Raw genomic sequence first — 144179 nt, 5'->3', positions numbered from 1 at the left:
CGTGATCCCCCAGCCTCTGATTCCCTAAGTGCTGGCACAACAGATGAGGACCTTTCCTCTTTCTGCTTTTGGAATGCGGGCCTCACACGAGGTAGCCATGTGTGGCTTACTGACGAGCACCAGTGTACTCTCCCCTGATATGTGTCCAGGGTGTCAGTGAAGCTCTCTCCTTAGTGTCCCAAGACTTCAGCACCTCGTTTCATTTGCTTCCAGTCCCCATCGTGCCACAGGGCAGGGCAAATCCCGTCAGTCTCACTGAGTGCATGGAAACACCCAGCAGGATGAGTGGGAAAGCTGCGGGAAGAAAGCGGGGGCAGAAAGCCAGGCTTGCTACCTCCTGCCTGTGAGTTTCTTGCAAAAGGGTCTCATTCTTTAGTGTAGGCTGGGCTTGAACCTGCCTCAGCTCTCCTAGTGTTGGGATTACAGGTGTGTGCCCAGAGACCTGGTTTGGGTATGAAATTTTAACTATGGTAGACTTACCAACTATGGTACTAGAGTATCTGTTTAGCCCTCTGTAGCATTCTGGTAGTTTCTGTGGGAAGGTGGCAGAAGCCTGAGACATCATTCCTTTTGTTCATTTGTATTGTTGTTGTTGTTTTCCCCAAGACAGGGTTTCTCTGTGTACCACTGGCTGTCCTGGAGCTAGCTCTGTAGCCCAGGCTAACTTCAAACTCACAGAGATTCGCCTGCCTCTGCCTCTTGAGTGCTGGAATTTAAGGCGTGCACCACCGCCTCCCGGCTCCAGACATGATTCTCATTCTCAAGATGTTTAAAGAAGGGCTTGTTTGGATTGAAGAGCATTGGACTAAGCCCCTTTCATCTTGTCAGCATTTTTATCTGTGTGGAAAATCCAATCTAAACGTATCCAAAGACCTCATTTACTCGCTTTTAGGGTTCTGACTTCTAAATCTTTTCATGTATAGTAAAGTAATCATTCATATGATTAAGGCATGCCTGGAAACCCCCTTCACACAAAATAGATGTGAAAATATCCGTAAAGCCTTACACAACTCTCACATTTAATTTTCGATTCAGTGATATGAGTTCACATATCTGGCTATGATTGTCAGAATTGCCTCCATGGTCTTTCAGTAACTCTTCCAGCACTTCCCAATTACAGTGTTCTTTATTTGAATCCAGGACAACAGGGCATCTTCTTTTTCTTTTTCTTTTTTTTTTTTTTTTTTTTCAGAGCTGAGGACCAAACCCAGGGCCTTGTGCTTGCTAGGCAAGCGCTCCACCACTGAGCTAAATCTCCAGCCCCCAGGGCAGCTTCTTGCCTAGGATGTGTAAGGCCTCAACTTCATCCACAGAATCTCAAAGAAAAAGGAAACTATTCTTCCATAGTTTGATGCGTGCTTGGTGTCTGTTCTCGAAGGCCTCTGGCTGGCTGTGTCAAAGCCTCTGCAGCCTGCAGGGAGGGCAGTCTGCGGCACACACATGTGCTTAGCATCTCTTTTAAGCCCTGCACCCTGAGTATGCAGCCTGGGGAGGGGAATGGGAGTCCCCATCACACAACTATAACAATGTGCAAGCCCAGCTGAGCTCACTGGTCACCAGCGTACTTCCGAGAGTCCAAACAACTGGTACTGGGATAGGAGACTGTAGATGTCATAATGTTGAGAACAAGTAAAAAGCACCTTGGCCTAAGTACTGCCATTTTGACTTCAGACTCCATTTTACCTGTAGGGTGAAACAAAGTTCAGATTCCCAGGTCCTAGGGGAGCTGGGAACATTCCAGTAGCTCACCCACCTCGTCCCTATACCACAGAAATAATCATTATGCATCTTTAGTTCTCTAGGAACATTATGACTACTCCCAACAACAAAAAGAACAAATGGATCTGATTGGTTAGACTGAAAAGCTTGTATTGTAGATCAATTGACAAGGATGGAACACTTAAGAAAAGTTCCTAATCTTTGAATTCTGGCAGGTGAAAAATTGTAACTGTAGCTTGTCACTGATGCTTGTGTTTAAATACTTGCTTCAACTGATATTCGGGGGGGGGGGTGCAGTTCAGCTCCCGAGTATGTTCTGTGGCCCTGACTGATCCGTCCCCCCACCCCTCTTTTTTTATGCTTCCCTGTATTAAATCTTGCTTGGTGGAAACCTCTTGTGTCTGCTTGGGTTGATTCAGAGCCTTGGGCTGCAACAATATTAATTTGGGAAATAAAAATTAAAGCATGAGAAATGTATCCCACCCCAAGCAAGTCTCTAAGACATTTGCAATAGCTAGATAACTTGCTGGGCACTGGTGGTACACGCCTTTAATTCCAGCACTCAGGAAGCAGAGGCAGGCAGATCTCTGAGTTGGAAGACAGGCCAGGGGTATACAGAGAAACCCTGTCTCCAAAAACAAAAACAACAAAGCCCAAAACAAAACAATAACCAGATAACCAGGAGAAAGACTGATAGACTTAAAAAAGATTTATCTGGGTGTGGTGGTGCATGCCTTTAATACCAGCAAATCTCTGTGAGTTTGAGGCCAGCCTGATCTACATAGGAAGTTCCAGGCCAGCCAGGGCTACATAGTGAGACCCCCATCTCCAACAAAGAAGCAAACAACAACAGAATGACAGATATGGGCTAGTCGTGTAGCTCAGTGGTAGAGCACTTGCCCAGCACATGCCAGGCCCTGAATTCCACCCCAGCACTGAAAAGACACAGTGCAAGAAGCAGCTCCTTGTGTTGTCCGGACACTGGACACGGAGGATGGCTTTGTTTTCCTCTCGCCAAGCCTGCCCATCCCTGGGGCCATTGTTTACACAGACATTTCTGAGTCACCAACAGCTCAAGGAAGGAGCCTGGGGGTGGGGATGGGATTGAGTAAGAGAATTTTGCTCTCAGGGAGGCTGGTCCCTGGAGTTGAGTCAGGAAAGCTTTTGCTTCTCCATTTAGTCTGGAGTAAAGTTTGGAGGCTAATTAATGTCACATGACAGCCAGTAGCCACACTTTAAAAAAAAAAAAAATCAATCAGACACATTGTTTGCCCCTTTGGGTTTGATGGACGTGTTGTAATAAGGTCCTGAACCATCCACTACCTCTTTATGTACCTTCTGTCTAAAGACTCCTTGGTGGTGTGACCTATATTCATGGAACCACAAACAAAGGAGTTAACCATTAACCTTCAAAGCACCTTCACGTGAAGTCTTTTATAAGGGGAGAATTATATAGGCTCCCACTGGTTGCTAAGAGGAACCGAGAAAAGGATTCAGGTTGAAGGAGGTTTTTAAGGAACTAGAGTTGATGAGGAGGATGCTGTGGGACCCAGCAGGGAGTGTGCCTCCAGGTGATCTGTCTGAGCAGGGGGTAGCTCACATTCCAGCATCCCACCACCGTCCTTCCTGGAAGGAAGGCTTTCAGGACTGGCTGAGGATAGAGTCAAATTGTGGCAACATTGCGTTCATTAGGTCACAGTCTCCAACCTAGCTCAAGGTCAGTGTCTCCTAAGGCACCATTTAATATTAGGTGTTTATTTTCTAGGCCTTGAGAAAGCTTCAAGCCACAAAGGACATATTATTTCTCTGACCAACTAAGAACACTTGAACTTTACCCCTCTCTCCACATACCTTATAATTCTTTCGAAGAGTTTCCTATTTTTAATTTTACAATTTTGATTTTTAAAAAAAATCTCCATTTCTTTTATTATTTTCAATTATATGTGTGTGGCAGGGGCAGAATATGCACCCTAGGAAGCCAGAGCTGGATGCCCCCCTGAGCTGGAGTTACAGGTGGTTGTGAGTCACCTGACATGAGGGCTAACAAGGGAACTCAGGCCTCTGCAAAAGCATCGAGTGGTCTTAACTCCTGGGCCCTCTCTCCAGCCTGTCTGTCTGTCTATCTATCTATCTATCTATCTATCTATCTATCTATCTATCTATCTATCTATCTATCTATCTATATCTATCTATATCTATATCTATATCTATCTATATATATATATATATTTTTTTTTTTTTTTGAGGTAGGGTCTCAAGTAGTCCAGATTGACCTCCAACTTACTATGTAGCTGAGGTTGCCCTTGAACTGCTGATCCTCCTGCTTCTACCTCTTCTGTGCTGTGATTACAGACATGGACCACAACACCTGGCTTCCTTTTCTATTTTTATTTTATTTTATTTATTTATTTATTTATTTATTTTGGTTTTTCGAGACAGGGTTTTTCTGTGTAGTTTTGCGCCTTTCCTGGAACTCATTCTGTAGACCAGGCTGGCCTCGAACTCACAGAGATCCGCCTGCCTCTGCCTCCCAAGTGCTGGGACTAAAGGCGTGCGCCACCACCGCCCGGCTCCTTTTCTATTTTTAATTGAGCGACAAATCTGACAGGCGTCTGGGGGTGGCTAGGTTTCGGCGAAGCTGCACACGTCAGGTTTGAGTGGTAGTTACTTTTACTGTTGTTTGGTGACTGTAACAACAAAGGGTTTGTTGTCATTTACAGATGAAATAAATGCACTGTTCGTCACCTGAAAGGCTTTAAATAACTCTTTTTTCAGACTGTATCATCGCACCAGCCTGCCTGTTTTATACACCCATTTGAGTGTTAATTAATATAAAAATATTTATGTGAACCAAATCCAGAACAAAGGAACATGATTAGTCCTGTTGGAATGGTGGAACACTGTCATTAAGTCTCCTGTGGACCTACCTGGGGCTGTTGTATAGTCTCTCTTGCCATTTTTAGTAGATTCTAATCTCCACACACTGCTTTAAGTCACTTGAACTCAAGGCATGGTGCAATTTTTTTTCTTTAATGTTAGGAAATGCTTTATTCCACCCTTCCTGTAGATTAATTATTTTTCAGAACCGATCTATTGCTTGTTTCACCTACTGGCCCCAATTTTCAGGTCAGGAAATAGAAGCATGGCTGAGTTTGGGCGAGAGGCTTACCACCATCCAAGAGCCGGGAGTCAGCAAAAGCACACGGTCCGAGGTCCCATCCTGACTTCCGCTCACTCATGAGGCGGCTCCTGGGTAATTGCTTTTAGAGTAAAAAATCACTGAGTCACAAAAATACAAACTGCTTTTGATTCAACTATTTAATTGGCTTTGCCTATGTTGGAAGAAACTTGTGTGCCCCTCACTGAGCAGTTTATCATAGAACGTGCCAATCTGTTGTCATGTCTCATTATTCTTTGTTATTCTCTACTGAAAACTGAAGTCCTTAGCAAGATTATGCTTTTTGTGACTCTCCCAAGGGAAGGGTCTGTGACCAGTGGTTCTTTGCATTTGCTGTACACATGGGCTTTGGCACATTCTATCACTGAAACTGAGCTATTCTCGCTCATAATTTGGAAACCTCAGCTTCGAAGTTTTGGAGTATTTCTCATGAGTATTAGTCTATAAATCGCTTAAGCAGTCTTTTATCTGGTTAGGAATAGAGCAACAAAAACTAACTGAGGTAAGGAAAAGTGTTGGTTCCTCCGTATTTCCTCACCCATCCCTAATGCCTGTTTTAGGAGTCAATAATTCCCACTGGTACCTAAAAGTCAAGGGCACAGAATACCAGCCCATTATGCTTTGAGTCTGTAGGTAATGCTACAATGGCAAATTTTTCTGGGCAGTCAGCTGGCAATGGTGTCCTGTACTGATGTACTTAATACCGTTAATTTTGAAAATAGTGAGTGTGGAGATTTCTTGATTATTGTTATATCCCACATATGTTTCATGACTGTTAACTTATTGATCTTTATGACTTCACAATATCCCTGCGAGGTGAGTACCACACACTGTGATAAAATTAAAGCTCAGAGATGCCTAATAACTTGGTTCAGACAACACAATTGGTGAATGATGAAGAGTCTAGTCTAGTCTAATAAGCCTTGTGATGCTAAGGCCAGTAAGCCAGTAGGCTGCGCTCCATGGCCTCTGCATCAGCTCCAGCTTCCTGGTTCCTGCCATGCTTGAGTCTCAACTTCTTTTGGTGATGAACTGTGATGTGGAAACTTAAGCCAAATAAACCCTTTCCTCCCCAAGTTGCTTTGGTCATGGTATTTCACCACAGTGACAGTAACCCTGACTAAGACAACATGCTAGAAAACACTGTGCTTGGGTCTGGCATTAAGAGCAGTGGATGTTCTTGTAGAGAACCTAGGTGTAGATGGAAGTTTTCCTGTGTCCTGCCCAGTCCTGCAGTCCCATGTTCCTCTGGTCCACCTGGCAAGTGGTCCCTCAGCTGTTTATAAAATAATCATTCAGAGGCTTAATATTATTTACAAACTGTATGACCTATGGCAGGCTTCTTGCTAGCTAACTCTTTTTTTTTTTTTTTCTTTTCTTTTCTGGAGCTGAGGACTGAACCCAGGGGCTTGTGCTTGCTAGACAAGCGCTCTACCACTGACCTAAATCCCCAACCCCGCTGGCTAACTCTTATAGCTTAACTCAACCCATAACTATTAATCTATGTATCGCCATGTGTTCCGTGGCTTTATCTGCATCCCATTACATGTTGCTCCTTGGATGGCAGTTTGGCGTCTCTCCAGACTCTGCCTTTCTCTTTCCTGTCTCTCTCCTTGGATTTCCCGCCTGCCTCTAAGCTGCCTTGCCATAGGCCAAAGCAGCTTATTTATTAACCAATGGGAACACCATATATTCATAACGTACAGAAAGACATCCCCCAGCACCTGAGTTCTACTCCAAGCACCCACATGGCAGCTAAAAACTGTCCATAACTTCAGTTCCAGGGGATCTGACATCATCTGGATTCCAAGGATGGTGCATGGTGTACATAAATTGGTAAACATACATACAAACATGTGCAAATCATAAATACATTTTAATACACTGTGAGATGAAAGAGGATGAAAGCCGAGATAAGAGATGCTCATAGTTCAGCTGAGTGGTGGTGGCGCACACCCTTATTCCCTGCACTTGGAGGCAGAAGCAGGTGAATCTCTGAGTTGGAGGTTAGCCTGGTCTACAGATCAAGTTCCAGGATAGCCAGGGCTACTCAGAGAAACCCTGTCTTAAAAAACCATGAGCCATGTAGTTAGTAAGAGAAAACCAGATTTTTCCAGAAACACACACACACACACATACTTCTTTCTGTTTCTTTTTGGCGTGGTCTCATGTATCCCAGGCTGGTCTTGAATTTGTTATGTAGCCAAGGATGATCCTTAACTCTATACTTCTGCCTCCACCACCCCAGTGCTTGGAATCAGACACTGGCCACTTGGAATTCCTTTGGCCAATAGAATAGGAGAATTATGTTATGTTTTGGGGCAAAGCAGTCATCAGTGCCAGGGTCCCCAGAGCACATTCTCCCTTCCACGTTAACCAAAGAGGCCAGTTAGGAAACACGGCAGCGACGCACAAAGTGTGGCCTTCCTAAGTCGGCCACAGTGCTTTAGGTCCCTGCTCACTCAGGGATGTGGGGTCTGGGTGTCTTCTCAGGGACAGATGCTGTTAGTGTAGCTGCCCAGCATCAACGCTGGGGTGAGCTCCTCTCCCTTGTGCCATCGGTGGTATGAGAGTAGAACATCCCCCAGAACCACATGTGCTGGGGACTTGACTGTTGCAGAATATTTGTGTACACTGTGAAGATGTGTCTTTGCCAAGGCACCTCTGATTGGTTTAATGAAGAGCGGAATGGTCAATCACTAGGCAGGAAGAGGTTAGGTGGGACTTCCAGGGTGTGAAGATGTGTCTTTGCCAAGGCACCTCTGATTGGTTTAATAAAGAGCTGAATGGTCAATCACTAGGCAGGAAGAGGTTAGGTGGGACTTCCGGGGACAGAGAGGACTCTGAGAAGAAGAAAGGAGAGATGCCATTGAGACTCGGAATAAGTTGGACACAAAATGGGAGAGAGATAAGAGCCACATGATAGAATATACATGAATAAAAATATGGGTTAAGTTATAAGAGCTAGTGGGACAAGCTTAAAAATAAGGCTGAGCTTTCATAATTAATAAGTTTCCGTGTCATTATTTGTGAGCTAGTGGCCCAAAGGAAAAAAAATCTGACAACAGTTGGCCCCTAGTGTGATGCTAGAAGGTCTTTTTTTCAGAGAATCATTGTAAAATATTATTTTTGTTTATGTTGCATTTGTCTAACTCTGTGAAGCTGTGTTACTGTGCCTGTCTAACACACCTACCTGATGGTCTAATAAAGAGCTGAACGGCTAATAGCAAGGCAGGAGAAAGGATAGGCAGGGTTGGCAGGCAGAGAGAATAAGTAGGAGAAATCTGGGAAAGAAAAAAGCAGTAGCCAGAGAAGAAGGAGGACTCCAAGAGTCAGCCACCCAGCTATACAGCAAGTTATAGAGTAAGAGTAAGATTTACAGAAGTAAGAAATCGGAAAAGCCCAGAGGCAAAAGGTAGATGGGATAATTTAAGTTAAGGAAAGCTGTTAAGAAACAAGCCAAGCTAAGGCTGGGCATTCATAATTAAGAATAAATGTCCATGTGTGATTTGTTTGGGAGCTGGGTGTCAGGCCCCCCAAAAGAGAAAACAAAACAAAACAAACAAACACACAAACAAAACAAAGAAGAATTAGGTCAAGTTGGCCACACCCTTAAGAAAGGATTGATCTTAGCTCTGTTGAGTGGGCTTGGTTTTCTGACTGATTTTTGGTTTGGGGTTTTTTAGTCAAAATATTAGACTATAGCCAAGGCTAGAAGGCTGGTCTGGAACTCACTATGTAGCCTTAGCCTGGAATCAAACTCATGGCAATACTCCCACCTCTGCCTCTGAGTGCTGGGATCACAGGCACAGGCAATCATACCTGGCATCACCTCTTTTTTAAGCTTTAGTTCATCAGAAGGTTATATATTGGTGACATCGAGTGGTGTCTTCTCACTCTTCTGGTTAGATGGGAGAGGAATCTTGGAGAACCCTGTTGTTGTGGAGGTTTTTACACTTCAGCTGTAACATTTGAGACATTGGTACCTGCAGATCAAAGCAAGCTAGCTCTTCTCAAACTTCTGTTATTTGGCCATAGAAGATCCTTCAGCATGGCTTTGTTTCTTGGGTCCAGTAGAAATTCCCTTTGGTAAATGGCCCCATGGCCTCTCCTTGATGTTCTTCCAGATTGGCATTTGTGTTCATTATAGAGGTTTTCATTCTAATTAGGGCCATACTGGAGAGAAGGAGGGTGAAGACTGGAGATAAAATGTTTGGGATACTTTCCATTCATCCATCCACTCATCCATCCATTCATTATTTAGTGAGTGCTTACTCTAAGTCAGTATTCAGAAGCTCTCGTAAGGAAGTTGTAAAATCAGATTTTCTAGGAATTTCTTCAGTTCAGCCTGAGACTCAGGCGAACGCAAACGGGCAGGCAGTTAGTCAGCAACAAGAGGTCACTCAAAGTGGCATGCTGATGCGTCACTGAGGTCCCCAGCTGGGAGACAGCTCTCTGCTTTCTCCTTTGTCCTTGTTACATATCCCCTACAGAAGTTCTCTGTGTGTGTGCCTTTATAGCCAAACAAAACCCTAGGTCTCTCCCAGGAGCCACGCTCACCTCGAATTCACAGTAATCCCCCCACCTTTCCCACCCCATCCCACTTTGGCCTCCCAGGTGTTGGGACTGCAGGTGTGAGTCACCAGGCCCAATGGTACACGTATTCCAATATTACGTCTTTGAAAGCAAGCTCTTTCTGTCTTCTCTTTCAATGTTCTCCGTTATACCCAGTTCCGATACTTGGAAGAGATTGCCAAATAAATGCTGTGAGGATGAAAGTGCGCGCTCTCTCTCTCTCTTTCTCTCTCTCTCTCTCAAATGGTTGCTTTACACATGATTCACATAGGACACAGATACAGCCCGCACCCCCCATCCTTGGGTTTTGCATCATAGTTTCAACCAACCTCAGACTCAAAGTATTTTAAATATTGCCCCTGTGTTAAACATACATATTTTTTTTCTTCTTAGTACTTGGTTTTATACAACATTTATAGTATTAGGTATTACAGTATCTAGAGATGATGTAAAGTATATAGGGGAATGTGCAGCAGAGCACACACAAACAGCCATCTTTTATAGAGGACTAGATGGTCTTGATGTCTGGAGAGGCTTCTGGAACTAACCCTTCATGAAAATTGGGGAGCAACTAAATATCATGAGTGAACCCCCTAGCTTCTGATGAAAACATCACAAGAGAATAAAGTTGTATCACACAGACCTGCCACTAGAAGCCACTCATGAATGAGTTGGTAGTCATGAGTGAATGAACACCATTTCAAAAAGTGTGTATATCTGTAGAATCCACCCACAGTCTCTCCATAGGCGAAACTTAGAACTTGGGGATAAGACAGCAAACAAATGTTTGGAAATTGCAGTTGTATCCAGCCTAGTTCCTCTTTTCTCCTACTCACCAAGGACCGGCCTTGACTGGCAAGAGCCATTGGTTCCTCTGATCATGAAGGAAGAAGGCAGTTAGCATGGCTAGGTGGGAGTGAAGGAGAGACTCTGGAGGAAACAGCCATTGAGAGACAGGCAGCGGATGATTGGAGGCCTTTCCCTCTCTGGGTTTTGTCGCAGAACTGAGTCCTCATGTTCTGCCTAGTCCCAGAATTTCCCCACCCATGGAGATGGAAAGCAAGTGAGGGCTTTTCCTGTCTTTAGGCTTGCTGCTGCAGCTCCCCATTCTGCACCTGCCAGAGGAGCTTCGAGGAGGAAAAGACACAGTCTGGCCAATTGTATTAATGCACATTTCATTTGAGCGCGGACATCTGGACCCTCATTTGAACATAGTTCTTCTGAAGATAATAATGCCATCTTGGATGAAGATTGTCCTAAAACACTCCTGAGAAGTGCTGCAATCATTCCTGAGCAAAACATAATGAGTATACTAGTTTGAACTGGGCTCAACTATGAATTGTGATCACTCAAAATAACAGTGGCTTCAACCCGTCAAGAGTTTCTTCCCTTACACAGTACGGCTAATCTTGGTTGGCTGCGACAGCTCCACAGACACACGAAACACCTAGGGTTCTTGCCTCTCTTGGCATGAGCTTTGACTTCAGGGGCCAAGACACCACTTTGGTTTTCATGAGTCATCATTGCCCCCCCCCCCTTTTTTTTTTTCAACAGAAGCTCAGAGTGTGTCTCATGGCTCCATCCTGGGAGGTGCACACGTGACTTCTGCTTGCATCCCGCTAGCCAAGTATTACTACAATGGTCACATTTCATAATTACTGTAATGAACCCTTACCTAGCTGAAGATGAGGATTTTATTCACAATGAAAGGATGAGGATGTCTGGAGATACTGCAGTCTTGACATACATCCTGGGCCAAGGCAGAGAGCCTTGCTAGCAAGGAAGATTAAATTGTAGCTCTGTGGAACACTGGATTTCTTCAAAGGACAATTAAATCTTTGCCAATCTCATGGAAACCAGTGTCCTGACTGAAGTATGTGGCCAGTGTGTGGTTGGGTGGCTTTTGTTAGCCACACAGAGATAAGCAAACTAGTAATACCTTATTCATTTTTATTTTTATTTTTTTTGAGACAGGGTTTCTCTGCGTAGTTTTGGTGCCTGTCCTGGATCTCACTCTGTAGACCAGGCTGACCTTGAACTCATCAAGATCGCCTGGCTCTCCCTCCCGAGTGCTGGGATTAAAGGCATGCGCCACTGCCGCCCCTTATTAATTTTTAATATGTTATTAACTTAATACTACAATTAGTTCCAGGGTTGGAGGCCTGGCTCAGAGGATAAGAGCACTGGCTGGTCTTCCAAAGGACACTGGTTTGATTCTCAGCACTCCCATTGTGAAACTCCAGTTCCAGAAGATACAATGCCCTTTTCTGACCCCTGAGGGCACTGCATTTAGGTGGTACACAGGCATGCATTCGGGCAAAACATCCATATACATAAAATAAAAATAAGGAAAAAACAAAATTAGTTTCATTTGTTATTATTAACTATTCCAAAGATTTTTGTTTGTTTATTTTTTTGGACAGGGTCTCATGGTGTAGCCCTGGCTAGCCATAGCTGCTAGCTGAGTTAATGAAGCACCTGAAGTGTCAGCAGAACTGATAACATAAATCTAAACTGAAATAACTTGTTTGCGTGTCTAGAAGTGAACTGTAGGGGTGGTTCAATCTTGTTACATAGACCAAATCCGGCTGCCTCTGACTCAAGCGTCCAGTTCTCTCCAAGAATTTGTTTATTTGTGCTTTTTAGACAAGTCTCATGTAACCCAGGTTTGCTCTGAACTCCCTACATGGCTGAGGTTGGCTTTGAACTCTTGCCTCTGCCTCCCACGTGATGGGAATATAGGTGTGTACCTCGACACCAGGCTCCAAAGAACTTTAAGATTTAAATTCCACACCCCCTCTCTATTTGTAGGTTTCTACAAGACTAGGGCAAACAGACTATCACAAACATGACCAGTCCTGATTTGATCCTGAGATCTTAGATGAAGTAGTTGCCCTGGTGTCTTTGAAATGAGAGCTGAGGTGGTTTGAGCATGTATCTGTTTAATGTTGGAGATGACTTTTCAGATTCTAGAGATGAGAATCTCAAGGCTGAAGAACAGTAAATCATTGATTGAGCAATGGATCAGTATTCTCTACTTAGTTATTCACACACACACACACACACACACACACACACACACACACACACCCTTTGCTTTGTAGCCCCTGTTGGCCTCAAACTTACAATCCCCCTGCCTAAACTTCTCTAGTGCTGGATTTATATCCTGCTTTTGTGTGTGTGTGTGTGCTGGGAGTTGAACCCAAGACCTTGCACATGCAAAGCAAAATCTCTCTATGAGGCTAGGTGGTGGTATTGGTGGTGGCGCACGCCTTTAATCCCAGCCCTCGGGAGGCAGAGGCAGGTGGATCTCTGTGAGTTCAAGGCCAGCCTGGTCTACAGAGCGAGATCCTGGACAGGCACCAAAACTACACAGAGAAACCCTGTCTCGAAAAACCAATATATTATATATATGTAAATATATAATTGGGGAGGGTCTCGATGAAAGTCAGAAAACCTTCTAGACAAATTCTAAAAGAGCTGTAATACTTTGAATATATTTATTTTTGGTGCTTTATCATTTTCATTTTCTCTTGGTATTTGCCTTTTGTTGTTTCTGAGTGATTCTATTATTATTGTTTATTGTTTTCGGTGCTGGGAATCAAACCCGGAACCTCATGCATGCCTGACAAGCATCTGTCAATTGATTACCCCAGTCCCATCTGTGTTTTTTTTGTTTGTTTTTTTTTTAGTTTCCTTTGGTCTTTTGAGATAGGTATGACTTCGAGCTCACAATGTAGATAAGGTTGGCCAATAACATTGGACTTGAACTTGTGATTCTCCTGCTTCTACTTTCTGAATGCTGGCATGTCAGTTCTGTGTTACCAGCCTGGCTTAGTCCTATTTATTTAGAGACAGGTGCTCACAGAGATCCACCTGCCTCTGCCTCCCAAGTGATAGGATCAAAGGCTTGCCCCATCACACTTGATGTTTTCTATTTATTGTAAAGGACTTTAAAGGCAATTAATCCTATTTAGATGTCTGATTTTATATATCAACAAATATGAATCACTGCTTTACTTTTTACTCCTGTCCACAGAATTATCTACTGGTCTAAGTGCATTTAAAAACAACCTTGTCTCTCCCTCAAACAAAACAAAACAAAACAAAAAAACCCTATACAAACAAACTATACAAACGAAACCAAAAAGAAAAAAATCCTAAACCAAACAAAAAAGCACACAAAAACATGGACACCTGTCCTGGAGCTGACTGACAGAGACTCAGTGACTCTCCATTGGAGTAAACCTATTATCAATTGCAAATAGCTTCTTGATAAGGGTGGGGCTGTGTGTATCCTCCTCAGTGCTGGGATCCTGTCTGGGTTCCCATGAGCTCCAGTTCTATTGTGTCTGGAAAATTCTGTTTCCTTGGAGTCAGCCATCGCTTTTGGCTCTTACAATATTTCTGCCTCCTTTTCCACATAGGTTTATTTCTCCCCTCAGGAAGTTTGGTGGAGAGGGAGGTGGGAGGTACCGGGAGGAATTGGGGGAAAGAATATAATCAAAATATATTATATGAAAAGAACCAATAATTACATAAAAAAAAAACAAACAAACCCAAAGATAATCAAACCCACCATCAAACAAAACTGTCCTAGTGCTCGCCACCAACTCAGTTAACCTGAGTTCAATTCCCAGGACCCAAAAAGTGGACTGAGACAACCAAGTCCTGCAAGGTGTCCTCTAGCTTTCTCCACATACACGTGCACACACACACACACACACACAAGTGAGTGCAGTAAGAATAATTAAAAAACAAAAACTACTGTCTCAGCCGAGTACGGTGACTCATGCCTGTAGCCTCATCTGTAGCTGCCAGCTAGAGATGAACCTGGAGCGGAGAGAGAGGAAGGTTCTCAAAGGCAACAGAAGGAACCCTCCCCTTTCAAACTGTCGAGTGATAATTTTCCACACACCACCTTTCCCACAGGCACTGTTCCTTCCACTCCTAGGCCTGATGTGGCCATTTCTTCAAGGTTGTTGGAACAAGGGTGTCCTGGAATTTTCATGGTTCCTGGAGAGCCCAGCGTTTATGAAGAGACTTGGAAAGCTTATTCAGTGTTACAAGGTAATTGTGGGTAGTGCGTGAGTTTAGTCTTACTTGAAGCTATAAATCTTATCTTAGTAAATAAAATAAAGCTGGCTAATAGTCACCAACCATGTTTTCTTTCTTCTAAGGCATGGGCTTGAAAAAAAAGGGTTTCTTTCGATGGCACTACAACAGCTTTTAAAAGAAGAAAATGGCCAAGCCAGGTCACCCTCAATGTACAAAAACGCCTTGCAGTGTTTCCTGTTACAGCTGTTTTCACATCAATAGAACACCACGAGAGAACACACCCAGATGTAGTTATTTCTATGGAGATACTTTCAAAGTACTTTCTCTTTTCGTGAGAACCAGGGCCTAGCTTCATGAAAGCATGCCAGTGCAGGCTGAAATGGGATGGAATTTCCATCGAAATAGGCCCTGGTGTTCAGATTTTGTCTGCCATACACAATTCCAACAATTTAAAATTTCTCTGCCATACACAATTCCAGCTTTTTATCTGTGCAACACAGTGAACCAGTTCTGTGTGGAGCCTGGGGAAGGCTGGCATTGTTAGCTCTGGGTGACTCAGTTACCTAGTGAAGCTAGAACCTTGGCTGAGAAGCTGCCTTGCAGGTAAGTCTGGATCAGCCGTAAGGAACCAAGAGACCCAGGTGTATGATTCTGTCCCAGCTGCACTGAAATATATTAAGAGATGGACTTTTTTTTTCTTTCTTCGAGACAAGGTTTCTCTGTAGCTTTGGAGCCTGTCCTGGAACTCGCTCTGTAGACCAGGCTGGCCTCGAACTCACGGAGATCCGCCTGTTGTGGACCACCGCCCAGCTAAGAGATGAACTTTTGAGTCTTCTGAGCTTTGATTTTGGTGGAAATGCCATAGATCCTGGTATGTGCAAAGAGTTCAGAGATCCCTGTCCATTGCAGTGAACCACACATTCCCTGGAGGGGACAACAGAGCCATTGTATTTTAGGTGTTTACAGCTCAGTGGAGGAGGCAAGACCTGTGCGTATGAAAATTTAACTAGCAGTAAAACCCAGTATCTAAACAGGGCCAAATGATGGAGCTGTCACCCAGGGCTCAAAGGGCACGCTGGCAGTGTGTTCATGGGGAAAGGCAATATTACGTGTTGGAGGATTCAGTAGCAGCTTGGGTGGAGGTGCCTGGATTTGAAGGATGGATGGGTGGAGAGGAGGAAAGAATGGGGAGTGCTCAGGTGAGAAGGAGCCTAAAGACAGATCAAGGGACTGGAAAGAACAGAATGTACAGGGGAGAGTGATTAGATAAGGCGGGCTGGGGTGGAGAAGATTGGAGGGAGAGCCGTGAGCGGGGCTCTGACCAGCCTCGCATGCTAAGTGAGCAGCTGCTAAAACAACATGAGGAAACCTGTGCATTCTCTCATCCGTCTTTTTTTTTTTTTTTTTGGTTTTTTTGAGACAGGGTTTCTCTGTGTAGCTTTGCGCCTTTCCTAGAACTCGCTTTGGAGACCAGGCTGGCCTCGAACTCACAGAGATCCGCCTGCCTCTGCCTCCCAAGTGCTGGGATTAAAGGCGTGCGCCACCACCGCCCGGCTCTCTCATCCATCTTACCCAGAGCTCTTGGCGTCTGAACACCCGGCCTCCCTGGAGAGGTGTTGGAATGTGGCACTACACCGTTCTCGAGTTGTTGACGCTCTGAGAACCAAGGCAGGGGCAGCACAGAGGGCTGTCGGGACACTGAGTCTGCTCCGCAAGTCATTATACGTTTGTTCAGACCTACAGAATGGACAAGAATGGACTCAAGTCCCCGAGCTCTGGGTGATGAGGTTGAGTCAGGGTGACCTCAGCAAAACACCCTGCTAGGGAATTTGGTAACCGAGGGGGAGAGTTCTGTATCCCCTGCCCAGCTTTACTGTGCAACTAAAAAAAATTCTTTTGGTAAAGAAATGATAAAGTGTAGGAAGATAAGAACTTTGAGATCTCATCTAGGCCAGGTGGTGGTGGTACACACCTTTAATCCCAGCACTTGGGAGGCAGAGGCAGGCAGATCTCTGGGCTACAGAGTGAGTTCTAAGAAAGGCGCAAAGCTGCACAGAGAAACCCTGTCTCGAAAAACCAAAAAGAGATTATCTATATGTGAAATTAAAAAAAAAAAAAAAAAGCAAAACAATACAAAACCTTGGTCTCAGAGGAAGTTCAGAGTAGAAAGAACAGTGGGTTCCAGAGGCTGGGGAGAACGGGCTGTAGGGAGTACTCTTAACCATTGAGTTCTTTCCCAGGCCTCTGCCCCACCACTTGGATGGCTGAGTGGTTAAGGGCACTCGTTGCTTTTCTAGAGGACCCATATTTGGCTCCCAGCTCCGACATGGTACCTTATAACTCTAACTCCAGTTCCAGGGAACCCAGTGGCCTCTTCTGACACAAGGTAATAAACATAGGCATGTAAGTGGTGCATACACATACATGTGGGTAAAACATCCATTCACAGAAAATAATCAAAAACAAAACAAACTAATGCACACTTAAGTATTAATTTGAAATGCCAAAATCATTGAATAAGGGGGAAGAAAAATCAATTGCCCACTCTCAGGAGTGCTAAAAATGAAAAGCTTGAAGTGTTTAAATTTACGAACAAATTTAAATTATTTGAGATGATTATGGTGGCACATGCCTTTAATCCCAGCACTCAGGAGGCGAAGGCAGAAGGATTGCTCTGAGTTTCTAGGCTAGCCTGGTCGACACAGTGCCTTCCAGGCTAGCCAGAACTACAGGGCTCTGTCTCAATAAACAAACAAACAAACAAATAAAATAATAGTTATTTGAGAAAAATGCAAAACAACAAACAAGACAACCAAATGATTAGCATATGGGTGTCCATCAGGGTTAGAACAGGTTTATGTATAGGGAATATAACTGAGGTAAAAACCTCTAATTGTAGCTGCCTAGGGCTGAGTGTCCTTTAGCCTCTAAGCAACAGGAACTCAGTGAACAGTTTCATTTAGTGTGAATGACACCATATTGCTTTGTGCTGTTGAGCCCAGTGCTGGAACACAATCCAACTCAATAGCTTCCTACAAATTCTACTTAACAGTGGGAAGAAGCCCTTATAGGCAGATTTATACATTTAAAAATCAAGTCACGAACTGAAGAACTTAAAAGATGAAAGTTCTTTTGCAATAGGTATTTAAAGTGACTTTTTTTTGCATCTGAATTCTCTGGGCAATTGCCATCATACTTGCTTTTGACTTTATTATGGGGAAATGCTCTTCAGGCATGAGGTACTGTAGACCACCTCTTTAGTGATTCAAATGTTTGCTCATTTCATTTGCTGATAAAGATTCATTGGTCACCCACTTTTTTTTTTTTTTCTTTTTTTTCTTTTGAGACAGCATCCTGATACATAGTACTGGCTGTCCTGGAACTCAATATATAAACCAGGCTGGCCTCCACCTCACATAGACCTACCTGCCTCTGAGTGCTGGGTGTTAATTTAAGTTATAAGAGCTAGTTAGAAACAAGCCTAAGCTAAGGCGGAATTTTCATAATTAGCAAGTCTCTGTGTCATTTTTTTGTGAGCTGGCCTAAAGAAAAATCAATCTATAGTTGGGATTAAAGACATGGGTCACCTAGCTGGGCGGTGGTGGCACACGCTTTTTATCCCAGAACTCGGGAGGCAGAGCCAGGGGGATCTCTGTGAGTTTGAGGCCAGCCTGATCTACAGAGTGAGATCCAGGACAGGCACCAAAACTACACAGAGAAACCCTGTCTCAAAAACAACAACAACAACAACAACCCAACAAAACAAAACAAAAAACAACAACAAAAATGGGTCACCAAGCCCTGTTTATTGGGTACCAACTTAAAATGTTATTGGACACCGACTTCAGGCTAGGCCCCTTATGGATGCTGGTCCTACAAAGGAGGTCCAGGCAGACTGGTTGCTTCCTTTCAAGACTCTGTGTTCACGTGGGAAAGAGTAAGGCTGAGTATCGGAGATGACTTCAGAGTCCTAGGTGCAGACACGCCACTTTAGACGTGGTCAAGGTGGGTGAGAGTGAATTATGAGCTCAGGCGCCGTTGTGGTGTAACCAACTGGGGAAAGTGAGTTTTGGCAGAGAGCACCAAATGCTGTCAGTCTAAGGTCAAGAAAGGCTCCCTTGTAATCTCTGGTTCATTGACATTTTCTGTTAGTGCGTGTGTGCATGTGTGTGTGTGTGTGGGGGGGGGTCAGGGAGGAGAGTTGATGGATAATTTCAGCCTTAGTCCTAAAGGATGAGAGCATTCTTCACCTTCCTCTCCGTTTCCCTGCCTACTTGTCCTCCTCTCCTCAGAGATGGTGGGAGGGAAGCTTTTAAGAGGCCTGTCAGCCTTAAAGAGCCCATTTTGATTTTCCTTCAGTGAGCTAATGTTAGCATAGATACTAGTTGTGCTGCCTGGGTGTTTCCACATGTGTGGCCTCAGGGATAAAGGATGGAGTGAGTGAAATTGAAACTGTGAGTGAAATCAGCAAGTCAGGAGTAGACGAAGAGGCACTGCCCTCTTGGGTGTCTAATTTCATTGGAATTCTCCATCTTAGTGTTATTTTATTTTAGTTTTTTAAAGATTTATTTATTTATTTATTTATTCATTCATTCATTCATTTATTTATTTATTTATTTATTTATTTAATTATTTATTATTTATTTATTTATTTTTCGAGACAGGGTTTCTCTGTGTAGCTTTGCGCCTTTCCTGGAACTCGCTTTGGAGACCAGGCTGGCCTCGAACTCACAGAGATCCGCCTGCCTCTGCCTCCCGAGTGCTGGGATTAAAGGCGTGCGCCACCACCGCCCGGCAAAGATTTATTTATTTTAATGTATGCAAATGCCTCACTTGCATGTATGTCTGTGCACCACATGCATGTGATGCCTCTGGAGACCAGAGACAGCATCGCCCCGGAACTGGAATTATGGATAGTTGCTAGCCACCATGTGGGTGCTAGGAACCTACCCTAGGTCCTCTGCAAGAGTAGCAAGTGCTCTTAACTGCCACTGGGCTCTCTCTCCAGCCCCTTAGCATGACTTTAATTTTTTATTTATTTATTTTTTTTACTGATTGCTTCTTTATTTTAAGATGCAACTTTTCTTGAGACTTTCATACAAGGCAATGGATGGGTAATGTTAACCTGCCAAAGAAAACATACTGACCACAGAAAAAGGCAGTTCTACTACCTATCATGGCTATTCACATCTGAAACAGCCTATGAAACTCTCGGGGCTTGGCTGGTTTAGTTTTCTTTTGGAAATAACTCAGATTAAGTCCTGCCTCTGTTGGACACTAGGATATCTGAGGACTGTTATCACTTTCGGGTAATGTTGCCTGGAGCCGGTGTTGCTTAAGGTGACTGGTGAGGAGGGGTGTTATGTGAAAGTGCACGTGCTTGCTTCTCTTTCCAAGGGGTGTGGGCAGCCAGAGGCTACCACTCTACAAAGGAGTCCCTTAGCGTGACTTTAAAAGACCACGAATAACCTTTATTAGTTGGGTGTGGGTGGCACATGCCTTTTATCCCAGCACTCGGGAGTCAGAAGCAAGTGGATCTTTGTGAGTTCCAGGACAGCTAGGGATACACAGTGAGACTGTCTCAAAACAAGCAGACAGACAGACAGACAGACAGATAAATAAATAAATAAATAAACAAATAAATAAATAAATAAAATAAAATAAAATAAAATAAAATAAAATAAAATAAAGGAGAAAGGAAGAAAGAGAGAAAGTAACAAATAAAGCTCATTAAATGACACTGGGAAGAGCACCAGAAGGCAGCCTGTAGTGTTGGTTTCTCCTCATTCCCTGCCCCCTTCACTTGCTGTCTCCCCTAAGTTACCTACACCATTCCTCCCCCACCCCCCTTGCCTCTGCCCCTTCCATGAGCCGACTCTTAGCCTTCGAGCTTCTCAGCACCTGGAGGGAGCCCTTTCAGACCCTCACCCTCTCTCTCAGTAAGCAGGGATCTTGCTAACTGCTTGTCAAGACGCTAAAGACTTACCAATGCCCTCCTTGGCAGTCTTTCTGTGCTGTATAGTCACATGATTTTCACTGTGTGTGTGTGTAAGTTCCATATGAAATGACATTCTCCTTCAAAATGCCTACTCAGCTTTTGTAGTTTTTTTTTTTCTTTCTTCTCTTTAATTGCTTTTCATGTGTTCCATTTTTCCACGAGAATGGGTGAAACTCTGCCGTCCTATAGAACAGACAGAATGCATAGCCACTTTCCAGTCAGAGGCTGGCATTCCAAAGCCTGTCTGACACATGGAAATAACACTCATAGCAAACAGGTCCCTAAAGGTGTGCCAAGAAAATTCGCAGAAAGGAAAAAAGCGAGAGCCTTTTTTCTTTTCTTTCTTTCTTTTTTTTTTTTGCATGAAAGGGCAAAAGTCAACACAGAAGGTCGAATCCGTCACAGAGGTCGTGGTGGTCAGGGAATCCCCATGAGAATACACAGACAATCCTCAATGGAAGCTCCCTAAATGTTCTCTCTCCTCTACAGACAACAGATCCTCTCCAGCTCCACCCATCTCACGTGATTTCTCGGTATGGCCCAGAGAAAATTAAGGAGAGCCAGCCTGGGGAGCTTGTCTGTTATCTCCTCCCTTGCCTTCCTCCTCTTCCTTAGCTCTAGGCCTGCTCCGGTTCCTCCCAAGGTGTGCCCTTGTGACTGACTCAGTGTCTTTGACCTGCTCCATCGGCCCCAGCCCTGATGCCCTGTGCACAGCACCGGGGAGCTGCCGATTCAACATGGACGGCTGCACACAGTGCTTCTTGAATGCCTAACAGAAGTCTCCAATATATGCCGGGCGGTGGTGGCACACGCCTTTAATCCCAGCACTCGGGAGGCAGAGGCAGACAGATCTCTGTGAGTTCGAGGTCAGCCTGGGCTACCATTTTTTGTAGCAAAGCTACACAGAGAAACCCTGCCTCGAAAACAACAACAACAACAACAACAACAACAACAACAACAACAAAGTCTCCAATATAACATGTTCAAATTTGAAGTTGGGAGCCCTTGCTTTTATTTCTGCTCATGCGCAGTACTCTCCACTTGGGTTAACGTCAACCTCACCCTTTCAGCGGGAGGAGCTGGAAGTCTTGGAGACACCCTTGGGTAGCTTTTATGACTCCCATTTATCTTGAGGGCAATACCCTCAAACGCGTGTACCTGCTGACAAAATAATCAGCTGTGCTCCAAGCTGCCACCGCTTTTAGCCTTTTCATTGTGATGGGTGCCAGGCTGGTCTTCTTTCTTCATCCAGTTTATTAAAACAAAACAGAATGAAACGGCAGCAAAGCAACCCCAAGTTGGCGGGTAAGTGAGAGTGGCCTTTGACTGGAACTTTTGTCTTTACCTGATGAATGCCCAGATTACAGACTCTATCCACCAGGCCTTGTTCTAACTAGATGGATTTTTTTTTTTCTTTTGGTTTTCCTAGACAAGGTTTTTCTGTATAGCCCTGGCTGCCCTGGAACTTGCTCTGTAGACCAGGCTGGCCTCGAACTCATAGAGATCTGTCTGCCTCTGCCTCTGCCTCCTGAGTGCTGGGATTAAAGGTGTGTGCCACCACGCCTGGCTTCTAGATGGATTCTTAAACACCCCCTCCCTACCATTACCCTCTCCCCCTCTCTCTCCATTTATCATCTATCTATCCATCTGTCTATTTCTGACAGATCTTATCTTTTTATTTTTTTCCTGTTCATCAAGAACATCACTTTCACTTAATTAAAAGCAAAACATTGGCTGGACAGTGGTGGCACACACCTTTACTCACAGCACTTGGGAGGCAGAGGCGGGCGGATCTCTGTGAATTCAAGGCCAGCCTGGTCTACAGAGTGAGTTTCAGAACAGCTACACAGAGAAACCCCATTTTGGGGAAGAGAGAGAGAGAGAGAGAGAGAGAGAGAGAGAGAGAGAGAGAGAAAATCTCTTAAATTTTTTTTTTCCATGCTAATATCTGAGCTCAGAACCTCACAGGCAAGCGTGTTGCTACCAAACTACATCCCCATCTGTCAAAAATCTCACAATGGTCTGTGTCTCCAAGGCCCTACTGAGTTTGTGCCCTTCCCACCCCACACTAACTCTGAGATCACACCCTGCTCTTCTTCCTCTTTCTCTGCTCCATTCCTCTGACCCCTTCCCTGTGTGCTGGCAGGACACATACCCACCACCAGCCTTCACACTGGCTCTGCCCACCTGGGTAATTGCATGGCTTCCTCCTTTGCCTCTTCTGAGTCTTCATTCAAACGACTTCACTGCCTTGTTCAAGTTTGGGACCCACTCTCCTGTACCCTTGTTATGCCCAGATTTGGACCCCAAAGATAACCACCACAGACCTTAGGTACGGAATGCAATAGCATGGTTTATTTCTGTTTGTTTACAAGCCGCGGGCAGGGAAGCTTGATCCAAAGTACTCACTCGTAGTCGTGAGGCCAGGAGGAACTTGCTTTTTCTTTGTGTGGCTAGCTTTTTAAAGGCAAAATCCATAAGCCCTTCAGGGGGGTTGGGGGAGTTTTGCATGGGCGTAACTCGGATTGGTTTATTTTTATCTCTGTTCTCTTTTAATTGGGTGAGGGTATGTAACCTTTGAATTTACTGGTTGGTGGTTACAATTTATTACTTTGGGGGCAGTCCAGCACAAGTCCCAGGCTTTGTCCTTGAGCCACCATGGGGGCTGGCTGGCCAAGCACGTACTGCACATAACTCTAAGTTGGTGAGGGGCCCCAGACAGTAAACATCTGGCTGAACTTTGAGCAGTCTTTTGTTCATGGCCCTCCCAGAAACTGCTTGCTCAAGTCTCAGGAAACTGAAATTGAGGCCTGATCTCTGAGAGAAGACTGAGCAGCCTGTTATGGCATCTGCTTGGTCCTTTCACCCTCTTACCCTGAGCTAACTAGTCCTTTGCCATTGCCACTTTCAAACACACTAAAACATTTCCATATGTGTGTGTGTGTGTGTGTGTGTGTGTGTGTGTGTGTGCATATGCGCGCGCGCGCGCGCGAGCGCGTGCTCGTGCATGAGAGAGAGAGAGAGACAGAGAGACAGAGAGACAGAGACAGAGAGAGAGAGATATATATATAGAGTGAGCATCTTTATTACCTCTAGTTTGCTCTGTAGCCAACTCTAGCCTTAAACTCTGGATACCTAGATCCCTATCTCTAACTCCCAAGTATTTTGATTACAGGTGTGTATCACTGTGCCCAGCAGAATTGTTTCTTTTTTTTGTTTGTTTGTTTTTTTTTGTTTTTTTCGAGACAGGGTTTCTCTGTGTAGCTTTGCGCCTTTCCTGGAACTCGCTTTGGAGACCAGGCTGGCCTCGAACTCACAGAGATCCGCCTGGCTCTGCCTCCCGAGTGCTGGGATTAAAGGCGTGCGCCACCACCGCCCGGCCTATTTCATTTTTTTAAGGTTAGAAGAAAATTTATATGTATGTACCTGCATGTATGTATGAGTACCACGTGTATGTCTGATGATAGAGTATCAGAGCCCCCTGGAGCTAGAGTTTCAGGCAATTCTGAGCTACCATGTGGGTGCTGGAAACCCAGTCCTCTGTAGGACCCATACTCTCTTAACTGCTGAGCCATACATATCTCCAGCTCAGGATTAGATTCTCTGATTTGTCTTTCCTTCATGATAATTTCTCTTTCTTTAATCCCAAGCACTAGATCCAGAGCATTGGGTCCACACAGCAGGCACTCAGAGTTTGGTTGAATGAATTAAAGAATTCAATGGTGTGGGACAGGAGAAATGTGTCAATGGTTAAGACTGTTCTTCCAGAGGGCCTTAGTTCATTTCCCAGCACCCACATGGCAGCTCACAACTATCTGTAACTCCAGTGCCAGGGGATCTGACACCCTCATCTGGCCTCTGTAGGTACTGCATGCATGTGGTATACAGACGTACAAGCAGGCAAAACACCAACATGTAAAATAAATATACATAAATCTCAAAACAGAGGAGAAGAAAAAAAAATCAGATGATCAGTATCTATTCTATATCCTAGTGTGTGACCAAAATAGACAAACTTGTTTCATTAAGCTCCTATGCAAGGAACACACTAGTAACCAAAGGTGGGATGTCTAAAATCAGCTGGTATTTATAGGACATCTCTATACAGCAATTGCTTCCCAGCAAACCTAAGAGATCGGTACTAACTATTACGACTCATCTGAAGCGCAGAGAGGCTGAGCAGCTAGTCTAAGATCAAACAGTAAGTTACAGAGCCAGGATTTGAACTCATGCAGTTTGACTTCTCAGGCCAGTAAGTCAGTCAGTCACCTGGGTCACTTGGCTCAAGGGAGTGCAGTGCAAGACTTCTAATCAATAATCATCACAGGAAGGCATTAATTGCACGTGAGCTTTGTGCTGTGGACCAAAGGTGAATGCCTTAAGAATGGAAATGATTTTTTCCCCCCTGAGAGCCTGATACTCAATGGGCTGTCAATAAATAGTGATTGAAAGAACATCATTCTCATGAGACGCAGACCTGGGCTGCGGAGGAAGCTAACAGTGAAGAATAGGAGTCTAGAAGGAGGCTTAGGACTTCCAAGCCCAAGGCTACTGCAAGTGTGAACATCTCAGGCCATCTGCCTCTTGATAACCAGGGCTGATAGCAGTCTAGTGACAGGGCATTGTTTTTGTTTGTGTGTTTGATGTTGAAAGAGAGGGGGTGGAGATGACATCCTTTCCCAAGTACACCTTTCAGGCAGCTTAGAGCTTAGTTTTTTTTTTTTTTTAACTTTTATTTTAAAAGACACACTTTAAAAACTAAGATCCGGTGGTGGCGGTGGTGGTGGCGGTGGCAGCGGCGGTGGCGGCGGTTTCCACCACAGGTGTTCTTCACTTCTGTTTCTTTATTATCATGTTTTATTTATTTATTTATTTATTTATTTATTTATTTATTTATTATGTTTTGTTTTCATTGCTTGAGCTTGAACCCAGGACTTTGTGCATGCCAGGCATGGGCTCTACCACAGAACTATAGTCTAGGCCCATCTATGTGTCTTTTTCTCTCCTTCAGGGACTTGGAAGCTACTAGAACCCAGAGTCTCAATGTTATATCTTGGTAGCTAACATTGCCAAGTTCTGCATCATGCACGGTTTAATAAAACATTCTTTTACTCAACCAATTTCTGACTGCTGAATACTGGTAACCCACAGGCTCTCTCCCTAGGAGGTAGAAAGTGGCACTTTTAGAGACATATCCTTTTATGTACAGCACATAAAGAAGCCATATATTTTAAGCTAAAAAAATGACTGAACTAATTTTGAAGATGGTTTAGGAAGAAGGGTATAAAATATCTAGCGACTGAGAACTCATACAATTTAGTGAAACTGCTTCTGTAATATGGATACACTGTTTCCACACGGAGCTTTTAAAAAGGGGTTTTCTAGTTAAGCCTCACGAAGTGATAAATATATTCTATAAGTTAATTAAATATTGAAAAGTCACCTCTGTGGTTATTTCTGTTACCAACAGTACTTTCAAATTTAGTCAAACTTATTTTTAGATTCTTTTCAATTTGTTTCTCCTTTTTAAGTTAGCAAGTCAAATATATAGACGAAAAGCTGGGAAGCAGAATTCAGGACCCCCACCCACCCACCCTGGAGCACACACCCCATAGCACCCCTTCTACTCACACAGTGTTGGGGGTGGTAGTGCAAAGAACCCAAGGTGCCGAGCACTCTAGGCAAGTAATGTACCCCTGAACTACATCCCCGGCATTGAACTATTTTGTTCTCTTTAGACCAAATGGGATTTGTTTATCATAATATTAAGAATTGGGATGAGGGCCAGGTGGTGGTGGTGGTGGTGGTGGCGGCGGCGGCGGCGGCGGCGGCGGCGGTGGCGCACGCCTTTAATTCCAGCCCTCGGGAGGCAGAGGCAGGAGGATCTCTGTGAGTTCAAGGCCAGCCTGGTCTACAGAGTTAGATCCAGGAAAGGCACCAAAAACTACACAGAAAAACCCTGTCTTTAAAAAACAAAAAAACAAAAAAACAAAAAAAACCAACACAAAAACAAACAAACAAAGAAAGGAGATGATTGAGATGAGGCTAAGTAAAAAGATTGGATGGATGCTGTGAAGATAAAATTAAACAGATTTGGAGAGAGAGGAGGGGAGGAGTGAAGTAATATGGCCTAGACAGGTTGTTCGTTAGTTCAGCCGAGAGAAGGCAGCGTCCAGGACAGGAAGCTGTGAGGAAACAGGAAGGAACGAGGCGGGCAGTCTAGCAGTAGGTGTCTTTATGAGGCATGAGTAGCCAACTCTTAACTGTCTGTGTGAGTCTACGGTACAGTAATAGGATTGGCCAAAACACTTAATGTAACCTAAAAAAATACATTTTTTTAAATGAGTTTGAGTTCATCACTGAAAAAGTCAGTTTGAGCCAGTCAAACTGAGAGGCATGCTTTCCCTGTCTCAGTTCCCACAGGGACGCTTCTCTTCAGGAAATGTCTTTTTCTTGTAGTGTGTGGAGGTGTGCCCTACCACAGAGGGAAGCCTGTCAGCCGCAGGGCATGGGCTGAGTGCGGAGTCATTCTGGCCATGTGAAGGCCCCAGGCCAAACCAGAGTTCTTTCTCCACCGCTTCACAGTAGGTGTTGGGGGTGGGGCACCCAAAGGCTGTCACCGATGGAATCTCATGATGATTTCATGGCTGACTAGGTCGTACATCTACCTGGTTTGGGCCTTCTGGTCCGTGAGGCCAATTTGCTTGTTATTAGTTCTCAGCCTGTGGGTCTCCATCCCTTTGGGGGTTGAATGACCCTTTCACAGGGGTCACCTAAGACCATGGAAAACACAGATATTTACACTGTGATTCCTAACAGTAGCAGAATGGCAGTCACGGAGCAGTAATGAGATAATTTTGTGGTTGGAGATCACCACATGAGGAACTGTATTAAAGGAGGCTTGGGAACCACTGGATTGAGTGATCCTGAGGAAAGGCCGTTTCCATTCCAGCTCTAGAGCCCACACTGTGGCATCGGCTTTGGTGTTATTTTCCTGGGAGGTGATTATGCCCTCAGAGGAAGAGCTAACTGAAACTCTGATAAGTGCTTGTGAGTCACTCCCTGGCCTCTGAAGCTTCTAGCCTGAGGTAGGTTTCTCCAAGTGAACTAAAGCATTGTGAAGTCTGCTCAGGGCTTTTCAGGTTATCTCAGTGGTAACTTCTGATGGCCACAGGGAGAAAACAGCAGCCATCGACAGAGGAGGAGGGATTCCATTCCCCAACTGTGAATGTGCACAGTGGTTTGGATAGGACCTTGGAAAATTCTACAGATCCCCATAGAAGCATTTCTTTTGGGATGACATGTTATTACGGCTCATTGACCAAATGTTAATTGGAAAAACACGAGTGGCTTTAAGTCAAGGGTGTAATTACGTCCCAGAGATACCGGGAGGAAATACAACTGCTGCTACATACAATTAAGCATTTTCTTCTTACCATCTTCATTTTTTACTGGATTAGTTCACCAAAATGTCCCTCCCGCCCCCGCAACGTCTCTTACTTTTTAGCCTAGGACTCACTGTGTAGCCCAGGCTGGCCTCAAACTCATGTCTAATCTCTTGCCACAGCCATTCAAGCGCTGGGATTCCAGGTATGAGTCACCTCATCAGGCTTGTAGATTATTCATTCTTAGGACAAGTCCTCCTTAGGTTGTTCATGTTGACCTCCAATACTTGGGCACGAAAGACCCTCCTCCCCTTCTCTGAACCCGAGACTAAGGCTCACACTGCCAGGCCTTATAAGACATTGCTGTATATTTCCTTATGTGGGGTGACTCTGGAGAACTTAAGCTGGTTCCTTAAAGACCTCTTCAGCAGATGTGGGAATGGCTGAGGTTAGAATGGGACATGTATGGTGATATTTTATTTGTGCCGAAATGTGATTTTATTTGTATGTTAATAAATAAAGTTGCCTGGGGGTCAGAGCTAATAGCAAGCTATAGCAGAAGCCTGGCAGTGGTGGCGCATGCCTTTAATCCGATCACATGGCAGGCAGAGTCTGTGTGTTCAAGGATACAGCCAGCTTGGAGACACATGCCTTTAATCTCAATACCAACCATAGAAGACCTGGAGGTCTGTATAGACAGGCAGTGACGAGGAGGTCATGTGGTTGGGTTTACAACCAATGAGAAGGCAGAACAGAAAGTCAATAAAATGACAGACACACAGGAAGTAGGTCTCTTTCTCAGGGGAAGGACGGCAGCGGGTGTTAAGAAGGCGGTTTTAGTGTCAGCTCTTAGCTACTGCTCTGACCTCTTGGGCTTTTAACTCTGCATTTGGCTCTGTGTTCCTTATTTAATAAGACCGTTACATCTACAGACATGAACAGGGATGGATTCCCGAGTAGAGGATATTACTGAGCAGAACTGAAACACAAATTGCCAAAAGGAAGGTGACACAGCGGAGAGAGATCCCTTGCCTCAAACCCAGGTGGTGTCCAGGAGGACCTTTGTTCTGCACGTGCGCGCGTGCGTGCGTGTGCGTGTGCATGTGCGTGTGCGTGTGCATGTGTGTGTGTGTGTGTGTGTGTGTGTGTGTGTGTGTGTGGCCCCTGCAAAGCCTCTGTGGTTTCTGTGGAGTGGCAAGGAAGGAGAAGATCTGTGTTGGTTTCTAAGCCACAGTCCTGCAGTGGCTCAGTGAAGTCTCTGCGGAGTCCTGTAGAAATGTGCCCAATCTTGCCTGTGAGCAGCTAAAGCCTCTGCTGTGCTCCCGGGACTTCCAAGCTCTATATTATCTTGCAGAATAACCACCAGTGTTGAAATATTTACAGCCTCCCAAATGCCTAGGACAGTGCCTTGAACATTACAGTTCTGTGAGAAATGCTTATTCATAGATAAGACTAAATTCAGGTGGACCTTCAAGACTGGGAATGCTCAAAATAGAAAGGTGCCACACAGCGAACCATCAAGATAAGAATTTATGTGAAGGGCTCTGAGCAGGCCCTGGCACATTTGGTCAAATGTTTGCTGAATTGAAATGATAAATGAGAATTTATTTTATTTAATTATTGCTTTTGAAAGTTTAAAAATTACCTTTATTTACTTGTATGTGCTTGCAAGCACATATGCGTGTACATGGTGTGGAGGTTAGAGGGTAGCTTTCCTTCCACCACATGGGTCCTGGGGCTTGAACTCACTTCATAAGGCTTGACCGCAAGTGTCTTTTCCCACTGAGCCATAGTGTCTGCTCTGGATTTTTTGTTTGTTTGTTTTTAAGAGAAAGCCTGATGTGTAACTGAGGATATACACTGAATTCTTGGTTTGTTTGTTTTAGTTTTTCAAGGCAGGGTTCCTCTGTGTAGTCCTGTCTGTCCTGGAACTCGATCTGTAGACTAGGCTGGCCTGGAACTCACGGAGATCCAACTACCTCTGCCTCTTGAGCGCTGGATTAAAGGAGTGTGCCACTACCGCCCGGCCACCTTGAGTTCTTGTCCTCCTGTGTCTACCTCCCGAGTGACGAGGTTATAGATGTGTCCTGCTGCTTTTATGAGGTGCAGGTGATCAAACCCCCACTGATGTGCATGGTAGGCAAGCACTCTGCCAACTGAGCTACAGACACATCCTCTAAAGACGAATTTAAGTATTTTCCCCCGATGATTGTTATTGTGGTTTCTCACAAGAACTTTGGTGGCTGGGTTTGTAGCTCAGTGGTAGTGTACTTGCTTAGAATATCTAAGGCCCTGGGTTCCATACCTGCCATGGAGGGCGGGGAAGCCAATTGAATCTGAGCTGGGTATAGTGCCTCTTACCTGTAATTGAAGCACTTGCTTGTAATTGAAGTAGGGCAGGATGGAGAGTTCCAGGCTTGCTTGGGTTACATAGTAAGACTCTGTCTTACAGTGAATCAAAACAGAAACAAAAATTATAAGACAAACACAAAACAACAGCAAAACAAAATAAAAAATAATTTTGGAATAAATTTTGGTCGGCTGTGTGTGTGTGTGTGTGTGTGTGTGTGTCTGTGTGGTGTACAGGGGACTGAGGAATATATTTCTTCCTTTTCTCCTTCCTTATTTCCCCTTTACTCTTCTCTACTTCTGTGTGAGGTACAGTCTTGCTCTGTCACCCAGACTGGTCATGAAATCCTAGCCTCAGGTGCTCTTCCACCTTAGCTTCTCAAACGGCTGGCATCATGGGTATGTGCTCCGCCACCTTAGCTTCTCAAACGGCTGGCATCATGGGCATGTGCTCCTCCACCTTAGCTTCTCAAACGGCTGGCATCAGAGGTAGGCGCTCCTCCACCTGCTGTTGGGTTTTATTTGCAACAGGATTTTGCTGTGTATTTCAGGAACTCACTATGTATCCTAGGCTAACCCCCAATTTGTAGCAATCCTCCTGCCTTGGTCTTTTGGATGCAGGGAATCATCCCAGCCAATAAAATATTTTTTTAATGTCCAGATTGAGTTGTGTTTCATGAAATTTCATTGTTCTCTGATGGTTGATATTGAACTAATGACCAAAGATGATTTGATTTGAAATAAAACCTTAAGGTTAAATATTTAGAATCCACAGAGGCCATATTTGGTTCATAAAACAATGAAGAATGAAAATAAACACAACCAACTTGCGTTTATCCTTAAGAATTTTTACAGGAAGAGCCTTGAGAAGAACCTGAAGAGGCTCTTACAAAGAAAACCGTATTTTTCTGTAGAAATGAGGTAATGAGGTTTTCACAGGATCCAGTTGCCCAATCTGCTCCTGTGAAGCCTTCACTGACGGTGTGGTAAAAGGGTGTGGGTGAGAGCAGGAGGGGTGTTTTCCTGGAGCCCCATCACCCTCCCTGCTCCCTTCTTGGACTCAGTTCCAGCAGCCCACACTGGTCCAGTGACTTTTCAATGCCTTACCCACCCTCGTACTGAGTGGGGAGAGGGTGAATTCAGGGGGTGGATGGGTCTAACTTAGGGCCTTATATAGCCTGGGCAAGGGCTTTGCCTCTGCTGAATCCTGCCCCCTCCCAATTTTTCAAGAATCCCCATCAATACAGCAGGAGATGAACTTTGCAACAACCTGCTGTCCTTGTTAGTGTGGCCTATATAATTAGTTCCACTGAATACCTCAGTGCTCCCTTAGAGCTTTAGATCTCTGTTAATGTGCTCTCCTCCACCACAGCTGGGTTAAGCCTGATAATGGCAGGCAGGGGCCATGCTTACCTTTCTCTGCATCTCTGAGTATATTATCGATGATCACCAGTTACAAGCCCAGGTTGTTCAAGATATTCAGTCTAGTTTGATTCAATAAAAATAAAAAGCCCAGGGAAATATTAGGCAATGGTTTTTTATGAAGATTAGCCACCAGTTTGTATGTGTGTGTGTGTGTGTGTGTGTGTGTGTGTGTGTGTGTGTGAGAGAGAGAGAGAGAGAGAGAGAGAGAGAGAGAGAGAGAGAGAGATTACTTCAATTATTTGTGTGTCAGCTTTTAAATATATAGGGATTTATTTATTTACTATTTATTTACTCTGTGTGTGTGTGTGTGTGTGTGTGTGTGTGTGTGTGTGTGTGTGTTTTAAACTCACTATGTAGGCCAGGCTGGCCTTGAACTCACAGGGACTGGCCTGCCTCTGCCTCCCAAGTGCTGGGATTAAAGGCATGCACGACTGACCAGAATTACTTTTGAAAACTTATACTATAGATTTATATCATAAAGTGAGTTAACAAGAAGGAATAAACTGGGAAAATACATTTGTAACACATAAATGACTCATGACTAGTCCATGTATATAGGTAATATTAACAAATGAATAGGAAAAAGACTCATAATGTACTGGCATATTCCTGTAATCCCATCTCTTAGGGAGAGGAGACTGGAAGATTCTAAGTTTGAGGCCAGCCTGGGCTAAATAGTGAGATCCTTCCTAAATCAAACAACCAAAACACAACTAAAATCAGAGAGAGAGAGAGAGAGAGAGAGAGAGAGAGAGAGAGAGAGAGAGAGAGAGACTAACAGCAACTGTCATAATTTTAGGAAATGCAAATTAAAAATTATAGGAGAACTCACCTCACCAACATCAGATTAAAACATTTAAAATAACCTAACATAAAGCCTATAACCTCAAAAGGTATAGTCCATAATTTAAAAAAATTGTTTAATTTTTTATTTTTTTAATCTATTTATTCTTATTTTGTGTTCCCTGGTGTTTTACTTGCATGTATGTCTGAGTGAGGGTGTCAGAAGCCCTAGAACTGGAGTTATAGACAGTTATGTGCTGCATGAATCCTAATTGGTCTTAATAAAAACCCAGAGCCAGATATTGGGGTGAAAGCTGAAAGATCAGAGAAGCAGAGCAAGCCACAGCCACCACCTCTTACCTCACCAACTCCTCAGCCTGCCAGAGAGCGAGTTCCTGTCTCCTCCTGCCTTAGATTTCTTTCTCTGCCCAGCCATATCACTTCCTGCCTCAACCTTCCTAGTGCTGGGATTAAAGACGTGTGCCACCACTGCCTGGCTGTTTCTCTTTTAGACTGGATTAATCTCGCATAACCCAGTGTGGCCTTGAACTTACAGAAATTTAGACAGATCTCTGCCTCGAAAGTGTTAGGATTAAAGGTGTGTGCCTGACCTCTGTGGCTAACTCTGTGGCTGGCTCTGTCCTCTGATCTTCAGGCAAGCTTTATTTCTTAGATTACAAATATATCATCACAGTTATGAACTGCCATGTGGGTGCTGGGAATAGAACCCAAGTCCTCTGGAAGAATAGTCAATGTTCTTAACCACCAAACCATCTCTCCAGCCCCGGTCCATAATTATTTCTACTTACCTAATTTTTTTTCATTTATTTATATTTCATTTGAACATTTTTCATTTCTTTATTTATTTAGTGTGTGTGTGTGCACATGTGTGTGTGCACATGTGTGTGTGCCATGGCTAGCACATGTGGAAGTCAGAAGAAAATTTGTTATGGGGTCAGTTCTCTTCTTTTACTCCCTGGTGTCCAGTACCTTTACTCTCTGAGCCATCTTGTGCCCTTTTATTATTTTATTTTTATTTTTACTTTTTTATCTTTTGAGACAGGGTCTCACTCTGTAGCCTTGATGGATGGGAACCTTGCAACGCACACAAAGCTTGCTTTGAACTCACAGCTATCCTGCCTCCTGCCTGCTACCAGGCACAGAGTGGGTTAGCAAAGCAGAGAAGTTGCAGAGGTAGGAATTTGCAGGCAGACTGGTTCTAGCATCGGAGCCCCGCCACTTCTGGCCTGTCTGCCTATATGATGGTGTAGAACTTGCTGTGGAATGCCATTTACAACAGCGTAGAATGCTATCTCGACTTTCCTGTTTCCATTTGTGGCTTGACGCCAGTGATGACAGAGGAGCCTGTCTAGGTGGGAACTCCACTCTGAAGGGAACGGTGTTGGCTGGCCGAGAGGCAGGGCAGGAGATGAGGCCGCCTGGCAGACTGTGCAGGCAAGTGGGACTTCGAAGTTAAATACACGTCTTCTTACCTGGAGCAGATTGCTCATCACGTGAGTCCACGTGCGTCTGTCTTGCTTGGAGGTCAGAGGAGCTCTTGGCGCTGCTGTTTTGAGCATCCTCCAAAGAAGAAAGTCTCCTCTGAGATGCTGCCAACAAGCGGTTGCTCATCAGTTGCTTGAACTGGCAATGTGGCTTACACCAGCTCCATCCTCCCCTCTCAGAACCAGGGCAGTGTGGAAAGAGCCTACGAAGCCTCTGTTTCACCCCCACTGCGACGATCCAGGGCTATCGCGCGCGCGTGTGGCAGTACTGTATTTTGAGCAGTGTTGGCGATTTGTTTTTTGGGAGTACAAAGCAAGCAATAAATCTGTCACCCTGAAAAATCAGGTTGTGACCTAAAGAAGGAGCAAATTGTGACTCTGGGTAAAAAAGAGTGACCTACCAGGGAGGGTAATTTATCATGATAACAAAAAATGCCGACGCTGTCCCGGCTGCCAGGGGAGAAAGGCTACAGTAAGCTCATTCAGGAGATGCAAGTGTCCGAATATTTTTAACTGATCAATATTTCCAGGGCTCAAAAGCAGCCAAAACCCTGTCATTGCTCAGAGTAAGTACATTGCTCACCTGGTTTTTAAAAGGGGAAAAACTGAGCCCTTTAATTATTCTCTTAAAAAAAAATGTCACCACTCAACCACAGGCATTCTCTATAGGATGAAAATAAATATGTCAGGGAGATTTAAGTGCAATTAATATTTTGGGGTGCTCGTGTGTTGGGGGAATAAAGAGATTATGCTTCCTGCTGGCATTAACGTACTTCCCGATTTTTACATCAGAACCGCTGGAGGGGAATTGAAGCAAGTGGCTTTATCTAGGGGATCGTTGGTGAAATGCTGAGAGGTGAGCCGGGTTCCGACTTCCACTACAGTTGGATTCTTTCCATTTGCCCCGCAGATTCACCCTTCATCCCGCTACTCATCCACCCCACTCCAGGGCCCAGGATGTTGTTTCCAGGGACTCTTTGCCACCTGGTTCTTGGTTGGGTTTGGTCAGTGGGTGGCACCTGCTGGAGAATGGAGGAAAAAGAGAGTTGATCCCCATGTTGGGTGGCCTCAGCCTGGCTGGCCTGACCTCCCAAAGTTGTAGCTCAGGTTGGCTGATCTTTTCCCACAGCATTTTGTGTCTCTACATTGCACTGCTCCGTCCCTTTCCTTGACCCAGCGGACAAACGCCCCCTGTCTTCTTGATGCTCTGTCAGGTACTGTACCGGTGAGCACTTTCCTTTTCGGTCCTTATCTGGCAGGAAATTTGAGTAGATCTCACTGTGACCAGGACATTCAGGAAATCTGGGTAACTAAGGCTCTTTGATGGACTTCCATCTCCCGAAATGGTCCTGACAATCGTCATTAGATAAAGAAATGTGGAGTTTGTGAGTTCCTCTGTATTGGGAATGCCTTGGTCCACCCGGGCTGTGGCTGTTATGGAACAGTGATTCTGTCGCTGGATTTTGCTGACCAGCTCTGAGAGGATGAGTGCCGCTTTATGTCATCCTGGCGTCCCAGTAAAGTTGAAGGCTAGAGAAAGCACCCATTATCTCTCTCCCCACCACAGCCGTATGGTCAGCGCTTACCCTCACTCCACCAGCCTACAGATTTAGTTGTCCACTCAACACACTTGGCAAAGCTCACCCCATTTCTCAGAAGAGATTTAATAGCCGCAAGCCGCGTATCCCAAAGACTTCATTACTTTTACCATCTCTCTCTACCGCACGCTCACTGGTGCGTGGTGAGAGAAGACCGGATACTCTACACCTGTTAGAAATGTAAGTGTGCCCTAATCCACCACAACTTTAATAATTCTACTCATTTTCATTAAAAAATTACACTTATTTGGTGTGTGTGTGTGTGTGTGTGTGTGTGTGTGTGTGTGTGTGCAGGTCAGAGGACAACTTGCAGGAATCCATTGTTCTGGGGCTGGAACTCAGGACATCAGTCTTAGCTGAGAGTGACTTCATCTGAGGAACCACCTGCCACCCCCCACCCCACCCCCACCCCGTCCCCCCAGCCCCCACCCCCGTGGGAGTACCCCTCCCTGCCTGGCTCCTTTTATCTTACAGTGGGCTAGTCCAGGCTGCAGCTACTGTGGTTCGCCGAGAGCAAGAGAACACTCAGGCGAGCACTTTGTAATGCGCTTCTCTAACATCTCACAGACAAAAACAGCTGTTTTTTTTTTTTTTTTTTTTTTTTTTTTTTTTTTTTTTTCAGAAACCAGGTGAGAGGAGCCAGGAACACCCCTACGCTGTGTGGAGCTCTTTCACATAGAGAAAGGGTGGGTGTGTGGAAGAATCTAGAACCGGAGCTGGTGTGCAACAGATGCACACCGTGTTGACTCTCATTACCGCTCTCCTTAAAGAAACTGTTCCTTGGCTTTTCTTGTGAGTATGACCTATTTTATGACCATATTGTCCAGATTGGAGAATCCGCTGGGATTCACACTGGAGACAGGTCAAAGTCAGATGAGGAGCCGGGTGTATCAAGGTTCTCACTTAATTTAATCTTCCTGCTAATGGAAGGAGCTGTCACCACCCATATTTCCCAGGTAGGGAAATGAAGGTTCAGGAGATTAAACAACCTTTTATCAGCCAGCAAGTAAGTTAGAGATTGCACCTCAAACTCCAAGTTCCACTTCAGGGTTCACTTGTTCTCGGTAGCTGCTTCCTCTGAAGATGCTGCGGATCCACAAAGCGGCCTGGAAAACTGCAACGTGAGATGTGACCCAGTGATTTATTTATTGCACACAAGTCACAGTCGACCACAACAGAGAGCAGTGTGGGTCCAGGTAAAGTGGGTCCTTCAGAGGTGGGCTTGGTGGTCCAGTGATGATGGGCGGGCTTGGTGGTCCAGTGGTGATGGATGGGCTTGGTGGTCCAGTGATGATGGGTGGGCTTGGTGGTCCAGTGATGATGGGCAGGCTTGGTGATCCAGGGATGATGGGACTTCCCACTCCATCAGAAGTCAGATTCTCGTCAGCAGCATCCTGTTCCTGAGCCCCTGCCTGTGTCTGCTTAGTTCTGCTCTTTGGTCTCGTCACAACCAGCTGACTTGCATTTCATCTGTCTGTCTCCTTTTGCTTTTCAGGCTGCAGTTACTTCTTCCTGTCCCAGCCCAGAGCTTTCTAAGATATTGTCTAGGCTGAGAGATGACCAATTGATTTTGAAGTCCCTTAAATATCCGTGTTTCTGTACGTGAAGTTCAGTTTTTGATCTGTGGTGACTCTTCTGTCCCCTTCCCATGTCTTCTGTGGCTTAGATCCGATGACATAATGTAATGTACGTGACTGAGAAGAAGTTAATCACAAGCGAACTGTAGCTGACATTTATTGTGGAGGCACTAACTTTTACAGCTCTATTGTGTTCTAATCCTCTCAATTTTCTGGCAATTTAGAAGAACAACTATTTATAAGGGGATTAGCTATGTCTTCAGGCTGCCAATGTTTCCTGGAGCGATACTGTGATAGGGTCAGGGGCTGTCTTATTTCCCTCATTCTCTGACAAACTGCCCAATCAGTAAATTTTCTCTGAGGAACAATCAGTTAGAAAGTGAAACATTCTGATTACAGTCCAAGTGGTGGTTGCTAGAAACTCTGGAAGCAAACAGTAGTAATGGAATTACTTGAAGCTATATTTACTTATTTTTTAAAATTTATTTATTTTTGAGACAGTCTCAGCTTGTAACTCTTCCCTGACTTCAGCTTCCCAAGGGCTGCGATTCTAGGCCTGCAACACCATGCCTGGTTTGTGGATTCAGAAACCGCTGAACCTTGTTGCTTGTGAAAACTTAGGCGCACAGTATGCTAGGTATCTTAACTCTTTAGCAGGGCCCATCAGCGTAAATCACAACTTGCAACCCCCATGGAATGGTTGGAGGTAGGAAGGGCCGTGTGTGTTTGTGTGTGTGTATCTGTCTGGAGGCCTGGGCCTTATAAAAGGATTTCAAGCCGGGTTGTGGTGGCGCACGCCTTTAATACCAGCACTGGGGAGGCAGAGGCAGGTGGATCTCTGTGACTTTGATGCTAGCCTGGTCTATAGAGTGAGTTCCAGGACAGTCAAGGCTACACAGAGAAACCTAGTCTCAAAAAACACAAAAGAAAGAAAGAAAGAAACAAAAAAGAAAGAAAAAAAGAAAAAAGAAAGAAAGAGAAAGAAAAGGATTTCAAGGTAATTAACACCAGCTGGTGAGACTTGATCATGGTAATTTCACAAGAATTGTCAAGTCATTATAGGAGACCTTTGTTTGACACAGTCTTGAACTTGGAGTCCTTTTGCCCTTTTCTCCCAAGGGCTGAGACTGCAGGCATTTGCCACCATGCACAAACCCAGGCCATATAAAAATGGACAGTTGTAATGAACCTAGCCGAAGGAATAGTTTCTCATAGACAGAAAATGGGCTTGACTGCTCTTGGGAACCTTTTCCTCCAGCTGGGTTGCTCATCCAGCCTTCATATGAGGGTCTGTTCCTGATCTTATTGTAACTGCTCTATAATGTCCCCCAAAAGACAAGACTCAAAATCAAAATGGAGCCGCTCCTGTTCATGTTCCCTTTTATCAAGTGATATGGTTAATCTGACTTTCTGAGAAATCAGGGTTAGAGAGAACAGCCAAGTTTTTTTAGGCGGACTAGCATCACTGGCAAGATAATAAAGACCCCTCCCCCTTCATCCTTACACAAACTAGCCTGAGAAGCCCCAATGTTAACTAATCCCTTGTATGTTCTTCCATGTCCTAGCTCCTGCCTTACAAAGTCACTGTGGACCCATCATTCAAGCCCATTTCTTTTCTTTTCTTTTTATTTATTCTTCTTTCATACAATACATCCCGACCACAGTTTCCCCTCCCTTCTTTCCTCCCACTGTCCCTACACCTTCCCTCTCCCCGAGATCCACTGCTCCTCCATTTCCCATCAGAAAAGAGCAGGCCTCCCCAGGGATATCAACCGAACATGGCATAACAAGTTACAATAAGACCAGGCACAGACCCTCACATCAAGGCTGGACGAGGCAACCCAGCAGGAGAAAAAGGTTCCCAAGAGCAATCAAACCCATTTTCTGTCTATGAGAAACTATTCCTTCGGCTAGGTTCATTACAACCATCCATTTCCTATAGTGAAAACCAAAGCCAACTAAGATCTCAATTGTCGGGGTTGGAGAGATGGCTCAGAGGTTGAGAGCACTGGCTGCTCTCCCAGAGGACCCAGGTTCAATTCGCAGCACCCACATAGTAGCTCACAACCATCTGTAACTAGAGTCAAGGGGATCTGATGCCCTCGTCTGGCCTTTGTGGGTGCCAGGCATGGATATGTGTGCAGACATTCGTACATGTATCTTCTGACAGACTGAAGTTCTCCTTGCTCAGCATGGAGTTTGCCATGTGGCCTGCTTTGTTGCCGGCCTGAGGAGGGTGTGGTTCGAGCTGCAAAGATCCTAGGGGACGTCCTGAGAACAGTAGGAAGGATTTTCTGCAGCAATACTTGGGCTCTTAATGATGTTCACCAGGCTGCACTGGATGATAATATAAAATAATAATATAATATAAAATATACAATATACTAGTATACTAATATAATGTGTTAGTATACTAATATAATATATTAGGATAATAAATATAATATAATAAATATAATATAATAAATAATATAATATAATAAATATAATATAATAAATATAATATAGTGCTAAACACCTAGAGACAGGAGCTTGTCATCATAAGTTCTCTACTGTGATGGTCTGAATGTGAGTGGCTTCAGTAGGCTCATCTCTTTGAATACTTGGCCTCCAGTTGGTGTAACAGTCTGGGAAGGATTAGGAGGTGTGGCCTTGTTGGAGAAATGTACCATTGGGGTTTTAAAGGACCCAGGCCTTTCCTAGTGTTCTCTTTTTGCTTCCTGTTTTGTGGATCGGGACGTAAGCTCTCAGCTACTACTCCAGAGCCATGCTTGCCTGGCTGCTGCCGTGCCCCCCCTCCCCCCATGATGGTCTTGGACCCTGACCCTCCGGAATTGTGAGCCCCAAATAAAACATTTTCTTTTGTAAGTTGCCTTGGTCATAGTCTTTCGTCACAGCAATGCAAAAGTAACTAAGACACCTACGTCCAGCGAGAGTTTAAGGGTAGCTCTATGGAACAGGGACTGTATGCATTGTGTCTGTCCACAGTAGAACATTTTTTAGAGTTATTTTATGTTATGTGTATGGGGGTTCTGCCTGCTGCGTATAGATGTGAGCTGCCATGCAGTTACTGGGGACTGAGTGCAGGTCCTCTGCAAGAGCAGTAATGGCTCTTAACTGCTGAGCCAGCTCTCCAGCCCCACAGTAGGAATTTATACATAACCTATGGTTACTGTGACAGAGGGTAAACAGAATGGTGGTTCCTAAGCCTAACTGATCGTCATAAGGTCTTGAGTATTTTGAAATTTGAATTTCCAGGTTCCAGCACTGGGGGTTTTTAGTTCTATCTACGTTTACCAAAAGTTTTCCATCTGCATCTGACAGTACGATGTGTTTAAAACTACTACATTTCTAAATTCCCTTTCAGTGGTAAATCTTATCCTGAATTTGGAGTTCTTTCTTTCTTTTCTCTTCCTTTTTTTTTTCTCCCCCAAGACAGGGTTTCTCTGTGTAGCCCAGGCTGTCCTGGAACTTGCTCTGTAGACCAGGCTGGCCTCGAACTCAGAGGTCCTCCTTTCTCTGCTTCCCAAGTACTGGGATTAAAGGCGTGTGCTACCACCACTATATACATGCAGCGCCATTCTGATTTGTGGTCCAAAGTAGTATTGACTTCCATGCTGCACGCCTGTCTTCAGACGCTGTGCTTAGCCTTCAGTTTTCTTCTTTAATTATATATATTATATATTGCAATTAGCTGGAAGCTGATGACTTTTAGACTTTGATAGTACCTTACTGGGCTAATTTTTCTCCTTCTTCTGCTTCTGCTCCTCCTGCTCCTGCTCCTCCTTCTCCTCCTCCCTCTTCTCCTCTTTTTCCCATTTCATTTTCTCCCCGGAGAGTAAGAGCCCCGTGTTTATCATGGGGTTAAAAAGAAGTCAAGCCTTGTCCGTCATTCCGCTCCGTTGGGTGCTGTGTGCCAAGGGAGCTTGAATGTCCCAGCCCCTAGCACACCATTTTGCTCTGAGCTGCTTCTGGTTCCCTGGGAACACTGAGGTAAGATGGAGGCAGCCGAAAGCCAATGAGTAAGTGAGGACAAACCACAAAACTGACCCAGCCTGAGCTTTGCCATCCTCCCCGAAATGAACCTCTTCGATCCCTTATTCCCATTAGTGGGATTGTTTTCAAATATATTTCCAAGGAGATGAATTTGACTCTTCATTTCTCCAGGCTCCTTTGGCCCTCTATTACTTTAACTGCAGACTTACATTTGCTGAAGTATGTCTGCAGTGAAGCCGGGCAGAGCACATTAACAGACCCGGCACAGCACGGCTAAGTGATCCAGTAAAAGTACCCTTGTTGTGTGGTGCGCGCATCCCCGGGACCATTTCAGTTACTGCTGTAATTAGTTCTGATTCAAGTATTTCACCGGGAATGAGCTTTCTAGAAAGAAAGTGGTCTGATGAAGCTTGGCAGTGGGGCTGGAGGATTCGGATGGCAGACAGAGCCTGAAGGAGAGACGAGAGCAGCTTCCTCCTATATACCTCAATTTGGAGCATTTCTGATTTTTATATGGACATTAAACTTGGTCAAGCTGAGTGCCATTTGCTCTAAGAGATGATAATGTACATTCATCCCTGTGCTTTCTAAAAAAAAAAAAATAGACTAAGACTGGAGGTGGCATTGGCGTGGGGCTGTGTGGAGTGACGTCCACATTACTGAGTGCCTGTTATGTGGGTTTGCAGACAGGAGAGGAATAAACACACTTTGCCTGATAGTTCTAGGTGAAATGATGTTGACCCTCGATGGAAGATGCATGATCGTAGATGTTAGTTCTAGAAGATGCACAAGAGATCATATTTTCTTTTTTTTTTTTTTTTTTTTTTTTTTTTGGTTTTTCGAGACAGGGTTTCTCTGTGTAGCTTTGCGCCTTTCCTGGGACTCACTTGGTAGTCCAGGCTGGCCTTGAACTCACAGAGATCCGCCTGGCTCTGCCTCCCGAGTGCTTGGATTAAAGGCGTGCGCCACCACCGCCCGGCGAGATCATATTTTCTTAAGTTGCAAAAATAACAGTTTTTATCAGTGAGTCAGCAGAATTATTTACTATGGGCCAGGGCCTTTGCAAGGCTTTAAGAGTGTTGTATAGGCTATTGTTCGCGTTCGATGATGAAATACCCAACAAGACAACTTAAAAGAAGGAAGGATTGATTCTGGTTCCTGGGAAGGGCTCCGTCTATCAGGGTAGGCGAAGCATGGCAGCATAGAGCAGACCAACTTAGGCCCGGGTGCAGGGGAAGTGGAAATCTTGTCCTGTATGGGCTCCCTCCCTTCTGCTCCTGAATTCCATCCGGGTTCTCAGTCTGTGGGGTGGTCTTCACCCCTTTTAGTCAGTCCTCTCTGGAAACCCATCACAGACACTGGAGGTATGCCCCCTCTTTCTTTCTTTCTTTCTTTCTTTCTTTCTTTCTTTCTTTCTTTCTTTCTTTCTTTCTTTCTTTCTTCCTTCCTTCTTTCTTTCTTCTTTCTTTCTTCTTTCTTTCTTTCTTTCTTTCTTTCTTTCTTTCTTTCTTTCTTTCTTTCCTTCCTTCCTTCTTTCTTTCTTTTTTCTTTTTTCTTTCTTTCTTTCTCTCTCTTTCTTTCTTTCTTTCTTTCTTTCTTTCTCTCTTTCTTTCTTTCTTTCTTTCTTTCTTTCTTTCTTTCTTTCTTTCTTTCTTCTTTCATATCTTCTTCGCAGGGAATCCAACATTCCCCTCCACTACTGTGTTCATACTGTTTTTTAGGATTGTGATTACTCCCGTCCCCGAACCTTCTCTTATTTCTCTCACACCTATGTCAACCCCCTACTACTCCCTTTCCCACATTCATGTCCTTCTGTTTTGTTTTATCACCCACCTGTGGGACCATAGGTTTGGAACTACCATTGGACCTCAGTCCCTCAAGGGGATACAAGGGAAAATAACGACTCCCTTTTCCCCAGAATCCATAGGTAGCCAATTATTGGGTAGGGGGTGAGGTAGGACCCCACGGAGTCCTCCCCAATCTGTGGTTGACTGCTGACAGACCCAGTGCAGGCCCAGTGTAGGCAGCTGTAGCTGCGGTGAGGTCATGTAGCTGCTGTGAGGTCATGTAGCTGCTGTGAGGTCATGTAGCTGCGGTGAGGTCATGTAGCTGCTGTGAGGTCATGTAGCTGCTGTGAGGTCATGTAGCTGCTGTGAGGTCATGTAGCTGCTGTGAGGTCATGTAGCTGCGGTGAGGTTATGTAGCTGCTGTGAGGTCATGACCATTAGGGCTGTGTGATGTCTAGGAGAACCTTGTGCCGCCCTCTCCTACTGTGCAGCTCTTAGATACTTTCTGTCCCCTTTCCCACGATGTTTCTCAAGCCTTAGAGGGCGGAGGTAAATGTCTTCTTTAGGGCTCAGCACTCATTTTTGTTCACACCAACATGAGATTTTTTATTTTCCTAGACAAGGTTTCTCAGCATAGTCTTGGCTGTCCTGGAACTTGCTCTGTAGACCAGGCTAGCCTTGAACTTAGAGATATCCATCTGCCGCTGCCTCCCAAGTGCTGGGATTAAAGGTATGTGCCACTACTGCCTGGCTTAACATGGGAATTTTTAAATAAAGCTTTGTAGCAATATAGGTTTGGGGTTCAAAATTTATTATTATTATTGTTGCAGTGGGGATCAAACCCAGGACCTCATGCATGTTAGGTAATTATATACCTTTGAGCCATATCTCCAGCTTCTAAAAAAAAAATCTGTTTTTGTTGTTGTTTATTGTTTCCCCTCCCCCTTTTTAAGACTTATTTTTATTTATGTATGTGTGTTCTCTTAGTTAGGGGTTCTACTGCTTTGACAAAACACCATGACCCAAGCAAGTTGGAGAGGAAAGGGTTTATTCAGATTACACTTCCACATCACAGTTCATCATCAAAATAAGTCAGAAACTCAAGCAGGGTAGGAATCTGGAGGCAGGAACTGATGCAGAGACCACACTGAGGTTCAGCTTACTGGTGTGCTCCTCATGGATTGCTCATCTTGCTTTCTTGTAGAACCTAGGACCACCAGCCCAACGATGGTACCACCCACAATGGGCTGTTCCCTATCACATCAAAAACTAATTAAGAAAATGCCCTACAGCCAGATCATTTCTTTTTTTTTTCGTTTGAGACAGGGTTTCTCTGTGTAGCCCTGCCTGTTCTAGAACTCACTCTGTAGACCAGATTGGCCTCAAACTCAGAGATCTGCCTGCCACTGCCTCCTGAGTGCTGGGACTAAAGGTGAGCACCACCATATCGGGCTATGGCCTGATCGTATGGAGGCATTTTCTCAGTTGAGGCTCCCTCCTCTCTGATGACTCTAGCCTATGTCAAGTTGACATAAAACCAGCCAGTACAGTGTGTACATCTGAATACGTGGGCATATGTTCCTGGTGCCCACAGAGGCTGGAAGAGGGCACTGGATCTCCTGGAGCTGGAGTTACAGGCAGTTGTGAACTGCCCAATATGGTGTTGGGAAGCACACTTAAATTCTCTGAAAGAGCAGTGAATGCTCTTAACTGATGAGATATCTCTTCAGATCCCTGTTTTGCTCTTTTGAGATGGAGTCTTGCTGTATAGCCAGGCTGGCCTCGAACCCATGGCAATCCCCCTGCCTCAGCTTCCTGAGTACTAAGTTTATAGGTATGAATCACTGTTCCTGGCTTTCTCAGTTTTATTTATTTATTTTTAGATGAAGAGATTATATATCACTGTGTATCCTGACTAGCTGGAACTCACTATGTAGACCAGGTTGGCCCTGAATTCACAAGACTTTGTACCTCTGCTTCCTAAGTGCTGGCATTAAAAACGTGTGCCAGTAAGTCCAACCCTTAAAATCTTTTTAAAATATTTTTCAAGACAGGGTTTCTCTGTGTAGCTCTGGCTATGTAGACCAGGTTGGCCTCGAACTCACAGAGATCCACCTGCCTCTGCCTTCCAAGTACTGGGATTAGCTATGTAGACCAGGCTGGCCTCGAACTCACAGAGATCCACCTGCCTCTGCCTTCCATGTACTGGGATTAAAGGTGTGTGTGACCCTGCCTAGTTAACTATCACTTTTTTTTTGAAGAAATGAAGTTCAGGAGTAAGATGAGCATGCACAGTTGTGTGATCAGCCTAAAACATTTGCACCACTTCATGTCAAAGTACAGTAAAGCCCTGTCTCCTACCCAGCTCCTGGCAACAATCTGACTTTCGCGTCTGTAGTTCTGTGCCTTCTAGAATGTCATGTCAGAGGGAGGTGCTGTTGATGCTCGGCTTTGGACATTCACCCATGGTGGGGTCTATGTCAGTATGTATTCTGCATTTTTTTTTTTTTTGAGACAGGGTTTCTCTGTGTAGCTTTGCACCTTCCCTGGAACTCACTTTGTAGACCAGTCTGGCCTTGAACTGAGTGCTGGGATTAAAGGCGTGCACCGCCACCACCCGGCCTTTTTTTTTTTTAATTTAATTTAATTTTATTTATTTATTTATTTTTCGAGACAGGGTTTCCCTGTGTAGCTTTGCGCCTTTCCTGGAACTCACTTGGTAGCCCAGGCTGGCCTCGAACTCACAGAGATCCGTCTGGCTCTGCCTCCAGAATGCTGGGATTAAAGGCGTGCACCACCACCGCCCCCTGCATTGTTTTTTTAAGCATTGTCCTATTGACACCTTTTTCTTCTCCCCTGGCTGATCTGTCCTTTAAACTGGCCACCGAATTTTTTTATTCCATTGACTATGTTTCTCTTTCCTGAAAATGACTCTTTCTTTTAATCTACCTGTTCTTTTCTCAGAATTTCTCTTTAAATGCATTTACTTGCTTACTTATTTGATTACCTTTATGTGTACGTGAGTGTACCTGAGTATGTGTATATGTGTGAAAGGCTCTGGGTTCAATGCCCGGCACACACACACACACACACACACACACACACACACACACACACCCCTTAAAAACAGGAAAATGGACATTAGAATAAGATGTCATTAATTCCTACAAGTTTGGCAGAAACACTTTTACACATTAACTCAGGGATCCGAGAGCTTTCGCATTCCTTGAGTACTTGCTCTTAGAATGTCATCCAGACTTCCAGTGGCCCACGAGGACTGGTTTGTGAGGTCACAACTCTCCACAGCAGTTCTGGGAATGCAGCTGATGTTCATCCTCTTCTTCTTCTCCCAGGCACAGTGGGTTTTCCAGGTTCAGGGTGGATGGTGACTCATCGCTGTGATGGTCAATGCCTTGCATTCTGGAGATTTTTATTTGTAAGTATTTCTGTTTATTATCTAGTGCGTGTTCTTTGCTATCCTGAGGTATTTTTGGTGTTGTTGGTTTGTTTACAGTGCTGGGCATACAACATAGGGCCTTGAAGATGAGGGGAGTGCTCTACCACTGACCTGCATCCCCAACCTCATCCTTAGTGATTTTTTGTTTTCCAGACAGTTTTTCTCTGTGTAGTCCTGGCTGTCCTGGAACTCAATCTGTAGACCAGGCTGGCCTCGAACTCACAGAGATACACCCACCTTTGCCTCCCAAGTGTTGGAATTAAAGGTGTGTGCAACCACTGCGGGGTGGTCCTTAGTGATTTTAAAAAGTATAAATCTGTCAAAAATACACAATGGTGAAAGATATCCCCTTCAATGGTGCACAGACGGTGGAGGAAAACCTAGATGTATTTACTTAGAGGAATGAAAATAGAGTCCCTTTCTCACACTCTGTATAAAAATGAACTGAAAATGGATCAAAGACCTTGAAATAACACCTAAAACCCGGAAACAGAAGACTCACGTAGGCAAAACCCTTCAAGCCACAGGCTCAGGGTCTGATGCCATGGCTCGGTGGGTAGAAGTGTTTGTCACTAGGTCTCATGACCTGAGTTCTACCTCTCTCCCAGGACCCACGTAGTGGTAGAAGAGAGCTAACTCCCACATGCTGTCCCCTAACCTCCACACGCATACCATGGCATTTGTGCACACACATTCAATTTTGAAGAAAAGGTATATGCGCTGGGCAGCAGTGGCACACACCTTTAATCCCAGCACTCGGGAGGCGGAGGCAGCGGATCTCTGTGAGTTCAAGACCAGCCTGGTCTACAAAGTGAGTTCCAGGACAGGCACCAAAACTACATGGAGAAACCCTGTCTTGAAAAACATATATATAGACCAGGACTTTCTGAAAACACCAATATCCTAGGAAATAGTAGCAAGAATTGGCAAATGATATTGAATAAATTAAAAAGCTTCTGCACAGCAAAGGAGACAAAAGAGTGAAGAGATGGCATTCACATTGGGAAAAAAAAATCCTTACTATCTCTACACCTGACAGAAAAGTAATATGTGCAATATATAAATAACTCAAGAATCCAAACCCCAAATACAAAAACAAACAAAAACATCTGCACAGCAAATGGGACAATGAATTGAATTAACAGTTCTTGAAAGACACATAAATGGCCAATAAATACATGAAAAAATATTCAGTATTCTTTGGGGAGATGCAAATAGATGTACATCAAGGTTCCATTCCTTCTAGTCAGATGGAAAACAAGAAAACAACCAAGCTGATAAGGATGGGTGGGTGGGTATACTCACACTTTCAGATGGGGAGGTAAATTAGCACAGCCACTGTGGAAACCTGTATGAAGGTTCCTGTAAAAAGTCATCATCATCTGAGCTAGCTATACCACTCTTGGGTATACTTGAAGGAATCTGAGTCAGCATATCACAGATAAATTATACATAAATGTGTACTGTGGCACTATTCAAAATAGCTAAATTAGCCAGGCGGCAGTGGCACACGCCTTTAATCCCAGCACTCGGGAGGTAGAGTCAGGAGGATCTCTGTGAGTTTGAGGCCAGCTTGGTCTACAGAGCGAGATCCAGGACAGGCACCAAAACTACACAGAGAAACCCTGTCTTGAAAAACCAAAAACAAACAAGCAAACAAACACACAAAAATAGCTAAAATAGCTAAGTTATGGAATCAGCTTATATGTCTATCAACAGAGGAATGCATAAAGAAAACTTGGAATAGACACACAACAGAGTTTTGGCCTTCCATAAAAAGAGCAAAATTATGTTATTTGTAGGAAAATGGGTAGAACTGAAGATTATCGTCTTAAGAAAAATGGGTTAGACTCAGAAAGACAAATCTCACATGTTTCCTCTCGTATGCCGAATGCAGATTTGAAAAAAATATGTAATATGATATGAAAGTAGAAGGGACACTATTTGGAAAAGGAAGGGACCAGTGGGCGTGGGGAGGGGGAACGAGAGAGGGTGATGGGGAGTGGGTGACATACCTGTATAAAAATGTCATAAGGAAACATTGTTTAGCATGATCATTTAAAAACTAGTGTAAGCTGGCGGGTGGTGGCGCACACCTTTAATCTCAGCATTCGGGAGGCAGAGAGGCAGGCAATCTCTGAGTTCAAGGTCAGCCTTGTCTACAGAGCAAGTTCCAGAACAACCAGGGCTACACTGAGAAACCTTGTCTCGAAAAACAAACGAACAAACACACAAACAAACAAAGCCTCCACCAAAAACAAAACAAAACAAAAAACCCAAAAAACAAGAAAACAAAAAAAACTAGAATGTAAAGCTGTCTTGAGCTCAAACAGTTTGAAGAGAAACTCACCTCTGTGCACACACAGAGAGAAAGCAGAATGCCCACTGCCCTCTGTGGCTACAAAATACCTGGAATAGCTTAAAAGTCCATCAGGAAGAGAAATGAAGCAATTGTTTTAGATCTCTCAAGAATAATGCTGGACGTGGCTGGAGAGACGGCCCGGTGGTTAAGAGCACTTACTGCTCTCACAGAGGACCCAGCTTCAGTTCCCAGCAACCAGAGGGCTCTCAGAATCACCTGTAACTCCATTTCCAGGGAATCCTGTGGCCTCTTCTGGCCTCCCTGGACACAAGGCACACTTGTGGTGCACATGTATACATGCACATGTGTACATGCCGGAAAAAGACTCAAACACAGGGAAAAAAATAAATCTTAGAACAATGCTGGACATTTGACCAAGAAGAATAAGTTATTGAATGATACATACAACTTATAACATGAAGTTTTTAACCATGAAAAACCATTGTATGAGTATATAGTTTTGTATTACATGTAATATGCATGAAAATTGTATATGCATTATGAAAATATGCACTAGCATTATGAACACTAGAATCAAGACCATACTTATCTCTGGGAAGAGACTTGAGAATGGGATTTCTGAATTTCACCCAAGGGGATTCTATGTTTATCATTCATTTTTAAAAAAGAGAATCTAACAGAGTGTGTGATGCACAATTTGTTCTCATTTTCATTTTGTTTTCATATTTTACTTTGAACATTTTTATGCTCTTAAAATAGCTCATAGTAGAATCAATTTAAGATTCTGAGAAGCTAGTGAAGGAACACAGCCTTGAAGGGTTGGTGGAAGAGTCAAATAAGGATTTTAGAAAGAGAGAGGAAAACAAGGGACAGAAATGGGGACAGAGATCCCAGCCTGAAGCACTGACAGCTGGGACAGCATCCCGAAGGGATGATGCTGAGGGCAAGGTGCTCTGAGGTCTGGGCAGGACAGGAAGGGAAGGGCAAAGGGTTACAATGGATAACCACTGGGACTCCCAGGGAGCATGGGATGATGGAGGATGTATGTGGCTGGGGCGCCTTGTTTCAAATCCTGGTTAGTAGGCTGCTAAGTGGTCTGGAAAGAGAAGTTAAGGGCATCTCAGTGTAACAGACAGAAGGACCAGAGGACCCCCTAGAGTGAAGGTCATGAAGGAGAGCTAGGAACAGGAACAGGTGAAAGGTTGGGGGTGGGTGGGGGGTTTTGAAGATTAGAATTTCAAATGTGAGCAGTTCTCAGTGTCCCCCGGTTGTTGGATGTGGCTGGAGAAGCTGTTATGGCAGGAGAGGCTCATTCTGGGAGGTTGATGTAGAGGCAGCGTAAGCAATGGTATAAAGTGTGGCTCAGTGGTCCGGCAGCCTGGACTGCCCTGTCATCTGGCAACTCTGTCCAGAGTCAATCTGAGTTTCCCAATGTCCGCTTTCTCACCTGTAACTCAGGATTGAAGGTGGCACATGTCTTATGGGCTTGGTGGGAGGAGCAGAGAAGTTCATGGGTAGACGCATCATCATGGTCCTTGGCACACAGAAGGGGTCCCAACTTGAACTAGTATTAACTATTTTAAACTGCTCCCATAGAACTGCGAGAGTTGTCTGTGATGATGTGAGACATAAGAAAATGTAAACTAGACACCGCTATCAACAGGTACTCAGAAGTGATGGAAAAGGAGAGGCTGGTCTTCCAAGGCAGCTTGGATTTTGGAAGAGAGGATGTTATGGATAATCCTAATAATATAAAACTCTGGATGTCCACAACTTAATTTTTAAAGAGAAAACTCTTAAAAATTGCTATTGCTAGCTGGGTAGTGGTGCATGATTTTAATCCCAGCACTTGGGAGGCAGATGCAGGCAGATCTCTATGAGTGTGAGGCCAGTCTGGTCTAGAGAGTGAGTTCCAGGACAGCCAAGGCCATACAGAGAAACCCTGTCTTGAAAAACCCAAACAAACAAACAAACAAATATTGCTATTGTTGTTTAAGTGTTAGTATATGGGTGGGTATGTGTATGTGAGTGCAGCTGCCCACAGAGCCAGAGACACCAGATCCCCTGGAGCTGGAGTTCCAGGTGCTCATGAGCCACCTGACCTGGGTGTGGGGAACTAAACTCAGGTCTTCTGGAAGAGCAGGAAATGCTCTTAACCACCGAGGCATTGCTCTGGCCCAGAGTGAAAACTTCTGTTGTCTCCTTGTGGGCACGGCATCCGTGTGGAGACCAGAAGAGAACCTGGGGTAACGGTTTTTGACTTCCATTTTCTTTGGGACAGGGTCCCCTGTTGTCCACTGAGTATACCAGGCTAGCTGGTCCATGAGCCCCCAGGCATACTTCTGTTTCTGTCTCCCATCTGGATGTAGGTGCACCGAGATTACCAAAATACCGTACCGTTTCCAGCTCTTGTATGAATTCTGGGATCTAGACTCAGATTCTCACACTTGTGTTCCAAGTACTGAGCCATCTTATTAGCTCCCCCAGTTATGTTTCATTCTAGGTTGCCTTAAAAAAAAAACACAACAAAATAATGTGCTTGAGATGCCATATTTGTTATTTTAGTGACATCTATGTTTTAGAGCCTCCCATTGATTGAGATTGTAACTTCAGGAGCAATGCTCTATTCAACAGATGCAAAAGGGTCTGGTGAGAGGCGGAGATGAATTAAATGTGGGTTTAATTTACTAATTTGAGTTAGGGAAGGCTTCACAGGGGCGGGGATTGCTTTTAGTCAGTGTACAAAAGTATAGCTTTCCTTACGACATCCTCACAGGAGTGTATCATGTACTTTGCTCACACACACCCTCGTCACCAGCTACTCTTTCTTGTTCCCACACCTGCCCCTTCCTCCCCTGCTCTCTTGTTGAATACAAATATATAAAGATCTAGATTCTGCATATGAGAAAAAACATGCAATTTTTGTCTTTTTGGGTCTTATTTCTTTTAACCTCGATTTCCAGCTTAATCTACTTTCCTGAGATGTCATCATTTCATTGTCTTTTTTTTTTTTTAATAGTGGAATAAAGTTCCATTGCATATTGCCTGGTTACTTTTCTACTACTATGTCAAAGCACTTCTGCCAAGGCAACTTAGAAAACATTAATTCGGGGCTTGCTTATAGTTTCAGAGGGTGAGTCCATTATCGTCATGGAGCGGAGTATGGCAACAAGCAGGTGCTGGAGCAGGAGCTGAGACCTTCAGTGTTGAGACAACAACCATGAGGTATGTATGTGTGTGTGTGTGTGTGTGTGTGTGTGTGTGTGTGTGTGTATGTGTGTGTGTGTGTGTGTGTGTGTGTGTATGTATGAATATATACATAACTAGAAATGGTGTGGGCTTTTGAAACCTCAAAGCCTTTCCTAGTGACACACCTCCTCCAACAAGGCCACACCTCCTAATTCTTCCCAAATAGTTCCACCAGCTGGGTACAGAGCATTCAAATATATGAACCTAGCCGGGCGGTGGTGGTGCACGCCTTTAATCTCAGCACTGGCGCAGAGCCAGGTGGATCTCTGTGAGTTCAAGGGCAGCCTGGGCTACAGAATGAGATCCAGAACAAGCACCCAAAGTACACAGACCTCTGGGATACACACACACACACACACACACACACACACACACACACACACACACATATATATATGCCTATGGGAGCCGTTCTCATTCAAACCACCACTTGTGTATTTACTTTGTCTGTTCATCTGTTGACAGACGTCCAGACTGATTCCTTATCATGGCAACTGTGACTAGTCCGGCAATAAACACGGATGTGCAAGTAACTTTGTGATAAGCTGACTTAGATTCCTCCATGTGTCTACCAAGGAGTAGTTGAACTGGGTCACGGGGCAGTTCTGGCTATTTTTTGGATCAATTTCTACACTGAATAGAGGTGAGGTGGGGAAATGGTGAGGGCTTTTTGTTTGCTTGTTTTTCCTTTCTGTTTTTGAAGATGGGGTTTCTCTTCTTTGTGTAGTCCTGGCTGTCCTGGAACTCACTCTGTAGACCAGGTTAGAAGTCCTCCTGTCTCTGTCCTGTGAGTACTAGGATTAAGGGCATGTGCCACGGCTGCCACTAAAACAGCTGTGGGGTTTTTGAGAGACGAGGCGTTTTTCCAGAGTTAGCTGCACTGGAAAAGGCATCAGCTGCAGGACAATGGACTAAGAATGTAAGGAAGGAAGAACAGTAAGTCAGAGCATTGAGAAGTAGCACATAACTGTTGACTGTTTGTTTTTGTTTTTGTTTTGAGACAGGGTTTCTCTATGTAGCTCTGGAACTTACTATGTAGACCAGGCTGGCCTTGAACTTGGAGATCCACCTGGCTCTGCCTCCTCAGTGCTGGGATTAAAGGCTGCACCACCACTGTCTGGGCAACACTGTTTTTAAAGTAGTGACAAAAGGATTGATTTGGAAAAATGATAATGAGACAAGATAAATTTGAGCCTACAATCCGTTATAGTTCACCTATCTGACTTTTTCTGAATGTAAGTTGGTTAATATTGCCTTTAAAGTTGTAGTCTAGAAACTTCTAAGAATCAGGAGGGTATAGCACACACTAGTGATTCTAGCATTTGGGAGGTGGTAATAGCTCAAGGTAATCTTTGGCAGTCTTGTGAGTTCAAGGCTAGCCTGGGCTCTAAGAGGCACTCTCACAAAACAAATGAACAAAAACATGAATGCAACTGTGTTGACCATCTTCCACGTTACTTTGGCTATTATGATCTAGATCTTGAGTATGTTTAAGATGAGGAATTAAAAATCTTCAACCATTAATGCATTGGTTTTTAGTCCCCCACCCTGATTTTTAGATCAAATCTGCTTTCAGTATACACTCTGATTGGCATTTAGATGAGTTTGAGGTAAGTAGATGATCAATCACAGCAGATAATAGACATCAGTGATACTGCTTTGTAGGTATGCATCTTGATTTATGTTAAGCAATTGTTGTTTATGATACCATTAAAATATTTGTGATGGAATAAGGCTTTTACAGCCAAGCCCCTAATACAAAGCATTTGTTTGTTTACTTATTTAGACAATGCATTTAGCCTTATAGTGATTAAATTGGGATGTTTGGAGTAGTCTGTAGTATGTAATTCATAAAAATGAATATTTCTCACCGGGCCGTGGTGGCGCACGCCTTTAATCCCAGCACTCGGGAGGCAGAGGCAGGCGGATCTCTGTGAGTTCGAGGCCAGCCTGGGCTACCAAGTGAGTTCCAGGAAAAGGCGCAAAGCTACACAGAGAAACCCTGTCTCGAAAAACCAAAAAAAAAAAGAAGTAATAAAATGAATATTTCTCAAGTGATGAAAATATTAGCCAAGGGGCACACAGATGTTAGTTAATGGTTTCAAAATTCTTTCTTAGTTTCAAAATTCATTTCCAACTTTGTACATGCCATGTGCATGTGTAGGATTGTGCACATGGGTGAAGGTGCCTGTGGAGGCCAGAAGAGGGCACCAGACACCCAGGAGCTGGGTTGTAAACCATATGATGTAGGTGCTGGGAATCAATCTCACTCCTCTGCAAGAGCAACATGTGCTTTTAACTCCCTCTGAGCCCTAGCTCCAGCCCTAATTTTGTGGCTTAAACTTGCATTTACCCAGACCCCTGAAAGTTGTCCAAACCTGGGTGGTTGAACATATCATTTTACTTTCAACTTATTTAACCCACTTTTAATAACAAGAAAAACATCTTAAAGAAGTTCCTGGTATGTTTGTCTCTTTCAGTACAACTGCTTTGATTGGCAAGTCAATGCTCAAATAAACAATTGTACTTAATAACTTACCGTGGAGGTATTTGTAGCACATTCTCCTGTTTTCCATTCTGTTTGCTTCCTCCTCTTACCTCTCATCTATCATGTTGCTAATCCCCTATCACAAAATAGAATCGTCTAAAATAGAAGCCATTGTCTGTGAATAAGCTCTTCTCTGTGATACCAAACACACTGTTTTCATCTGCAGCTATCCTCTATCCTCTGTTCTCTTTGAAGGACTTGTCAACCCGTGCTCTAGGTGAAACTGCCTGCCTCTCAAGAGTCTTCACACCTTTGATGACTTCTGCCGTCTCAAGCACACTAACCTTTGCTCTCAGCTGGGTCCTTCCTATGGTGTTCAAATAATCTCCAGGTACGCACCATTAAAAACCAAACTGACCTTCACGAGAGCCTTCAGTTCTCCAAGTCCTGGCCATAGCTGTCATCTTTCCCCCATAGTTTTAAAGAGTTGGAACAATTCGTCTTTTCTGGAAGTTCCTCGCTTCCTTACCTTCTGGTGCTCACCAACTCAGCTCAGCACAGTTTCCAGACCCACTACTCTGGAAATCCCGTCTTTCCACCTCTCTCTTCCTTCTCCCCTTTCTCCCTCTTGGCATCATCTTGCTATGGCAGCCCAGGCTGCCCCCAAACTCGATACCCTTGTGCAATAGCTTGCAAGTGTCGTGATTACAGGTGCTGGCATCTGTACTCTTACCCCATTTGAGCTCTACTGGGACATGACAGTCAGAGAAGAGAGATTCCCCCAAAGGAAAGATTGGGGGCCATGACAAGAACAAGGGAAAGGAGTCCTGGAAGCAGAAACTTGGCAAGGAAAAATAAACAAAAGAAACCCTAAGTCCACCAAAATGGTGGGACTGCCTATTATTTGCAATTTTTACTCAAACTTATCCATTACATTGCCCCTCAGCTACCCTACATCTAACGGTGTTGTGGCCAAGCTCTGTTGTTTATTATGTCTGTGGCTGAGAAGGGTCTGGCTGGCTTTGAAAGAATACACATTGAGGATTTGGGGTTCTTTTCCCCAAGTCTACCTGTTGCACTTAGCCCGTTCTGTGCCGTGAGGAAGGAGAGAGACAACACTTACGGGTTCCAAAGATTTTAATAATTCACCACATAAGCGAGTCACTGATCGATCAGGGCTGCAGGACAAGGACTTGGGAGCCTTGTTTCTCCTGACAACCCTCAGCAGGGGCAGAAGCTGGGTTTATAAACACAAAATCACAAACATTTGTTGCCAACTTACAATTTTCACCAGTCAGGATTTAGAGATCAGGGGCTTCCTTGAGGGTTCCATCATTGTCAACTGACATACAATGCAAGCCTTTCTGTCCAACCAATCAGATTTACTTGTTCTTTCTGTTGTTTGGAACAGCCTAAAGAACTAAAGATGCATAATGACTATTTATATGGTTTAAGGTCAGCAATTGGAAGGATACCAGCTCCCATAGAGCTTGGGAATCTGAACTTTGTTTCACCCTGCAGGTAAAATGGAGTGTGAAGTCAAAATGGCAGTACTTAGGCCAAGGTGCTTCTGTCTGCTTCCTTCACTGCCAAGTGAAATCCTATGTATTTAAGACTTTTAAGTTTCTACTCATGGTCTAGAGAGATGGCTTAGCAGTTAAGAGCACTGACTGTTTTTCCAGAGAACCTGGGATCAATTCCCAGCACCCACATGGCAGCTCATAACTGCCTGTAGTTCCAGTTTCAGGGGATCTGACACCCATGGCAAAATACCAGTGCACATAAATAAATAAATAACAAAAAAAGAGAGAGAAAAGTTTCTCCCCCCCAGGAAAACCTATTAAAATAGGTTCTTCTTCCTATTAGCTGTTCTTAATTAGCTGTTCTTCTTCCCCCTGCTACCACTGCCTCCTTCTTAAAGTTTTACTGTGGCTGGAGCCTTTTCTCTGTCCCGCTTGGTCCTGCAGCAGCTTATAAAACAATCACTTGGAGGCTTAATATTAATTATAAACTGTTTGGCCTATGGCTCAGGCTTATTATTAGCTAGTTCTTACATCTTAAATTAATTCATTTCTATTAATCTATGTGTCGCCATATGGCCGGTGGCTTACCAGTATTTTCACGTTTTGCTTTTTGGGTGCTCGCTGGCATCTCCCAGAATACCCTCTTCTCCCTCTATCTCTGCTTGGATTTCCCACCTGGCTATATCCTGCCTTGCTATAGGCCAAAGCAGCTTCTTTATTAACCAATGATAATAAAACATATTCATAGCGTAGAGAAAGATATCCCACAGCACTTTACACTTATTTATTTGCACTTATTTATTTAGAGAACACCTTGCAGGAGCTGGCTTTCTTTTCTTCTGTGTGGGGTTTCGGGGATCAAGCTCAGGCTGCCAGGATTGGAGGCCAGTGCCTGTATTCACTGAGGCTTCTCACTGCCCATGGCTGTTCCTTTTGTGCTCTTGTAACACCTTGCCTCTCCAGTGGGCACTTGCCGTGTTCTCACTTATGGTGTAGGTTTTTCTATTCCACACTGCAGCTCTCTGCTGGAATGTAAGCCCCATAAACGTACGGGTTCAACCCTGCTGGTGTCTCTTACCCATCACGGGATCCAATATCCATCCAACTTCATGGCAAGTGCCATGCATATTCTTTTGGTTTGGTCATCATTGTTTCTAGAAATTGGAACTTCAAATTGTTAAACAGCAGAGCCCACCGATGAAAGAAAAGATGAGGTTTTCAGTTTTTTTTTTTTAGACACAGGGTTTCTCTAATGTAGTTTTGGTGCCTGTCCTGGATCTCGCTCTGTAGACCAGGCTGGTCTCGAACTCACAGAGATCCTCCTGGATCTGCCTTCTGGGTGCTGGGATTAAAGGCATGTGCCACCACTGCCTGGTGAGGTTTTCAGTTTTACACTCAGTCAAATAATGAAGTTGGGATGGCTATTCTTGGTTGTCAACTTGACTATACCTAGAATGAACTACAATCTGGAAATGGAGGGCACTACTGTGAGCCAGAGCTTGAGGCAAGAAGACAATATGCCTTTGATCCAGACCTCGAGGCTGGAAGGCACACCTGTAACCTGGGCCACGCCTTCTCCTGGAAGCCTGTATAAGGACAGTGGAAGAAGGAAGGGTTTGTTTCTTCTTCACCTGCTTGCCCTTTCCTTATCAGCACATCTGTTCCTACTTCTTCAGGATTCCAGCATATACAGAAGAACAGCTGTGACACTTGGCCTCATGGGACTGAGCAACTACTAGATTCTTGGACTTTTCATTCACAGCCAGCCATTGTTGGATTAGTTGGACTGCAGCCTGGAAGTCTTTATAAATTCCATCTATATAAAAAATTCCATTTATCTATCTATCTATCTATCTATCTATCTATCTATCTATCTATCCATTCATCTATCTCTATCTATCCATCCGTCTATCTATATTCATTCCATAAGTTCTGTGACTCTAGAGAACCCTGACCAATACAGAAGTCAACCAGAAATAGGCACCACTTTCAGAGTCCCAAGTGCTAGGACGTAACAAGGCGCTCTTGTTTCCCATTGTTACGTGGAGATGATATCCTAATCCTAAATATTGTGAGTTTCCCCCCAGCCTGGTTTTATCTTTAACTAATGACCTGCCCTTTGGTAGCTCCATGTTCTAAACAGATGCAGGCAATTGTGGAACAGTCTCTCTAACAAGTAAACTTTGGGGAGAACACAATGAACACTGTGATAATTGGGAGGGAATACTGATGACCTTCAGCTGCAGCCTTCTGCTTGTATTATTTATAGCAATACCCATCCTCTAAGTCGAAGGGGAGAGGACGGCCATGTTTATATACTGGAGGCAGCTGTGCTTTCCCAAGGATGGGCTGGGGAGCATCATTGTTCCTATCTTTTCCTAAACACTGGAGGGATGAGGTGAATGTGACCTCAGTTTTCCCCTCCACTTTAGTTCAGCTTAGCATTTGGGGCTAACAGTTTCAGCAATGGCAGCTTTTCACCTGAATGTAAGAAAGACTGCCCCCTCCCCCATCCCAGACACTGCCATCCACTTTGGGCTTACTCAGCATTATCAGTTATGTTCCCCCTAAGCCACCCTGCCAACTAATGGTGCTGTGACCAAGTTCTCCAGTTGTGGTTTTCTGGCAACAGCAGTAGGGAAGGAATTGGTGGAAATGAATATCAGAGATACTTTGAGGATTGAGTAAAATGTCCCTCAACCCACTGCCCTAAGCAGTTCTGCAACTTTCTTCATAGCCTGTTCAGCCATCTTTCCTGATATACAATAGCATGAATCTCTGTGTGTGTGTCTGTCTGTCTAACCCACTCACTCTTTTTTTTTTTTTTTGAGATTAGGGTACTTGCCACATAGTTCAGGCTGGCCTTGAACTCATGGTGATCTCTCTGCTATGCTTTTCAAGTCCTGGGATTACAGGCATAGACCCAGCTCAGCATCACTGTCTGCACATTCCCTGGCTTCAACAATCTCTGAAGCTTGCCTGATGGAAATGTTATCCCCTCTGCCAAGAGCAGAGCAAGGTCTCCATAGATCATATTTACAGGGGGAAATCAAGTGGAGTCAATCACATTCTGGCTGATTGAGATGGTGTCTAGGAAGGGCAGCGTTTCCTCCTCATTTGCTTTAGTATCTTTCCTCTGTGTTTATGGTCACTGAAGTCCATCATCACCTCCTGGGCTGCCTGCGTCTTTTAATGAGTACGTTCCTATGTTGTCTGTCTCAGACTCAGGAACGATTCTGCCTTCCTGTTGTAAAATTATGATTTTAATGGCTTAGAACACTTTTGTAAATATGAAGCAAAAATAAAAAGATGCCAAAAATGATACTTTAGGTTACACTATTTTAATTTTTTATCTCATTTATGTTCATGTGTGTGGGGATGTCTGCATGCATGTGGAACTTTTTTTTGAGAAAGAGAGAGAGAGAGAGAGAGAGAGAGAGAGAGAGAGAGAGAGAGAGGAGAGAGAGAAGAGAGAGAGGAGAGAGAGAGAGAGCTGTTATGTAGCTCTGACTGGTCTGGAACTCTCTATGTAGACCAGACTGGCCTTGAACTCACAGAGACACATCTGCCTCTGCCTTGTAAGTGTTGAGGATTAAAGGCATGTATTACCATTGCAGACTTCCAAATTGTTTTTAGAGGGAATATACTCTTCTGTGGTGGTCTGAATGAGAATGGCTCCCATAGGCTCCCATGTTTGAATACTTGTTCCGCAGTTGGTGGAACTGTTTAAGAAAGATTGGGAGGTGTGGCTTGTTGGAGGAGGTAAGTCACTGGAGGTGCGTTGTGGAATGTTACTTTAACTATGAAAAGATGTGTTACATTTGTTTATGTTGCAGAATATTACTTTAACAATGTAATTAACATTTGTTTCTGCTGCATTTGTTTAATGATGTAAGGATGTGTTGCTTTGCCTGCCTAAGGCACTTGAGTTGGTCTGATAAAAAGCTGAACGGCCAACAGCTAGGCAGTAGAGGGATAGGCAGGGCTGGTGGGCAGAGAATAAGTAGGAGGAGGAATCTAGGTTCCAGAGAGAGAAGGAGGGGGAAGAGAAGAGAGAATGAGAGAGAAAGAGAGGGAGATGCCTGGGGCCAGCCAGCCAGTCACCAGCCAGCCCGCCATGGAAGAAACAGGAAAAGTAGGACAGACAGGATGAAAGAAAGGTTAAAAAGCCCTGAGGCAAAATGCAGATGAAGAGAAACAGGTTAAATTAAGTTATACGAGTTAGTGGGACAAGCATACTATAAAGCTGAGCATTCATAACTAGTAAGTCTCCATGTCATGATTTGGGAGCTGGGTGGTAGCCCAGAGAAAGCCTGCTACAGGTTTCAGAAGATCCACACTGTTCCAGTTAGCACTCTTTTGGCCTAATGTTTGTGGATCAGATGTAGGCTCTCAGCTACTGCTCTAGCGCCATTGCCTACCTGCCTCCTGCCATGCTCCCTGCCATGATGGTCATGGACTCACCCTTTGAAACCAAAAGCTCCAAGTAAACTCTTTTTTGAAGATTTATTTTAAATTATGTGTATGTGTATGTGTGTGTGTGTGTGTGTGTTGGGGGGGATATGTGCACATGCATGTGGGTTCCTGTAGAGATTAGAAGCAGTCATTGGAGACACCCAATGTGAGTGTTGGGAACCGTACTCTGGTCCCCTTCAAGAGCAGTATGGGATCTTAACTGTTGAGACATCTTGACATTCCCTCTTCCCCTATGTAAACTCTTTCTTCTATAACTTTCCTTGGTCATGGTATCTTATATCACAGCAATAGAAAGTTAAGGAAGAAAGCTTCCTTAAATTGTAGCCAGACTTTTGTTAAAATGTGAAAGTCTTCCCAGCATTCTCTATTGGCATTTACTTCCCGGATACAAGACAAATGTAAGGTTACTTAAGGTATTAGTTTCTATTGTGGACATTTTTTTCTTTCCAGAGCTGAGGACCGAATCCAGGGCCTTGCACTTGCTAGGCAAGCGCTCTACCACTGAGCTAAATCCCCAACCCCTAGTTTCTACTGTGTTATTGTGACAAAAAACCTCCCATAGACAACTTGGAAGGGAGGGTTGACTTTCCACACAGTTCAGAGCTATCTGGATAACGGCATGAGTTTGGGTATGAGGTGAGTCTGAGCATCCTGGTGACAATGATATGTAAAGGAGGAGACTGTTCACCTCCTGCTGGACAGAAGCAGCATAGAATAGTAACAGGAAGGGGCCAAGGCAAGGTAGAGTCCCCAAGGACACACTTGTGGTTGATATATTGTGCACCCCAATAAACTTATCTGGGGGTCAGAGAACAGAACAGCCACTATATTCAACATAGGTTTAGGCAGTGGTAGCACACACCTTTAATCCTAGCATTCAGGAGGCAGAGATCTGTCTGGATCTCTGTGAGTTCAAAGCCACACTGGAAACAGCCAGGCATGGTGACACTCACCTTTAATCCCAGGAAACAGAAAGGTATAAGGTGTGAGGACCAGGAACTAGAGCCTTTGTTAAGCTTTTAGGCTTTTGAGCAGCAAGCAGTTCAGCTGAGATCCATTCGGATGAGGACACAGAGGCTTCCAGTTTGAGGAAATGAGATCAGCTGAGGAATTGGCGAGGTGAGGTTAGATGTGGCTTGTGTTCTGTTTCTCTGATTATTCAGCGTTCACCCTAATACCTGGATCCATGGTTTTTAATCAATAAGACCTTTTAGAAATTTGTGCTACCCACACCCTCTGTGGTCTATTTCCTCCAACTAGGCCCAGCTTTCCACAGCTCCAGTACCCCTGAGTAATTAATGGATTGTGCCATTCATTAGGTCAAAGCCCTCATCACCAAATTGACCCTGGAAGCTCCTTTACTGACACAGAGGTGTGCTGTACTAACCCAGAGGCGTTTCCAGATCTAATCAAGTTGATAGTGACATTAGTCATCATAGTTAATAGAATGCCCATTTAAATTGATATTTCCATCTTTAAGTATATACACATGCGTGCCTCAAACAGTACATGGACATTTTATACTGAACATGTGGTTTATTATTTTTCTGAAACTAAAAGTTAACTAGGTGTCTGGCATTTTTACTTCTTAAATCTAGCAACCCTATATATGGTGTGTGTGTGTGTGTGTGTGTGTGTGTGTGTGTGTGTGTGTGTACAACCTCAGGTGCCAGTCCTCTCCTGCTGGGTGTGAGACAGGGTCTCATTGTTTACTGTTACATAGATCAGACTATCTGGCCTGTTGGCTCTTGGTGGTTCTCCTGTCTCAGCCCCTACCTCACTCTAGGGGATTATAGACTGTGGAGACATTTTCTAGTCCCTTGTGAAACACTTCAATGTAGAGTTTCAATTTTTTGGTTTGTTTGCTTGAGACAGGGTCTCACTATGTAGCCCTGGCTATCCTGGAACTCACTATGTAGACCAGGCTGGTCTCGAACTCATGGAGATCTGCCTGCCTCTGCTTCCCGAGCTCTGGGGTTGAAGATGTGCCCCACCACAACTGCCTCAAAGCTTCAGTTTGTAAGAAACATGCATTGGGGTAAAATTTCCTTTCTTTTGCACCAAGTGAGGTGACTTGTATCAAACAAAAGCTCTTTGTGAGCCAGGTGTGGGGACTCCTTTAATCAGAAAACTCGGGAGGCTGACACCCGAGTCAGGAGGATCCGAATGTGAAGATAGCCGAGCGTACACGGGAGACCCTGCCTAAACATGCCGAAGTATGTATATGTATACAAGTTCCTTCTGGACCCAGAAATATGGGCACAGCAGTTTTGTCACGTGAATTAGGAAGAAAGCAGCATTCAAAAACACAAAACTCAAGACTGTGTCCATCTAAAACACAGCCTCACTTCAGAGACAATAAGGGGCAGTCTGTTCTGAGCCAAATATGAGTGACCTTGGCCAAGGGACATGGATTCAGGTTACCCTGAAAAACACATTTCACGATGGAAGAGTTTCATGAACTTTCCATCATTACAAAAGAAAGTAGTAAGTCAAGACTTCTACCAAATCTCTCAGGAAAAGCACGTTACAGCCTAGCAGGGGAAATGCTGCAGCTTCCAGATGTTATCTGCCGACAGGACTAGCTTTAGGCTGTGGAAGCTAGTGGTCGGCTAATAATTCATTCTACCGGTTTTTATCTGATAGTCAAAAGGACATTAGGCCAGACACAGAGGTGGACGGTAGATGGCTACTGTCGGAGTGACTTTTCTCTTGAGGAGACAGTGTGAACAAGGCGACTTAGAAAGGAAGCACTCAGCTGAGGGCTTGCTCACAGTTTCGTCGTGACTGCCGTGGTAGGGAATATGGCAGCCGGCAGGCAGGCATGGAGATGGACTAGTAGCGGAGAGCCTGTGTCTGATCCACAAGCAGAGATAGGGGGGTGGCTTGTGTGGGCTTTTGAAACCTCAAAGCACACTCCCTCTGATACACATCTTCCAACAAGGCCACACCCCCAACCCTTCCCACACAGTTTCACCAATCAGGGACCAGGTATTCCAGTATATGAGCCTATGGGGACCATACTTATTCAAGCCAGCACAGCTACTTATGATGGCTAGTCTTGGTTGCCAACGTGACTGCATCTGGAATGAACTAAAACCCAAATGGCTGGGCACACTTTTGAGGGATTCTTCTTAGTTAAGTCATTTGAAGTGGGAAGACCACTTCTTATTCAGATCTTTGAGGTGGGAAGATCTCCCTTTAATCTGGGCCACACCTTCTGACGGCAGCCTACATAAAGGACATGGAAGAAGGGAGCTTGCTCTCTTTCTGCCTGCTGGCTCTTGCTCTCCCTAGCCAGTATAGTCCTTCACTGGCATTAGAGCCTGTGTCTTTAGGATTCTAGATATACTGAAGACCAGCTGAGACATCCAGTCTGGTGGACTGAACAACTACTGGATTTTTGGAACTTCTGTTGGTAGACAGCAATTTTTGGATTAGCTGGACCACTGCCTGTAAACCATTCTAATTAATCCTATATACATACGTACATAATACTTACACACACACACACACACACACACACACACACACACACACACTTTTCTATCAGTTCTGTTCCGCTAGAGAACCCTGAATAATACAGATTTTGGTACCAGAAATGGTTCTGGAACAACAGAAGTGTAAGGACGAGTCTTTTAAGTATCTGGAATAGGCTTTCCAATTTGCCAATCCCTAGAGTTAGCGAAGCCTTTCCGGTTAGGAAGCCTCTCCTGGAAGCTCAGAGAGTATTGAAAGCCCCAGACGTGGAATATTTTACAAACGAGACAAATGCATTTGGTTATCCAGACAGGCAACAGATTTGGTGATTCTGTGTAGCACGAATCTTAAAAGTTCTTATTAATAAAATAAAATCCAGAGCCAGATATTGGGGTGAATGCTGAAAGATCAGAGAAGCAGAACAAGCCGCAGCCACCTCACCTTGCCAATTTCTCAGCTGATCCTGTTTCCTCAGACTGGAAGCCTCTGAGTCCTCATCTGGAATGAATCTCAGCTGAACTGTTGCTCAAAAGTCTAAAAGCTTAACCAGCCAAAAGCTTCTAGTTCCTGGTCCTCATGCCTTATATACCTTTTTGCTTTCTGCCATCACTTCTTGGGCTTAAAAGCTCACTTCCTGGGATTCAAGGCTTGAGTCACCATGCCTGGCTGTTTCCAGTGTGGCTTTGAACTCACAGAGATCTGGATGGATCTCTGCCTCCCAAGTGATAGGATTTAAGGCGTGTGTGCTACCATTTTCTGGCCTCTCTATCTAGTGGCTGTTCTGTTCTCTGACCCCAGATAAGTTTATTAGGGTGCATGATATATTGGGAACACATTATCACCACAATTCTGTATATAAATTTTTTTTTTCTGAGACAAGATTTCTTTGTGTAGCTCTGGCTGTCCTAGAACTCACTCTGCAGACCAGGCTGGCCTCAAACTCAGAGATCCATCTGCCTCTACCTCCCAAGTGCTGAGGTAAAAGGTGTGCACCACCACCACCTGGCTTATATATAAAACTGTTGACAATTTGTGGAAAAATAAGGAAAATGATGATGCTGGGTTGGTTGCTTGTAGCATCTCTGGATAAACTGACAAAGGAAAAGAGTGAGCTCTGTGATAAAATGAACCAATTCCTAGCATCTCAGAATATGGTGAAAGACAACAATTAACTTAGTGATAAAATTGACGGGCTCCAGATGTTCACCAACAGTCTAAAGGTTTCTAAGTGTGTCTTGGAAGAGAATCTCCTTTCCAACAGCCACAGAGCTCAAGTTGTACAAAATCAAACCGAAAGCCCTCATTATAAGGTTGGCTGAATTACAGTAAAAGTTTAGCTCCCAGCCTCAGAAGGTGTTGGTGGTTAACATAAGGGAATAAATTGGTAAAGAATGGAATCCTATAACTTGGGATGGGGATGTGTGGCAGGACCCTACTGAAGCTGAGAACTTTGAACCTTCAGATTCTCAAGGGTTTATCTCACCCAAGGAAGCAGTCTCTCCACTCCCAGCCGAAGACGTATTTCCATCCTGATCTCCTGTAATGTTATTGCCTTTTCTACCTTTAAAGAAATTAATCTTTCATTATCTGCTAAACCAGCAGTGACTCTCTCTAAAGGACACGCCAGGCAAGACAATACTGATGTCTCTTAGGGACCACCAATAGTTGCCTCTAGACCTTTAACTAGACGTAGGGTAAGTAGGCTCCTAGAGGGGAATTAGAAAGTGTAGTTCATGGGAAGGTGAGCTATACTACTGAAGGGCTTAATGACTTTGCTAATTCATTCAAGCAGAAGTCTGGGGAACATGTGAGGGAATGGATTTTAAGGGTGGTGATAATGGTGGAAGGAACATAAAACTGTATCAGGATAAGTTTATTAGTATGGGTCCATTGAGTGGAGATTCTAGGTTTAATATGGAAGCTCATATAGTTAAGAAGGGTGTCAAACGTTTGAATGGTTGGGCTGAAGCCTTTGTCAAAAGATGGCTTACTGAAAAGGAGTTGGAGATGTCTGATACCCCTTGGTTTAACGTGAAAGGGATTTTAAGGCTCAGAGAAACTGCTAGAGTGGGTACACTGTGTAAAATCTAATCCTCCACAATGGGAAGGCCCAGAAGACATGGCCTTCACCAGTCCTGTAAGACATAAAATGGTGGAGGGGCACCAGCACATTTGAGGGGCTTTGTTGTGGCCCTTTTCCTTGTGCCAGACTTGAGGGTCGGAGATGCTGCTGCTCAGTTGGATGGATGAAGTGTAATGCATTTAATGGGCCCCACAGTAGCAGGGGCAAAGCGGCAGCACTTAATTGCCAAAGGCAAGGTGATCATAGTTATCATAATGGGCAACAGAGACAAAACAGTGCCCATAACGACTGACCCATAATGGCCAGCACAGGCAAAGAGAATCCTAGGGGAGCATCACTCACAGAACCTTGGTACTGGCTAATCCATCATGGTGTTTCCAGGCATGAAAGATAAGAAGCCTACTTCAATGTTTGACCTATATAAGTGGAAAAGTTTTCAAACAAGTGAAAGAAAGGCTACATTGGATTGTGGCAAAAGGGGATCAACCCATGAACCAATTTCCAGATGAGCAGTTTGCAGACCCAGATCCCCTTGAATGAAGGGATGGCCAGGTTTCCTTGAAGAAGGACCTTGATAAAACACCTAAAAGTTTTACTGTTAGTCTTTCTCCAGTCCTTCCAGGTGGGACCCACAACCCTTTACTCTCTCTGTACACTACAGGAAAGGTAATAATCAGAATTTCTGAGGTTTATTGGATACTGATTTTGAATTAATGCTGATTCTGGGAGAGCTCAAGAAATAGTGTTGCCCTCCAGTTAAAGTAGGACTTAGGGAGGTCAGGTGATTAGTGGAGTTTTGGCTGAAGGTCCAGTGGGTCCTCAGACTTATCATGTGGTTATTTCTCTAGTCCCAGAATGTATGATTGGGATAGGTGTATTTGGAAGTTGGCAGGATTCTCACATATTAGTAAGTGTCCTAGAGACTGTTATGATATTTTGGCAAAGAATGTTGCTTCTTTCTGCCCTTGCCAAAAAATCTGCCTGAGGTCAAATCAAGCAGTTTTGGATTAATGGTATTGGCAGAGGAGAAAAGGAGCAGCAGAAAGGATAATGGAGCTAGTCCGGTGCTCAAGGAGACAAAAAGTTTAAAGAAAAGCCTGATGCTAAATGGAACAAAGGGAGTGGTGACCCCAGGACAAGACCCCACCTAGCTAGACTTCGAATTTGTGAAAAAGAATTGAAGGAAACTATTAGCAGCGAAGGGAACTACCAACCACAGGAAGCCGATGCAAACGTAAGTGAACAAAGGGCCTAGTTCCAGCTCCATCAAGCAGAGGAACTTGGCAGCTTCGGCCACGTGGTTTTGGCTTTGGAGTCAAGGATGCAAGAAAGCATTTGTGGCCGGGTGGTGGTGGCACATGCCTTTAATCCCAGCACTTGGGAGGCAGAGACAGGCAGATCTCTGTGAGTTCGAGGCCAGCCTGGTCTACAGAGCAAGATCCGGGAAAGGCGCAAAGCGCAAAACTACGCAGGGAAACCCTGTCTTGAAAAACCAAAAAAAAAAAAAAAAAAAAAAAAGAAGGAAAGGGGTTGTGGAATCTCCCTTCACGGCAAAGGGAAGCTGCTGAGGTCAGGGGTGTCCCTGCCTGGAGGCTCAGAGGGGACACTGGAGCTGTGAAGGTTAAAGCCTAGATTGCCTTGGCGGTCCCAAGATGTTGGAGATGCCAGAGTTGTGAGATACCTGTCAAGACGAGCTGCAGGCCAGGTGTGGAACCAGCCCAAGAAAGAGAAGTGTGTTGCAGTCAATAAAGCGAAGAGTGCTTAGACATCAGACATGAAAACATAGAATTTGCTCCCTTTTGGAATGATGATATATATTCTGTGCCTTTGTATGTTGGAATATGTGATCTTTTTTATTTTTATTTTACAGGGGGTTACAGTTAAAATGTTACCATGAGTCTCAGAAGGACTTTGAACTTTTTTTGAGACAGGGTTTCTTTGTGTAGCCCTGGCTGTCCTGGAACTCACTCTGTAGATCAGGTTGGCTTCAAAGTCAGAGATCCACCTGCCTCTGCCCCCTGAGTGCTGGGAATAAAGGTGTGTGCCACCACCACCTGACAAACTTTGAACTTTTAGACAGTGTTGAGACTGTGATAGACTATGAGGACGTTTGAAGCTGGACTGAATGCATTTTTGCATTATGATATGAATAGAAGCCTATGGGGCACAGGGAGTAGAATGTGGTGGTTTGAATAAGAATGGCTCCCAATAGGCTCATATATTCCCATTTATATATATATATACCAGGGAGTGAAACTCTGATAGGGTTAGAGAGGGATTAGGAGGCGTGTCCTCTTTGAAGAAGTGTGTCACTGGGGGTCGTTGTTAAGGTTTGAAAAGCTCATGTCTCTTTTTCTCTCTGGGCTTGTGGATCAGGAAGGAGCTCTCAGCTACTGCTCTAGCGCCATGCATGCCACCGTGCTCCCCGCCATGATAATCATGAACTAAATCTCTGAAACTGTAAGCCCCCAATTAAATGCTTTCTTTCATAAGAGTTGCCTTGGTCATGGTGTCTCTTCACAACAATAGAACTAAGACAGCTACCAAGGGAACTAATAATAATAATCCAAGATTGTTTGGCTACGGATCTACTCTCTTTGATTACAATTCTTTTTAAATATTTTTTTTTTATTTATTATGTACACAGAAGAGGGCGCCAGATCTCATTACAGATGGTTGTGAGCCACCATGTGGGTGCTGGGAATTGAACTCAGGACCTCTGGAAGAGCAGTCGGTGCTCTTAACCTCTGAGCCATCTCTCCAGCCCCTGATTACAAAATTCTTAGTCAACCAATCATTCAGTTAGGTAATTGATCAGTCTACAAGAGGTTTCCACATATGTGTAGACTGTTTTCTGGCAACTTCAATTCACAAGTACGACTAGGGGCTTGAGAGGAAGCCTCTTTTCTACGCCATTGTTCCAAGCTGGCAAGTACACAATCTTTTTTTTTTTTTGTTCGTGTTTTAGATTTGTGAGTTTATTATGGAGCATTACTACAAATCTGTTTGTCATTGTATTTATAATAAAAATCTGAATTCTCTTACACTTATCGTTTTGTGGATATGTGTGTGGATGTGGAGGTTAGAAGACAACTTTTGGGAGGTCGGTTTTCTCCTTTCTCCACCTGGGATCTGGGAATCAAACTTAGGCTGCCAGACTTGGTGACAAGCGACCTCACCCACTGAGCCGTCATACTGGCCCCAAATCCAAATGCTGTATCACGGATCACAAGAGCTTATCCTACCTCTCCGTTATGTGGAAACTTATACAAGAACTTATGTGTGAAGAGAACAGTGTTAGAACTGAGTAGCGGCTGATAACAAGGAGAAGCAAAGGGCCTTGCTCCCCTCGGGAGTGATCAGTGTCTGAATTCTAGCTGCCTTGGCGGTAACCATCACTGACGTTAATGCTGTTGAGAAACAGCCATTCCAAGCACTGGGGTTCCACCACACCAGGTCTTCACTGTATGACAGCCATTGTTAGGATTTTCACTGCATATATGAAAAACAGCAACAAAGACCAGAAATCAGGACAGAAGAGATCAGGGAAGGAGAGCAGAGGGAACTGAGTTAGGAGCCGGTTCTTAACTGTATGAAACAGAGATGAACAAGCCTCCCCTGCTCCCAACACGCAAGCATTTCACCTCCAACTTCTCCCCAAATCTTGCTCTGATGAACTCAAGAAGCAAATTTGCTACTGACCTAAAAGTTATGAGAATTTGCTTAATGAAATACAGTCAAATTGCTAAAGAAGTTATCTGACCTTTCCATATGAGAAGAAAAAAAATCAGTATTTAGAAATGTTGATATGTAATATTGCTTTTTCTAAATGATAGATTTTTTCCCCACTTTTTTTAAGCCTCAGGTCTAAAATTCTTTGGGGGTGGGGTGGGGAGGATGATGACCTATAAACAACGTCCTGGCACAAACTCACAAACTGGGGTACCCTTCCACCAAAGTTCACTCTGGGGAAACAATGAGGCTATTGGGTTTCCTCACAGCATAGCTGGCAGTTACTTACAGCGGTGTGGACCTCTTCCCCCAACAGGATGTACCTGGGAAAAGCCTTTTCCCAGCCAAGGTGGGGCTTCCCAGGCCTAGATACCCTAGCTCCTCCCTCAGTTCACGTGCAAGTAAGGCTGAGTTGCTTACAGCAGGTGGTAGGGAGGGGCTGGAAACACTGGTGAGGGTCTTATGACCCTCCCCACCCTTCCATGAGGGAATGTAAACAGCTAACCAGCCACTGAACTCCCCAAGATAGTGGCTGCAGTGTGGTTCAGGAGGACAGTGATTCATGACTGCCTTTTAATAGTTGCTTCCTTTGTACAGCATCTAGTTAATCATTAAGAAATCATCAACACCAAGAAATCTCTGTTCCTAACAAATGACTAACAAATACACTGTGATCCTAAGATATGAGAAATTGTTACCACGCTGCTAAGAGGAAAAAAAATATCAAGGATATGATTGTCTTTAGAGGTAACACCTCCTCCAAACAAACAAGCAAACAAAGGCAAACAAACAGAAACAAACAAACAAACAAAAAACCAAATCCCCCCCCCCCCCACCAAAAAACAGCTAGTAGAACAAAACGGACTTGCGCCAAGTGTGGTGGCTTACACCGTAATCCCAGCATTCCGGGGGCTGAGACAGAGGGCAAGACCCAGTCTCAAAGAACCAAACACAACAAGTAAAACCCCAAACCGAGCAAAACAACACAAAACTCTTGAATCATGTATCCTTGATATACAAATCCTTTAAAGATTTATTATTATTTTATTATTATTGCTGTTGTTGTTGTTGTTATTGTTGTTTTTCCAAGATAGGGACTCACTATGTAGCCCTGGCTGTCCTGGTACTCACTCTGTAGACCAGACTGGCCTGGAACTCACAGAGATCCACCTGCCTCTGCCTCCTGAATGCTGGGATTAAAGGTGAGCACTATTATGCTGAGAGATTGATTTTATTTTAAAATTATGTGGTGTGTGTATGTGTGTGTGTGTGTGTGTGTGTGTGTGTGTGTGTATTCATATGTGCATATGAGTTTAGGGGTCCTTGGAGGCCAGAGGATCCCCTGCAGCTGGAGTTGCAGGTGAATGTGAGCTAGCCTTTGTGGGTGTTGGGAACCAAACTTGGGTCCTTCCAAGAGCAATATTTGATCTTCATCAATGACTCATTACTTCAGGGAATATTTTTTATACAACCTTATAAATTAAGATCCAATTGTGATTAGACAGTTTTTTGTTTTTTGTTTTTTGTTTTGTCTTTGTTTTTGTTGTTTTGTTTTGTTTTGTTTTTCGAGACAGGGTTTCCCTGTGTAGCTTTGCGCCTTTCCTGGAACTCACTCTGTAGCCCAGGCTGGCCTCGAACTCACAGAGATCCGCCTGGCTCTGCCTCCCGAGTGCTGGGATTTGCCTGGCTTTGTTTTTGTTGTTTTGAGACAAGAGTCTCAGTGTGTAGCTTTGGCCATCTTGGAACTCACTATGTAGACAGTAGTTGATACAAAGAAATGCCATGTTTGGTACCTTGTAGATTAGCAAAGTGGTGGCATGTGAAGGTGCCTGGAGTCACAAATACATTGAGCATAGCCCATTTACACGTAAGAACTTTCTCTAAGTTACAAGCACTATCCCAAATCCCCTAACGTTCTTTAGAAACTGTAAAATCCCTGTACACACAGGTGGCGAGACTCTTCGCTCAGCCCCTCAGGTCCTCAGCGTATAGCCTCAGGCATAGGTTTCATTACAGCCTATTATTATCATAGCTTGCAAAGCCACACATGCAAATGACTGTCATTAATCCATCTACATCTTCACTGTACGGGTTTCTGAGGAGCCTCCGCCCTGCCACTGTGTTTCAGGGCCAAGTGTCTGCAGCACTACTGATTATGGCCTCTGACAGACTTAGCATCCCGGTCCATGCTCAGTGCCCGTTTGAAACTGACGCAGATCAAGCACACAGCTAATGAATTTAACAGCCTCATTAGGTAACTCTGCCTATCCTCACTACTTCAGAGAAATGCTCTGGGCATTTGGAAACAGGCATTAATGGAGCATGCCGCCTTGCATTTGCCTCACTCCTGCCCGGTGCCTTCCTGCGAACAGCTTGGCGCTCTGTGCCATCTCCTACCCATCCACTTGTCAGGTCCCATCTTCGTGCAGGGCGCGCTAGCCATCGGCTGAAGGAAGCAGTCATTTTAAATGGTCCCAAATAGTCCTTTACGGCCCATTATTTATTTACTTGATCCTGAAGTCACACAAAATTATATAGACTGAGATCTGAAGCCCCTTCCTCTCTCTGGCCTGGGCTTTCCTCCTGTGTGTTTAGCTGGAGACTTCTCGGCTGTGAGCTGCATTTAAAATCACTCTCTGGCAGCCAGCCTTCATTTGGTTTAGGTGTGTCCTGCCCAGATCTGCAGTGAAGAGTTGCTTCCAGCATACCTCTTCCCATGTCTCCTCTTCGGTTAGACTGTTTGCAACATCCCCTGCGATGTCTGGTTCTTAATCCTCGGGGCTGGTTCGGGGTACAAGGATCTGTGCTAGTCCTCTGTAAATTTCAGCACTTGAAAAGAAGTTTCCAAATCTCTGCGACGGGATATGCTTTCCCATGAAATGTTTTGATAAAGACATCCATATTCTATCAAAGGTTTCTCACTTGTCTGTTTTCTGCAAATATTATGTTCAGCATGAATCACTGTCCGACTTTTTTTTATTTCATAATCCACACACTGCTATAAACTGAAGAAAAGCCCTGCAGCTTTTCTTTTTTGAGACAAAACCTGTGTGAGGATATGTGTATGAATGAAAGCAGGAGGAAAGCATGTTATTTATTTATTTATTTATTTATTTATTTATTTATTTATTTATTTATTTATTTGGTTTTTCGAGACAAGGTTTCTCTGTGTAGCTTTGCGCCTTTGCTGGAACTCGCTTTGGAGACCAGGCTGGCCTCAAACTCACAGAGATCCGACTGCCTCTGCCTCCTGAGTGCTGAGATTAAAGGCGTGTGCCACCACTGCCCTGCAGCTTTTCCTTTTTGAGACAAAACCTGTTTTCCCCCCTAGGCTAGCCTATCGAATTCTTTGATCTAGCCTCAAATTTGTGATCCTACTGGTTCAACCTCCTAAGTGCTGGGATTATAGACTCGTGCCACCATGCCTGGCTTTAAATTTATTTTTTTTTCTTGCAGTGCTGAGGTTTGAACCCAGGGCCTTACGCATACTAGGCAAGTCCTTTACCACCATGCCATATCTCCAGTCCTACTTTCGTAAGTTTTAATGAGAACCTTAAACACACTCTCATAGCTGGCTGTAAGATTCAATATCAGCTGTCACAGTTGAGTGCATTTCCTGATAAAGATCTTTTAATAATAGTCTCTTGCATATTTTAGTGATCAAATTACAATTATTTTTCTCACAATCTTTATAATTATTTAAAAAGTGTATGACACTTGATTCATGCTGGAAATAACAACTTCTGGGGGCTGGAGAGATGGCTCAGTGGTTAAGAGCACTGACTGCTTTTCCAGAGGTCCTGAGTTCAATTCCCAGCAACCACATGGTGGCTCACAATCACCTGTAATGAGGTCGGGTGCCCTTTTCTGGCCTGCAGGGACACATGCAGGCAGAATACTGTGTACACAATAAATAAATAAATCTTAAAAAAAAAAAAACAAAAAAAAACACAACTTCTCCCTGTCTTCCTCTTAGAAATGTAATTTTGGGATCTCTTAAGATGATGTGATTGCTATAAAAATTTTCAAGTCTTTCTATACAACAATAAATAAGCATTTTGCAGACTTTTTTGCATTCTCACCTGTTGGAACACGATCCAAGAATGGAGTTGTGCAAAGAGAACTCTGAATGCTTGTGAGAAAATCCCAAGAAAATAACACAAGAGTCTTGTGACCTCAGTTTCTTCAAAACACAGAATCATTGTTGGAATGTGTTTTTGTATTCCTTCCAGGACAGGAGTGAGTTTACTTCAGATTACTCATTATTGCTTGCTGGTGTTATTTAATTAAATGTTTAAACTATCCTTTATGTGTCTCTATAGAAAACATATTTTTGCCATGTGTGGCTTGTCCTTTTGATTGTACACAGCTTGAACTCATGAGAATGTTACTCAGAGGATCTCTCTTAACCCTAGAAGTATAAGTTGTTTGATGCTCTGAATAAATGTTGCTATTGCATGAGATTTCAGTCCATCTCATTTATCACTCCATTCTCCCAGGTTCAATTGCCTTTAGAGCAGTGACATCAACAAATGATTTATGTGGGGAGCTCTCCTTATCAATGTGAATATACTCCAGCACTCTTGGTGGATGCCTAAAGCCATGGATATGCTAAACTCCATATCTGTTCCGGAATCTCTGTAACTTTCTCTGACTACCCGCCCCCCTTTTATTTTCTTCCTCCTAAGACAGGGTTTCCCTATGTAATAGCTCTGGTTGTCCTGGAACTCGATTTGTGGACCAGTCTGTGGGATGTTCTGTATGTCACATGTGTTGCTAATTAGTCAATAAATAAATCACTGATTGGCTATTGGCTAGGCAGGAAGTGTAGGCGGGACAAGGAGGAGAATAAAGCTGGGAAGTGGAAGGCTGAGTGAGAGAGACACTGCCAGCCGCCACCATGACAAGCCGCATGTGAAGATCCTAGCAAGCCACAACCCATGTGGCAAGGTATAGATTTATAAAAATGGATTAATTTAAGCTATAAGAACAGTTAGCAAGAAGCCTGCCACGGCCATACAGTTTGAAAGCAATATAAGTCTCTGTGTTTACTTGGTTGGGTCTGAGTGGCTGTGGGACTGGCAGGTGAGAGAGATTTGCCCTGACTGTGGGCCAGGCAGGAAAACTCTAGCTACCCCCCCCCCCCTTTTATTTTCTTCCTCCTAAGACAGGGTTTCCCTATGTAATAGCTCTGGCTGTCCTGGAACTCGATTTGTGGACCAGTCTGGCCTTGAACCCACAGGGATCCACCTGCCTCTGCCTCCTGAGTGCTGGGATCAAAGGCGTGCACCACCATCACCCGGCACTTTCTCTGATTTTTAGTAAATGGTTTGCTGTCACTCACTCCAGTAGGTCCCTTGCTGAAGTTCTAGTATAGGTTCAATGCTTCCTGGTGTAAAATCTCGCCATTACTGGGACATGTTTTCTTTTCTTATCTTCCATCCACAAACATAATGACTTCTCACTTGTTAGCAGTTGCCATACATTGTAGCTGAGATTTTTTTTTCCAGCTTTAGTTGGAACAGTAAAATTAGCTCAGTTTTCCCCTCCATGTTTACAATGTCCCGGATGAAAGACTCACTGCTACTGTGGATCTTAGTAACGTAAGCATACTCTTGTTTTTCCTTCCCTAGGTCAAGAACTTACCTTTCTGTTTAAAGGAAGTACTTTCTAGTATCTTTTTTAGCATATCTGAATTGCCAGTGTTGGTATTTATTTATTTATTGATTGATTGATTAATTGATTGATTGGTTGATTTTTGCAGTGCTGGGGATTGAACTCACAGCCTTAAACATGTTAGAAAAGTGCTCTACCACTGAACTACATCCCCATCTCACTAGTGTCATTGCACTCTGGGGCCATTATCAAGCATAATGTTCCTTGAACCTAAGCACTTTGATATCATGATCAGTTGATTTGATAACCAAAGACCGCAAGTGACTAATGGCTGGGAAGCATATTCAGCAGGGACACTTTCTAAAGGATGATTCATGTTATGAGCAAGGTAAAGAGGTATTGTAGAATAATCTTTCTGTACACTGTGGAGATGTGTTGCTCTCATTGGTTTAATAAAGAGCTAATGGTCAATAGCTAGGCAGGTAGAGGTTAGGTGGGACTTGAGGAGAGGGAGAGAGCATGAGGATGAAGATGAATGGAGTTGCCAGGAGACATGGAGAGTAACAGATGAATATGCCATGCTGAGAAAAGGTACTGAGCCATGTGGTAGAATGTAAATAAGGAATATTGGTTAATTTAAGTTGTAAGAGCTAGTTAGTAACAAGCCTAAGCTATCACCCGAGCATTTATGATTAATAACCAGTCTCTGTGTGGTTATTTAGGAACTGCTGGTGGGACAGAAAATTACACCAACAGAGAGGGATGGGATTTCCTCACATGACTCAGAAGAGTACATAATTCTAGAAATCTCTATGTAATATTTTCAGATGGTGGTTGACCACAGATAACTGAACTACAAAAAAACAACATGGCTGATGGAAGCAGTGGATGGGTATTATATCTAACTATGTGTTGACAGATGTATAAGCTGCTCTCTTCCAAGGGCTTGCCTGGGACCTCATTCAATCTCCTCCAATAGGATGTTCTTGGAGCTGCTGGAGTTACATAACACATTCTGAAGTCTCATTCCAGTCATTGATACTAGGATTAGAGGCTGGACTACTGGGCTTCTGGGCTGTAGGTAAACACTGGGCAGCCTGGAGCTGGAATCTTTGTTACTGCATGTATTAGATATATGGATATTCACTGGTACTGGTGTGTTCTATGTGTCCTCCCCACAAAAGACAAGCATATTCTTTCAAATGTAGATTTATTTTCAGATAATCTAGAGAGCTGGCTCCCAAGGTAACTGCCCAGGCAGCAGACCACTTTTTGTTTTAGTTTATGCTTTGGCTATTCTTAGTGGTTGGTGGAGCGGCACCAAGTGCTAGCAAGGCATAATTTGCCTGTACCTCTGAGATGCCTCACATTCTTCTCAAACTCCGTACCGCCTTGGTCCTCAGAGAGGCTGCATAGGGTGGTAGGCATCCAGCTTGGGGACGAGACTAGCTGCACTACATGCCAAGGAGAGTCATTTGCTATTTGATTGACACCCTAGCTAGCAAGCTGTGCTATGGAGAGATCTCTGTTTTCTGTTTTCTGTGCCATGTATGTGACTGGTTAGCAAACTCTGATAGCTAGTTGAGTTTAACCATGATAACAAGAACTTGTAGCTTTTGTACCTATTGGAAGGTTCTATAACATAGACTCTCAGTCAGAGCCCACAGTGGGCTGAGAGTGTCTACACAGCACTTAACTATGACCAGGTGAATTGTGAATGCCGACTGCCATTTTTCCGAGTGGAGACCAGGCCAGCCTCAGGGTAAAAGTGTCCAGTAGATGCTGCTCCTTGAGTGAAAGAAGAAAGGACAGATTGAAAATAGAAACATCAGCTTCCTGGTCCTTGCTAAGTGGAAATAGTTCTTTACTCGTGAATAAACTTTTTTAAAAATCTGTCTTGTGTTCTTCTTTTTCTTTTCTTTTCCTCTCTCCCTTTCCCTCTCCCCCCTCCTTGCTCCTTCTTTCACACAAGTTTGCTATGGCAGTTCAGACTGCCTGGCTCTGAGCTCACTATGTAGCTGAGGCTGGCCTTGAACTCACTGTCCTGTCTCTGCCTCCTGGGTGATGCCATTACATGCATGTGCCATCATGTCTGGCTCACTGTTTTTGTTTTTCCTCCTTTCCCCATTGTGGAGCTGGAGACCTTGAACCCAGGGTGGTGCATATTCTACAGTGCTTTCTTCTTAGTCGTACCCTCAGCTCTCCCATTGACCCTGCACATGGATCTTTGTGAATCACTTCTTTGTTGTGGGATATTTGTACACTGTGTGAAGATGTATTGCTGTGACTGGTATAATAAAAACCTGAATGGCCAATAGCTAGGCAGGAGGTGTAGGCGGGACTTCCTGGCATCGAGAGAGAGAGAGAGAGAGAGAGAGAGAGAGAGAGAGAGAGAGAGAGAGAGAGAGAGAAACTGGGAGGAGGAATCTAGGCATGTGGATTTCAGCAGCAGACTTGGAGCCAATTGGATGTACTGTACTAAGAAGAGGTAACCGAGCCACGTGGCAGAATGTAGACTGAAAAATATGGGTTAATTAAGTTATAAGAGCTAGTTGGGAAAAAGCCTAAGCTATGGTCAAGCTTTCATAATCAATAATAAGTCTCCTTGTCATTATTTGCAGGCTGGCGGTCCAAAGAGAGTCGGAAAAGAAAGCTTGTTATACATTTTCATCTTGTTTTCAGGGCCTCTTTCTCATTCTTCTCTTCAACGTTTAGCTTTCCTTTTGTTTTTCCTAAAATAACTCTCGACCTGGCATCTTCTTCCAACTGCACTTCCGTTCCCCCTTCTCCTTACCATCTTTGAATTACAATAACTTCAAGCCATGGCTCAGACAGTTTGACTTGACTCTGCCTTAACTGCCTCAACAAAGTTGTCTCATTAGAGTCCTGTAGACGGTCATGGACTCAATCCCAGCTCATGTCTCAGGGTTCTGCACACAGTCAGTCAGCCACGTCTTCCTGGAGAGATCCAAGCAGGGGGTTTGTCCCACCAGGGCCATAGTCTCTGTCTCTTTCCCTTGACTTTGGGGAGCTCTGTGATTCCTTTCACAAATGCAAGTTTCTGCTCTCGGGCACAGGAGACTGCCTTCTAGTACCAGCCACTTGGAAAACTCAGTCACAGAGCCTCTAACCATCATGTAGGAAATCTGACTATTCTCTTGTGAAATCGTGCAGACCTCATGCAGAGAAGGAGGGTTCTTGGCAAGCAGCCAGGCGTGTGAGTCCACAGCCGTCCAGTTGTTAAGCTCAATGGCAGAGTGCCTTTCACCAACACTATGTGGAGGAGTTGTACATCTTAAACCTGCCTTAGTTCCCGTGGTAGAATCAAGAGACAAACGACCTTTGCTGTTTCTGTATCATTATCTCCATGGCTCGCTTCTCTGATATAAAGTTTCCCAGTTGTAAATTAAAGTTTCTCTTTTCAACATCTCAGTCCCCTGGCTTCAAAAGTTTCATAGTAGTTTATTATATGATGCTTTGTTTGGTGCATATCTACCTTTTCTTTTTTTTGTTGGACTATAAATTTATTAAAAGTAGGCTCATGCCCAGCTGATCTTAGAATTTGCTGAGGATCCACTATGGTTCTGTTATTGCCTTGAAGCTATTGGATTGTGTATGCAGCACACTGTGTACATCACTTATAGGTCTAAGGTCTACTTGTTTACCTATATTATTAGTATTTCTTCTTCTTCTTCTTCTTCTTCTTCTTCTTCTTCTTCTTCTTCTTCTTCTTCTTCTTCTTCCTCCTCCTCCTCCTCCTCCTCCTCCTCCTCCTCCTCCTCCTCCTCTTCTTCTTTGACAGGATTTCTCTGTGTAACTGCCCTGGCTGTTCTGGAATTTGCTCTGTAGACCAGGCTGGCCTCCAACTCACAGAGATCCACCTGCCTCTGCGTCCTGAGTGCTGGGATTAAAGACGTGCACCACCACCACCTGGCATTATTATTTTCTTAAAGTCGTTTATTTTAAAAAAGATTACTGTTGTTTTAAATTTTATGTGTATGGATGTTTTGCACCATGTGTACGGATGTCTGTGTATTATGTGTAATGTCCAAGAAGGACAGAAGAAAGTATCCTATTCGCTGTGTTGACTGGAGTCACAGATGGTTGTGAACACCATGTGGTTCTGGGAATCAAACCTGCATCCTCTGGAAGAGCAGCTAGTCTTTCCAGACCTATACTTATCTATATTTTTGAGAGCAAGTCTTACTGCGTAGCCTTGAACTCTTGATTATCTTCCTCATGCTGGGATTACAGGCATGAAGCACCATCTCCAGTGTGGCTCATGTTCTCAAGCTTCTATCTCTTACTCTGTGAACATCAAAGGTTAGTTGTATACATTTTTGAGCTTGGAAACGGCACATGGAAAGCTTAGACACATCCCATGCTTTAAAGAACACATTTAATCACTGTTAGCAACTGTAAGTCTTTAATCTAGATAATTTAGTGCCAATGGAGTTAAACACTATTGTGAGTTAGCAAACAGCCTAACCAAGGGGTTTCAGACAGTGGATGTGTCTGCTCCCTCTGCTGAACCTTAAGACACCCTGTGATGTCCCACTGCAGTCTGTCTGAGGAGTTGGAGTACTTTTCCCATCTATGCTCAAAGGCTGTTAACTCTTTTTTTTTTTTTTTTTTTTTTTTTAAAAGAAAGACAGGGTCTCACTATGTAGCCCTCACTGGCCTCAAACTTGTCATGCAGACAGACTGGCCTTGAATTCACAAGAGATCTGCATGTCTCTGCCTCCCAAGTATTGAGATTAAGAGTGTTCACCACCATGCCTCACATATCTATTTTTTTATTAGAGAATTCTGAGATCATATTATATAATCATGTATATTGTATGTATCGACTAGTATTTCAGGCCATGTCAGAAATATAGATGGTGGTTGAAAGGATTCTGGATGATCTGTGGCAAATATCACTATTAAGTGGCAATCATAAGCAATTGAGGATTATAGAGGCTGGGCAGTGGTGGCACACACCTTTAATTCCAGCACTTGGGAGGCAGAGGCAGGCGGATCTCTGTGAGTTTGAGGCCAGCCTGGTCTACAGAGTGAGTTCCAGGACAGGCTTGAAAGCTACATGGAGAAACTGTCTCAAAAAAAACAAACAAACAAACAAAAAAAAAAACAAAAAAAACCCCAAAATAAATAAATAAATAATAAATAAAAATAAAGATAATAGAGAAATGTAGAAAATTGTATATATTTGCCATATTCTCAAAAACATGTTTTCATCTGTCCATGCTTCCTGTAGCTTGGTGACCTTTGTTAGAATTAGAGATTTTTTTTTTGTGGATGGAAATGAATTTGTAACTCTTTGAAACTGCATCTTTTTATATATTTTAGAAATATAACAAGAAAAAAGAGTTTGAGTCAAAAATACATCCTTAAAGGTCTCCGTTTCTTAGAACATTTGACATTTAAAACTCATTATCTGCTGCTACTTGAGTCTCCGTGTTGACCTCAAGGTAAAAGACAGGAAAATGAGAGGGCAGAGGAAAACACGGGAAACAAAGAGAAGGGAATGGAGAGCAGAGCTGAGTGATCTGGGCTCAGGGATGTCAACCACAGCCGAAGAGCAGGGCAGACCCGCAGGCGGATGGACAGGAAAAGGATGAACATCGTGAGTTCCTTTTTCTCCCACTGCGGGCAAGTACCCGACAGAAAGCGGCTCACGGGAGGAGGGACATATTTCAGTCCACGTGATGGAGAGGGAAGTGCCCATCATCGCGGGAAGGCATGGTGGGCTCCAGGGCAGGAGTGTGTGGCAGGAACTCCTCACGTCTTGACAGACAGGAAGCGAAGGAAAGGAAATGTTGATGTTCACCTGACGTTTTCCTTTCCTCTTTCTTACTCAGTCCGGGACTCCTGTCCGTGGAATAGTGCCTCCTCAGTTAAATTTCTTTGGAAATGTCCTCAGAGATATGTCCAGAGGTGAGTGTACAAGGTGACTCCAAATCCAGTCACCTCGATGGAGACTGTATCACAGCAGTGATAACAGAGGCAGCTTTAAGGCAGAGAAAACTAAGGAGGATGAAGAAATCAGGTAGCAGCCCACAACAGGGGCAGAGAACACATTTATTTCTTCCCTTTGAAGGATTTTTTTTAGAGTTCTTCTCTCATTTATTACATCCTGACCAGTTCCCCCTCCCTCCTTTCCTTCCAGTCCCTCCCCCTCCCCTTAGATCTACTCTTCCTCCTTTTCCCTTTAGAAGAGGACAGGTCTCCCAGGGATATCAACTGATCATGGCATGTCAAGTTGCAACACGAGTAGGTACCTCCTCTCATATTAAGGCTGGACTAGGTGACCCAGGAGAAGGAAAAGGCTCTCAAAATCAGGCAAAAAAGTCAGAGACAGCCCCCGCTCCCACTGTTAGGAGTCCCATACGAACACCAAGCTATACAACAATAACATATAAGCAACGTGCCTAGGGAACTCCCATGCAGGCTCCCTGATTGTCGGTTCAGTCTCTGAGCTCCTATGAGTCCTGGTTGGTTGATTCGGTGGGGTTTCTTGTGATGTTTTTGACCCCTCTGGCTCCTACAATCCTTCCTCCCTTTCATTTGAAGGATTCCCTTAGTCCCACCAATGTTTGGCTGTGGGTCTTTGAATCTGTTCTCATCAGGTGCTGGACGGGGCTTCTCTGATGATGGTTATGCTAGGCTCTGGTCTACAAGCATAGCATAGTATCATTAGGAATCATTTTATTGACTTTTTTTTTCCTGATTCTGTTTGGTTCTATCCTAGGTCTTTGGGCTATCCAGTCTCTGTTTCCTGGTGCTCTAGGCAATGTCAAGGGTGGGCTGCCTCTCAGTGGCATGGGTCTCAAGCTGGACCAGTCATTGGTTGGCCACTCCCACAAGTTCTGTGCTACATTTACCCCAGCACATCTTGCAGGCAGGACGGATTGTAGGTTAAAGGTTTTGTGGCTGGGTTGGTGTCCTAGTCCCTGCACTGGAAGCCTTGCCTGGTGACAGAAGATGGCCAGTTCAGGCTCCATATCCCCCATTTCTAGGAGTCTCAGCTAGGGTCACTCTTGTAGATTCCTAGGAGTTCCTATTGCACAAGGCTTCTACCTCACTCTCAAAATGCCCCCCCCTCCCCGTTCCAGTTATCTCTTGACATTGACTTATTTGGACATCAGCAGAGTTCCACGTTTATGGCTGAGTCCTGGTCCTTGACTAACTGCAGTGGAGATCCTGCAGTTCTTCTGGACCCGACCTCCAGAGCAAAGTGCTGTCCTTATTCTTCAGAATTCTCTGTCTGCAGTGGGACCTGGGGAAACCTGGAAGTGCAGCAGAGCTTTCCAGGATGGATGGGGAGGGGCCCTTAACTGTCCGTAGCTGGAGGTAGTTGGAACAGTCATTACTTCGCCTTTTAATACGCCCCCCTCTCCTTTTGTTGCTTTAGAATTTTCTGTTTTGTTTTGTTTTGCAGCCCACTGAGTCTAGTGCTGCCCGTTGGAATGTTGACTGATCTGGTAGACTTGAACGTGTGCAGGTGACCATCGCTACGGTGAGTTCAGGAGCAAAGCAGCCATGTCTCCTCGTTAGCGTTTCTCAGAACTCCTCCATGTCCTCCAGCTCTTACACTCTTCCCACCCCGTCTTCTGCGATGTTTCTGAGCTCTGTGGGGAGGAAGGTGGCATAGGTGTTCCCTTCATGGCTGGGCACCCACGAGCATTCTCATCCCTCAGACCAGTCTCTGCATTAACTGCTGGCCACTGCAGAGAGAAGCTTTTCTACCCAAGGTTGAGGGAAGCACTTAATCTGTAAACATAAGCATAACTCTAGAAGACCATTTAACAACATGTCCATTTAGCAGGACAAAGGTAGTAGGTTTCCTTTTGGAGCCTATGACCTCCTGAGCCACAGGCTTTTGACCGTGCTTACAGTACTAGGCGTGGATTCCCTCCTGTGAAGCAAGTCTCAAATCCAAGCCCAAAGCAGTTGGTTACCCTCCATAACCTGCTTCCATTGGAATACTACTATGAAACTAGTCTTTAGTTCATCTAAAAATCTATATTCCCCTACAGACATATTATAGTCCCAAGGAGAAAAAATTAATTATTTCCATGTGCAGGAAGATCCAACCTACCCTAAAAAAATGTGTATGTGTAAAGAGAAATCCCATCATCTTCCAGAGGTGGAGCAAAAAGGTCAGAACTCAAGGGGTAAGGTACAAGAATTACTGGGTCCGAGACATTCCAGACACTACAACGCAGATGCAAAACTGGCATTTCAGACAGAATGGTGCATCCAAGTAGACTGTTAACACTAGGTTCGTACAACTGCGGGAAGTCCAAAGTTCCTACCTGCTCATGGAGTCAAGGATATGCCACAAGGGGCCATGAAATAGTAGAGATGCAGGCCCCGTGTATAGACCTCCACAAGCAGCTGCTTCGGGACCAGAAGCTGTGGGAGGGTCCAAAGACCCAACAAAACTAGCTGTGGCTTAAGGAGAACCCAGGCTGATGCTCAAGAAGCAGAAGGACCCTCAGCTGGAGGTAAGCAAGACCTCAGAGGACAGCTGCGGATCTTGCCCCTTCACCGCGCACCCTGCAGGAAGACTTCTCCTGTCCCAGGTGATGTCGACTTTCCTCTATGCCCAGATGCCCTCTTGAGTAAACTAAGGGGAGGAAGAAACTCTGGAAGGGCAGAGTTAACCTGAAATAGATTTAATGAAGAAACTTGAACCAACATGATTTTTCAAACCCATTTTACAGCCGAGTGTGGCAACACATCCCTACAGTCCCACACTCGGGAGATAGAAGCAGGAGGACAAGAAGTTCAAGGCCAGCCCTTGATACTTAGTAAGTTCAAGACCAACCTGGGTTACATAAGTCTCACATCTCCAAACAAATAAGCAAACAAACAAAATAAAAAAAAAAAGCCCAAACCAGATATTAAGAATGGTACCCATTGTCCCCCAAGTTCAGAAACTCCATTTTTTTTTTTTTTACATAATATGAATTACAGGATGTTATAGTTTCATCTAATTACAAAGGAAATTGGAGAATCACTTTGAAGATTAAATGAATATAAAGTATAAATTGAATGTTAACTTGTGAGGGAGAAGAAGATGTATATAGCCCAATTATCTGGATTGATTTGCCGAATGTGAGATAATCCCCATGATTGTTAGCTTTGTCAACTTGACACTATCAGGAATCACCTGTGAAGAGTCTCCGTGAGGGGTTGTCTGTAATGAGTCGGACTGTGGCCATGTCTATGGAGACTGTCTTAAGATAATTGATGTGGAAAGATCCAGCTCAGGGTGGACAGCACCATTCCCTAGACGGGGCCCTGCTCTGTATAAACAGAGAAATCAAACTGAGCGGGAGCAGGGGAGCAGGGGAGCAGGGGAGCAGGGGAGCATGCGTGTATTCATTTCTTTCTGCTTTTATCTGTAGACACAATGTTACCAGCTGTCTCAAGTGCTGCCACGGTGACTTCCCCACAATAATAGATTATGCTTGAACTTTGAGCTGTTTTGGTGAGGGGTTGGCATTGAGCACAGGTGGCCACCGTGTTCAGCGTAATAAGGACTTGGGTTCACAGAGATACTTGCTCTCATCGTGTGCCACTTCTTAAGATGCTACCTGACCGAGATACCATAGAAAACAATATCTGCAGATCTCGGGGGTAGAAGCTATGATAGATTCCCGCCCTCCCTCAAAGTCAGGGGTCCTGCATGTGTCACTCAGCACTGTTTGGGCTTCATCCTTCCCCTCCCCACCCACAAGAAACAAAAAGTGATCCTGAGTTGTTTTAGCAAATCCCTGTGGAGCGTTTTATAGGCATGATCTGTAAACATTGTAGAGTTCAACTTAACCCGCCCACAGTGGAGCAGAAGATTGCATACAGGTGTAGGTCTGTCAGAGATTGCTGTTTGCTTAGTGTATCAGGAAGCAGTAGATGGAAGGAGAGGCCACTGCGCATGCTCAGGAGAGTCAAGCGCGCTCGGCCACACAGCTCTTTTAATCAAAGCACACAACTCTTCACACTTCTGCCAAGCTCCTCATATCTGGATTAAGCTTCTTCTCCCTCTGGTTAACTCTAGGTCACCCGGCAAGTCCAGCTCTAAATCCTTTCAGCTGCGAAGAACTCCCCCCCACTCCCCTCCCCCCCCCACCCACGCAGGGCAGAGCTGATGACCTGTGACCTGCGACCCAGAGCTCCTTTACAGAATTCTTTCCTTTACATTGTCACTTATTTGTATTTGTTTTCCCACATAGACTTTGAACTCTTCAAGACTGGTGCTGCCTCATTTCTTATTGCCTTAAACACAATGCCTAGTTATAAAAGCACAAATGCCCAGTGTTCACAGACAGTGCTTGGTAATTTCCAGTGGACTTCTTGCCCTTTGAATCTGGTCTGATGACATAGATAAACCCACAAAAGGAAAGACTAAACCAGGAATAAACTACGAAGCTCATTCACTCATCATAAACTCTCCCTTTAGCAGAGAAAATACAAGACATTATGCCATATACACTATAATGTAACAACAGTTTGGCAGGTCCAGTCATTTAGCTAAAGTTCTCAGCAAGTGTCTTGAAGTTCCTTCATGTCAAATCTTCTAAGTATTTAAAAATAAAACAGAGTATGAGGGTTTTCAAGCTTTATCCAACAAGTTATCATAGTGAATTTTAAAACTAAATGTATTCAAGGCTGATAAAAATGGAGATTTTAGATACTGGCATTGGAGAAAATCCTTGACTTTCCACCAGTGAATTCCCAAAGGAAGTAAAAGTACTTTACACTGAAAACTATGTAAGAAGATGTGTCAGACATTCAAGAGCTGTTGCAAGGTCCTCAGTCACCCTTAGAGGGTTCCATTACCTCCATGATGATGGTCATGCAGGTCAGAGTTCACTTTGAAGTGGGGTAGAGCAGTCATGGGCCACTGCATCAAATCTAAGGGATGTGGGCTGAGGAAACTCATTACTGTGGTGGAACAATCCTCTGTACACCGTGAAGATGTATTGCTCTCATTGGCTGAGATTAGAAGAAAAGTCATTCAGCCATGTGTCTTAGTTAGAGTTTCCATTGCTGCCATGAAACACTATGACCAAAGCAACTTGGGGAGGAAAGCGTTTATTAAACTTAGGCTTCCACATCACAGTTCATCACCAAAGGAAGTTAGGACAGGACCTCAATCCGGACAGCAACTTGGAGGCAGGAGTTAGTTAATTCAGAGGCCATTGGAGGGTACTGCTTACTGGCTTGCTCCCCATGGCTTGCTCAGTCTGCTTTCTCACAGAACCCAGGGCCACCAGCCCAGGGACGGCACCACCCTCAATGGGATGGGCCCTATCCCATCAATTACTAATTAAGAAAATACCTACAGGCTTGTCTAAAGCCAGGTCTTACGGAGGCATTTTTTTTTTTTTTTTTTTTGAGACAGGGTTTCTCTGTATAGCTTTGGCGCCTGTCCTGGAACTCGCTTTGGAGACCAGGCTGGCCGCGAACTCACAGAGATCCGCCTGCCTCTGCCTCCCGAGTGCTGGGATTAAAGGCGTGCGCCACCATCGCCCGGCACGGAGGCATTTTCTTAATTGAGGTTCCTTCCTCTCAGATGACTTTATCTTGTGTCAAGTGGACATAAAACTACCCAACTCAATTGTCCCCTTATTAACTGGACACACAAACACATCACTGTTAAGCTACAACCTTTCTCGTTCATCCCCAAGATCTCACTTTAAAAATTTAACTATAAAAATCCCACAGTCTTTACAAATTCAAACACATTAAAAGCCCAGTCTCTTTAAAATAGCCAATCACTTTCAAAACCCAAAGTCTCTCAACATGGGATCCTATAAACCAAAAATAAATTACTTTCTTACATCAAGAGGGAAGAACCAAGGGACGGTCACAATCAAATCAAAGCAAAACCAAACTTGAAAAGTGTAAATAACTCAAAGTCCAATATCTACGATTCACTCACAATCTTCTGGGCTCCTCCAAGGGGCTTGTGTCACTGTCTTAGTGTTTCTATTGCTGTGAAGAGATACCATGACCACAGCAATTCTTATAAAGGAAAACATTTAATTGAGGGGTGGCTTACAGTTTCAAAGGTTCAGTCCATTATCATCATGGTGTGACAAGGTGGTGTGCAGGCAGACATGGTGCTGGAGAAGTAGCCTAGAGATCTACATCTTTCAGGTAACAGGATGTGGTCTTTCTCACTGGGAGTAGCTTGAGCATAGGAAACCTCAAAGCCCACCCCCACAGTGACACACTTCCTCCAACGAGGCCACACCTACTCTATGAGGCCACACCTCCTAATAGGGCCACTCCCTTTGGGGTTTGTTATAGCTGTTGTTGATTGTGTTCTTATGTTAGTCTCTAGGCATCTGTATTTGGGGTATTATAGGTTAAGGTGCTGATTTCTGAGTTTATTTTTGTTGGATGAGTAGTTTTTTTCCCTTGGTTTCTGTTTCCTCTCTGGTCTTCTGGCCTAAGTGGTCTGTGGTTTTGGTGACTGGTGAGTCCTCAGGTCCAGTAGGGTGCCTTCGCTGGAGTTTTGGTGGCCTGCTTGTACCTCTGGAGTTTTGGGTGCTGGCGTTGCCTCTAGGGTTCTGGGGTTCTGGGAATTGGCATGGCCTCTGGTAGAGCAGGGGGCTTCTGCTAGAGTTGTGGGCTGAGATATGGTGATGAGGGGAGTGAGTGCTATTGGGGAAAGCTGGGTGGTCCCTGAGGCTTGTTGTCAGGCTGTGAGCAGGGTCTTACTTGGGGTTCCGGTACCAGTGTGGCTTCTGGTAGAGCAGGGAGCTTCTGTCTAGAGGATTTGTTTTTATCAGTTATGCATATATCTGTGTTTGTGTGGGGTTATGTGCATGTGAGTACAGTTGCCTATGGAGGCCAGAAGAGGATATTGGATCTCTTGGAGCTGGAGTTACTGTCAGCTGTATAAACTGACCATTCCAAGGTATAGTTTGAAGGGAGCAGGCAAAAGCACCTTGTCCTAAGTACTGCCATTTTGACTTCAGACTCCGCTTTACCTGTAGGGTGAAACAAAGTTCAGGTTCCCAAGCCCTAGGGGAGATGATATTAGTGTTTTGTCACAGCAGGAGAAAGTTATCATACAGCTGTAGTCCTGCACTCAAGAGACAGAAGCAGCCAGGCCGTGGTAGCACTCACCTTTAATCCCAGCACTCAGGAGGCAGAGGCAGGTGGATCTCTGAGTTCAAGGCCAGCTTGGTCTATGGACGAGTTCCAGGACAGCCAGGGCTACAAAAAGAAATCCTGTCTTAAAAAACCAAAACCAAAACCAAAACCAAACCAAACCCAAACAACTGCCCCCCAACTTTATGAAGATGATAGAGGTCCTTAAAGAGTAAATGAATAAATCCCTTAAAGAAAGCTAAGGAAAAAAAAAACAGGTTAAGGAAATTAATAAAAATGTTCAATACCTGTAAATAGAAATGGAAGCAATAAAGAAAACACAAACTGAAGGAATCCCGGAGATGGTAAATGTAGGTAAGTGAACAGGAACTAGAGATGCAAGCATCACCAACAGAATACAAGAGATGGAAGAAAGAATCTCAGGCATAGAAGATATGACAGAAGAAATTGATACATCCATCAAAAATGTTAAACCTGAAAAATTCCTGGCACAAAACATCCAGGAAATCTGGGACACTATGAAAGACCAAACATAGAATAATGGGAATAGAAGAAGGAGAATCCCAGCTCAAAGTTCTCTTCCAGAGAGCCGCACAGGTGACTGCCGGGGGTCTGGGCAGCACAGACCAAGAAAGCCTATTGTTTCCACTCTGCTTCTAACGGCCAAGTAGAAGCAGCCATCACTACACTGGACTCAGGCTGGCTAGAGTAGGAAGGTTCAGACCAGACACTTTGAACAGGCTCACTCGGGAAGAGGGATACTCCCCATGTGCAGGATGTCAAAGGGGACCATCTATGTGTAGCGTATGGCCATGACCAAGGTCTGCCCATGTCCAGCACAGCAGGGGTGCCTGTCATCTGCTCCACTGAGGTTTGGTTTTGTGTGTGTGTGTGTGTGTGTGTGTGTGTGTGTGTGTGTGTGTGTGGTTCTTTTTTGTTCATAATAAAAATTAGCTTTAAAATACATATTTGTTTATTTTTTGTTGTGCTGGCCAAATTGCTCTTAATACTAAAATATGTCTATCTTTTTTTTTTGTTTTGTTTTTTTGATAAAGGGTCTCACTATGTAGCTCTGGCTATCCTTAGACTATGTAGATCAGGGTCGCCTTGAACTGACAGAGATCCACCTACCTCTGTATTCCAGGAGCTGAGAATAAAGGTGTGCATGTCTGGCCGTAATTTTGATAGTTGTTAGGTAGTTAGTTAAATAAATAAGAAAATCTTCAGATGCTCATGTAAGAAGGTCGTTAGGTTTGTTTGTTTTGTTTTGTTTTTGTTTGTTTTAATCAATCACAGTGTGTAGCTCCATACTCTGATGAGTTCAATAAAAATGTCAAGATTTTAAATGACATTTTCTCTGTTGAGGTAACTGTAAACTTACATGCAATTCTTAGAAATACACGGAGCAACCTTGAATCCCCAATGGTATCATCTTGAAAAACCACAGTTCACTATCACAGCCAGGATACTGACAACAGTTAAGCTTCGGAACACCCCATCACCATGGGGACCCCCAGGCTGCCCCTTATAGACAAACCCACCTTCCTCTCTTTGCTTCCCACTCAAAATGTCTTCTATCTTATGTTTCAATATTTGTTGCATTTTAAGGGTGTTCCATTAGTGGAATCACATAGCACATGTGAGCTCTTATAATTATTTCATTTAACATAATTGCCTTATGATCCATAAGGCTGTTGTGTGTATTAACAGTTCACTCCTGTATATTAGTAATATTCCATGATAGATATGCACAACAATTGATTTAACCATCACTAGCTGAGGACTGCCAGGGCTGTTACCAGTTCGAGGCTGTTTCAATGAAGTTGCCATGAGAAACTAGCATGGAGAGAGAGTTCAGGAGTTGAGTACTTACTGCTCTTGTAGAGGACCCAAGTTCGATTCCTAGCAACCACATCAAGTTGCTCACAATCACCTGATTTTTCCAGCTCCAGGGGAATCTTACATCTCTTCTCAGGACTCCACCTACACTAATGTGTACATACACAGACAGACAGACAGACAGATATGCACACACACACATGCGTACATGCACTTGCACATGAACACACACACACAATTAAAAGCAATAAAATAAATCCTAAGAACAAATGTCTCAAACAAATAAACAATAAACATGGAAAGGACCTGAATCAGGGAGGGAGAGGGAAGAGGAAACTGGGATATGTATGATCAAGACACTTTGTTTACATGCATGAAACTGTTAAAGAATAAATAAAAAAATATTCTATTAAAATAGTATTCCCATTACACATAGATTGACTTTGTCCATCCATATAGTTTTCCTTCCTCCCTCCCTCCCTCCCTCCCTCCCTCCCTCCCTCCCTCCCTCCCTCCCCTCCCTCTCTTTCTTTCTTTTGAGACAGGGTCTCACTATGTAGGCCAGGCTGCTACAGATTCACAGTCCTCTTGCCTGAGTTTGTCTAATGCTGAGATTACAAGCATGTGCCCAACTTCTCCATATTGTTTTTATTTACCTATTTATTGGTGTGTATATCTGCATGGTGTATGTGTGTATACACCTGCTGTAGTGTGCATGTGGAGGTTAGAAGATAACTTTGTAGAGCTAGTTCTCTTACCAACTTTACATGGATTCTGGGGGTTGGACTTAGGTCATCAAGCTTCTGTACAAGTGCTCTTACCGGAGAGCCCCTGTATAGTTTTATTTTTTTATTTTTATTTTTTGGAGACAGGGTTTCTCTGTGTAGCTTTGCGCCTTTCTTGGATCTTGCTCTGTAGACCAGGCTGGCCTCGAACTCACAAAGATCTGCCTGGCTCTGCCTCCCGAGTGCTGGGATTAAAGGTGTGCGCCACCACCACCCAGCCGATGTTGACATCTTCTCTGTCTATCAGCAGGTAAAATGCAACTCATTAGACACAGAAAGGAACAAGGAGCAGAGCTGTGTGTGTCTTACATCTTAGTGAGGAAGAGGTGAAAGTTAATGAGGAAAATCTTCAGAAGAGCACCTGTTAGGGAACATGGGGGCAGACAGGTGGCTAGGGAAGACAGTGTGAGGAAGACATCACCGGAGACGTAAGCCTTGAAATCGTGGTGACCATGCAAAAGAGTGAACCATGTGTCAGCTACTTCAACAAAACTTGAATAGTAAAAGCTAGAGCTAGCTTCCCAAGAACTAGAGCTGCTTCCCAAGGATGCACGAGGCTGTAGGTCCAGCCCCTGGCATTGCAAGTTAACTATTTAAACATTTAAAACTCAAAAGTGTCATGGAAAAGCTTAACCAAAAATGAGTAAAATTCCACCTTTAATTGTATGCATATCCCCTTTTATAACTAAACAGCTAAGCAGAGAGAAGATAGAGAACATGCTCAGAAAAAGGCTGCTCTCCTTCAGAACATCCTCTGACTTGAAGATTTTGGGGTAGAGTGGATGGGAAGTTTAAATAAGAATGACCTGCTGGAGAGATGGCTCAGTGGTTAAGAGCACTGGCTGTTCTTCCAGAGGTCCTGAGTTCAATTCCCAGCAACCACATGGTGGCTCACAACCATCTGTAATGAGATCTGGTACCCTTTTCTGGCCTGAAGGGACACATGCAGGCAGAACACTGTATATGTAATAAATAAATAAATCTTTAAAAAAAATGTATATATATATAAAAAAAGAATGACCTGTGTTAAGAATCCACCGTCACCGGGCGGTGGTGGCACATGCTTGTAATCCCAGCACTCGGGAGGCAGAGGCAGGCGGATCTGTGAGTTCAAGGACAGCCTGGTCTACACAGTGAGTTCCAGGACAGCTAGGACTGTTACACAGAGAAACCCTGTCTCAAAAAAAGAAAAAAGAATCCACCATGTTTAAGTTGACCAGATAAATTGAATGCCTGGCTAAGAAGAATCCGGTCTGAAAATCAGATTCAGGTAACATTTGCATTGGTTCCTGTAGACTCGTGGAGATGTAGGTGATCTCTATCTCTAACAGCTGAGGGAAGGCTGACTTCTCTGAGCTTCTAGGCTCAACAACTCCAATGCAGTAGAACTGTATTCTTAGGACTTTGGATAGAAGAACCTAGAGCGATGCTCTCATTGTTAAGGGTGGGATGGCACCTACCTCACGAGTAAGCGGGATTGGTGGAGGCTGAGTAGTTGCTCATCACTACCCAGCATCTTGGACCATTTACTGAATTTCTGTCTGAGCAGGAATAGTGAGAGAAGCTGAATGATCTTTATTGGACTTGGGACCAGATATGTTTCAGGTGTTGGAATTTTCACATTCTGGGTTATTTGCATGTATGTAACAGGGTACCTTGGAGATGGGAGTCATGTATAAACACAAGCTTCATTTGTTTCTGCTACATCTCACACCCACAGTCCCATACAATACTTTTTTTTTTTTACATGAAACAAAATTTCACGGTGTGGAATTTCTGGCTTGTGGCATCCTATGAAAGTGACTTAAAATGTTTCAGACTTGAGACTTTTAGAGCAGGGCTGTTTGGTTTCTGGAAACCTTACAAGGTCATGAGATGAACAAGAGATGATATGGACCCCAACCCCAGAACAGAGCAGTTTGTACTCCTCAGGAAGGCGCAGTAGGAGGTACACACACATTAGCAAACAGTGTGAGCAGCTGGAGCCCAGAAACACACCCCATTCTCTGAGTTTAGTCAGCCTGCCCTTCCCCGGGGTCCAGAGTGAGGCTGTGCACCAAGAATCCCAACTCTGTGCCTCAGTTTCCCAACATGGAAAATAAGGTAATGATTATGCTTTCTTCGTATGGGAGTGTGAGATGTTTAGAATCAACTTTCGAGTATCCTAAGTGCTGTACGTACATACAGACATAGGCGTGTGTGCATTAATGTATGTGCACGTGCATGCACACACTCATATCAAAATAAATAAACATTTAAAAAAAATCATAAAAATGAAGTTTTCTCCCAGGCAAAAGCCAGAGCATGACATCTGACCCCTCTGCACACTTTCTGAGAGGCATCGGAGGAAGGCAGTGACCTTAGAGACTGGTTTGGCAGAAATTACCTTACACAGTGACTACTTGTGGCAGCGTCAGCATGCGGTGCTATGCAGGGGGCCTGGGCTCAGCTCCCAGCACCCAGATGGCAGCTCATACCCGTATGTAACTCCAGGTCCAGAGGAATCTGACTCTCTTCCGGTCTGTGTAGACACCGGGCATGTGTGTGCTCTACGTGTGCATTACCAAAAAAAAAAAAAAAAAAAAAAAAAAAAGGGGGAGATTACTTTGTCAATAAGTAGTTAGAAAAGATAAGCTGGACCCAAAGGGCAGAGTCAGAAGCCAGAGTTTTTTTATTTTTCCAAAGCCTTCCTTAAAATAAGTTAACATGATGAAATACTCAGACATTTTATCAAAAGATGGTAAAATCTAATATGAAGCTGTTGCCAAATTGCATTCATAAAGCGTTGATAGGGACTTAAATAGCTCATTCCCAGGGTTCATTGAGCACCAGATTCTACTTCTGGGAAGTTAACCCAATGAAATATTCATGAAGACATACAAAGATTTAACCATAATGATACTGTTTTCCATATTGTTAATAAAAGAAAACAATAAAATATCTACCAATAGGATTTAATAAATACAAAAGTATATGTACTTATGTATGTGTTGTACACTTGCACTGTGTATATACCATGTATACACGTGTGTGAATATTTCATGAGTGTGTGTGTACAGATATCCATGTGTGTGTGCATACAGATGTGTGGAGGCCAGAGGTTGACCTTCAATGACTTCCTCAATCACTTCTCTATTATTATTATTATTATTATTATTATTATTATTATTATTACTATTTTGAAACAGAGTCTCCCAGTGCACCTGGAGATCACCTTTTGGTTAAACTGTCTGGCTAATGAGACCCCAGGATCTTCCCGTCTCCGGCTTCAGTAATAGGGTTGCAGACACACACTGCCATACTCGGCTTTTATGTGGGTGCTGGGGATCTGAACTCAGGTCCTCGCGCTTGCACCGTAAATGCTTTACTCACAGAACCATCTCCTCAGCCCCTACACCTTTCATAAAAGCCACTCCTAAAATCATGGGGCTCTACCCTCATGATGTCAAGCAACCACAGTCTCTTCCTCTCAAGAATAAGCTCCAGATAGCACAAACACCGATGTGTGACTTCAGGGCTAAGTCGCTAACACACGAATTCTACGATGCACACCTAAACTGTTGTACGGACAGAATGGGCCCAGGTCAGAGCCAGGCTTCAGAGCCAGCTGGGTGCTGTCAGCCTGTACTTGTTTTCTCTTTTCCACTGGTGACAGCAGCCTGAGCAAGCTGTCATGGAGATACTCACCAACATACCGCTGCAGATTAAGTGTCCTTTATCTGCAGAGTTCCTAACTGTTTGGATCATCCTCAGCATGATTCATATTTAAAAAAACCAAAACCACCAATGGAGCAGTACTGAACACAAATATCCACTTTGTCTTTTCACTGAAGTGGCCCACATCTGGTCCAGGCTTCCTTCTTAGAGGGCCAAAAAAGTGTGATGGTTGGTGCATAGGCAGTTTTCGGGAGCTGTCCCTCAGAGAGGTTGAGTGAGGCTCTTGAAAAGCTGGTGGAATCCAGCTTTGAGGCTGTGCAGTGTGTGATGCTTAGGATAGTTACACACTTGGAACCATGACACGGTCTCCGTAAACTCTCTCCCCTGGATCCTACAGAGACTTCGAGCGGCTCCTTCTCCTTCTCTGTGCAGGGCAGACAGTCACCCAAAGAAGCCTTTGTCATTGCTTCCTTTCTGTCCTCTGAAAGCTGAGAAGACAGTGTCCTCTGGGGAGTGGATGAAGTCCTGAGTGAATGTGTATTATTGGCATGAGGATGGCCATGTTAAAACTCCATGCTTCAGACCCATGGGGGTGGCAAACCCTTCTCCATGTCAGGTTCAGAGAAATGGCAAAGCTTCCCCCTGGTCCCAGTATGGGCGTTTCTAAGTGGTTGGCTTTTTGCTTAAACCAGTGTTTGCAGGAACTACTAAGGTTGGCTTCCTCCTCACAGAAGACTGCAATCTGAAACTGCTTCTCTGCAGACCTCCTCCTTAGTGTCCTGCAATCGATGTGATGACTTTCCAAGCCGCTGCTGGTGCGGCTCCATCAGAGTGTGCAGCCTGCTGGATCCCAACCTTTTTGTACCTGTGTTTGTCCTGTCTTCATTTCTCACCACTGTTGTGGAATATTAGTTTAAGATGTGTTACACTCATTTATGCGGTGGAATGTTTGTTTAATGATGCAAAGATGTGTTGCATTCTTTTATGTTGCATTTGTTTAATTCTGTGAAGCTGTGTTACTGTGCCTGTCTAAAACACCTGATTGGTCTAATAAAGAGCTGAACAGCCAATAGCTAGGTAGAAGAAAGGAGAGGCGGGGCTGGCAGGCAGAGAGAATAAATAGGAGAAGAATGAGAAGAGAGGGAGGAGTGGGAGGAAGAGAAGGAGAGGAGGACACCAGGCGCCAGCCACTAAGCCACACAGCCAGCCACGGAGTAAGAAGGAAAGAGAGGTACATAGAATAGAGAAAGGTAAAAGCCCAGAGGCAAAAGGTAGATGGGATAATTAGTTAAGAAAAGCTGGCTAGAAACAAGCCAAGCTAAGGCTGGGCATTTATAAGTACGAATAAATCTCTGTGTATTTATTTGTGATCTGGGTGTCAGGCCCTCAAAGAGTAAAAACAAAACAAGCAAGCAAACAAACAAACAAAAAACTAAGTACACATCACCCCAATCAGGTCAGTTCTAAAGTCATGTAGGTCATGGTAGTGCCTGAGATATGAGGATCTAACAGAGAAATAGAGACATGGGAACTCTTTTTTCTTAAATGGAAACTGGAAGGAAACAACTATTTGTTGAACATCTCCTCTGTGTTGGGTACTCATGTGTCCTCTCTGAGAGGTTAAGGGCCCAGGGGACTCTCAGGTAGAGGGGTAGAGTTGGGCTTTGTACCCGGTCTTTCACTTTCTCTTCTGGGATTTACACTGTCCCACCATGCATAGACAGAAGAGCCTACAGCACCCCCACCCCGCATGTCCTGTTTCCTAAAACAGCCCAGACACTGGGATCTCTACATTCTCCTGTGGCCACTCTTGTAGTAAATATGTTCTGGTTGCTTTTCCCATTTCATGAAAGTTTTACAAAATATAAATATGAATTAGACAGCAAAAATAAGAGGTCATATGTATAAGCTTAAGAAATTGCTGTGGAATTTAAAAGTCAGGAAAGCTGGGGCTAACACTCAAAATCATCCCATTGCTTAAACTTGAAGACGTAGCAAGTAATTTTGATCTTGATTTCTCCTGGGTTAATATTCGTATCAAAGGAAATACCTGATTAAAATGAATGATTTTTCACTATAGTACAGTATAGATGAAGTCAAAGACCCAGTTTTGAACATCTATACACAGTTATTATTATTTGCTATAAGTGTACTTAAATCTTCTTCTCTCTTTCTCTTACTCTTTCTTTCTTTCTTTCTTTCTTTCTTTCTTTCTTTCTTTCTTTCTTTCTTTCTTTCTTTCTTCTTAGAAAATATCTCATTGTGTTGCCCAGGCTGGGCTCAAACTGAAAATCCCCCTGCCTTAGTCTTTTTACTATAGGAGTTACAGGTATATGCACTAGGCCTGGCTCATACATTTTTTTAAATTTTTAAATTGTTTTTAAAGACAGAGTTTTCTGTGTAGCCCTGCCTGTCCTTGAACTTGCCCTGTAGATCAGACTGGCCTCCAACTCAGAGATCTGCCTGCCTCTGTCTTCCAAGTGCTGAGATTAAGGGCATGTGCCACCACTGCCCAGCTTCATACACTTTAAAAAAAATCACAAATCGTGTAATCATGAATTATTGATATTTCAGTAAGAAAAATTATTTTTCACCGTTTTGTAGAGATCTGCATGTATTATTAATCACTATAGACTCCATCATTTTGATGGAGATCTTTTACATTTATCAGTTAAAATTAGTTTGCTAGAATGTTCATCACTATTTTGTGTGTGCTTACTAAGTACACACTTTGTCTTGTCTTTCGAGATCCTCACCATCCCATAATATGCTCGGTATAATTACCTCCATCTTGCAGAAAAAAGAACCAACAAAGGACTGACAAAGAAGGAATGCCTGGGGTGGACCGCAGCGTGCTGACCGCAGTGTGTGCTCTTAACTTACTGTGGATGGATGGTATTTACAGTGTCGTTATCGCTTCTCGGCCTTTTGACTAAGATCAAGGGCAGTGTCATTGTACAGAAAGTTAAGGCTCAGAAACAAATAACACTGTGCATGGCTGTGGACGCAGCTCAGTGGCAGAGAACATGTTTAGCATCCTCAGGGCCCTGGGTTCAATCTTCAGCGCCAGCCAAAAGCAACCAAGACCCAAACCAAATAACCCCCACCCCAAAAGATGGTAGTGCAGATAAACTAGCAAGGCCTCTTTTCATCCTTCCCCAAGCCAGCACTTCCATACGCTTCTTTTAGTGTTTTGAGACTCTCTAACCTATAGGTACCAGATTTCTTGCAACTAGGATATGCTGGAGGTGGAGTTCCACCTCAGGGACCACCAAAGCCGCTCTTCTCTTGGGTGGGACCACATTTCCCTCGACATAATGCCTACTGGTGCCACGCGAAGGTGAAGTCCTCTTTCTTCACATCTTGCTCTCTGTGAGAGGGGTGGAGATATGTCTGCTTCCTACCCTGAGAGGAGACAACAGAAACGTGGTCTCTGGAAAAAACGGAGCTCGATGGTCTGTGGAGTGTCGAAAGCAGCGCGTTGGGGGAATATCGGGGGTGGTGGGGAAGGAAACAGGCTCTTGAATTTCTGCGGAATCAAAAGCAACCGTAGGGCTGTCAGGCTTGGGCAGCAGGAAATGGAACATTATTTCTGAAGAGAACTTCCTGTCTCCCAAAGTCTAACTTATCCACTCTGCACACTTCCCTCTTGAGCTGCGGGCTTCCTAGGAACGAAACACCCTTGTGTGGCGCTGCATGTCTCTTCTTGCTCAGGGGTCTGAGACAGGAACCATCTCTCAGGAAGCCCTCTGGGAGAACTCACAGGGCAGGACAGGAGGTTATCTTTCTGGGAACTGAATGTTCTTCTCTCCTCATTTTCCTGATTTGTCCTTAAGCTGACTGACTGATGGTCTTTATTGGGTACTGACTTCGAGGCTTGAATCAAGTCTCCCAAAGTCCACACACACACGCTCCACCAACTCAACCATCTGCAAACCTTTCTTGAGGCAAGGGGTTGATTAAAAGCAAAGAGCAAAATATAAGGCAAGGTAGTACAGCATGCATTAAAATCAATTCTATGAAATGCCATTAAACATTATAAATATTTGTATATTACCACAAAGTATGCTTTTTTTTTTGAAAAGGAGCAAGTTGTATACTCTTTGCAAGCATTTTATTAAGCTGTGCTTCTTTTCCTTTGTTTTAAGCCGTTTCTCCTCCGTCTTTCATAGAGACAGATGGTTTCAGCTCTGTTCAGTAGCTGCTGGTCTCTGCGTTGCTATGCAACAGAGCGCATCCTTTCTCTGTTGTATCCAGTTTCCGTTTGACAACTCAAAATAACTAGCCGAGTGCTTCAGCGTTCTACTTCCTCCTTGCTACCGAGTTGAATATCTATCAAGTATCTTCCGGGGCTTCCTATCTCTTCCTGTTACAGCCTTGAAAAAAAAAAAAAAGTGTTTGCCCCAAATTGATTTTCCTCATCACTTCCTATTTACATCAGCCCACTCAGTGCTAAGGCTAAGTAAGGCAAAACACATCAGAATGAGTCAGGCAGCTGCTGGCCCAGGGTGGCAGGGAGCGGGGAGAGGGGGATGTGGCAGCCAATTGTTGATGTTTGGAACCAAGATTTTGTTTTTTATTGTCAGGTGGAGAGTTCCTGTTGTTCATTTTTTTTTTTTTTAAATCGGGATGTTGTTTCTCAGCAGATACTAGAATGTAAAAAGAAAACATAGAAGAAAGAGCATAAACATGATTCTTCTTGCTTTGGGGCGTAAGAAAAGGCAATAAACTTCTTCTGCAGTGAGAAGAGAGCAGAGGGCATTAAGGAGCTCCTTCTGCCTTTGAGGACAGGAAGCAGAGAATCAAAGAGAAAATTTCCTCAAGATGGAAACAGAAGTATGGCTTTAAGACTGTAGCTCATTCTGGACTTCCCTCTCTGTTTGTTTACCATTAGGCAATCAGACTCACTTATAGATTCTTCTAAACCTCATTTCATGCCTCTTTAATTTAGGCCATTTTTCTTAGCTCTAGAAGTTACAAATCTCAAATAATTAGAACACAGTCCCAACCGTTTAGTTGGAAGCTTCTCTTGACCTCACTCTCCCCCATTCCAAACCCTGCCCCTTTCAGAAAGCGGCTCCTCCCCAGAGCTGCTTAAGACCTTGCCTATAGGTCTTAAGTTTAAACTGCCTCCTAGCTCGTGGCTATGTGTTTTTTTTTTTTTTTCTGCCAGTAAACCTGTTCTTTTATTTTATTATGGCTTGATTTGGCTTACTGCGTCAGCAGAGAGACTCAATATTGGGGTACGGAAACCTTTCACCAACTAAGTAATTCAGGGGGTGTTCAATGAGGAGGCGTTCACATCCCGTTAGAGCAGCCGAGGGAGGGTGCATCCGTCGTGCCTTACTCTTCGGAGATTCCAAACCCTACTTTCTGAAGAAGGACCTAGCATCAAGTGGAAAGTTCAGAGAACACATGACTCACATTGAAATCATTTTCTCATTTTGGAAAACAAAGGCGCTGCATTGTTGTATATTTGGAATGAAGCTGACACCACTCAGAGTTATGACGCTGTGTGGTCATGTCATTTCCTGTTTCAATGGCCTTCAGTTGTGGAGACCAGTTGTGTGGGGTGTTCTCTTCAGGTGCACGCACTGATGCTCTTTCCTGGGACTTACCAAGTATTCTGCTTGGAGTTATACATTCCTGACACACTGGCTGTGGTGTGGACACTTTATTTATCTTCATTGGTTAACGTGGTTGGTTCTGCTAACCTTTGCTTGGCCTCTTGCTTAAGGAAGGTTCTAAGGGCATCTATGATGCTCATCAGGACAGAAGATCACCGTGGCCAGGCTACTACACGGCTGACCTAGAATTCAGAACAATGAGTCGCTACTGGAAGATGACAAGGGAGCCAAGTCATGTGGTGAACTCAAGTCTGTAGTACGGCTCATTGAAGGCTCCTGTGGTCTCTCGTTACTAATAGGACCTTAGTGTTGCTGTGACATCACACGCTCTCTTCCAGAGGTCTGATCACATAATGCACAATGTAGGACAGAATGAGGCGCTGACACTCAGCAAGCAATGACAGCTTGAACCCAGGGGTCATTCATCTTCGGGATGGAGCCACACCCCTGCTTTCCTCTTAGACCATCCGTGACTATCTCTGTTTGGTGGTGGGATTCTTAGATCTCTTACTAGGTAGGAAGTGGTGCTCTCTGGTAGCATAAGAAGGAAGAGAGGAGCTTGTGATGTGTTGAGTTCTTAAGTGCATGCATTTATACATGCGGTTATGTTCACAATAGTTCCTTCCTAGCCACAGTTTTGTGGTTCAGTTTTCCACAGTCAACTATGGTCCAAAGAATATGGAGGGAAAATTCCAGAGATAAGCAATTCATATTTTAAATGGTCTGACACATGTATAATGTGGTGAAATCTCTTGTGCTCTGTCCAGCTCAGTACGTGAAGAGTATACAAATCTTCTCTTGGGCCAGTGTGTCCCTGCCACAAACTCCAAACTACTGGTTGTCTAGCACCTCTTAGGCTGTCAGATCTATTGTCGTGGTTCACGGAAACTGTGCTCCAGCAACTGTGGTTTTACTTCCTAATGGCTCAAATGATTGGAATAGTGACAAGAGGTGACATGAGAACATAAAACATCAGCCCAGATTAACCAAGGTTCTGTGCATGAGGCTCCTGGGAAGACAGAGAAAGCAGAGTACAGCTCAAGCTGAGGTTCAGACGTCCTGGTAATTCCAGGCACCCACCAGAAGTGCGCTGGTCCCCTTTGGACAAGGGGTCCTACTGCACACGTGTGTGTATTATGTAAAATATTGAGAGCTAGACACTGAAAATCACAAAATCACTCCCTTTTCAACAGTGCGTCAAGTACAACCTTACTTTTCATCTTTCTTGGTATTTAAAAAGAACTACACTTGAGGATATGTAACACCATCAACTTCATTACTTTCTAGATTTATTTCTTTATTTAAAAAAAGATTTTAAATTGCATTTATTTATTCAGTGTGTGTGTGTGTGTGTGTGTGTGTGTGTGTGTGTGTGTGTGTGTGTAGCCGCGCTTGTGGTGGAGGTCAGAGAGAAAATTTCGGGAGTCGGTTCTCCCCTGCCTGGGATCTAACTCAGATAAGCCATCTTGGCAGTCCTTCATCATTTTCTTATTTTGTATGAGAGACGGACTTTGCTTCTCCCAGGAAAATAACAAGAGTCAAATAAAAAAGAAATATCCCGTCCTCCCCAAATTTAAAAAAAAAGAAAAAGAAAGAAAGAAAGAAATAGAAAGGGAAGGACATGACTGCTCCTAGGTATGGTGGAGGAGAAAGTTTATTGGAGATGTGTGGGAGAGCATAGTCAGAGGCAGGGACCTCTGGGAGAATCCAGGGTGGACCTGACTCTGAGCCAGGTGAGGAGTGGGGGAGGGGAATGAGAGGGTAGAGAGGGGAAACAGGTGCAGCAGCCAGGAGGCCCAAGGAGAGTAGACAAAAGGACCAGGTAACAGAAATGGTTGGATTGTATAGGGAAGGGCAGGTGAGGGAAGGGCAGCCCAGCCTCTGGGCTGGATATAGGGTAGGGGTGGGGTATGCCAGCCAGGAGGGCCCTGCAATAGTAGGGACTGAGGGATGCAAGGAGAACCTGGCGGCCAGTATCCACCTTGATATGTTAAATGGGCATCTCAGCCATTTGTCTCAGGCTTGAAAAACACCCCCAGTCTGTATGCTGACTTGAGGGCTCCCAAAGTCCCTTCTTAGAATATTCCATCTTATCTCTTCTAACCACGAGCCTTGACAGTTCCTTCCCGTCTTGAACATGATATGAAATTCTAGGGTAGATAGTGAGGCCACACAGCGTAAGTCACACATCTCCCATCTCTGAGCCAATACCTGGGGTGTGGGGAAGCAGCCAAGGGCAGGAGAGTGATTTGGAATAAAGCAAGCCACACTGTAAAGACCTTCCAGCAAAGCAGTGGTACCTAGGTACAGTGATCTGTCTCTAAAACTTGTGGAAGCCAACAGAAGGATCTATGCCACAGAGAACTCACAGTGGTTGCTTCGTTGCTGCTGTGATTTTTGTGTTGTTTATTTGCTTGTTTAACGCAGGGCTTGGTGCTACAGCTCAGGCTGGCTTTGAATTCATGCCTTGGCTTCTGGAGTGCTGGGGTTACAGCTATGGACCAGGACTCTCATATCTTTTGTTATTTGTGTCCGTTGGAAAAATATGTGCACATACAGATTTATACTTCTTGATACTGTGGTAAAGGATGCTCATTCTGGAAACTTCTAAAAAAGCGGCCGTGTGAGGACAAACACTCCCTACATTCCCACCCAGCACCTTTTCATGTACTTTTCCTCTCATTTTCCTTCTGTGGGGTCATAATTGCTGTTGCCTGATTTCTCCCCCTACTTAGCATGAATGGTTTACATGTTATTAAATATTTTAGATTCTGATTGGTAATTACTGCATATATATGAATAACTTTGGTTACTTACCCAAAGGGCAAATTCTTCTGTCTTTTAAACATAGACGCAGATATTACTATGAAATAACTCTAAATTGTGAGCAAGCTGTGTCTTCTACCCAGTCCACACACTTCATGCCTCATCTAATCTTGGCATTTAGTGTATACAGCATCCTCCTGGGCACTCTATTTAGACTCACTTCCTGCAGAAGACAGAGAAACTTGAATGCCAAGTTTTCCTCTTGTCTCAACTCAAGTTTTATGTCAGAACTTTCCCTGACAGCATTTTCTCTTCCCTGGTATTCATGCTTTCCAGGGGGGCACTGAAAATATAAAGTGAATCTCTCACACCATTTCAATTATGGTGTCCTCAAATATGTGTGGCATCTTTTCGAGGTGATGTATCAGTTTGCCAAGGTTTTGTGGGCAGTTCTGGTAGGGGTCATGATGGTTTCTCAATTATTTCATAACCCCGAGGCTGCTTTTCTCAGTAATGTCAGCCCCCCCCCCCCACGAGGAGGGGTCCTTTCCTGTTTTCTTTCAAAGGTAAGCACTGTTCTTGGCATATCACAAGCGATGAGTTCAGAGCAGTTTATTTAATTTCAGTGGCCACTCAGGACTCTGGGATCTGAGGTCACAGAATGTGGTTAGTCTCAGAAGTAAAAGGGAATTCTTAGAACAGCACTCCAGGGAATGAGTCCTCCACAGAATGGCTAGGGAGGAACACCAGGCTTGCCTGACCAACCACAGGTTGGGTGATATGAAGTAGAAAGGCTAAGCATCAGTCTAGGGTTAGAACATTTTGAGTGCATGAAGTACATTTGAGATAATGTGCCTCAGGGCGATAATATCAGAGTTCTGAATTACCATGGCGTTCTTTTCTGGTGAGCCACATGCTGGTGATCAGATAATCCTGGTTTCCAGAATAACTTGTCCATGAGTGGAGTAAGAACGTGTGGAGTAATGGAGCTGGGGTCATGCCTGCAGGGTGCATGCTTTGCTACTATTATTTCTTCCTGAAGCCTCCCATTTCTTGGCACACTCTCACCAGCTCTCAAGATTCAATTCAAACCTTTTCCAAACACTTACTGATGCCTCCAGCTTAGTTCTGTCCTAACCTTCTCTTCTGGGCTTCTATGGCCTTCTTGCTGGGTATTCATAAACAGCCAGTGCTCATACTTAAGCTATTATCCATTCTCCAAATGTCCCTGCACTCCCATGACGCTGCTTTGCTTCACATTCCAGACACTCATCTCAGTCCACTGCTTGTGACAGCCACACAAGACACTTTAAGGCAGCATCAGAAAGCAGCAAAATGGCCATTCCTAGGAGAAGGTAAGGGTGTGAATATGAACGACATTCAGTGACATATGTACAAGACAATGTCATAGGGAAACCCATTACTTTGTTATGCTAACTAAAATACAATTCATAAAAACAGTGTTTACTGGGACCGGAGAGATGGCTTGGTGGGTAAGACAAGAGCACTTCTCTGCAAGATGAGGACTTGCATTTGAGTCCCCAATACCCACACAAAAAGCTGGGCATAGCTGCATATGCTTACAACCCCAGCATTGCTGTGTAGACACAGGAAGGGCTTCCAGAGAGCTCACCGGCCTGCCAACATAGTTGGAATATTGAATTCTCGTTCCCCTAGGCATAAGGCAGAGAGTGAATGAGACACACGCCTGATGTCCTGCTCTAGCTGCTGCACGTGCACACATAGGCACACCTTCCCACCCCCTCTCCCGCAGCCCTCCCACACTCCTCCACACCTTCCCACCCCCTCTCCCACAGCCCTCCCACACCCCTCCACACCTTCCCACCCCCTCTCCCACAGCCCTCCCACACCCCTCCACACCTTCCCACCCCCTCTTCCGCAGCTCCCCCACACTCCTGCACACCTCCCCACCCCCTCTCCTGCAGCACTCCCACACCCCTCCACACCTCCCCACACCCTCTCCCGCAGCCCTCTCACACTCCTCTATACCCACACCCTCCCCTACAGCTCTCCCACATTCCTGGGCTTATAATTCAAAGAGGCTTGAAGGAGAGAACAAGGCTGGTATGGGAGCTAAGCCTTTGGTGTTTCCTGGAACACTTGTTTAGTTCTGTGAAGTTATTAACAATTATTTAGATCAGGAATGAAATAAAAGTTGGAATTGTGATAGTTTAAAACTCCATAGACTTTACCCCAAACTGTTGCTTAAATTATATTTACTGAATTATGACTATGTTATCCTTATTTGTTTATTGTGATAAAATATGCATAACATAAAAGCTATCATTTTGAGTTGGTCATAGTGGTACATGCTACATCCTTTTAATTCCAGCACTTGGGAGACAGAGGCAGAGGCAGGTAGATCTCTGTGAATTTGAGGCCAGCCTGATCTACATAGTGAGTTCTAGGACAGTGAGGGGTACACAGAGAGACCCTGTCTCAAACAAACAAATAACAAACAAACAAAAAACTGATGAAAAGTTATTTTGACAATTTTTAATTAATTAAAAAAGTATTTGTATGAAGCCAGGTGGTGGTGACACATACCTTTAATCTCAGCATTAAGAACGCAGAGCGGGCAGATCTCTGAGTTCAAGGCCTGCCTGGTCTGTAGAGTGAGTTTCAGGACAACCAGGGCTACACAGAGAAACCTTGTCTTGGAAACAAAACAAAAAAATTTACATATATGAGTGTTTTGCCTGCGTGCATGTCTGTACACCATCTGTGTCCCTGGTGCCTGTGGAGGTCAGAAGGGGCCTCAGATCCCCTGGAGCTGGAGTTACAAATGGTTGTGAGTCATCCTGTGGGTGCTGGGAACTGAACCCAGGTCCTCCACAAGAGCAGCAAGTGCTCTTACAGCTGAGCCATATCTCCAGCTCCTTTAGCTGGTGTTTAAATGCACCATTTTGAGTGGTCTTAGGTCCATTCACATTGCTAGGGATTGTCACCACTGTTCATCCCCAGAACTTCCTCATTTACCCAGAACAAAACTTTGCTTAACATGCACTTCTGAATCTGGTCTTCCCCAGGTGCTGGCTGTCACTCTCTACCACCTCTCTCCATGAACGCCACCGCTCTAGGTCCCTTATACAAACGGAATGATATAGTATTTGTCCCGTTGGCTGGTACGACGCTGTGTGAGATACAAAAGAAATAGAAAACTCGGTTGCCAAGAGAATGCTTTAGAACAACGAGAGAATGCTTTAGAACAACATCTTAGAAAAAGTTTTCTGGTATCATCTAAGAATCTGGATCCCAAGAATCCAGCCTAGTGGTTGCAGAGGTGGCTCAGTGCTTAAAAGCACTTGCTGCTCTTACAGAGGTCCTGGGTTCTGTTTTCAGCAGCCACATGGTGGCTCTCAGCCATTTGTAATTCTTCTTCCAGGGAATCAGACACTCTCTGCTAGCCTCTGTGGGAACCAGACGTGCGCATGGTGCACACACATGCATTTAGGCAAAACATTTATACACATAACATAAAAATAAATGTATTTTAAAAAATATCTGCCTGTTGAGGTGTTTTAGACACAGTGTATAATAACACCCGAGTTGAGAAAATAAGTACACAAGAGGAATTGTTTGCCACTGGTTTTTCTTTGAATGGGTACTGTTAGGCCCTTCCTTCTTCGTGTCTTGAGTTAGGCCCTCCAAATGGTGAAAATTCAAACAGCAGACAGCTCTAGCCCTTCTTACACATACAGTAGATACCCAGTCCTCAATTGAATCTTAGCCTGGTGTTCCGACACACACCTCTTATCCTGGCCCTTGTCTGGTAGAAGCAAAATTGCTTTGAGTTCCAGGCCAGGGTAGGCTACTCGGTGAGTCTGAGGCTGGCCTGGGATATAGAGTGAAACTTTGACTCAAAGAACACCCAAACCAAATAAACCAAGAATCTGGAGTGAAGTAATTTTCTCATGCATCTGAAAGGAATGTTACTTAGTGACGGTGGACAGAGGATGGAGATGTTAGCTTACTGATCAGGTTTTGAGGGTGTTATGGAGTCCCACAAAGATGCGCACACCTTTGTAAATAACACCAGCTATATACTAAAGAGAAGGGCTCCTAATAATTCTCACAAGCCGGATGGCTGAAGCCACAAAAACTGATCCTCACGGTTCAAGGGGTCAAAGTTTGAAGTCAAGGTATCAGTAGGGCTGTGCTCTGTCACCCAGGAGGAACAGCCCTATGTCTGTTTCAGCCTCTGAGGTTGCCCACAACCTTGGTGAAGTTCCTTTGTCTGCGTCTTTTCTCTGAATGGGATGCTGGTCATTGGAATAGGGCTCACCCTCGTCCGCCGTGACCTTGTTTTAACTTGGTTACATCTGCAAAGACCCAGAAGTACTGGAGTGTAAGCCTGAAATCTCAACACTCTCCCGTCCCTATTATTTTCTGTTTTGCTTAGGAAAACAAAATAGGCAAAGTCTGGGATCAACCTTGAGACCCTGAGGCTCTATTTGCTTGTATTCAGTTCTGCAAATCTGTTGGTCTGCCCACATGGATGTATTGGTGCCCAGTTGTTGCTTTGGAGGAACTGTAAGAAACAAACAACAATCAACATATATCCCTGGAGAGAAAGGTGCAAACCTGTTTTGTCAAGATTCTCCATGTTATCTCTCCTGAAATTCCTTTGGTTCTGTTCCTACAGCTGCGAGCAGAGCAGTCTGTACTTTGTGCTCAACACAGCCATTTGGTTTGAACTGAGGGAGGATTTCTTCTTCCTGGAGATTATGTGTGTGTGTATACATACACACAATGATATATACATATCATTGCTCATTACCTTGTTTCTGAAACGGTGTAGACATTCATTTTGGGTGAACATCATTTAAAAAGTGAAAAGAGAGAATGAAACATGTCTCTTACAAGAAGACTTTTAACCAAGGGAGGAAATCAAATTAAGGGTCCTGCTGTGCATTCCTTCTGGAAAATCTGTTAGAGGAAGGGAGTTCTCTGGGGGATTCTTACCCCTCCTGCATAGTTTTTAGAGGGTCAATTAAAAAAAAAAATCTGTGTAGAATACCCTCAGGGCACTCAGGTCTTGCCTAGCAACATTTATAATGATGTAGCTTGATGGTCAGAGAGAGAGAAACAGGAGCTAATGTCCTGGTTGAGTAAGAAGGGTTGTGGCCACCATGAAGTCCACACTGTGTGTGCTAGCTTCATAATTTTAAAAGAGGCAGGGGGTGGGCAGAAGGGGAGGGGCTGGAGAGATAGCTCAGAAGTTAAGGGCACTTGTTACTGTTGCAGGTTCTGTTCCCAGTAGCCACATGGCAGTAAAACTATCCACAACTTCAGATCCAGGAGATCTGTTGTTCTCTTTCAGCCTTAGGGGTCTTCTGCATGCATGTAGTGTATATACATACACATAGGCAAATACTCACATGTAAAACAAAAATAATTTTCAAAAGAGAGATAGTGAGTGTGCTTATTAGAAAGAGGTAGCATTGGCAAGGAGCAGCTGGATCAAAAGTTCTGAAAATGAGAAGCTAAAGAAAATAAGGTGGAACAAAGCAGAGATTAGCCCCTCCTCTTCCTCCTCGTCTCCTCCTCCTTCCTTCCTTCTTATATTTTGGGAACACAGGCACCCCAGAAATTGGGACCCTGCTGGCTTTCCTGCTGATGCCTGCCTGTGTGATGCCATGTTACATCAAAGGATGGAGCCACTCTGGAATCAGCAGCAGAGGAAGCTATTGGTGAGATTAGGAGAGAAAACTGAGATGCCCATCAAAGCAGATGCTCCTAAATGACAAAAGAATTTCCTCTAGTTGGCTTGGGTGATTCACACAGTGCCAAAGAGGTGAAGGTTTTGGGTCTGTTCCCACCAAGGGTCTCATCCACTGTCTGGGAAGTTTTACCAGGCCTTGGCTTTCTCCAGGCACTATCTCATCATTTTGTAAATATTTTGAAGTGCATGATTTGGTTGTGGTCTGTGTTGTCCCCAAAGTTCATGTATTAGGAATTGTCTTCAGGGTAATTACTGAGAAGTGGTAGACCTTTAAAAGTTTTGTATTTCTTTTTTTTTTATTTTTTTGACTTTCAAAATTCCATTGACTTTATTTAAATTGAAAAACATTTCTTAAAACTTCATTTAGCACCAAAACCCATTTGTTACCAAAAAAATCACCAATATTTCTAAGGCATAGATATTTATGTTAACAAGACCAGTTTTTACTTTGGAGTTTATCTTTAAACAAATTGTGGAGCATGGAGAGAAAAAACCAGGTAATTTGTAGAAAGATGTCTATGTACTCACTCAGGGACAAACCTGGTAACGGAAAAGACCAGAACATTCTGTCATCTCAAAAGCAGCCCTCAAAGGTTAAGTTTCCTCAGATTCTATCAATGCCCAAGATCCTTCTCCACCTTTGAGCTTGGGAACCCAATAGTATTTTGGCAACCATACTCAGAATATATTGTATGAAAAAAACTATTTTCAACAAAAAAGAATAAGTAATTCCAATAAAAAATGTTCTATGGCAGCAATTTTATATGCTGCAACAAGGGGTACATTTGCAGACATCCTGAGTGTTAACCATAGGAGACAGTGGAGTGGTTTTTCTGGAAAGTGTTTTTCAGACACCTCAGCTCAAAAGTTAGCTGAACTGGCTCATTCATCGCTATGGTTAACAGCTTCCTCCTCTTCATCAACATTATTTGTTGAGGACTTAATGATTTCATTCCCAAGCTCTCTGATGGCAGAAAACCTCTCTCTATCTTTCGCATAGGATGTTACAACATCTCCAACGTGGCTAAGGTTTGGGCATATATGTGCAGATTCACCAGAAGGCATATGTAACATACAGCTACCTGCATTCTTCTGGGACTCCAAGGTGCTGGCCACACAAACCCATTAACTTCATTTCATAACCTAAAACTTTCTCTTAATTTGCTGCTTCAAATACTAGTGCAAGATTTCTGCATTATCGTCAGCCTTTACCGCAATGATGTCATTACCTGCACATGCGGATAAAGTTCATGCTCATGGCCAGGCTGCCATTGCAGTGGCACACGTGGAAGCCCTTGGCATGCAAGGTGAACTGCACCAAGGAGATATGCTGCCGCTCCATGATCTGCAGGTTCAAGCTGCCAGAGCTGATGTCTCAGCCAGCCTCATTGATGAGGTCCCTGAGAACCTCCAACACCTTCTTTAGCATGGAGCCCTGGACCAGGCGCAGCTCAAACACGGTGGCAGAGGCAAGAGGAAGAACTGGAGATGGTGACAGGGGTGAGGCCTGGCCACTTAGGGCTCCTGGGTTGTGGTGTGAACGAAGTGCTGAGGACCCAGAGCAGGCAGGAGTGAGCTGGCAGCAACTGTTCAACACTGCTGGGCCCCAGGTCTGTGCTCTTCCCTGTATGGATAGGTGGTAGGCCTTTAAAGGTATGCAACTTATGGGATGCAATCCTGAGATCGCTGGGCACGTGAGACATTCTGGTGTGAGCCTTTGAGTTCATGTGGGGAATTGTAAATGAGCAGGCCTGGCCCCTCTGCTCTCTGTCCCTGCAAAAGCCTCTGTCGTTGCCATCCATGGAAGAGGCAGTGAGCCACAAATACTGGGCCCTGTCATTTGCTTGTGCTTTGAATCTCTTGAATCATGAGCTAAATAAAACTTTTTCCTTCCACACATGATCATAGGGAATTTCCTTTCAGAGCTATGTGCTGTGGCTATACAGGACAGAGGAGTAGCAGCATCTACTGAGCAGTGTATAATTGTTTACGGAAACACAAGTAGTGACCAACTGCTATGGAATAATCCTCTTGTACACTGTAAAGATTTGTCACTTGAATTGGTTTAATAAAATGCTGATTGGCCAGGCAGGAAGTATAGGTGGGGAAACAAAACTAAGAATGCTGGAATGAAGAAGGGTGGAGTCAGGAAAGTTGTAAGGAGATGCAGAGAAAATGCAGAGATACTGAGAAAAGGTACCCAGCCAAATGGCAAAGTGTAGATAAGAAACATGGTTTAATCCAAGTGTAAGAGCTAGCTAATAACAAGCCTGAGCTATTGGCCAACATTTACAATTAATATAAGCCTCTGTGTCAGTTATTTGGGAAATGGCTGCCAGGACAGGGAAACATTGCCTACAAATAGCGCCCAATGTCCAGGGCCATGTACATCCACATAAAGCCTGAAAAAGCTTAAAAAAGGATTCTAAATGCACAAAAATGGAGTCAAGCTTGACTTCTTGGTAACTGCTTTTTCTTGAGTAGGCTCTGTTTGCTATTGGCAAGCAGAGGCACAGCTTCTTTAAGAGTCGGCTTCCTGACTCAGCATTAGTAGCAAAACTGCATGGCTCTTTTAAGAGGTCCTGCTACCAAACACTTAAATGGGGTTTATTGGCAGCAGATAGCACACTACTTGCTGGCAGCGTGGACCCAAAAACTCCCCAGAGTTGGGGTGATGAATGTGGCTCCCACAGGTACCTCCACCACGAAGCTAGGTTCTCAAGGAACAAAGCAGGGCAGAGCCAGCCACCAAAGCAGAGGCCACACTGCTTAGCCGTTTAAAAGCTTATGTAGTCAGAAAATTATTACAAATACACAGTAAAGACAGATTCAGACAGAAAAACCCTCCTAAGTGAGTTACAGTGTGTTTAAAAATGTGCAAAGGTAGGGGCAGGTGGATCTCTGTGAGTTCGAGGCCAGCCTGGTCTACAAAATGAGTTCCAGGAAAGGTGCAAAGCTACACAGAGAAACCCTGTCTCGAAAAAACAAAACAAAACAAAAAAATGTGCAAAGGCTTGGGGGAGAAAAGAAAAAGGGAATACAGTCATAAAAAAGAAAAACATAGTTTTAAAATAGTAAAATAAAGTCCTTAAAAAGGGAGTAAAGTAATATAAAAGAAAAAAGTCATATAAAGATGGGAAATACTCAGAGAGTCTGGATCCTGTATGTTATTGTATTGTTTTTGAATTTTTTGGCTACTAAGACACTAGATTTTGAAAATTGCTAGATTCAACCAACCTATATATTTTAAAAATATCTTGACTTCAAAATTTAAGTCACCTGGGGTGACTGTCCAGGCAGCCTGATGTCCCTGTCATTAAGTAACACTTCAAGCTTCTGGGGTCTTTGATAGAGTTGAAAACTAGATAGTTATAGTTTTCCTTAGTTATGATAATAAGGTAAATTAGATGTTAAACTTTAGACTCACCAAGATAAGATAGACAAGAGTATTTTTTCTAAATACAAATGGACTGGGTATTGCAACTGTAGTTCTTACTTGATAACTGTTATTGTTATATATAATTTTACTATGTTAAGGTTAAAACTTTCCTTTTTTATTTAGCCATAAAGGGGAAATGCTGTAGGATAATTCTTTTGTACACTGTAAAGATTTGTCACTTGAATTGGTTTAATAAAATGCTGATGGCCAGTAGCCAGGCAGGAAGTATAGGCAGGGCGACCAAATTAAGGATGCAGGGATGAAGAAGGGCAGAGTCAGGAGAGTCACCAGGAGATGCAAAGAAGCAAAATGGGCATGTGGTTTTGAGAAATGGTACCAAGTCATGTGGCAAAGTGTAGATTAAAAAAATGGGTTAATTTAAGTGTAAGAGTTAGCTAGTAACAAGCCTGAGCTATTGGCCAAGCATTTACAATTAATATAAGCCTCTGTGTTGGTTATTTGGGAAACAACTACTGGGACAGGAAAATGATGCCTACAACCAACAATTTCTAGTATTGAAAGTCCATAACCATGAAATGCTATCCTCTAGGCATGACATTATCTTTGCTGTTTATGAACCCATAGTAGCTGTGATTGCCTGCACTGTCCCTGAACAAGACTGGACCTGCCAATTAGCAGGCATAGGTAGGGGAGGGACATAGGGTCCTATCGCTCACTAAAGAACTGTTGCCTCTCAATGCATGCTGGGGTATGAGAGTCACTGTCTTCAGTTGTGTATCCCCTGGGGAGCCCACCAGGCTCCAGTGAATGGTTCCAAAGCCATGGGCAGGGAGATGATCCTGGTTAAACTGAGAATAAGTGTGTACAAAGTTGTCAATGAAAAATTTAATTAATAAAAATATATATGGCTGTGTATGATGATGCATGCCTTTAATCCCAGCACTTAGGAGGTAGAGGCAGGCATATTTCTGTGAGTTTGAGCTCAGCCTGGTCTACTTAGTGAGCTCCAGGATGACCACAACTACAGAATGAGACCCTGCCTCAAAAACATAAGCAGTAAAGACATGCATAAATTAAAAAGTCTTCTCTAAATGTATGAGATGTTTTCTATATGGGATCTCTTCACTTTTCAATAGCTTTCTAGTATTTAGTTTGGGCTCAATATTTAACCATCTCATTTTAAAAAAATCATGAAATGAGTGCCAGGCATAGAGTCTTTATTAGGTAGGGCTTTGTGTTACTGTAAAGAAATACCCAAGGCAGGCTAGTTTTATAAAGAAAAGAGGCTTCTTTAGCTCATATTTCTGGAGATGCAAGGACATGGTACTGCATCAGGACAGTTTTGGTGCAGGACACACACACACACACACACACACACACACACACACACAATTTTGTTTGCTTGAGATAGCATCTGGTTATATAGCCCAGGATAGCCTCAGATTTGTGATCTTTCTCTTTCTACCTCCCAGGCTATGAATATCATTTGCCTTTGAAAAACATTCCCCCTCCCCCAGCACATGGCACCGTGAACAGTCCAGATGAGTACTGTATAGACATCTTATGAATGGAATCCAGGTTCTTCTCATCAGACTACAAATCTACATACTGCTCAGATCGATGGCTAATTACAGCAGCTGGCTGTTGCCATTACGGAGTCAATAACAAAGTTAGTGCCCCTGATGGAACACTTCAATATAATTGACATCTGTTTTAGAAGCTTGTGGGATCAACTTCCCTTACTCTCCTGTTGATGTTTGTGTTGAAAATAATCAGGGAGATCCTGAAAATAAGCCACCTGTTCATGACAAGAAAGGCTTCAAGTACTCTCTGTGGACACATAGCTCCTTTGAGCACAGCAAATGATGAACGTAGGTTATTGTACACTTTCTGTGCAGATAAAAAAGATTTGGGGTGTACTTTCTTCTCCCCTACCTCATTGATTGACGTGCATGGCTTGTGTTTATTAATACACAGCATAAGGGAGAAAAGCACATGTTACTGACTTGGGATTCACAAGGAGGCTGGACGGCAGGTCAAGAGCCAAGAAAGATTTATTTCCCCTGCAAACTTACTGTGCAGTCATTCTTGTGCTGTGTTGGAGGCAAAGGTCATCCCTGGAAAGTGCTCTTCGCCTCAGACAATCCGAGTTGGAGGAAGCATGAAGCCAAAAGTGTCTGAGAAAGGAAGTGCCTGCAGAGGGGAGATGAAGTTGGTGAGTGATAATCACCGGGGTGATGTTCAGATGATAGATCGATGCAGAGGGGTGCGCAGCACATGTCTGTTTGTTTAGGTGTTCTTTGGGTATGGGTGTATAGCAAACTGTAGCAGGAAATAATACTTTACTGACTCATCCTTTCCCTTTTTGAGGTTTCTTATGATATTTTTAATATTCAATTTCAAGTATTTACACAGTATCCCACAGGATCAGTGCAGTGGAGGTCTTGGCCCTTCCTTTCATTTTATGTCTGTGCTCTTTGTTTCTTCTCAGGTGAATGACCCACAGCAGGCACCAACTTGGTAATCCTTAGGTCTCCCTTGTAGGGGCATCATGTGTATAGGCCAAGCTGCTGGGTGACCCTTGTGGTACCAAACAGCTTTAAGTAATGTTTTCCCTTCTTCTGTGCCCCTTTCTTTCTCCACTGAAGTGTTTTCTCATTTCACATCTTCATTTCCCTTTGTTTTAAGTCTTAATCCATTATTCTTTCTCAACACCTTCTTTCTCGGTTTAAAATTGTAAGTATGTGTTTGCCTCAGAGAAGATGAAGAACAGTGGTTCTTTTTCAAAAGCAACCAGAGTAAGGGAAGGAGGGAGGTAGGGAGGGAGGGAAGGAGAGAGACTGTAAGTGATAGCTTTTTAAACTGGCCATGGTGGCACACACCTGTAACCCCAGCATTAGTGAGATGAGACGAGGGAGTTCAAGGCCAGTGTCAGGTACATATTGGGTTTGAGGTCAGCCCAGATCACATGAGATTGTGTTTTAAAAACAACAACAACCACAACCACCACAACAACACCACCTCAAAACAAATACAGAAAAGGAGAATTTTAAAAATTAATCCTGTTGACATTTTAATTTCATATTGGGTCATTTTTTTGGTATTACTTAGTAAAAATAGATGTAATAAAATAAAACAAACATTCTAGAAATTTGATAAAATTCTATAAATAAAATACTATTTAGTATCACATCACTGTCCATCTCTGTAGACTTTTCCTTATTTTAATTGTTTTGTAGTTCTGGGGCTCAGTCCCTTGTATGATCAGCAACCTTGGTTTTGTTTGAAAATCTGCTATGTATTTAGTGAGCTAGACATTGACTTATGAGTATTTGAAATGTATATTTTATTTTATACTTGAAACAGAGTTGTGCTCTGTAGCCCAGGCTGGTCCTGAACTTGCCTCGATCTCCCAAATACTGGAATTACAAGTATGTGCCATCATACCCAGCTCTGAAATGAATTCAATTTAATTTTTATGTATTTATTTGTATTTTTAGAATTACTTATTTTATTTATAAGCTGTGTTTTGCTTGAATGTGTGTCTGTGTACCATGTGCATGCTTGGTGCCCTTGGAAGTTAGAACAGGGCATTGATCCCCTGGAATTGGAATTATGGCTGTTTGTGAGCCACCATGTGAGTACTGGGAATGCGTCCTTTGCAATAACAAGTGATCTTAATGGTTGAGCTATCTCTTCAGCCCCTAGACTTCGTTTTTATTTTGAGATAATTGTAGGTTAGCATAGTGTTGTAAGGGATAAAATAGGTATTTTCTTCTTTTTATAAAAGTTTTTTTTTTTTTTTATAAAATTATGTGCATTTGTGTGTGGGTTTGTGTTTCTGGGTGCAGTGCCTGAGGAGTCCAGAAGAGGGCATCAGATCTTGTGGTGCTAGAGTTACAGGCAATTGTGGGATGTCTTATGTGGGCACTGGGAACAGAACTTTGGTCTTTTGGAAGTTCAAAATCTTTTTTCTTTTTTCTTTTTTGGGAGCTGCCATGTGTGGATGCTGGGAACAGTTCAAAATCTTAATTACTGAGGCCTCTCTCCAGAGCTTTCCATGCATTACTCATCCAGTTTCTCCAAAGGGAGACGTTTTGCAAAACTCTCGTAAAATGTCTCAATCCAAACACTGACATTTGTAGATTCAAGATGCTCAATTTCCACCACGGCGAGGCTCCTTCCTCCTTTGTCTTTTTACAGCCAGACTTACCGCCATTCATTTCCGCCCCTCCCTAATGCCTGGCAACCATTCATTTGCTCTCTGTTTCTGCAATTTTATATTTTCAAAACTGTCACATAAACGTAATTGCTCAGGGTGTATGTAACATTCTGGAACTGGGTTTCCTATTGGTGATAATTTTTAAACGATTTCATCCAGGGTTGTGTCCACAGTCTGTTCCCTTTGATTCCTGACTGGTGTGCCAAGGCGTGACTGCACTGCAGTCTCGTGATCATCCCCCCATGTTAGGATGTCTGCTTCTACTACTTTTCTTCCTTTCTCTTTGTCATAAACAAACTTCTATAAACAGTAGCATTTTTGTTACTACTTCTCTATGATGGAAACAGCTAAGTGTGCAGTCCCTGGGTCATTTGTCTAGAAAACCAGCAAGATGTCTTTCCATTCATACTTCTACCAGCATGGCGGAGTGATGGAGTTATTATGTATGAAGCATTTCATGGTGACAGCATTTTTATTTTAGCTACTTGTTTCCTTATTTCTTTTATTTGCGGGGGGGGGGGGAGGGAAAGGTAATATTGTTGCATAGTTTTGTCCTACCTGGGACTTGCTAGGTAGACCAGGCTAGCCTCACACTTACAGCAATCCTCCTTGCATCTTCCTCTTGGATACTGAGATACAGGCATGTGCTACCAGGTCTGTCTAGCAACACCCCCTCCCAGTGCATGTGTGTGTGTGTGTGTGTGTGTGTGTGTGTGTGTGTGTGTTTGTGCTTGTGTGTGTGGTGTGTGTGTATGTCTGTGTGTGTATGTGTGTGTGTGCTATATGTGTGTGTGGCGTGTGTGGTATGTGTGTGTGTGGTGTGTGTGGTGTGTGGTGTGTGGTGTGTGTGTGTGTGTGTGTGTGTGTGCTCGTGAGTGCACACGCACCTACTCTCATGCATGTGGAAGCTAGATGTCTTCTTCTCTGGCTCTCCACCTTGAGACAGGGCTCTCCTTGAACCCAGAGCTTACCAGTTGATGTGAGTGGTTGTGCAGCAAGCTCTGGGCGTCTGTCTGTCTCTGCTCCCCACCTCTGCTCAGGATTGTAGAGGCATGTCACCATGGCTGGCTTTTACATGAAAGCTGAGGATTTGAACTGAGACCCTCATACTTGTTTGATAGGCACTTTTTCAACCAAGCCATCTCCTTAGCCCCAAATATTTCATCCTTTGCAGGGAGAAAAGTGGTTTTGCATTTTTAATTTAAATATCTATGTGTCTATTGATAATGTATAAATATACTGTTTTTTAATTAAAATTTACATGTATTTGTTTATTGCGAGGTGTGTGTGTGTGTGTGTGTGTGTGTGTGTGTGTGTGTGTGTGTTGGGGGGTGGTTATTGTTAGGGTGGATGTCAGAGGACAACTTTCAGGAACCAGTTCTCTCTTTCCACTCTGTGGGTCTTGAACTCTGGTCAACAGGTTTGGCAGCAAGTGCCCTTTACCTGCTGAGCCATCTCGATTGCCCACCACTGGGTTGTATACTCTCCATGTATCTTGAAATCTCCTAAAATGGAAGTTTCAATCTGAAGACCGATTTAATTTTATTCACAACTTCTAGATGCCCAGGAAACAGTTTCAAACACTAGAATCTGCCTTTTTTATTCCCCACTCTCTTTTACACAAGAACATTTGAAATTAAGTAAAAGTTTCTGTATAACTTACAATATTTTTACCATAGTACTTCAGGTTGTCTCTGAATTCTTTAATATAACCCTCATTAATTATTAGTTGATTCTGTGAGGGAGGATGGCATTATAAGTAATAACATGGATTTTTGCCTGCTAGGTAATGCTTAAGAGTATTTTGCATCTAAACATTATTGAAGTTGCTCACAAGGGACAGATAATTTAATATTGACACAACCTTAAATAAATTGAAAAGGCATAAATCAGAGTAATGAGATTCCAAAAGCTGTTAATATTAATGGAGAAACCTTTGGGGGAAGTATGGAATAAAATCAAAGAAGCTAGGAACCCTAGATGAAAATGATGAGACCAGCTAATGATTAAAAAATTAGTTTTTTCAACTTTCTAAAGCCAGACTATTCTATGTTCTTAGAAACAGGGCATGTCTTTACAACTGTTACTTGAAAAAATGGAATGGAGAATTCTCGGTTGGGAGAAAAATGTCAAAATTTGTGGAGAATAAAGTGTAGTTCTTCTTCTTACATATAAAGAATCAGGACACTACTAAAATTAATTTTTGAAATAAGAACTTGAGATTTCCCTCAAAATAACAAGGCTATAAATAGTTAGTAATAAGAAGTATATGTATGTCACGTCACACATGCACATACATGTGCATATGTGAGTGTTACATAAATAAACTCATGTATGATACTGCTGTAATTGAGAATTTTTACTATTTATTATTTTCAAATTTTAAGTATACAGTGAAAGGACACAGTTTGAATATATCAGGAGTTGGGTCTTGAAGGTTCAAAAGAAGGAAGTAAGAAAGCTGGAGAGATACGAACTAGACATGCACAAAAACGATTTAGTGAGATATATTGACCAAAGAAGCTGAAGCAGGTTATGGGATAGTCTTCTTTGGAGAGTTGAAGCTGTATTATAGTGGTTGGATGTAGAACTTGGCTTTCTTGGTTCTGTAAAAGAGAAACAGAAAATTCATCTGTCATTTTTGTTAGGTTCTTTTGCTCTCAGTGTTTTCAGTGAGACTATAACTTGCTGGTAGAACTCTCGTCTGACATGTATAGTCCTGGATTCAGTCACCAGAAACAGACAGACAGACAGACAGACAGACACACACACACACACACACACACACACTCACACACCACATACACACATGCACTTGTGAAGAGAAAATGAATTCAGTTGAACTAGTGGGGGATTTTAAAAAGTAGCCTTTTTACAGCATGGTACTGGCATGAAAATTGACACATCAAGCAGTAAACTAAAGTACAGGCTCTAGGAACAAGTTTACATGACTAGAGCTAGCTAATCCTTCAAAAAAAAAAGTACCAATGACAGAGTAGAGAAATCACAGATAACAAAAGAGTCTGTGCTGCGTTTCATCTTGTAGATCAGAATTCAAATCCAATTAGAATGTAGTTGGTTACTGTCGTGACGTTCATACCACTATTGCCCCAGCTGGAATGTCTTGACAAGCCAGTCATTACGGCAGCTTATGGAATTCTCAGCTGGGTATGACTGATGATTACTTTTCTCCTATGGTAGCACACGTATCACCTTTCAGCACTCTGAAAGCTAGCCAGTAGGGATGAAGGTCCCAGGTCAATATCTTGGTTTCTCTGTGTTCTATAATTAGAGTGTGAAATCTTCAGCAATAGGGTCTTAGTGTCAACTTTTGGAGAGAATCCCATTCCTGGCACCATTTTTGACCTAGGAATCTAAGGCTAGACAGCTTATAGGTTCTAAAGGAGAACCTACTACTATTATTCTGCTAAATGGACATAGTTTTTTTGTTGTTGTTATTTTGGTTTTTCAAGACAGGGTTTCTCTATGTAGCCCTGGCTGTGCTAGAATTTGCTCTGTAGACCAGGCTGGCCTTGAACTCAGAGATTTGCCTGCCTCAGCCTTCTGAGTACTGGGGTTAAGGGCATCTATTGACACAGCCAGCTGGACATAGGATTAAACTGACTTCTAATGACTTATTATTATACCCATAAATGAGCGCATCTCTCAGCTTTCATCTGAGAAGCTTCCAATTTCAGGAGATGGAGATGAGCACAGGCACACACAACTGGCCAAGGTACAGAGAGTAAGAGACCGCAGAATGCTCAGCTCAGAGTGGAATATGTACTGCATCCCCCCTCCCAAGGCTCAGAGATCATTACGGAAGAGGGACAGAAGGAGTGTAAGAGCCAGAGGCAGTGGATGGCCACAAGAAAACAATGTCTTCTGGACACAGCAGGGCAGCTGCTCTTATGAACTCACAGTAGTTGTAACAGTGCACACAAGACCTGTGTAAGTCCAAGCCAGAATATGGAGGTGGGAGTCGGGCATAACATCTTGTCTTTTGTCATGGAGCATTAACTGCTGGGAGAGTGGGGAACAGTGTTCTGTAAGAGTTTAGCCCCTGAAAGTCGACCACGTTAGTGAAAGGCTAGGCAACCGAGAATATTTAGGCAGCACAAATTGATCTTAATGGGTTTATAAAAACAAACAAGCAAACACAGAGTTGGGTGAGTTAGGGAGGGGGCGATCTGGGAAGGTTTGGGCAAGAGAAGTGGTTACAATAAAAACACATTGTACAAAACATTCAAAGAACTAATACAACTTTGTTTAAAAGGAGGGCAGGATATATAGCAGGGAGTGGGAAGATGGGAAGTGGCTCTGGGTGGGGTGAGAGGGATGAGAGAGGGTGAATATGATCAATGTACATTGTATACGTGTATGAAATTCTTAAATGATGGGGGAATGTCTTTTGGTATGCTGTGAAAATGTGTGGCTCTGATTAGTTGATAAGTAAAGCCATTTGGCCTATGGCAAGGCAGCTTAGAGGCAGGCACGAAATCCAAACAGATAGACAGGAAGAGAAGGGAGAGGCAGAGGAGACGCGGCCAGCTGCTGCCATGAGAAGCAAGATGTAAAGATACTGGTAAGCCACAAGCCACATGGCAAAGTACAGATTTATAGAAATGGGTGAATTTAAGATATAAGAGCTAGCTAGCAAGAAGCCTGCTGTGGCCATAGTTTAAAAATAATATAAGCTTGTGTGTGTTTATTCGGGTCTGAGTGGCTGTGGATAGGGCAGGACACAGGAAAACTTTCAGCTACACTTAAAGAATTAATAATATATAGTAATAGGAATTGTGCTGCATAAACTAGATATCCACATGTAAAAGACTAAAATGTGAATTCTACCCTTTATCCTAGACAAAATTTGATCAATTCCAAATGAGCAAAGGCATCAATGTAAGACCAGAAACTGACAACACCCAAGGGAAATCTAAGAGAAATACTTCAAGATACAGGTCTAGGCAATGACCTTCTGAAAAGAACTCCAGTAGCTCAAGAAATAACAGCAGGTCTTGACAAATAGGGTCACATGAAATTAAACAGTTTGTGCAGATCAAAAGTGACAATTAATATATTGACAAGACAGACTGAGAAATGGGAGAACATCTTTGCCAGCTATTCATCCAAGAAGAGATTAATATCTAAAATAGATAAGGAACCCCAGAGCCAGTGAGATGGCCAGGGTAAAGTGCCCTCCTGTCAACCCTGGCAGCCCTGTCCATTAATAACTATGTTAAAATAAGAGGACCAGCTCCCAGAGTTGTTTTCTGCTCTCCACACATGTGCTGTGGCATGTACAGTCATATGTGTGTATACACAGACACATACACATAATAATAAATAAGTAAATGTGAATAAAGGAACTCCCAACAGCAAACGTTCAAAAAAAATCATCTAATCACCCAGTCATTACATGGACAAATGAACTGAACAGACACCATTTAAGGGATGCACAAAAAGCTAGAAAATACATAAAAATGTTTACTCTATTTAGTCACCAGAGAAAAACACATCAAAGCTACATTGAGATCCTATCTCACTACAGCCGCATGGCTTTCAGCCATAAAAACAAATAAAAATGCCGGTGAGGATGGAGGGCAGTTGGTGACGAATGGATATTTTTGGTGAGTATGCAACTTTATCAGGCTCTATGAAAACCAGTCTGGAGGTTTCCTGGGAAACTAAAAACAAAAGCATCATATGATTCATCTATTTTACCTGTGGATGTGTATACCTGACGGGATCAAGTCAGCATTCAACAGAGGTATCTGTATAATCAATGTTTTTGATTTGTCTATTTCATACTTACTTTATACTCTTTGAAAGTTTCATACATCTTAGTAATTTTCACCCACTAATCCCCTCATCTCCCTTCCTTCTCTCATCTCAATGAAACCTTTCTTCTTTTCACCAAGCCCCCCTCATATTTTCATGCCTCTTATTGTGTGTGACCCACCGAATTTAGTTAGAGTTTAGTTTTTTTTTATTTTTTTTTTTATAACTCTTAAGGGGCCCGCCACCCAGTTCCCAAGTAAACACATGGAGGAGACTTACTCTTACTTATGAATGCCTGGCCTTAGCTTGGCTATTGCTAGCCATCTTTTCTTAACTTAAATCATTCCACCTACCTTTTGCCTCTGGGCTTCTACCTTTTTCTATTTCTGTATATCCTTTATTTCCTTCCTATTCCATGTCTGGTTGTGTGGCTAGGTGGCTGGTCCCTGGCATTCTCCTCTCCTCTTTTTCTTACTCCTCTAGCCTAGATTTCTCCTATTGTTTATTCTCTCTGCCTGCCAGCCCCAGTTATCCTTTCTCCTGCCTTGCTATTGGCCATTCAGCTCTTTATTAGACCAATCAGGTGTTTTAGACAGGCATAGTAACACAGCTTCACAGAGTTAAACAAATGCAACATAAAAGAATGCAAAACATCTTTGCACCATTAAAGAAATATTCTACAGCATAAACAAATGTAACACATCTTAAACTAATATTTCACAATATAGTTTTTCCCTTGAATATGGGAGAAAGGTCACTTAATGAAGTATGGGGCACCTTACCAGTTGCTGTACTACTGAAGAAAGTGGTACTGTGTACCCCAGACATCGTTAACTGTCACTGGTCCTTCAGGGAGGAAAGGTTTCCTCAAACAGAGTCATCAAATGGGGACAAGTGTTTAAATGCCTGAGACTATGGGGCACATCTCATTCAAACTACTACAGTGAATTTAGGCCAGCCAAATTTTACACACTTGTGCATGAGTGCAGGAGTACATGATGTGCAGGAGCACATACACACAAGAGAGAGAAAGACACACACAGACACTACAGCTTGGGGATGATTTAGTGAATAGAATTTTCTTACTACTTTTGGAGGTTCTTTTTATTTCAAATATGTGAACATTATACATATTACAAAATAGAGACAGACGAATGAAGAGAAGTGGATCTGGCTAACTCTTGTTCACAGACTTCTGTAGGCCCACACTTTGAGGTGTCAACTCTGGAGAAGTTGTGTGGAGGCACAGAGGGTGGACAGACACTCCATGGATTCGCCTTGTTACAACATGGAATTGGAGACAATGAGTACAAATTGTTGTATTTCTGAACCCGCTAGTCCAACTAGTCAGAGAGTGAGTGGATTCTCTTGATGTCTTAGTTGAGGTCCTGTTTTATGTTGGAGCTGGTCTCCCGGTGTTTTTCCCTTCCCTCCAAAGGCTGTTGCTTATGCAGCACTGGCTGTTTTCAGATCTGATTCAAGAGGTCACTTAAGACTTGGCTCGATCTTATTTGTGCTGACTTGGTCAGCACAGATAAGCACCACTTGAAAATGTGGGTCTGCATTATTTCTTGTCCACTCGAGGCCGGGTGCTGCCTGGCACACGTGGGAACTTCGGTAGCTGCTGACGGTCAAACCCTCAGTGTGCAAGATATGTCCTCTAAGTCAAGTGTCGTACTCCTTTCTCCTGGTGTGTCTCTGTCAGCTGTGGCCTGGAGGCACCACCGGGAGGGGAATGGGAGTGTAGGAGGTGGCTCAGGGGTGGGTGACTGTAGAGGCCACTTACTCCACAAAGCTGCTGTTTGTATACGATGCCTGAAGTTCTACATACCATGTCTGCCTCCTTAGCAAGACTGTGTCTGTCTTTAGTCACCAGAATTCCTAGGTAGATTGGGAGGATCGACATCAGTGAACTAAGGACACACATCTGATCCAGTGGGCGTGGGTTGGGGTGTTGAGTCTCCTCTCACCAGAGAAGAGAACAGGACAGGTACCTGATGGTGAGCAGCTAGGAACACGTGACAGGAGCTGGATGAGCTAGACACTTCCTCTCAGAGTTTGTGTGACAAACAAGAACTTACTTCTTTTTTCAGATTTTTCCCTTTGCTCTCCCCCGTGGTCTCCCCTTCCAGGGACACTCACTGCCTCTTTGGGTGGGGGTGTCAGGGAGGTTTTGAAGAAGGTAGATTCCAGTTCTTGAAATGACATTCCGAGTCAGGAGCTTATAACAGAAGGGGGATAGGGGCGGTTAAGCTCAGTCACAGCCAATCACGTTCTCATTCACCAGTACCTGTTCAAGTTGCTAAGACGTTGGAGAGAAGGCTGGCCACAGGCGGAGCAACACCCAGACCAAACCAGACTGAACAGATCTGGTCCCACTGTACACGAGACCTGATATACAGGACAGCAGACTCAATAGACCTAGGGACCAGAGAAGAGGAGGGCCACGTTGGTTTGGATTAGAATTGAAAACCCCAGCTGCGTGAAAGAGCTGAACTAATCGACATCACTGTCTACATTTTACAAATGAACAAACACGCTCAAAGAGATGAAATGGCTTGTGTAAGACAAACATTTTGAGGATCAGATCCACAATTCTTCTAAGTTTTTCATTTCAAAATTAAGCGGTCATGACATGATAAAGTCAGAGAAAAACTATAGAACTTGGTAAATGGGAGATTTTTTTTTTTTTTAAAGCACTTCAGTATTAAAGTATCACTCATTGGAAGTGTACAGGTTTCTTCCTTTTTGGTAGAGTCACCCAGCTGAGGTGCTGCCACCATGATCTTAATGTGTTATTATTCTGAAGAGAGCTTCCATGCCCATTGGCTACTAACCACTGCACTAGACCACCCCAGGAAACAGTGGACTTGCCTCCTTGGCCAGAGCTCTGTGCTCCAGTGGAACCACACACCAATAGAAGGAGTTGGGAAGCCCCACTTTCTAAAGAGCCCATGTGGCATTGCTACTATTTCTTCCTTATATAGTTCTAGAAAATTCCTAATGAAGCCCGAGCTTTGTTGGAATAATTCAATTATTAGTTCAGTTTCTTGCTATTGGCATACTCATTCTATTTATTGTTGAGGAGCTTTTTGTAATTTTTTTCCTGAACATGCAATTGTCTAATTAGTTGGCATAAAGTTGTTCATAATGTTCTCTTATAACTAAAAAGGTATGGTATTTTGCTGTGGTGGCATACATGTGTAATCCCAGTACTCAGGAAGCTGAGGCAGGAGAATTACCATAACTTTGAGGTCAACTTGAGCTACAGAATGAGGCTCTGTTTCAACTACTTCCCTTCCCCTCACATTTGAAGAGCCAGTGATGACACCTAGGAAGGGACTATCTTTAACAATAGGAAGAACAAGACTAACCGAGGCCCCGCGTTCTGGTCACTTAGTTTGGATAGGTGCATGCAGCCATAAACATGAGCTAAAGAGCTCAGAAAGAAAGAGTTGACCCTAACTTACAGTAAAGCATTAGTGTGCTGTAGCCTGCTTAATACACGAGCCATTCTGTGGATTCCCAGGAAGGCTTCCCCTTACTGATCTGTGCAGTAGAGGTCCCGTTGCTCCTGTAGGCTCTATTCCTTGCTTTCACCCCACCCTGCCTTTTAGATTACTTTGCTGACACTCTGCAGCCATGACACATTTTTTAAGGAATGCAGTCGTCTCCACTTCCACTGCCACTGCCGTCCCACAGACTATTCTAAGTTACCATCTAAACTCACATGTTTAGAGTACTTTTTGGTCATTTTCTGGTTATCTATTGTGTGGTAGGAAATTTACATGTAGTGTGCCAAAGAGAAAGAGAAAGAGAGGGAGGCAGGGAGAGAAGGAGGGAGGGAGAGAGAGTGTGTGCAACAGCCATTAGAGGGCAAAAGAGAGCAAGGAAAAATTGTTGGAGATGAGACTTGAGATCAGCTTCCTCCAGGAAAGGGCTAGACAGGCCACTTGGGGGACAGTGTGGCATCTGAGTTAGTTTTTGAAGGATGAGTTGGATATGGATTTGGTTGGGAAGTGTTTTTAGGTGAAGGAGGAACAAAGAACAAAGACACACAAAGGCATTGTGAGTTATAGAACAAGTCAGACAAAAGCCAATGCTGGTGTTGGTTGTTAAGGGTCTCCATTGACCAGAGTACTGATTTGGCTGATGGTGGTGGTGGTGGTGGTGGTGGTGGTGGTGGTGGTTGGTGGGTGGTGGTAGGTGGTGGTGGGTGGTGGTGGTGGTTGGTGGGTGGTGGTAGGTGGTGGTTGGTTGTGGTGGTGGGTGGTGGTGATAGTGGTGGTGGTGGTGGTGGGTGTGGTGGTGGTGATTGGTGGGTAGTGGTAGGTGGGTGGTGGTAGGTGGTGGTGGGTTGTGGTGGTGGTGGTGGGTTGTGGTGGTGATGATGGTGGTGGTGGTGGGTGATAGTTGTGGTGGTGGGTGGTGGTGGTGGGTTGTGGTGGTGGTGGTGGTGGTGATGATGGTGGTGGTGGTGGTGGTGGTAGGTTGTGGTGGTGGTGGTGGGTGGTGGTGGGTGGTGGTGGTGGTGGTAGTGATGGTAGCAGTGGCTGAGTGTTTGGAAATGAGATGGAAAAGCATTCAGGAAGAGTTGATTGTAGGAGTGGGAACTCAGAGTCCAACTTTACACATGTGGAGTTTGAGGTGCCTGTTAAGCTCTCTGGATAAAGCTGGGGCTTGTTTGTTTTTGTTTTATTTTATTGTCATTGTGTGATTTTTCAGATAAAGTCTCACTGTGTAGTGCTGGCTAGCCTGGAACTCACTAAATAGATTAGGCTGGCCTTGAACTCACAAAGACCCACCTGCTTCTGCCTCCCAAGTGCTGGGATTAAAGGCATGCACTCTGGGTAGAATTCCAACAAGAGCTGGATATCTGATGAGAATTTGGGAAAGATTTGGAATGGAGATATACATTTTAAATCTTTGATAACTAAGATAGCATTAATTTTATTGGGCTGGAGAATTGTAAAACAGCAGAATGCAAGTAGAGAGCAGAGGACAAAAGTTAATGGTAAGGCTTGGGTTTGTTAGATGTAGAGAATGCTGATGTTTGACAAAATAGAAAGGAAGGGAAGATGGCTGGTTTGGTCTGAGATACTTGAATTTGGACACATGGTTGGACAGTGTGAGCATTAGACCTGGAGCTCAGGAGAAAAGGAAGATGAGAGGTTAGGAGGGTGGCACACATTGTAATGAACTTCTCAAGTGAGAAAAAGACAAGGTGCCAAGGACCCATGAAGGTCTCAGTGGGAGAGGTGCTGTCCAGGGTGGTAGTGTAGAACCAGTGGGAGAGCTGCTGTCCAGGGTGGTAGTGTAGAACCAGTGGGAGAGCTGCTGTCTAGTGTGGTTGGGTAGAACCAGTGGGAGAGCTGCTGTCTAGTATGGTTGGGTAGAACCAGTGGGAGAGCTGCTGTCCAGGGTGGTAGTGTAGAACCAGTGGGAGAGCTGCTGTCCAGGGTGGTTGGGTAGAACCAGTGGGAGAGCTGCTGTCCAGGGTGGTTGGGTAGAACCAGTGGGAGAGCTGCTGTCCAGGGTGGTTGGTAAAATGAGAGAGGAAGCTAATGAGAAGATACCCTATGAAAACAACCAGAGTGCTCCAAATGTTTTACAGATGAAGAGAGTAGGTCCCATTACCGTGAAGTGAATTCCCCAGGTGTCACCATGGGTAGTGGCATTAGACACAAATACAGCTTTGCTTGCTCTAAAACCTTTCTATAAGAGCACAAGGTCTGGACTACTACATTCCAACCTCTTGTTGGAGGTTGAGACACATACTTAATTATGTAGCCCCAGGTTAGCCTAGAACTTGCTATATTTCCCAGGCTGGCCTGAAACATGGTATTTCTGTCTCAGCCTCAAAGTGCTGAGATTACAAGCATATATTGCTATGTCTGCTTCATTATTTTTTTTTAAAGAGATTAATCAATCAGCTAATATCTTTGGTTGACTCTCGAGCAAGTCTAAGGCCAGGTTATCTGATTCTCTGATGTTCCGTCCACCAGAACAGAATGCTAATAAAACCTCAGTTGAAATACAATAAGCTAATCCATGACCCCCTGCCCTGTAGCCCCTCAAATACAACATAAAGGAAAGTGAGAAGAATGTCTTAGGGTTTCTATTGCTGGGATGAAACACCATGACCAAAAAGCAAATTGAGGAGGAAAGGGTTTATTTGACTTACACTTCCATATCAATGTTCCTTATCAAAGGAAGTCAGCACATGAACTGAAGCAGGGCAGGAACCTGGAGGCAGGAGCTGATGCAGAGGCCATGGAGGGGTGCTGCTACTGGCTTGCTCCCCATGGCTTGCTCAGCCTATTTCTTATAGAACTCAGGGCCACCAGCCCAGGAACAGTACCACCCACACCTCCTCCATCAATCACTAATTAAGAAATTGCCTTTCAGCTGGATCTTATGGACGAATTTTCTTAATTAAGGTTCCCTCCCCTCAGATAACTCTAGCTTGTGTCAAGTTGACATAAGACTAGCCAGCACAAAGGATTTCTAGGATTTTGCTAAATTCATTGTTTCCTCAATTCTGGGTTAGAGGCTAAATACTCTGCAGCTGTTTTGAGTCCCAAAAGAAGATAGTCCGCTTAGAATTACACATGTCAGTAAATTTATGAAAACTACCAACACTTCCAGTTCTATCTATGATGGCAAGTCATGTATGACCGAGTTATTGGTGGCCTGGAAATCTGCTGATCACAGCTGATGGCCTGCTGCACTATTGCTGTTTTCAGTCAAGAAATTGGTACTGCTATGAGGTTTAAGTTCACCTTTCTCAGCTTTGTGAGACTCTTCCTCAAAAGCCACTGGCCTGGGTCTTACATGGGCTCTGCACATCTATCCACACCCACAGTAAAAGCCCCAACACACTCACCACAGACTCCACGAGTCTTCAGCCGGCGAGCTAGGAACTGGTGTCTTTATTAATCTAACAGAGCACTCAAGCCATTAAGGTGCAGAGTTGGATAATATTCATATGCTTCAAGAGAAATGCACTCTGGCCTGAAATATTCATTTGGGAGTTTTCCTTTAAAATTCACTGCAAGTGGTCTCAATTTTGCTTGGATGATCTAATCAATGCTAACAACAATATATTTACATATCTCTATTTTTTTTTTTTTTTTTAGGAGCTTAAACTACATCCCACACGATATCTTGCTAATCTCTACAACACACTTTGGGGCCTAGGGGTCAAGCACCTGGCTTATGGATTTCTTCACAAGAAAAGCTCAAAAGAATAATTTCTAGCTTGGATAGAAACTGGCCCTTTACTCCACGTTTATTGTTTACAAGAATGCATTTGCTATCTTGCTTTGTAGTTGTCTATATCCCAGAAAATACTTGCTTCTCTGGGTATCTTGATATCTCTGACTGATATGTGTATGGGTGTGCGTAGGAGATTTATTTAATTACACTGTATCTTTGTAATTTACAACCATGTCCTGCTGCCTCTCCTGGATGTTTAATCTATTGACAGTTATGTTTAATATATTGACAATTATTTTCTCTGTAAGCTTTTTTCTTGCTTAAAGTGCCTCAGTTGGGAGAGAGATTACCTATTCAGCAAAGGAAGACGAGCACTTTTGCTGGAGTCAGGACATAGAGGAGTTATCATGGGGTTTCTGTCTCTACTTTTTGGCCATCAGCTTTACAGGAAGGTAGTGTTCAAAGTGATGGATATGGTGATTTTCCTTGGACATTATGCTTCCCCACAAAACAGGATACTAGACAACAGTCTTCAGTGACGGGGCGGGGTGGGGGGGGAGATCACTTCATCTCCCATTATTTCAGAATGATCACCTATAACATTTGTAGCCTAAGTGAACGGTCTCTGTTTTGCATCATTTATTTTTCAGTTTAAAGAATAACCATTAATAAATCTGTGATACGCAATCTAATTTGCTTGTATAGCATGCAACAAGGAAAATATACCTCTCTCTTTTGAGCTAGAATGTAGTATGTGAATATATCCTCTGCTGTCACAAGTCCTGAAGCTGACAGGATGCCTTTATCTTTCTCATCATTAACTGCATTACTAGCAGTGACTAGTAATAATTACTAAGAGCCATAAGCAGAAATTTAGCTACACAGTAACTGAGCTAAACAAAGTTGTTCTTACGGTATCTTTGTAGATGGTTTGAGAGCTGAACATAGAAAATTTCAAGGTCAGCTAATTCATGTTTAAACATGTTGACTTAAATTGTTTTTAATAACAGCTAATTATATGAGTTAAGCTCTTTACACCAGGAAGTGAAACACTTCAGACCTCACTAGTACCTGCTTCATTTTTTTCTCTTTTGTTCTTCTCTGAAAATATATTGCCTTTCCTTACATAAATTTTCCTTAGTTGTTATCATTATGTATTATCTTGTTGTGTTAGTTACTTTTCTATGTCCGTGATACACATTATGACCAAAAATAACTTAGGAAGGAAATGATTTATTTTATCTTACATTGCCAAGTAACAGTTTCTCTCTGAAGGACATCAAGGCAGGAACTGAAGAAGAGACCATGGAGGAGTGTTGCTTACTAATGACTTGTTCAGCTATTTATACAGCTCAGTCCTGCCTGCCTAGGGGATGGCTCTGCCCACAGTGGACTGGCCTCCTACATCAACTTGGAATTAAGAAAACATCTCACAGACATGGCCAGAGGCCAATCTGATCTAGGTAGTTTCTCAACTGAGGTTCCCTCTTCAAGGTAACTCTGGGTTGTGCCAAGCTAAAGCAGAAGCTATGACATTTGTCATTCAAATCTCCTTCTTTCATGTTGTTTTCTTGGACTATCTCAACTGGTTGTAGTGGCTACCACCTTTCTTTACAGTCCCTAAAACATTTCCCTTGCAGTCTTGAATTAAAGATGTCAGGGGAAAAATAGAAAACAACACCACAAATACAGCATTAGTTTGGATCCAGGAACTGAACTAGATGAGGGTGGATAGATTTGCAAAGCATTCTGGGGATGTAGTTCACATGGCTTGTTAATGGATGATATACAAACAATGAGGAAAGAAAAGGAATCCAGAATAACTTCCAAGATTCTGATATTTGAGATCACTTAGAAGAAAGTGCTATTCCTCAAGGGAACGAAGGCTGATGACCACAGATTTAGATGGAAGTCACTAGAAGCTCAGGATACCTTCAAGGCAACTATGTTGATTTCAGGGGAGAAGGCGGCTTATCTGTCTTTCTAACTAGGAAATAGATCTAAAACAATATTTTAGGCTACAGAATAATTTTGATGTTATAGCTTATGGGTAAATGGTCCAACAATGCTGTTCTCTTGTGTTTGGTTCAGTCCTGATGATCAGAGAGGCCAGATGGGCTTTGTGAGCGAGAAAAGGACACAGGGCTGAGCACTGAATCTGAGCATCTTTACTTTTTTAGGAATTGGAAAGAAAGGGAAGAAGATATGTGGAATTATTTCTGAGCCATCTGCGAGTTAGCTGGGAGTTTTTGCTCAGATTACTGGATTCTTTTACTGCTCATTTGAAAAATAAAGATAACGCCAACACTTTGCTTCTAAGATGATGATACTGAAATGAAGTCGGGCATGAAAAGTAACCAAGTGCCCGTCCCATGACATGGTTCTGTATGTTCTCAGTTCACATCAACATCTTTATTGAGAAGTGTCTTTATGCGTGGGTGCGCACACCAGTAATGTCCCATAAATGTTTGTTGAATGAATGAATATTAGTGGAATAAATGTAGACTCAGTTCTAATACAAGTAGAGATTATAATTATAAACCTTCAAAGGAATAAATATCACCTGGAGAATATTGTAGCCTTTAGTTTCAGGAACAAAAACCAATATTTCAATATACTAATGCATTCGATCTAAATTTTCAGATGTTTTACGAAATTATCCTAATAATGTTTGATTGTGGAAGCCCTAGACTTGTAAGAGGTTTTATATCATGCAAATCTTTTATATTAAAATTCTTGTAGATACATCCTATTTTTCCTAGTTAAAAATTCTGTAATTAATTCTTATTCAAGTATAACCAACTACTGTACGTCAATACTATTTTCAATTCTCAAATCAATAACCTGTGGGTTTTTTTTTTTGAAAAATCTAATTAGTCTCACTGAGGGGTTACTTTGTAACTCAGGGGAACAGCCCTCATATTCCTGAGGTATTGACTGGGAGGCAAGCTGGGTGGAAACACTCTTTAACGGCCCCCTATGAGGTCAATTTAAGTGTTCTTGGCAATTCGTGGGAATGAGTGCAGATATTAGGCAGCCTGTGTTCTTTTGCCGTGTGAAGTTAGTCCTGCTTTCTCTACAGTTGGTAAAATGTGCATTTCCTATTGGGTGCCAGTTCTGTGCAAGTGGGATATTGTTGCCTAATGCAGAGGAGTCATCAAAGAACAAAACAAAAACGTCTCAAGATAAGGAATGGGCCATTATTGGTTCTTTGAAAGTTATTTCAGAATGCCGCTGAAGTAGAACTGTGAGCAGCCACCACGTCCACCAGTCTGAAAGAGAGCTGTCCTTAGCGGCGTCCCTCCTGGCCCTCCCTCACTCTTTGTACCCTCTGCATGAGCGCTGCTTGGAATGAAAGCCGGGCTCCCACATCTTCATTGGGTGCAGTCTTACCTCTCAAAACCCAAGCTTTCTCTGTGGCCCTCTTTAACTCTCTCATCAGCAGTCTCGATTTTGCTATCAGGGTATTGTGCTTTTGTTGAGATTGTAACCTTGGCATAACCCATCATAACTCTTCATGAGTCTCTGGTAGATTCTAGACCTTAAAGACTCAGTCTGTACATTGCACTCTTTTATACTTCCAGTGCTTTGCAGGTGTTGTGTGATATTGTTCCTAGGGAGGTAACGCGCGCGAGCGCATCTCTCTCTCTCTCTCTCTCTCTCTCTCTCTCTCTCTCTCTCTCTCACACACACACACACACACACATACACACACACACACACACGCACCAAAGTAATAAGAAGAGTGTATTTGATTTTGTCCCGAAGGTCAAGGGTGCTGCCACGGCTTGGTCAAGCCATGCTTTTCTGGACTATTCATTCTCTGGAGTTGATGTTCCTATCTCTCTCCCCTATACCATATGCAGTCTTCTCCAGAATGTGTGGAATGGAAGAAGGAGCCTAGCTTTCTGTATATTTTCTGGCTTGTTCTAAAGCTGGAAATGAAGGTTTTAAATCAGTTTTTATATTTTTCTGAAGTCATTAAACACCCTAAAGAATAAGAAAAAGGTATCTGAATATTATCATTTGAGCAAAACTCAAAAACAGGATACAATGAGTAGGAACGTATTAACTAGAGTATTCTGTCAGACACTACTTCATACACGTCTGGCTCACAGACACCTGATGGCTACCGAGGCTCCCGGGTCTCTGTACACCTTGGAGGTTATTTCTAAAGCATCAGAGTGAGCAGGGTGCTGTTTTCACGGCCACTGCAGTATGCATTTTACTGTGTTGTGGCTCTTTGAACACTTGTGGTATTTGCCTGTACACATGATCCCACACTTAGCGGATTTGTATATGAATTAGAACATATCCAGTGGGACTTTGTCTCCTTTCCCCCAGTTCTGCAGTTTTACTCTCGTTAAAATCCTCTCCAAACTCTGCCTCAGATCCTAGTTGTTTAAACACATGCCTTTTTTCCCTGGCTCAGTTGTTTGCTTTTGGGAAACAGGCCAGACATTTTACCCCCATTTTCCCCCTCATGATTGAACCCAAGGTTATACGTGGGGTCTTTGAACTCTAATTATTTTTCATATCACTTGGCACAAGCCTTGGTACATGGTTTGCTTGGTAAATATTGGTTCACACCAGTGTTTACAAGTTGAATTTACTAGATCAGGAAAACTAATCATCTATAACCTCTTTTGTCTCCCATGTCAGTCTACATGGGATACTTTATAAAAAGACTTGGAAAAGTTCAAAGTTACATTGAAGTATTCCCACAACTACATGGCTGATTTCTGAAACCCAGCCATTGATCTTTCATTCCTTTGGCTCAGATTCAAAAGCAAATACATTTAAGGTGATATTTTACCTGGAAGGGGTGGCACACGCCCTTAATCCCAGCATTTGAGAGGCAGAGGCAGGCAGATTTCCGTGAGTTTGAGGTCAGCCTGGTCTACATAGCAAGTTCCAGGACAACCAGGACTCCATTAGAGAGATCCTGTCTCCAAAAGAAAAATAAAGGGGTGATACTTTAAGATAACCTGGTCCTTTGCATCCTGTAGAAATGAAATGTGCTTACTTCACAGCACGGTGGGGTAACTCAGAAGAGAAAAGGGCTATAATAGACTAGTATCTGGAGGCCAGAAAAGCACTACCTCTAGGCATGATGGGTACACTTTGACTAAGCATTCTGTAGCCAGTAAACCATACGGTTCTAAAATAGCATCCATGAGTAGAACCCCAAGGAGCCTTGACAGTTCATAAATTCTTCTTGCATTTGGCTGAAGTCACTCCACTTCGTAACTGAGATCTCCACTCTCATAACTGGAAGCAGAAAACCGTGGGTCAAGTGTCCTACAATGGTGTTCCTCCAGGCATTCCTCTTCAGGAATGGAGCCATTGCGCTGCAGTCTCTACCGATCTGAGCTTTGTTCTCACCAGGCTGCCCCGAAAGATCTCCTCAACTTCCGGGGCTCAGAATGAACTTCTGGAGCTCCAGTGAGTGAGTTTTCAAGCGGGATGTGCTTTCACAATCTGTCTCGCACTAACTGATAAAGTTAATGAGGTATTGTTAAGTCAAAATTGCATGAATTTGTTTGCTTTGTCAGTAGTGCGGTAGTAGACATGGTCCAGGATACTTCTCCATCATGAATTCATGTTGTCTGTACTGCTCGTCGGGAGGTAGTTATGTGACTCCTATTAGTAGAGGAGACAGAAGAACAAGGACATTAAGTGGCTAGTCCAAATGTCACATGATTCTCAATAGGGCTGGGATGGAACCCAAAGAGCAGAATTCCTGCTCAGTTCCTGCTAGTTGTAGTTTTGGGGTGAAAAAGAATAACTTTCAGAATCAAATGGCCTTGTGTTTTAATTCTTGACCCATTTCTTACCAGCCATGTGACCTTAAGGAAGGTTTCTCATCTGTGACAGGAAGATGACTTCTGATGTTGAACTGCTCTAGGACCTGATATAGTAAAGAACATTGCTTCACATGTAATGCCTAGTAGACACTAACGTGACAACATACTACCCTGATTCTGAATGTGTTTTTACATTTTATGTTTCTTCTTCATTTAAAAAAAATGGTTTAAAGATTTAGAGATTTTTTTTCCCATTTTAGAGTGCGTGAGCTATAAGTGAAAAACATTATTGTATAGAAATACTTATAAGACTCAGTGTTGGCAATTAAGTTGTGTATGATTTTAAATGTGTGTACTGCCTTCCAGTTTGCAACATCTTAGAAAGTCTCAAATTGCTTTCTGATAGTGAACGGTGTCATGTGCCTTTATTATCATTTATCCTCTCATCTTGAATAAAGAAACATTTCTTTAAAAAATGCTAGATGTGGAAGGATAATCTATTAAAAGACCTCATCATCATCTTTCACATTTAAAAGCTCTTTTGCATTTTTTAGATACGAGCACACTGGTACATCACCTAGTCAGAAGGGTGCATTACCTACCAAGCCAGAGCCTCTGCCTAAAGAAATGTGACACCTCTCGAATTCTCCAGGTTCTTTAGAGTGAAGTGACCCAGAGAACAGGGCTGAGAAAGCGCTGTCAGTGGTACAGGGTATAACCAATGAGACCGGCCAGAGAACAAATATGTTCTTCTCACCTTAAGATACCATGAACGATCAGGTTGGGGGAGAGATGGAGGCCGAGAGTATTGAAAGAGACTGCTGGAAAGGGGGAGTGTTTGGGGGTCAGGTAGAAACCTGGCACAAAGGAACCTCCCAGGAATCACAAGGATGAACCCAGCTAAGACTCCTAGCAATAGCAGATATGTGGCCTGAACTGGCCTTTTCCTGTGGCCAGGCAAGACTTCAAATGAAGAGATTGGGACAACAACCCATCCACATAACTTTTGAACTATCGTCTGTCTTACCTATGGGATGTGCCAGGGTAAGGGTGGCTTAGAGATTAAGGGAGTGGTCAGCCAATGACTGGCCCAGCCTAAGACCCATGCCAGAAGAGTAAGCCTACCTCTGACTGCCAGGAGTACCAGGACCCACAGGCTGGATGATCCAGAAACTTAGGAAAGAACTAAACATGACTGGAGGGAAGAAACGTCAATGTAATGGTACCTAACGATAGTCTACTATACTCATTGTGCCTAGCCCAGTTGTTATCAGAGAAGCTTCATTCAGCAACTGATGGGAATAGATGCAGAGACCCATAACCAAACCACTAGGCTGAGCTCGGGAAATCCTGCTGAAGGGAAGAAGGAAGAATTGTAAAAGCCAGAGGGGTCAAGGACATCACAAGACAGCCCACAGAATTAACTAACCTGGGCTCACAGGAGCTCACAGAGTCTGAATTGACAACCTGGGAGTCTGCATGGGACTGACCTAGGCCCTCGGCATATAAGGGACAGTTGTGTAGTTTGGTCTTCTTATGAGACTCCTAACAGTGGGAGCAGCAGCTGTCTCTCACTCTTTTGCTGCCTTTTGGGGTCCTATTCCTCATACTGGCTCACCTTGCCCAGTCTTAATACAAGAGGAGATGCTTAGTCTTACTGCAACTTGATATGTTGTGTTTTGTTGATATCCATGGGATGCCTGTCCTTTACTGAACAGAAACAGAGGAGGAGTGAACTGGGTGGGGCATAAGAGGGTGGGGGAGGGACTGGGAGAAGGAGAAAGAAGGGAAACTGCAGTCGGGATATAAAATAAAAAAACAAACAAACAAACAAAACTATCTTTCCAAAAAAAAGCTGTGCAGTGGTGACACATGCCTTTAATTCCAGCACTCAGGAGGCAGAGACAGGCAGATGTCTGAGTTTGAGGCTAGCCTGGTCTACAGAGCAAGGTGAAGGCCAGCCAGGGCTATACAGAGAAACCCTGTCTCAAAACAACAAAACAAAACACAACGATATCTTTCCATGTGGCTCGAGGAGATAGCTCAAGTGATAAAACACTTGAGTTCGAATCTCCAGAACCTACAGAAAGGCCAAGCACACGGGGAGTGAACGTGCCTCTACTCTGAGGACTTCTATGAACGCCTACAGAAAATGGAGACAGGATTATCCCCAGAAGCTTTCAGGGCAGTTATCCTGGGGTATGCATCAGGGGCAAGGCCAGGGCCAAAACCCAAGGTTGTCCTGTGACCATCCCTTGCAAACTTTGACACACACACATGCTAGTAATCACACAAATACACATGAATATACATACATATCCAACACATACACACAAGATTTAAAAACTATAACTTTCAAAAAGTCTACCACATTTGGCAGTTGCTTTAAGTAGGCTTTGATTGGTGGTATTCACATGGGGTCTATCTTTAATTCAAGACAATTTTATTCTTGAAAGCGAAGGAGCTTGGTATAAGATGATTAATAAAAGACAAGGACTCCAGATTGAGCTAGAGTCTTGCATACTTCATATCACTTTACCAAAGACTGTAGGCTATTAATGCTTCCACGGAGAACCGTGTTTCCTAGGCTCTAGCTTATTTTACAGATTTATAAGCCTCCAGAAAGAGCATATAGACAGAAATGAACGCAATCACCTGTCTGTGTTAGCCTGTTCCATGCGGTAACTCCAGATCAACTTTAACCAATGTGTACACATGACTCTTTCTGATTTGCCCAGGTTGTTGGTGTCTGTATGTCTATTCCTTACTATCCGTTCTTGGCATAGAGCAGAAGTTAAAAGTAGCCATTGATTGAATGAATGAATGGGTGATTATGTTTGGACACTAAATAAAAACCAGAGTACACTTTTAAGAAATAATCTCTGGACAGAACCTATAGAGGTTGATCCAAAACCTGTTGCTGTCCATTACAAAGAACTCAAGTAATCCCAGAAGGTTTTGTTTTTACTGACATAAAAGTTTTTTCCCATTATTCTTTAATTGGCGTTGAATGGCTAAAGCCCTGCTGTTTTGTCTATTTCCTTTACAATAGATACGGATTCTCTTCTGGGTCTCCCTAAAGTGAACAATAGTGTGTAAAACTCCCAGAGCTTCAATATATTGATTGGAAATGCGCCTTCACGTCCTTTACCACTCATATGATCTTAGTTATATTTATACACAGGATATATTTGTAAAAGTGTTGGACAGCGGGATTTTTGGGTGAGGATGGAGCAATGAGACCTTTCTTAACCCTCCAGGAACTAATATAAAATAAAAAGTATTTTACTGTCATAAATAATTGTATAATGCTATTTCAGTCAATTTGACTTAAAATGGTTAAGTAACAAAGTTAAAAATATTCTAAATATAAAAAGATTGAGAACAAAAGGAATCACAAGAGAGTACATTCAGAAAATTTACAAGGGGTTTTTAGCAGTACTTCTCTCATTAATAAATGAGTTGTTTTTTTTAATGAATGAAAAAGCAGGCAATTACTAAATACTCATAAGGAGATGATTACTCTGAACTTTAAGGAAAGCAATCCAGTTTCAAATTAGAAAGTGTGACTTTATGTTGAAATGCTATTAATGATTTTTAAGAGTGAAATTCCTAAAATATATCTAAAAATACAATCTGATAAAGAAAGCAAATTATAGGAGACCTAAAGCAGTGGAAATTGCTTAAGTTTTCCCCTTAATATTAAACCTGAAAATGCAAATGTTTTAAGCATATTTCAATCTTTAGTGAATTTGTAATAAAACAATGGTTGCCTTCAAGAGGTTGAAGGAAATGAAAAGATCACATAAAATCAAACAGCTGTTACATCTGTGGAACAGAAAAGTTTTTCTATATTATAGCATCATGATTTTATTAGTATATTTAAGACATTTAAGTTGACATATAAAATTATATATGTGTATTTATAGGGTATGATATACATATATAATTGTGTAATGTCTTATTACATTCCATCTCAGCCGGGCGGTGGTGGCACACGCCTTTAATCCCAGCAATCAGGAGGCAGAGGCAGGCGGATCTCTGTGAGTTCGAGGCCAGCCTGGGCTACCAAGTGAGTTCCAGGAAAGGCGCAAAGCTACACAGAGAAACCCTGTCTCAAAAAAAAAAAAAAAAAAAAAAAAAAAGAAGAATTTCCATCTCCTCAAACATTTATCATTTCATTATGGTGAATGCATTTAAAATCCCCTTTTCTAGCTTTTGTAAAATGTAAGTTACTGCTATCCATAGCCACTCTGTAGTTGTGCGGTAGAGCACAATAACTTATCCTCTTATCTAGTGTGTCCTTTGAAACTGTTAAGCAAATACATTGGTATTATGTATCATAACAGTTATTATGTTTTATGAATCGAGAAATATAAGTAAGCCATGGGAAGCTGCCTTGAGTGGGGTAGATAAAAGATGTTGATGGTTCCCAGCACTCGGGAGGCAGAGGCAGGCGGATCTCTGTGAGTTCAAGGCCAGCCTGGGCTACCAAGTGAGTTCCAGGAAAGGCGCAAAGCTACACAGAGAAACCCTGTCTCGAAAAACCAAAAAAAAAAAAAAAAAAAGATGGTGACGGTGACCAATGATAGATGAGGTTCAGCTCACCACATGCTAGGCTAGGAACTTCAGGGTGGCCTCTCCTGTGAAATCCCAAGAGCAGAGTCCGGGGCTAATTTGCTCAACCTGTGTGGTGTTGACTGGCCAACGAGGAAACCATGCAATCCAATCCAACTTTAAGAAACCCTCCCTGTGATTTTTGAGGCAATTATAAGAGTGATCTTCATGTTTTGGGAAACAAATGAGGCACGGTATTACTTAAATCATCATTTATTATCACACATCTATTTAGCCACACTACACTTTCTTTTACCATATCCTACAACTCCACTTGACTGCCTACAGGGAAAAGATGAGAATTAAAATTCTTGCTTTCTGTCTAGAAGATGTACAGCTGGTGTAAGAGTGACAGAATCAGCTAACTGTCTGTTTGAGTCTTTTGTCTGGAGTGCAAGGGATCCAACGTGTTGCCTGATGAGCAGGTGGTCTACAGGCTTGAGACATGCAGGGGGAAGGACTAGTCTGAGGTATGGTTGGCAGGCTCAGCGTTGGAAAGGCAAGACCATGGATCAAATATTCAGGGTGAATTTCTTGGGCAGAATGGGGAGAATGAAGGGCTCTGGAGTTTGTGTGTTGTGTGTTTACCAGGCTAGGTCTCTCTGTTATACCTTCTTTGTGCTAGAGGTCGGCTCCAGGACTTTGTGCACGCTAGGCAAGTCCTCTGCTACCGAGCTACATGTCCAGTGCCAGCTTGTTTCTGCACTCATTATTTTCTTCCTGTGTTCTTAACAATTTCTCCCACTGATGAGCCCAAGGAAATATGGAGATTATTAAGAAAATAGGACTTATAGGCTATTTTGTTTTACATACATGAAATTTTTAGGCTCAGGAAAAAAAGGGCAGGATGGTGGTAGAGAGATGGGAAAAAACATTGACTTGTGTGACTCCAGAATTATTTCTCTCTCTCTCTCTCTCTCTCTCTCTCTCTCTCTCGCTCTCTCTCTCTCTCTCTCTCTCTCTCTTCTTCCCTTCTTCCTTCCTTCCTTCCTTCCTTCCTTCCTTCCTTCCTTTCTTTCTTTCTTTCTTTCTTTCTTTCTTTCTTTCTTTCTTTCTTTCTTTCTTTCTTCTTTTCTTAATAGGATCTCACTTTGTAGTCTGAGTGGCCTCAAATTCAACTATACAGACCAGGCTAGTCTTGAACTCACAGTCTGCCTCTGCCTCCCAAGTATTAAAATTAAAGGCATGGGCCACCACACACTGAAACTCCAGAATTATTAACTGCTATTACCATTGCAGAATCAACTAGACACTTCAGAATCATATAGAAAAACAAGCTATATAATATTCATTTGGATGTATGTTAATTTCACAGTTACCAGATAGTAACCACTGGGAACAGCTTCTGGTATATGTCTAGAGGAAAAGGTGCTGTTGTTGTGGCCTGTGGCCTGAGCTCCTAGTTAGTTTGAATTGTTAATGAGGTACCCTTAGGAAAGTATCTTTACTGTGATACTTACCTCTTCATTTTCAAAGTTGGATGTTGTACTCTATGACGTCTAAGGTCTCTTCAATCTCTTAACTTACACCTTTTGACTAAGTTGAATTTTCTGCTATTTCTCTGTTGGTCCCATCAATGAACAGAAAGAAGGTGGTAGTCTTTGTTTTGTTAGAGAAACAAGATATTGGAAGGGAAAATAAGTCTCAAAACCAAAAACTAAAATAATCGGAGACAATTCTCTATTCTTTCTTTACCCACTTGATTTGTCAGTGGATTCTTCACTTTCTAACTCAGTAGAGGAGAGGATGCTGGGAAACAAGACCCATGGCATTGCTGTAGTCAGTGTGCAGATGAGAAGCTTCAGGACATGATTTCCCCCAATTCCACATTTCCTTTATTTATAAATATATGTCTGGAAATGTTTCTTCAGTCTGGAAGTTGTTCATCACTGTTAAGAGCAAGGAGGGATAGGCCTACGTATTCCCTCTTGATGGTCCCAGCGCTACCTCATCTAGTCAAAATATGGGTCAACGCCACAGTGAGAGATACTTTTCTACTACTAGTGTTCTGTAAATCGAGTACCAGAAGTGGGTGTGGAGGGGGGAAATAGGTCTGGAGGGCGGAAGTGGGTCTGTCCTATCTCAGCTGGTAGCTGGTGCTCAGTGCACACTTAGTGTTTGAGGTTGTGTAATGCATTGTTGAGCTTGTTCTCTGGAACTGACAAATAATTTAACATTTGTGAGAGACAGAAGATGGAGGAGAAGCAAAGATTGAAAGTCACAGAAGACTGAACTGAGGAGGAAGCGGAAGTAACAGTTATCCCTCCTGAGTGGAAGGGTCCCGACTTCCCTGAGACTCAGCTTGGGTATTTTATAGAAACCCTGAGCCCTCTTCTTTCCCGCTCGGTCCTCTTTAGATATCCGCGCCCGTGCGTTCCTGCCTTTTCTCTTCCCAGTGTATTCTGGGAATAAGAAGCTGCCTTCTCAAGAAATCCACGTTTGCTTTCCTTGTTTACCTCTGTCCCTTTAACTGTCACATGGGCCTGTGCTAACGACATAATAGTGTCCCAATTAAGGAGGCTGTGGGTTACGTAGAGGAAGGGAAAACTTCCCTGTTCTCCTGGAGTTAACCTCAGATTCTTGGATGCTTAGTGCTTCCAGCCTTGATAACGCAGCCTGCCCGTCGTTATCAGGTCCCACTTCTGCCATTCTCTATGCAGGTAATCTTTGAACAAGTCTGTGAGAATTTCTAGCACTCAGTTTTTTTTCAGCGTATCATCTAGGATAGAGTCGGGTGCTATCTCAGAAGGGTGTTGTGAGGTGTGAGTGACTTTACAAAGTACAGCCTGCAGAACTGGGTCCAGCACAAAGCAAACCCCATTATTACTATTATTATAAGCAAAGCAAACATTATTATTATTATTATTATTATTATTATTTATGTATTTATTTTTGTCAACTTGATGCAAGCTAGTGTTATCTGGGAAGAGGTAACCTCAATTGAAAAAGAAGTCTCTACCCAATTGTCCTGCAGGCGAGTTTATGGGGGCATTTTCTTGATTACTGGTTGATGTGGGAGGGCCCAGTCCAGGGTGGGCAGTGCCACTTTTGGGCAGGTGGTCCTGGGAGGTGTAAGGAAGGTTATTGAACAAGACCCTGGAGAGCAGGACAGCAAGCAGTAGTCCTTCATGGCAGCTTGAGCTCCTGCCCTAACGTCCCTCACTAAAGGAAGCTGCTTTTAGAATGTTTGCCACAGCAACAGAAACACACACCAGGACAGGGCAGCTGCAGCCACATGGTCAGACTTGGAGATGACCTCCCTGCTCCACCTTCCTGCCATTCTCAGAAGGTGAGATGTGGCCCGGAAAATGAGAACTTCACATTCGTAAGATTAGTCGGATAACTGCTCAACATACTTTGATGTTCACAGAAAAACATTTTGCCCGGAGTCAGTACTAATGGGGCAATGAAATCTCCTGGGCACAGCCAGGAAAATCTCTCCTGTGAACTCCAGAAGGATCTGCGGTCATTTAAATATCCCCAATTGTGAAGAAGCACAGAGCTTTCTATGGGGCAAAAAGGAGAATCTATTAGAATCTGAGAGAAAGCTGATTATAGACGAGTGAAGAGAAGGTTCATATTAAGAAGATTAAGGATGCTGGGCCCCATTTTTCCACAGGGATATTCTAATACGGACACCATCCCAATCAGTACTACCCAAAGGCAATGCTTCCCTTGCGCTTCTCCTGCTAAAGCGTGAACCCAGGCTCTGGCCAAAGGTAACAATAAATATTCAAACCTTTATTATCAATGTTTGATAGCTGCATAAAACATTTATAGTTGTGTGTTATTTCATTTGCCAAGAAGATGCAGGTGGTTTTAAAGGTGCTATTGGTAGATCATTTTTAAAAAGAAGATCTAATTATCTTTTTACCAATTTCCCTTTGTTCAAGCTGAGCAGGGTGGACTACACAAAGAAAAACGATACTGGAAGAAGGACTGGGTAAAGCCTGCTTCCCTTTCAATAATTTGTTCTGCATCAAGGTCGGCAGCAGAGAGGCGGTTGTGTTCTGCCTCTTGCTTAATTTTCTATTTAACTTCCTTCACAATCTTTCTGTGATTTAGAAGCAAATGTGTACAGACATTTTGGCAATTACAAAAGCTATTTTCAAATGATAGAAAGCATTAACACAGGAACCAGGACATTAAGAATTCCTTCGGCACAGATGCAGTGAGACCTTGTTCTTTATGTAGATGTCTTTGTGTGATACGAAAATAAA

At 43.5% G+C, this 144179-nt stretch overlaps 1 long non-coding RNA gene, 1 other non-coding gene and 1 pseudogene across 2 annotated transcripts; 1 reads left to right on the top strand and 2 right to left on the bottom strand.

The window, feature by feature from the left end:
* Window positions 1-12903: 12903 nt before the first annotated feature.
* On the bottom strand, window positions 12904-12963 carry LOC131925931 (U7 small nuclear RNA). Its single transcript, XR_009383420.1, has one exon. It is a non-coding gene; the product is annotated as a U7 small nuclear RNA (small nuclear RNA).
* A 14228-nt stretch (window positions 12964-27191) lies between these two features.
* LOC131925274 (uncharacterized) lies at window positions 27192-104525 on the top strand. The gene is made up of 3 exons (XR_009383205.1): window positions 27192-27616; window positions 51838-51938; window positions 104434-104525. It is a non-coding gene; the product is annotated as an uncharacterized LOC131925274 (long non-coding RNA).
* Window positions 104526-109508: 4983 nt separating this feature from the next.
* Window positions 109509-116537, bottom strand: LOC131924945 (proliferating cell nuclear antigen-like; annotated as a pseudogene).
* Between the last annotated feature and the right edge of the window lie 27642 nt (window positions 116538-144179).

This window comes from Peromyscus eremicus, chromosome 15 (assembly GCF_949786415.1).
Source record: "Peromyscus eremicus chromosome 15, PerEre_H2_v1, whole genome shotgun sequence".
Classification (NCBI taxonomy): domain Eukaryota; kingdom Metazoa; phylum Chordata; class Mammalia; order Rodentia; family Cricetidae; genus Peromyscus; species Peromyscus eremicus.
This window is presented reverse-complemented; position numbering and strand designations above follow the sequence as displayed.